At 41.9% G+C, this 144,179-nt stretch overlaps 1 protein-coding gene and 1 long non-coding RNA gene across 4 annotated transcripts; both read left to right on the top strand.

Moving 5' to 3' along the window:
• The first annotated feature begins 26,488 nt into the window (after positions 1 to 26,488).
• Positions 26,489 to 30,890, top strand: sox4b (SRY-box transcription factor 4b). The gene is made up of 2 exons (XM_030102210.1): positions 26,489 to 26,521; positions 27,974 to 30,890. The coding sequence occupies exon 2, from the start codon at positions 28,026 to 28,028 to the stop codon at positions 29,274 to 29,276; it is 1,251 nt and encodes a 416-aa protein (XP_029958070.1). The 5' UTR covers positions 26,489 to 26,521; positions 27,974 to 28,025; the 3' UTR covers positions 29,277 to 30,890.
• A 6,452-nt stretch (positions 30,891 to 37,342) lies between these two features.
• Positions 37,343 to 137,653, top strand: LOC115397326 (uncharacterized). 3 transcript variants are annotated; one of them, XR_003932456.1, is made up of 9 exons: positions 37,343 to 37,445; positions 38,947 to 39,328; positions 66,037 to 66,176; positions 88,423 to 88,560; positions 114,528 to 114,590; positions 130,601 to 130,657; positions 134,396 to 134,491; positions 134,972 to 135,064; positions 136,829 to 137,653. It is a non-coding gene; the product is annotated as an uncharacterized LOC115397326 (long non-coding RNA). The 3 variants fall into 3 exon arrangements; XR_003932455.1 differs by lacking the exons at positions 114,528 to 114,590; positions 130,601 to 130,657; positions 134,396 to 134,491; positions 134,972 to 135,064; positions 136,829 to 137,653 and having other exon boundaries at positions 88,423 to 88,811; XR_003932457.1 differs by lacking the exons at positions 37,343 to 37,445; positions 114,528 to 114,590; positions 130,601 to 130,657; ... (1 more) ...; positions 134,972 to 135,064; positions 136,829 to 137,653 and adding an exon at positions 37,592 to 37,716 and having other exon boundaries at positions 88,423 to 88,811.
• The last annotated feature ends 6,526 nt before the right edge of the window (positions 137,654 to 144,179 follow it).

Here is a 144,179-nt window from a genome sequence, read left to right as displayed (position 1 = left end):
CCAGAAGGCACAAACACTATTCTGTTCCAGACAACTGTAAATACATATGTCTGTGTGTATTGTATGAATGCTGTTTTCTTTTTATGTTTGTTTTATTGATACATGTAGCATAAACTGCCCCTTGGAGATGATAGAATTTTTACTTTGCTTAACCTCAAGTCGTGTGTGAGGACCACGCATAGCAGCCATGGCCGTTGGTGTGTGTCTGTGTGAGTATATGAGCAAAAATAGGTAGGCGTGAATAAGCTATGGATATAAAGATTCAAAAGTACGATCAATATATAAATGAAAAGTTGCCACACAGAAGCACAAAAGTGACTAATTTGCGTGATAAAGCCATTTATCTACATTTGTTTTCCTGCTGTGTATCAGGTTCTTCCTTGATGCCCCTTTATGCTGACACTGCTGCGAGACGCGATGGCACATTGCACACTACAAGCATTGTAAATGACTCTAAAGGGGCATTGGAAGCAAACGTATGTCGAGCATAAAGGAAAAAGATGGCAACAAGAAGTGGAGCGATGACAAACAACATGTCATGAATGGATGTTTTTTTTTATGTGAAGCGATACAGTGAATTCAAGGATAGTGGGCTGCGAGGGGTTACACACAAGGAGCGCAAAACAAACACAATGCTGTGTGAAAGAGGACGGCGGAACAAAATGAAACAGAATGAAAAATTAATAGCTCATCATGAAAGGGCTTCCAGGGAGAAAAGGATTTCATGAAGGTTCTCGCATGGACACATGTGAGCAGGCGTACACAAAAGTTAGTTTTCGAGGGTAAATATGCTGCAGGTCAAAATGTGAAAATCATATAGTAGGAGGAGCAGCCGCTGCCTTTGAAGAGCAACCTGCTTTAATTTGCCTCACTTCTCATCTGTTGACTGACTTCTTTCTTACAAACTTCTGAAATAAAACGTGAACCACATCAAAAGTGCAAGCAACTCCCTGGTACTTGTGAAGCTTTCAAGTGCAGTTACAGTATTTAGAATTGAATGATTGATTTTTTTTGTGATGAATGAATTGAATGAGATGTCCAAGGTAATATGCCAAAAAGTGTTTGGGGAGAAAAAAAAAGGATTAACATCAACTTCACCAATTGTATGATCACATATTCACTGCTTGACATGCTTTTCTGTTAAAAGTTTTGGGAATGCTTGCTTTGCCTTTACGGTCTAATTTTATTTTTTGCCAAAGGAGTTTCTTTCTTCCTGAAAAATCTTTGCTTTTTTATGAGTTTTTTTTTTTTCCCATCTCCCATCTATTCATCCTTCATCTCAGCTATCCCTCCTCCTCACTCTTTACGAACGAGCTGGAAAGAATGAGGCGTAAGGTGTGTGAGGATGAGAGATCACAGGCTGTGCTGCTAAAACGTGTAATTTCTGTCTGTTTTTGCCCCGTGGCGCTAAATGACATCTGCTGCAAAGTTGTGGAAGTTTGAGAGGACCCCTGCTGATTATTTAAAACAGCCACCGCAAAACCTGGAAAATACATCAGCTAGCCAAGTGAGAAAGTGGTAGGTTTAAATTGATTTTGGTGCGTGAAAGTACAAACATAGTGTGAACTGCATCACTTCCAGTCCCCTGGCCCACTTTAGAGTGGACCATATTGGCAGGGGTGCGACGCGATACGCAAGAACAAATCGATAAACGTTTCTCAGTAAAGGATGGAAGAATTGCCAACCATTGTAAATGTGTCATATCTTAATTTAACAATTGTTTTCTAATTAACAACCCTTTGCATTCTGGCAGTATGAAACAGGATGGGCCTATAAATACTGCAACAAACCGACTGGTAACAAGTGACGAGAGAAACATTAGAACTGACTTAACCTAAAAAAGAAACCATATGAGTGAAACCTTTTTTAACTTGGCGCTTGTGATGAAACTAATAAGGACTCTTTCACCTTGAGACAAGTTAATGAAAGATGGCAGAGCATTTCACGGTGCCTGGCATTAGCCCCGCCATGAGCAGCCATCTCTTATTCCCTTTACCCCATGTTACTTTACCCTTTAGCGCCCTCAGACTATTAAAGCTCTGCATTTTGACGTGGAGCTTCCCTAGAGCTTGGCAGATTAGTGAAAGGGGGTCACGCAAAGTTCACCAATAAAGGCCAGTTTGGAAGGGGTAGTAGGGTGTTGGTGTGTGTGTGTGTGTGTGTGTGTGTGTGTGTGTGTGTGTGTGCGTGTGCGTGCGGTGTGAGGGTGCGTGCGTGATTTAAGAGAAAGAGTTCGCTCACCTCGCTTCAAAATGATGAAATATCCCAAGACATCGGTAACTGATCCAGCATAAAGGTTAGGCTATTATTAGCACGTGTGTGTGTGTGTGTGTGTGTGTGCACGTGGACACACATCAGCATGCATATGTGAATGGTTAAAGTTTTTACCTTGACGGGGATAGCAAGGTAAAGCCAGAGCAATGCATCAGGGAGCGATGTGGCTGTGACCCACCGTGATGAAGTATGAACGCTGCGCCCCCTGAGAAGTGTGAAAACAGGAGGAAAAAAGAAAAAAAAAAAAAACACAGCTCAAAGTAGAACATGACCTTGGCAGGTCATTAACAACATGTATCGCAGAGTTCACGCCGTGAGTAACTTGGTTGGAGGGTCAGTCTGTTCTGATTGGTCGTGCAAATGGCAAAACACTCGAATTACAGAGTTAAAAAATTTGTAGTTTATGTCAGACAACAAGCGAGAGGAGAATATTGCCTCCAAAACAAGTATTTTACATAGAAGCCAACATTTCTGATGGCAAGGTTTGTATAGTTTGTAACAATTATAAAAATGAGCAAATATAAAGTTACTTTGGCTTCTCTTTTAGGCTGTTTTAAAGAAAAACTGCTGTTCCCGGGACAAAAGAAATCACCCCTGCAGAAACAGATAAAGGGTTATATTATGTTGGGCTTTAATGACCGCCGACTGTTTATCCTAAATTCCAACATATCAAATGCTGTCTGTCCACAGTTTGATGCTTTCTTTGAGTCTGATCATAAGATAAACAGTTCATGAAAATAATGAGAAAAAAAGAAAAACTTTATTGGAAAGGGAATCTATTTCCAGACTTATTTGCTTGCGGCTCCTCCAGACTTCAGAATTGCAGCTACTTTCTGCACTGTGCAACAAGGATTTCATGAATTTGTTTCCAGTGGGTTTGAGTGCACAATGTCACTTTCCACTCAGTCGGCAGTAACAACTGCTACGGAGTACCTCAGAATGCAGGAATAACTCTGTCATCTGGTAGAAAATAAATGTTCAACCACCAACGCCTTCAGGAAATATACAAATGAAACAAAACCAAGAAACAAGCTGTTGTTCCTGTGTTAATTGTATGCAGGGGAGAATGCTCTGTATGGAAGCAGATAGAGAATGTGGAGAATGTGGATGCCGTCCAGCATTTCCTTGGAATCTGCAGCCTTTGTTTTGGTGTCGTTTTGATTGTTAAGTTATTTTCTGTTGCATTTTTCCTGCCTGAGCAGAGACAATAGTCATGACAGCGAAGGAAACTTATTGCAGCTGTCTGTGGTTGCACTGCAGTGACAACAGCCAACCCTTCACACCGTCTGACAAAAGACTGCAGGTTTTTTTTTTTTTGGCCACGATGAAAGACGTTGCCAGGATGGACTCAAAGTGCAGCAGTGAAGAGACTGCAGGGAAATAATGGAAGAAGGTCATTAATTGAGCCAATGCAGGAACCTTTTTTCTCCGTGTGCCCGTGTGGGCGTTCTGTGTATAATCTGCCGTCCTCGACGTTTGTTGGAATAATTTCTGACTCCCAATTTGGCTGTCGGCATCTATGTTTGTGGGATTGATTGTCTGCCGCTCTGCATTAGACGTGCGATTAACTGGCAACGTATCCGAGCGTGTCTGTAGTCCTGAACCTGTCTTTCACTGATGCCACTGGGTGAAGGACAGGGCAAACTCTGGCATTTAACAACACGGGCTAACCCTCACATGATCAATGAAGATAAAAAAAAAGTGTTATGGCACATTGGTAAATGGCTTTTATCTGACTACTGGTGATGATAATAAACCACTTTGTTTGCTAATTGTTATTAAATTGCACAACTGAAGACCCGTTAAAAGCTTTGCATTGTAGGAGTAGTTTGGATCAAAGCGCATCTAGGAATATTTGTTCAATCAGGGTTGATATCTGCACAATTTCAGCAAACAGCAGACTTTATTTTGAATACGTTTTGACAAAATTAGTATGCACAGAATGTATCTGAATGCAGTCTTGCTCCCTTTTTCTTTTCTAGTCAGTTTATGTAGTTTCTCTGCTTCCAGTCATATGTCCTTCTCACTCACTTTCTTTCTCTTTCTGCCTCAGCTCACCTTAACATAATTGTGCCTCCACTTTCCTCACTGCTTCTCTGCTGTTTAAACAGTTTATCTCCCTCTTTCAGTGAATGGAGTCTGTTTCCTTTTGTCTGCGATCCACCTTCCACTTTTTTAGTGTAATGGCCTCCTCCATCCTGCCTTGTGTGATGAATTTGGGTCATCTTCCCTATTCATCAACAATGCATTGTGTTGTTTTCACGACGTACAAAGCCCTAAATCTGAATCCAATACAAGGCCAATATTCTTGACTTTTGTCATAATTCAGAAATCAGATTGAGAAGCAAGGCACCACAAGACAATTATTTTCCCACAAGGCCTGTCTCCTCTGATATACAGAGTTGGAAAAAAAAAAATCAACAATGCTTGCATTTCGACTGGAAGAATCATTACAAGAAGGATGTATTCATTAAGAGGGAGACACGTGGATGGGCAGCATCCAAAGCAGCCTGCACCTCCATCTCAGATGTTTTAAAGTAAAAGTTCAGTAATCATTCTGATAAACGATGCACCATGGTAACAAGACCATCTGCTTCCTGAGAGGGTCCGTCTCCTCTGATATACAGCGTGCGCACATTCACACTCTCATACGTTATGTTGCAGGTAGCTCAAGAGGCACCCTGGGAATTCTGTTTGAAGTTACACGGCGTGCTGATGGGAGTATTCACATGCACGCACACATATGCCTCTCGCTCTCCTTCTTCAAGGGGTGCGATCGTAAGAAAGTTTGAGATTGAACACATGCACACAGATCTCTCCTGGCTGATTGATCATGTCCCTTGGAAAGAAATCTAAAACGGTGACAGCTCTGGCTCTTGATTCACATCCGCGATCAGGGCTACAGTTTTCCCAGGGCATGAAATCCTGAGGGATCACTGACACAACTGATTGCCTGGTACCACTCCTGTAATGACAAGAACACCAGTGAAGCAAAGAGGAGGGATTAAAACACGGTGTTCCTCTTTTTCTGTTTACATCTGCTCTCTGTCTTATTTTGTGCACACCCTGCTATTCACAATTCTCCTCTCATCTTGTTTCTCTTCTCTTCTTTTCTTCTCCTGTCTTCTTTGACCTTCATTACGTTCCCCAGCTGTCATGGCTCTTATGTCTGCTGTAGTTACATGATTCTGTACAGTCTCAGAAAGAGACAAGAGAACAGATTTATAGTATATGCACTTTTTCTAAAAGTCATTTTTTTTTTTTTTTTGTATGTTGTGTATCTGGCAGTGATTGTTCTTTTTATTCCTTTTTTCGTTTTGTGGGGTGTTTCTTTTGTGTGTGTGTGTGTGTGTGTGTGTGTGTACAATTGTGTTTCAAATGGTTATAAAGTACTAAAGTTGAACTACTTCCTTTTTAATATCCTGTTTAGCAGGAAAAACTAAAATGATCAACATCTGTGTACGGTAAAGGTACATGATAGCAGCATCAGGAAGTATTTGAAATTGATTATTCTGAATTGTAATAAAGCCTTGCCAAAGTTTGACAAATGCTACGGCGGTGTGAAGCAACAACACCTTCGATGCAAACTCTTCTGTTGCAAACACTGTTCAGGGAAGCTAAGAAAATGTTGGAATCATGCATCTAGTGAATTTCATACTGATTGATTTAAATTATACTGTGATTGTCAAGTTCACTTTATAGAGGTCAGATGCCAAAAACATTGCTGACTGCGTTTTAATGTTCCATAAGTCAGTAGATGAAGTGTAGCCGTATCATCTATTGTTGGTCTAAAGCGAGTGTACATTGGCCCAAGGTGTGTGTGTGTGCATACTGTCCCTAAGCTGTCCCTGTCTGCCACCAGGAAAGGGTGTGTATCTGTCTTGGAGCTGCGTGTACACATGCAGGCGAGAGTCCATATGTGCGCATGATAGCTTGCACCTGTGTGTGTGTGTGTGTATGTGTGTGTATTCCCTGCACAACTCCTGTCCACTGTCAGTGTCAAAGCCGGTCCGTTGGGCCTTTCACCGCACAGGTGGTGATAGACTGGCCCCTAATGAGTCCATATGGGACTGTCTGGGAGAGGTGTGTGCGTCTGTGTGTGTGTCTGTGTGTTTCTGGCGTGAGAAGTGTGTGCGCACCGCAGATATTGATGTTCCTATTGTGAGCATGGGCACATTATAGGTAAAACCCTGCTGTACGTGAGAAAGAACAACCCACCTGATGAGAGTGTTTAGTAGGAAACGCCGCAGACGGTGGGAACTCCGGGCGGGAACATGCCAGCCACTGTCGCACATGATCACAAAGTTGTTTATGTAGTTTCAATCTGTGTTTGTAGTCACTGTAGACTTTTATCCCATTTCACCTGTCAACATACTGTGTGTCTACACACTCGTCACACTGCTGTGTGCCTTGGGCATACTTACCTTCCTGCATGCTGTCGCTCCATGTGCATGATGCATCTTTAAGGCATGTTATAACCAACTGTGTAAATGCTGTGTGTGTGTGTGTGTGTGTGTGTGTGTGTGTGTGTGTGTGTGTGTGTGTGTGCAGATTTTCTGCCAGGGCCTCTCAGATGCAAAGGATAATTGTGTCGTTCTCCATATGCAGAGAAATGCTGCGAGAAGTCAGACTTCTGTTTGAAAGCAGTCACCTCACTTGATGAAGAATGAAATCTCTCATCGAGCTTTCACCTGCTTACACACACACACACACACACACACACACACACAAGCAATAACATACAAATGTGCACATGTATCTCAGCCCTCATGCTTCCCCTCGCCATCGTATCTGCACTATTTATTTAAACAATTCTAAAAATTATATATAGAGACAGAATTTAAACATTTTGAAAATATTTTTATTTTTCATTTTACAGTTTCATTTTTGTGTGTACTGTATACTGCATGCTGTCCTGCTCACTTTAGTTATCTATATTGCTGCACTGCTTCACTTGCGTAAATGCTTGTGACAATATGTGCTGCTGGTTCTCTGAAATGAATCACATTTACATGTGAAAGCATGAAAATGACAATAAAAAGACCTTGAACCTTGAGCTTGGATAGCTGAAGTGAGCAAATACACACTAGTTTGTAAATTATATTGCAAGACGTTTTATCAAGAAAAAGTATCAAACTATAAATACAGTCAAGAGTTCCGTCTAAATGTTTATGGGTGAAGGCGTTGTGTGAGTGCTTTTTCTGTGATTGTGTGTGTGTTTAGATTTCCTCTGCCTTTCAGTTTACAGTCGAAAATGCCCTGTGATGGATCCGCGTGTCCCCTGCCTTTTCTCACCCTCAGCTAAGATCGGCTTCAGTGTCAGTTGGATCAAGTGTGATAGACGACTGACGGCTGGATCATAATCAATCCCATGAGAGCCGTAATGGAATCATATCTCATCGTCTTGAGTTTTCCGTATTAAGAACTGCAGCAGTTGGATCAGTTTAACTGAACTCTGGCGGATAAACAGATGCTTTATGTGTTGACGTGCACACTCCCCTGAACACTTGAGGTCTGTGCGGCTGTTTTATTTCCCCTTCAGTGCAAATGTTATCTCTTTATCTGTTGACATAACAGAACTTGTGTGAGTCACTCAGTTGAGTCAGTGGTTTGGAGCTGGTTTGACTCGTCTGTCACATGAAACCTGCTTCTCATCTTCCTGACGAACGCGACAGCTGCAAAAACATAAAGAAAGGCTTCCAAAAACTTTCAAGTGACAGTTCTTTAAAATTATGTTACAGTACGAAGGAGCTTCATGGAACATTTAGATGTGTTTATATAATGTTGAAGAACAACAACAAAAAGCCTCATACAGGAATATGTGCAAACCGCTTTAAAATATGTCTGATACATCTAAGAGAACTAAATCAAAGTGACAAATAAAAAAATAAATAAAATTCAGACAAGGACGTGTGAAGCATTCAGCTATTTTATAATTAAAGCAACAATGTGACACACACACACACAGCACATAAAGACAATACAAATTCTGTCAACACTATGTGTGTTTGCTGTCAAACGGCTTTTTACTTTTGTCTTAATGTGCAAAAACATCCAAGACAAAATCAGCGTCTTGTCAAATCATTTTTAATTGATTACATTTTTTTTTTTCACAGATCTGGAGAAAGATACAGAGCACAGTTTTTCTACCTGGTTCGAACATCAAACATTTTATAAAGTGATTAAAAAGGAATGCCAAAGACAAGATTACAATCGGATATGCTCAGCTGTCTGCAAAATGAAGCAAGCAAACACTTACCTGGTAATTTGTGATTCAGTGTTGCCTCATTACCTGTACTGCTTGTTAATTGAAAACAAATTGTACTGAAATTTTAATCACTAAATGTAACTACCTGGGAGACGTCCTCCCTGCGCTCACCTGAAGTCTCTCTCTAAATAAGTGAGAAAACGAAATGACAAGGAAATTGTGACAGGTTAGGATGAGTTTATTCAAATACTGATGCTCTAATTTGCTCCCCAGTTCGATGCATTTGATGCCATTTAATAGCTAAAGCAACCACATCCATAGTACATACATAGCAATTCTCCATGATTGCATTTTATACAACATCCCCCTTGTTTCACACAGCAGATGTAGGTCTTTCACAGATTTAAGTGGGAAGGATTAGAAGACAACAGGAGATCTGTGAACAATTCAGTCCAAATAGTTTAGGAATACTTCCTCTGATTAAGTGTGAAGAGCCGTGTCACTGTCCAACATTTCACATAATAATAAAACAATCTCCTCTTACACATCGGAGTAGGAAGAGTGAATTAAGAGGGAAAATTACAATCTTGCAAGCAGACGAGTGAGATGGAGAGGAATATGATGAGGATTTAATGTGCCACTTTGGCCGCCTACTGAGAATACAACTCTCTACTGAGAATGGAGCTGTAGCAAACACAGGGAGGAAATGCAGCCTAATGCGAAGGACGTGCCTCATGAAAGGGAGGAATATTGCCACTTGATTAGTGTAATGTTCGGCGGTCAGTTCACCATTGGATTCGCGAACATCCCCGAGCCAAAGTTAACTCCCCAGGGTGGCTGTTATCTCCAGAAATCCAGACAAAGTGTGACTTTATGAATAACGCATAAGGAAGACAAGAGTCGTGTCACTGATGACAGAACAGAGATTAATTTAGCAACTCTCTGGACTTTGAGATGTCGAGTTTGACCTTTGGTATCTGAGATCGAACAGTGTTAAAGGAAATGCAAATTTTACAATAAGGCCGGTTTTCAGTGATGACAGGGGATCTATTAAAGGTCTGTAGGAATAGAAATGTGGTATTTCTGCCTCGTGCTTATCATATATGCTGAACAGTGGCGATGAGCATGGAAAAAAATAACACATTACATTGAAGCAGTGACGACCGTTGTCTTATGTACTGGCAGTGAATTTATCTTCCAGTCTCTTCCTGTATTTACTGGATGCATTTGTTGACTAAAACATAAAAAGAAACAGGCAGCGGAGAGCTGTATATCTAAACATGAAAATTGCAGCAGAGGCCAGCTCTATTTTTGTATTTACTCTTAAAGGTTGCTTTTGATGATTTGGAGCTTAAATTACAACCTTCAAAGATATAGGGTGGCTCCAGATGGAGCGTGCTTAAAGCAAAGTACTAGAAAGAAGTTGCACAACAGTGCTTCGCTCACATCACTCCGCAAATAGATTCCATTTACTGTAAGATGTGCAGAGCAGAGTGAATTTGGCCTCTTCTATCAAATCCTGCAGAGAATGTCCAATTTCAACCAGCTTGTATTGTCTGCCCAACCCCCCCCCCCCCCCCCCCCTTTTTATTTTTTTTTTCCTATTTTCCCCAAAGATTTTAGAGACATTTACAAATAAGGCCTCTGCTGGATAGACATGATAAAGGTGAGAACAGAGGAAGAAAGCACATATGAGCGCATACAGCGGCGGGCAAGCCTGACTCACAGGAAGACAGAAAGCAGAGCACCACAAATAGATGTGATTTGCTGTAAGTGGCTTTAAGCAAGAGATGTGATGTGTAGTTGCCATTTACAAATAATGGACCTGTCACGCAATGCAGAGAGAGGTGGCAGTATGGAAAATGAGGGGTGCTGCTGGTTCATTGGATGCATGTTTATGTAAAGGTCAACCTTATTATGGTGATATAGAAGGAACATAGTGCCCTAAACAAGCTCGTCAGCCGATTCAAGCAAGTGTCTGTCAGGTTAGGAAGCAAGCCGAGGCATAGTTAGTGGTTGTTTAGGCTGCCGGCGGTGCTACAAAATGAGAAAGTTAAGTTTCCATTTGACAATTCACATTACATCTTGGGGAGAGATGGAAGATCAGGGATGCAGAGGGAGGGCAAAGTGTCTCACACAGCGCAGTGAGGAAGGCAAATGTAGGTCTGTATTCTTACTATATTTTCATTGTCCCCTGTCACTAACGGTAAACATTACTTAAATGGCAATAAATCGTAAAACAAAGAAATGACAGCAATCGTCACGAGTATTGGTAAAATTAAATGAGTGAGTAATGTGAAGAAATATCAATAAAAAACAGAAAGAAAGAGAAAAGTAGCGCCGGTCGTTTCCTTAATGCCACTGAAATTGTGTTTTAAAAAATGCAGAATATGTGGATTCTCTTGGTATCCGCTTCTGGCCAGCGCTTCAATTGAAAATCAAACCACAGATAATATCCCATGGATTTGCAGCTGCATTTCTTCAACAAAAGCTGCTAAAGTAAGGGTGGTGACAACTGCCCTTTCTCTCACAGTTTACGGGAAATATAGGCTTCTGATCAAGCTTTTTTTTTTCAGGAAGGTGAAAGCAAGTAATTCTGGCTCATGAATAATTAATTTTCCTCCCCTTTCCACCCTTGATTTTCCCTGACAGATGCCTGTGTGTCCTCTTCCATTACCCATGTCATTTCCTCTCCTTCAACTGCAATCCCCGCTCATGTCCTTAACACTGATCCCTGAGGACTGACATGTAAGTGGAGGGAAGGGATGGAGTGAGTGGGAGGTGGGGAAGGGGAGGAAAATTGTGTGGAAGATATGTGAAAACTAGAGAAAGACAAGGTGATGAGGAAAAGCGGCCACTGCAGAAAAAAAAAACAAAAAAAAAAAAAAACGAGATGGCTTCGCTTGCATACAAAGATGGATAAGTACACTTCAAGACAAGACAGCTGGGAATGTAACCAAGTCATCTCTGAGTCAAAAAGCCAGTCCTGAACCTTGCGGTGTGACATGGTATAAAAGCAATGCTGCCAGATGGACTAATGCTCAGCCAGGGAGGCAGTCGCACTAGAATTTACCACCTTCCCAACTGTACATTCAGCCATAGAAAAAAGCTGTGAGAAGCAGCTTGTAAGCCACCGGCTTTGAGACAGACAGCTTTCCGTCCATAAGGCAACGGCAGCGATACGAAGAGCAGCTCACCAGTCAGGCTCACAGACAGATAGACAGATAGAGCTGCTCCTGCTTCTGCTCTGACGCTGTTCTTCCCCTCCAGTGACACTAGATAACAGCATGGAGCTAGACAAAGTAATCCACCATAAAAATACTGTTAGGGTTACCCAGAGATAGATAAATGCTGACAGAGAAGGGGGGGAAAGAAGGAGGAGAGAGATAAATGTGGTTGGGGAGGGGTTACAGGGTGGTTGGACATAGAGGGGAGGAAAAAGGGGTGAAAGAATGGTATGCAGAGAGGCGGGGGGTTGTTGGAAGAAAAATACAAAGCAATATGTGCAAACACAAAGATAAGAGGGATTCCGAAAATAAATGTGGAGCACAAGCAAACACAACTAAGGGGTGCAAAGTAGCAATCCAGAATGCTGCTTCCAGTGGCAGTTTCTGTGCCACAGACTGGGGTTACACCACAGACAGCTGCATTCCCTCAGACACCCCAGGCAATGGCTGACTGACGGCAAGAAATGGAAATACAGCAGCAGGCAGAAAGGGGATATGGGGAATGAATGAATGGATGGACTGAAGAGAAAAGGCAGGAGAGACAGAGGGAGAAAAATCTCAGCTGAGGATCAGTTTTCTCTCGGTGCCACAGCTCAGCTGTGATTGTCTTTGTTTCTCCTTCTGTCCTTTTAATCTTTCTCTCATGCTATTTCACTCCCGCACATTGTGTCTCCGCTTATTTTCTCCATACCTTTTCTCTCTCTCTCTCTCTCTCTCTCTCTCTCTCTCTCTCTCGCTCTCTCGCCTCCCTCTTGCTCCGTCTTTGACTCGAGACAGTGTTAAATGTAGGTCAGACTGTCTGGAAGCTCCTCTCCATCTCTCTCCCTGTTTCTCCCTCCCTCTCTCTCCCCCTCTCTCCCCCTCTCCCCCCTCCACTCTCCTTTCATTTCGTCCACCGTGCTGTGTCTCTCCTTCTCCACCATTGGAGCAGCGTGTTCTCTGGTCTGGGCACCGTCTGCTGGACGCCTCGCCTTGCTGGATACCTCTGCACTGGATACGATTGATATTGCGTATGGAGAAGTGCAGGACCTGCAACAATTACAAGGCCCGGCCGCATCTACATCCTGGAATGAGGGCAAGAGATTTCCATTGCTTCATCAGCAACATGCAAGTGGAGACCGAGCATACCCAGAGCCCAAGGGGTCAGCTGCTGCAAAGGTGTTCTGAAAAGAGAACAGGGAAACCTTTGGCATCGCTCCTGCCTTTTCACTCTCATCCCAAAAAAAAAAAAAAAAAAGCCAAAAAGCAAAACACCCCTGGAACATTGCATGTTCGCTCGCCTCCAAAATCCACCACATAGTTCCAAATCTTCTGTCTCTTTCTTCTGACTTCTTGTGTGTTTCTTCATTAGCAGACAGGTAAAGTTGTTCATATTCCTTTTCGCAGTGAGGATACTCCAAATCTCTTCGAAGCAACTTTCAGCACAAGACAAGGAAAATGGAAATCCCAAAGATGCTTGCTTGATATTGCAGCCGCTCTCCATAAATAAGTACCAATAAATGCTGCGCTGTCTAGCTTTTGCTTGCTCCTCGTCCCTTCCCTTCCAAAAAATATGGGAGTGGAGCAGAGAAGAGTGTGTGTGTGAGTGTGTGTCTGCTTCCCCTGCCTGCCGCAGTGCAGAGCGACTGGCTTGGAGAAGTGAGGGAGGCAAAACGCAGACTGTTGCTAACTCTGTGGTGGCAGACTGGCAGAAAGTGTACGAGTATATGTGTAGCCGGCTGGCTCGGAGTCATCTGAGGACAAGCTCTCAGTCATCGCTACCTGCAGTCTTCTGTCACGGCAAATGGCATCGTGCGCAGAAGGAGGGAATGTGAATCCACTCATCACCTCTCTCAGATAAACTAGATGCAGATGCCGGCATGTAAAAATATAAGCACACTTACATTATAAATATTTCCTTTGTCATTGTGTCTGGTCTGCCTATAATGATCTTTTGCTGAATGGAAGACAAACAAACCAACAACAAAAAAAAAAAAACAAACAAACAAAAAAAAAACCCTGAGAATCTTCCAGCTGATATGACAAATATAAATCCTCACCATTTCACCGTACGGTAATTGTCGCATGACTGAAGTCATTATATTAAGACAGCCTGTAGTTTTTATTCATGAGGCGAATCCAGCTATTCAATGCAAAACATGTTTTCCTGTCATAATAGTGTCTCAGAATGTGATGCTGCTATGTTACAGCTGAAACTTCATTATATCTGTACAAGTAGGAATACTTATAAACAGACACATAAAGAGGCTGCATAAATGTTGCAATTACTTATATTTATAGACTTACATGCATATAAATATGTGTCACATATTTACAGGAAATATCAGGTCTTCAAAACAATTTGAGGATGAATATCGAATAAATCAAAATATAAAAAGAGCAAAACTGTGTTCATGAAAGTTTAAAGGACTTTCTCAAAGCAACACTTTTATACAGACATAATAATGTTTTTGCAACATATCTGAACAAAATAGATGGAATCAGCTCCATATATGTTATTTATTTATTCATTTGTTTTTTGTAGTAGTATTAGTGCTGTCTAGTATGATAATATTTTAATTGCATGTGTTTCATTACCCCTAAGAAAACTGTACAGGAACAGATATAATACCATATGCCTGTTTCGTATGCCTCCTACCACAGACATGATTTCAGCTCAATAACAATTTCCTCAAGCCCAATTATCTGAAATAATTTTCAGCTCGTTTGTGGTTCTCCTACTGTTAAAGGTTGTTAGTCAGAGTGTTGTCTTTCTTGTAGATCTGTGAACTCAATTTGTAAACATAAGGAGACATTTTCCCTAAAGGCTCGTCTCTGTGAGGCAAACTGTAATTGGCGACTGAACCTTTTCAGCTAATAGATGTCAATCATTCAACAGCAAATATGTCTTTAGTCTTCTGCCATGTTAAGTCATGTCGAGTCCTTGTCTGTTTAACTTAGAGCCTCGTTTTCTAAAAGACGGCACATTGTTGAAATTCAAAGGAAAACTTCCCTTGGTGATGCATTTCATAGTCCTAATAAAACACTGACAATATATCTTATATATTACGATGTAATATATGATATATTGTCAGTGTATGTAATAATTACACACGCTCAGACATTTCACTGATTCAATCAAATTCAAACTTTACTATCAGATTTATTGGCAGTCATACATCTAAAAAATCCAGATGAATCATTTCTATCTATGATTTTGAGGACTATACAATGGATATCAACCTGGAAGAAGTTCTTTCACAAGAACCTACACTGTTGTCACATATCTACTGATTGAAAACGAGGAAGAATAAATGAATATAGCGGAGAAGAAAGTTTGTAAGGTGGAGATGACACAAAGAGGTGGAGAAGCTGTTGAGTAATTGAACTATTGCATGCTATTGTGAAACTCTCATAATGCTTGTAAAGGGTCCTCACTTATAGTTTTGGTGACCAAGGGCGGACTGGCCATCGGGAGCACCGGGAGGTTTCCCGGTGGGCCGCTGCCTCAGTGGGCCGGTCGGACCACGAGAAAAAAAAAAAAGTCTGACGCGACCCGCCAACAGCGCTATGGTCCGCTCCACAAGGAGGCTGGGCTGTCAGCTGGACAGCTCCTGATGCCATAGGCTGGTTTACCTGGGATTGCTGCTGATAGCCAATCACATTTCATCCCTGCGGCGGTTAAGTCCCACCCACTCCCTCACTCTGCAGCTGCTGTCACCTGTCAGTCACACACAGCCGAGACGGACATCTGACGGCAACTTTGGATGGATGCAAGAATGCACAAAATATGGAGAAAAACAAAACAAAACAAAACAAAACGAAAAGGTGGCGCTGAGAAGCTCAGGGACAAAAAGAGAAAATCCCTTCATGACCGGCAAGTAAGTTATGTTTGGTACTTGTTGATGCTTTGATGAAAATGTATTTGGTTAAAGTGAGATAATTCAGCACAGCCACATTTCCTGTGGATGTGAACCTGGCTGTGCTGTTGCTAATTATGATGGGATGGAGTCTTTCACCTTTGTAGCCACGTTGTCATCTGGTTGAAATTAACCTGTTCTTAACAATTAATTGACTGTAATACTAAATGACCATAAATTAATGAATTGTTTACTTGTCTGTACAAGTTCGCTATCAGAATAATTCAGTGACACCATCCCAGAATTTATTATTTTTTTTCTTTTTTATGTAAAATACCTACTGATGATGATGCGTGATGATGATGATTGGTAAACTAGCATAATTAATAATATTAATCTCTTATCTAGATTAAATATAACCCAGATGTGGACAGAGAAGTGAACCCCAGACTTGTTAGGGTAAGGCTGATGACAATAATGCTTGTTTACCCAACCATAACCCACATGCACTAATATCAAATGCTGTTGATAGTAAACCACTAAAACTGCTCTAACAATTCACATTGCCAATCATTTTTGTAGTCTGATGTCCCTGCTGCTGACACAAAAGGCCAAGGACAAGAAGTCAGGTTCCCCCCATTAGTTTATTATTTCACAAGGCCAAAGCCAGAGACTTAGACGTCTTCCTCCATTTTCACCACAAGCAGAAGGCAGACAGCCCTGTAGTGCAGAGGCCATTTTGTTTGATGGAACAAACCAGAAATGACTGACATATAATGAACAAACCAAAACACTCTTCTGCTTTCTTTGCATGGCTTATGGTAATGTTGAGATAGCAGCTCCTTTATCACTGGCATGACCACCTTCACCCACGAACACCTGAGAGTCGATGAGCATGACAGACACCAAGTATGCAAGAGGCGACAAGTTTTGGAGCGCATCATAGATGTGATCAAGCTCATCGGCAAAAGGGGTTTGAGTCACAGTGGAAAGCAGGCAGAAGCAGCACACGCCTTAGATGATGAGACTATTGATCATGGCTGTTTTTTAGAGATCATTCTTTTACTTGGAAAATATGATGTCTGTCTCAAGGAACACCTCACTCTCAATATAGAAAAAAACAAACAAATCCATCAGTCTGACTCTGGATCAAGAGGAGGTAGAGGTTCCCTTGTCACTTTCCTATCAAACAACCATCAACTACATCATCACCACTATCCAATAGCCTACTATATGAAGGTCACCATCGGCACCGAAATCCGGGAATATTTCTATTCACATTGCGTGTGACTTAGCTACTTACCAATCTTTAAATTAGTGAATGACTTATTGTTACAGACTCTTGAACTAACATTTACAATGTGACCTATGAGTTTTAACCCAGGTTTCAGGACGGGATGATGTGTTATTATAGCTAATGTAATGTTTTGTCTCTCACCCATAAAGGCCGGCATGTGTTCCAGAGGGGACCCGGAGAGGACTGTGATCCACATTGTGGATGGTTGTAAACATTTTAACACAACTGACTAACAAAGGTTAAGGTATAAATAACTATAAGTTTTTATATTGTATTATTGTGTATAGTTGTTTGTATAATAGCTGCACAGTTTTTATTTTATAAAAAGGATAAGTTATCACGCTGTTTGTATAGTTGCTTGCTGTGTAGTTTATGTATCTATAATATATATATAGAAATAATATTTACATCTATATTGTTCATCTATTTTTAAATAAAACAAACTTTGTGAAATGAACTTATTGTTGTAATTGAGTTGCCCTCTAGTGGTTTACTCATGGTATAGACAGGTGGTGTCACTAACAGACTGGCAAATAGGTAAGCTAAATTCTATTGTACCAACATGCTATAAAATCAAAATATACCTACAGTTATTTTACAGTAAGCTACTTAAAGCTTAAGGTTAATTATTATTATACGATTGTGGTCCAAATTGGTTCTTTTTTCAGCGAGGAACTCAGGAACATGAAACTTGTGTTGCTGGCTGGTTGGTTGCCACACTACGCATGAAGTGGGCCAGTCTGTCCATGTCTCCCAGGCCACTTTTACCCCCCAGTCCGCCCCTGTTGGTGACTAATGTATTTTTTCTTGCTGGTGATATTATAATGGCTTCATGATGCTTTTTTATAGCGACAACAGTCCGACGAGATATTGTGAGATCAGTCCGAGCGCACGTTGTTTTGTGTTTGATTGTATGAAGTCACGGACATATTGTCAGTCTCTCTGAAGCAGCAACATATTCTCTTGCACTTTTATTTTGTTATATTCAGCCCTTATTTCACCAGCTAATTCAGTAAGAACACGTTCTCCTGAACAGGGAGACAGCATCACCAAAAGCTACACTCTTTGATGGAGAGAGGGGATGGGCGGAAACACGGACACAATACCTGCAGACACATTTTCTGCATCATCAGGAGTTTGATGTCTGCCTCACCCATGCTTTCCATTTGTCAGAATTAACCCTCTGGCCACATTTTTTTTTCAAGATCATTGACTTCTCTTGGCCAAATTTCATTCACACTGACACTCTTATCCAGACAGTCACATCTGGTTTTTTTTTTCCCCCATTCCCTCTCACTGGAGTTTATCCATCCATTCTCTAAACTGCTTTAACCAGCTGAGGGCTGCTGAAAGCAGGCGCCCGGGACAAACGGAGAGACATCACAAACACCCACACTCTCACATGAAACACAAAGTCACTATTTAGATTCAATTTCATGTTTTTGGACTGTGGGAGGAAACCCGAGTACCCAGGAAAAAATCCACGCACACGCACACACACACACACACACACACACACACACACACACACTCCAGGAGAACATGAAAAATTCCAAATTCCATACAGAAAGGACCCAAAGGACTGAAAGTGGAAATATCTCACTACCATACACTTCCCATCTTGTGAGCAACAGGCTGGACAATTCCTTGTCTGTCTGTATTCTCTTTTGGGTGTGTTTGAGTCGCTGTTACTGAAGGGAGCTAAATCTGCTGATTTTGACTGATTCCTGCAATCTGCATCAACAGCATATGTCCACAGTTCATTCTATTTTCATGTTCATTCAGGGTTTAGCTCTCTAACTTCTTCACCTTATGAATCATTGAGGTGTTTCTGGAGAGAGCATACCTGCTGCGATGTGATGTGGAAAACTGGTCATCGTCATCATCACCTTTTCAAAGTTTAATTTATTTATTTTTTTGTAATGCCTCCATTCTAGTCAGTGCAAATGTATGTGTAATACTAGTACTATACATTTCTGTATGAAAATTGAACAGCTGGTGGTTTTAACAGCAGACTGTCTCAGTCCTCCCACCACCAACACATGGCCTTACGCTTCCAGACAAATACTGTATACACAAAAGGCATTATTTTATTGGACTGCTATTTTAAAGCTCCCCAGGCTTTGAAACAATCACTAAGACCCCCGTTTGTATTTATTAAAAGAGCACTTGTGATCATGTTTACGGGCTTGAAATGAAAGGCTGTGACCACAAATTATACGTTTACATGACTGAACTCAGCTTTTGTTTTGCAGGCAGCGTTAGTTTTGAGTTGCAACATAGAAGGACGATGAAATAATCACAACATTCATGCCTTTTGAATTATATATTTCGATATGACTTCATATTCCCTGTACAATTTGTTAGGTTCGCCTCAACTGAACTGCTCCAATACTGTATGAAACTAGTAAATCAAATCACGCAAGTAAACATAAACAAAGTGGACAGTTTGAGTAAGATGATTCTTGGAAATAAAAGACATGTTTTGCATGCGGTTAACTACATCAGTGTGATATCGCAGAAACAAAGATGCCATTCACCTAATGGTGACTGAAAAATTGTAAACACAAGTGACAACCTCTTTAAACCCCCTGCCTGACTTCATCTGTCTGTGCGTGCCTCTTGCTGCCCTCTTCCCCTCGCCCCCCTCCTCCTCTTTCTGTCACACACACACTGTCACCCACATCCTCCGCCTGCCAGGTGCGAAGAGGGAGATGGCAGTCAGTAATTGGTGAAAAAGCACTTTGTCACTTTGCTGGAGGATAGATTATGTCCAATATGTTTCTAATATGATGGAGCACAGAGAATAGAAATCACATTGTTGCACAAAGGCCAACTCCAAAATGCTCTTTGACATGTGAGTGGCTTTATTTATGGAATGCACATTTAATCTCCCACAAACTGCACTTGAGGAGATGAAATCAAATAAAGATTGTCCTAGTTTGTCAAACAATCAGCAGGCAAAGTCTTTTTTTTTTTTTTTTTTTGGTGCAGAATTTTGCATCCTCAGATGATCTTTTTCATACACATTTTTTAGGGATAGGTAGCGTTTGGTTGAAATTTTTGTGGAAGCACAACAACCAGCAACACTCACTCACCCATGAGACATCAACACTTGGCTTACAATACCTGTGCAAACCATCTATTTTTACACAGTGGCTTTAACAAACCCTCACTGAAAGCTTTCGTTGTGTTTATTGCTTCCAGCTTCTGGTAAAACTTTAGTTTTTTTGTTTTTTTCTGAACTTGTTTTTATACCTGCAGGAACTCAGTGGGTGTCTCTAAAGCAGGACAGTGTGCATTACAAACCCGGCAGCAGTCATCTCATTATTTAGCAAAAATATAATGCTTGGGTTCACAAGCATTTCACTTTCCTACTTTCGGCAAATCTGCCTTCTTGATAACAATGCATCGGAGTGTAAGTACCTTAATCTCTAGACCGAAGGTGCGGTTGGATTATGATGATGTTTATTTGATGTTATACCCACACTTACCCTATGATTAAATACAGTAAGACAGTAAACATAACCCCTAAACCTGTGCACTATACTTAGTAACCAAATTATACCTCAACAAACTAGCAACAATAAAGACACGCCCTCCAACGGTTTGTATGGATGGTGTGTGAATTAACCCTAAGGAGTCTGCAACAGACATGGAAACGATGCACAACATTTTTAGGCTATTTTCTTTGAAAAAAAAAGGTTACAATCTGTGAAAAATAGTTTCAGCTATTATCAGCTTACATACTAAAAGAAATACAAACATCTGAAGAACTCAAAAAGGTTCACCTTTACTACTCATACTCTAAGGAGTCTATAAAATTTTATTATCTCTGCAGTTGTTTGGTTTCCTTATTTAGTTCTCCCTTTCCTCCATGGAAACTGATATTGACTGGCTGCATCATCAAGCACAGGGAAGGGCAGAGCTCAACTTTTCTTCTGTGTGTGTGTGTGTGTGCATGTGTGTGTATGTGTGTGTATAAATGTGTCATCCACACTCAAAAGGAGGTCGATAATCTCAAGAGATGTGAACCACACACACATGCTGCTGCCTCATCACCTGAGGTTCACTGCTGGGACTCCTCCATGTGTGTCATCCATGCATTGTGCCCGGGGCAGGTTAGGAGGGGTCTCGAGAGAGGCATGCCCCTTTAAGTCTCTCTCTCGCTCTCTCTCTCACACACACACACACACGCGCGCACATGTGCACGCACGCACACACAGGTTGAAGGTGACAAGGTGACACGGTGTCTCCTTGATACCTTGTTTCTGTCAAAGCTCGGTGACAACTGGTCACCTCTGACACAGACACATACACACAGCCCAAACCACACACACTCACACAGATCAAGTAAATGCACACAAATATGTTAATGCGATACACAAACATCCCACTGTTCACACAGTGACTCTAATTTAAGCCACTTTAAAGCATTGCATGCCTGATTTAAGGAATCAGCCAGTCACCTATTGTAATTACATGGTGTCACACACTGTGGCACTTTGTGGCACACACTCCTAAAACAGAGCATGTACAGAGTGCATGAGCGTCGCTATGCAACAAACACTTTTTTGGGGGCTACAGTACATGAAAAAGTATTAAGAACACACATATGTCACAGCACAGTGCCACTACACACACACACACACACACACACACAAATTCTTAAAACATAAGAAATATCTGCAGTCTCATTCATATTAGTTGTATGTTTGAGCATGTGTGCATGTTTGTGTGTGTGTTTCCCACAATCTCCAGCCTGACAGTTTAGCTCAGGCTGTATTTGCTCTCTCTACTGAAACGACCTTGAAATGCAACAGATGTTCGAATTCACCTTGCTGAACTTCACAAATCAAAGCTATTCCACTAATAATGAGCTCTTGTCAGTTGAGAAAAGGAAGAGATTGTGGGGTTTAAAAAAAAAAGTATGCGCGCACACACACACACACACACACACACACACACCACCAATCATTAACAGCTAAACTGGGGTCATACTTTGCAGCTGCTCTTTCTGGATAAGATAAGACTTTGTATTCTTGTGTGTATTTATGTTTGCACCTTTGTCTGTATCTGTGCCTGAAAACACCTGTTCAAACAGGGCGTCAGAAATATGACTGAATGAATACATTTCATAGATACAGTAACCGGCCATCTGTCTCTCGCAGGGTTGTAAAGGAGTTTGTTGGGAACACGGACTTGGATGACAGTCAACAATATCATAAATGACAGCTTGAATGTGCTATAGTTTAGTTAAATGTGTTATGGGTTGACTGTCATGCGGGTTTTTATTACTTAAGAGGATTTGTCTTTCTATTATAGAGTGTTTTTTAATTTGTCACTTGCCACCATGGATGAGAAGTAGAAACAACATCAAACAGCCGTCCATTGTAATTTTGCTTTATCGACAACTTGATTAACAGTGTATAATGATCTGTTTTTCCATTTTATTTTTTGTTTCAGTTGAGAAAAACCATTCAGAAATAACAGTCTTCATTCCTTACATAAAGAAATACTTGCACCTCGCCCTCACTTTCAAATATGAAGGCGCTCTCATATAAGTAATTAAATTCTACAGCTGCTGAATTAAGCAGGTATGTGGTCCATCTACGATATGTAATTTCAGTCAGTAATTGTCAGAGTGTGATTACATACATCAGATCCACTAGTTATCCTGATTATCCTGATTAACTTCTGCACGACCAAAACGCTGCAACCCAGGCTCCTCCGAGAAGGCGGTGAGTTACTGCTCAGTGCTGCTTGCAGCCTGACAGTTTACGTTGTGAAAACAATCAGGAGTGTGACATCCCTGAGATGCACGAGGACACAGAGTTCATTCATTTGCACGAAGAATCCCAAAACAATTAAAATATTTCTCACTTTTGTTTTTTTTTTTCTTTCATCATTGTCACAGACAGTTTTCACCCTTCATTCGTCAGGATCCGAGACGACACAACTGTGTTCTGTATTATGATTATTATTACAGAACAGTCAATCAGCAGCCTAAAATGAGGAACATTGTGTTGCTCGGCTAAAGCATAACTGCCATAAGAACTTTTCTGATTTCAGGTAAAGAAGTTTATTGCTTTGCTACTTTCCAGAAAGGTTATGGTCTATTTCAAAAGCTACTAGAATCCTGCTCAATTGCTTTTGAACCTTTTTCACTACTCGATAGACTGGATTTATATTGATTTCGTGGCTGTGCAATTGTGAAGATAACCTGAACTTTCAATATTCAGCAGCTTTTCAATCTCACTGTGAGTTTTCGGTACTGAGAAGCTGAAACTCTGTTGTCCAGTGATGAATGTTGTCTGTGAGAGAAACATCGAATCGAGTGATAATGACTCGTGTATTGACACAAAGTTCTATTTTTTTGCTTTCTTGTAGTCTTTTCATTTGATGTTCCGGCTGAGGACTGATGTTTAAAATACTTATGCATGCCAAATCGTGTCAGTCATGACAGGATTTCAGTGAAAGGGTCCACGATGGAGATCTATACAGCTACTGTTACGATTGAAACTTCAAGCAGGCGCAACTCAAAGCACGGTCTGCGACAGCCGGTCAATGTACACCTCCATCAATATTTCAATATGGGAAGATTTTAAGTTTTCATGAAACCGACTGGACGTGCTCTGAGTGGGTGGTTGACCATATGGTGTCAGTGCTCTGAATAACAGATGACCTCAGATCAGATTTATCTTAGGAGGGAGATGGGGAGGGAGAAGAAAGAGAGATGAGGGGCTGCTTTGGCAACGCTCCTCATCCAACATTCATGCCAGTAAAACAAATTGACCTAAACTGAGAGAGGAGAGAGAGAGAGAGAGAGAGAGAGAGAGAGAGAGAGAGAGAGAGAGAGAGAGAGAGAGAGAGAGAGAGAGAGAGAGCGAGAGAGAGAGAGAGGCAGACTGTTGCAGAAACAGAGGAGGGAATGACAGACGGGGGAGAGCGGAGTGCTGCAGAGAGGAGATGAGAAGAGCAGAAGGACGGGGGTTTCTCTCTATGCTGCAACTTGTAAAAAGACACAAGAATCAAGTAGCTTTTTTTCAAATGAAACTTGGATACCACGGGTTTGACACACTTGGGGAAAAAAAAACATGTAGTTTCAACAACTCCTGTCAGAAGTTACAAAATAGGTCAAAACGTGTTATTGCATATATATTATTTTAAATTTCTATCTCCTCTTTAGGACTGAGCTTACTTTCATGTGTAAATTTGTATCCGTTTCAATAAGAAGCCTGGAACTAACTTTTGAAAAACTGGTAATGTTAATTTTGTTGAATGATATATTGTATTATATAAAAATATATATTGTTACAATACACATTTTTAATATTTAACTTTCATGCCTGAGTAAGAGACCTTATTCGCATTCATTTGAATACAGTAAATTTGGAGTTTGCTGAACAAGGAAGGTACTGACAAAGGAGACCAGAGTGGGTGGAGTTGATAGAGAAATAGAGAAGGAAAGAGTGAGGGACAGACAAAGAAAGTTAGGGGTGTGAGGGAAAAGGGGAGAGGCTAAAAGAACACCTGTTGAGATTAGGGTTGGCACGCGACCCACTCCAACTCGCGTGGCAGCTGCACCTCAGTGGAACAATGGCAGTAAAAGGGAGAGACCCAGAAAGCGAGAGGAAAGTTTGAATGCACTACTTATCCTTTTCAGGGCTTGTGTGTGTCTCTGTGTGTGTGGCATGCTAATGTTTACACCGAGCGAGAGGTTGAGGGACAGGGATAAGGGGGGGTGGCTGCTGGGGATTGGGGGGGGGGTGAGAGAAAGACAGAGAAAATAATGTGTGCCAAGAAAAAGAGATGTGCATTGAAGTTAACTATGGAGGTAACTATGGGGCCACAACTCGGCAAAAGGTCTTATTTGTCTTTGGGATGTAGAATAGAATAGAATAGAATAGAATAGAATAGAATAGAATAGAATAGAATAGACACCTGTTTAAACTGAATGAACTCAAGCCAGCCAGTTTTAACTGTCAGTGTAATGTGTTCAGATACTTGAAATTCTGTGAACAGAGGTTTGCAGTGTGATCCTGATCATTAATATCGACCCTGTATTAGTCTTAACGCAAACCCAGGAAAAAACATAGAGTCAGTACTATACATTTCAAACCTGACTGTATCATTCATAGCACTTTTTTCCATAAAGTCAATGCGTAGCTTTAGCTCGAAGGTTTTTGCCTTTCATGCGGTGATGTTTTTCTGCATTTCAGTATTGAACAGGCATTTATGGAGCAGTATGACTTTATGAGTTAACACTCTTATATCCATTGCAGTTCTGCTCCATGAACACACAAATTGGAGCCCAATTACGCAGTGCTTTACTTGGATGCACTGCAGATATGAGGCCATATTGAATATAATTGTACTCAGTGAAATGCATCCAGTAACATTGGTGACTCTACTTTCATACTAATTTCCCTGCGGTGGTCTTAGTCACCTCTGACGCTCCTTTCATTAAGAACATCTGACCATCTCTTTTGGTTTCTCAATGACTTACACACACACACACACACACACACACACACACACACACACACACACACACACACACACACACACACACACACACACACACACTCTCTTACTTTTCATTTCCATCTCTGATTCATTTCATATTTTGATGGCATTTTTTAATGTGCAGAGGTACGCGTGCTCCCTTGAAAGCTAAAATAATTAAAGTGGCGACTGCTTTCAAACTGAGCACCTTTTTTTTCCCCACAGTCCCACATTGCTTTAATTTTTACCGCCTATTCTACCTTGCTACATTCTGATACACCTTACAAACACACATACACACACTCACTGCAGAACAGTGTCGCTTGGATGCCTCCCTGTCGCACAGAAACATTATGTAATTCACCCTTGGTAACTGTTCTCAGTGCTGGGACTGATCTCTTTTACCCTCCCTAAATTCTGTGCTGCAGCAGACAGCCGTGCAGCGCCCTCTCCGGCTCTGCGACGCCATCTAGCGACGCACCGACTCTGCACTGTAGTTTATCTGTAGTGCATGCTCTCCTCACCTCCTTTTTTGAGTTTTTTCCCTTTTCTTTTTTTCTGGGCAGACAGGAAATATACATTTAAACTTTTATTGTAAGCCCTAAGAATAGAAAACTCATCGAAGTGATGAAAGCATCTTGAAAAATATTTTTTAATACTGACTTCTTAAGCTCCTTAAAATAAACAAATGAAATTATTAAGACTCGGATTTGATTTACACACCATCAACCTTGTTTTTTGTTTTTTTTTTAATCATTACTCTAATGTTTAATTGCGCACACTGGACTCCGTGCGTAAAGGTAATACACCGTGTTGAAAGCGCAGTGCTGCGCGTTATCGTCACCGGGTCTTGTTTGTGTCAGTGTTCACGGAAAACTGCACCCGATGTCAGTTCAGAGGTGTGCGGATGTGTGTGCGTGTGTGTGTGCGCTCTCTCTCTCTCTCTCATGCAGTTTCACACACGCTCGCCTGTTTCTTCGCTCCCTTCTCTTTTCCCCGTCTGGGGTTTGCGGGAGAGGGATGATACGTGCTATGTGACAAAAGACCGCCCAACCCCGCCTCAGAGAGAGAGAGAGAGAGGGAGAGAGGGAGAGAGAGAGAGAGAGAGAGAGAGAGAGAGAGAGAGAGAGAGAGAGAGAGAGAGAGAGAAAGAGAGAGAGAGAGAGGGGTGAAAGCGCACGGCGCGGCAGTTTGGCTCAGAGTCTTCTCTCACACCAGTCTAACGATCATGATGTGTCCAACAGACATTTTCCTATTTGTGATGCACTCAGTGAGAAGAAGCGGCTCAACTGTTGAGCGTGGTCCAGTTAACAACAGGTCAATGATTCATGATTTCTGTCCGTGGCCACCTGTAGGTAAACAACCGCCAATTAAAGCAATCAGGTTATCAATTATGCAAATTATCACCCCCAAATAATCTTTATAAGTACAAAGTACAACTAGATGCCTTCTGAAATAGCTCGTGTAGTATACTAGATGTTGTATCTTTTGCTTTTTCTTTTAATAATTTTACTCTCCACTGTGTCTTTAATACATTGTAAACATTAGGTAATGCTTTACTACATTAGCTGCAATGCGCTGGCTCCACAACCTCTCTATTCAGGGTGCGCACCATTCACAACATGTGGAGAGAGAGAGCCAGGTTGATCTAACAAGATGAATTTCTTTAATTTTGTCCTGAGCACAGTGGTACAAACTGTTCTCAGTGTTCAAACTGCCATATGGTAAAGTGTACTTAGCTTCCTATAGAGCTAGCCTACATGTTAATGGTATACACATGGGCCGGTGGTGAGAGAGTAGGAAAGGGGGGTTCATAACATAAGCCAGTGTCTCTTTAAAAAAATTGAAGTTTCTTGTTGTATTCTGGAATGAGGTCAGACACGAGGCTCCTCATTGCACGCGCTGATTATTATTAGATTTCATTTTGGGCCAATCGGAGCGCAGGGGGCGTGGCTCTGGCTCAGAGGCAGGGTAGCGACAGCGCGCCATTGGTGGATTTTTATCGCCGTTGTATCACTGGAAAGGATAAATACAAGCGAGGGGGGCCGGGTCTGGAGGGCTGCTTGAAACGCGACTGTTGGTCTGCAGATGGGAGGCGGACAGTGTAACTCGCTCTAGCTTCTTTTTTCCTTTCCCCGGCATGCATGGCTTTTGTTTCTAGGAGAGGGGAGAGAGCTGATGCAGAGACAAGCATTTACCTGACACACTGTTACTCGGGAGCCCTTTCTAAGTGCCCAAACGCACAGTGTGGCGCCCAGTCTGCGCTCTGCAGCTGTACAGACTCTGTTCAGTGTCCACACGGCTTGAATTGATTTTATAACACAGAAGGAAGAGACTGAGAGAGAGGGAGAGAGAGAGAGAGAGACCAATTACAGGGTACACAGTGGAGAGTGTTTCACCACCACCAGAACCTGGAAATTAAACTTTTTTTTTCTTTTTTTTCTAACGCATCTAGCCTTTTAAAGGCTCGTCTGGACTGAAGTGTTTCCGAGTTTTACCGGCAACTCAGGAGTGAATTATTTCTTGCACTGTTTTTTTTTCTCCCCTCAGCCTGAACTGTGAAGTGGGGGAGAAAAGAGCTGAGTGTGCTTTAAAGTGAAGCAGAGGACCGAGGAGAGAGGGGGAGAAAGAGCCAACACACCGCTCTCCCTCTGTGCGTTTCACCGGCCAGCATGGTGCAGAAAATGAGCCACACGGAGAGCACCGCCGAGGCGCTGTCCTTCTTTGCCGGGGACTCGAGCTCCGACTCCGGGGCATGCATGGACCTGGACCCGGCCGCCTCGCCGCTCTCCCCGGGCTCCACAGCCTCCTCCACCGCCGGCGACAAGTTGGGCGAGAACCCGGCGTGGTGTAAAACTCCCAGCGGCCACATCAAGAGACCCATGAACGCCTTCATGGTGTGGTCCCAGATCGAGAGGAGAAAGATCATGGAGCAGTCCCCGGACATGCACAACGCGGAGATCTCCAAGCGGCTGGGGAAGCGGTGGAAGCTGCTCAGAGACAGCGACAAGATCCCCTTCATCAGAGAGGCGGAGCGGCTCAGGCTCAAGCACATGGCGGACTATCCCGACTACAAGTACCGGCCAAGAAAGAAGGTAAAATCAAGCGCGTCTAAGCCAGGAAGCGGCGGGGACAAGGGGGACAAAGTGAACAGTAGCTCCAACAACACCAGCACTAAGTCATCCTCCTCCTCGAGGAAGAATGGATCCAAATCACCCAGCAGCAGCAAACCCCACAAATCATTTTTCGGGAGCAGTAGCACCAAAGCATCACTGTTTGGCTCCGAGCACCCGGCGGAGCACCACCACAACTCTCTTTACAAGTCCAAATCCGTGTCCTCGGCGGCCAAGCAGATCCCGGATGGCAAGAAGCCCAAGCGGGTGTACGTGTTCGGGAGCAGCGCGGCCAGCCTGAGCGTCAGCCCCGCGTCCTCCGTCGTGGTGCCCGCCAGCCCCACACTCAGCAGCTCGGCGGACTCCAGCGACCCGCTCAGCCTGTACGAGGACGCGGCGAGCGGCCGGGAGGAGGGAGCGGACTCCCCCGGCAGCGGCGGCGGCAGCCTGGGCGGGTCTTCGGAGCGCCGCGGCGGCCACACGTACAGCAGTCGGCGGGCTTCCTCGCCCACTCCCTCCGGCTCGCACTCCTCCGCCTCGTCCCACTCGTCCTCCTCCTCCTCCTCTTCCTCCGAGGACGAAGAGTTCGAGGACGACCTGCTCGACATCAACCCGAGCCCCAGCTTCGACAGCATGTCGCTGGGGAGCTTCGGCTCCTCGGTGCTGGACAGGGACTGGGATTTGAACTTTGAGTCCGGCTCCGGGGGGTCCCACTTCGAGTTCCCCGACTACTGCACGCCCGAAGTCAGCGAGATGATCTCCGGAGACTGGCTGGAGTCCACCATCTCCAACCTGGTGTTCACGTACTGAGGTGCGCCCGGATAAACCGCGGGGGTCACCGAGCGACAGGTAACCATGAATAGAACCAGGGAGCTCCTGCATCAGGGGGCGCAGCAGTTTGTGTTCAAGCCACTGAAACTAGTCCCCGTCCCTTCTCGCCCGTGCGAGGCAAGAGCTGCAGATCCTTGGAAAGCTAAACTCTGAAGCAGATAAAGTTGCTTTTTGTACTTTTCTTCGGATGCGTGGACTGTGGGACTCGGCACAGCCACGGAAAGTGGAGGGAGAGCAGCAGCAGCAGAGGAGGAAGAGGAGAGAGAGACTGACTGAAACAGACCCGGACTGTTTCTGAACAAAACTTAACTGTGATTGATTTGCACGTTACGCGGTCCGCCGTTCACTTAATCAATGTTGTTGCTGATTTCTTTTTTTAATTTCGAGAAAAAAAAGGGACATTTCACAACTTTTTACCAATCGCCAAGTGAACTTCACCACTAGAAAAAGGTACAGAAATAGGACTGCCGTGCGACATTTTTATTGTGGTGTGTCACCGAGTGGGATTTTTAATGAAACCGAGGTGGGTTGGTGTTTTTTAATTTTAATTTTTTTGTTTTTTTCCAAAAGCAAAAAAAAAAAAAAAAAAAAAAAGTGTAAAGCATGATAGCCTACTTTGTTCCTATCTTGTGCTGAGATTTTCTGTGAGAGCAGTTTAAAAACTAGTATTAGGGTTATTTAAATGGATAGGTGGCGCTCGCTTCGGTTCTTCTCTTTAAAAAAAAAGGACATTGAAATAATCACCAGCTGTCGTAATCTTTCAGACTTCAGGACTCAAACGCAACTTCAAATCTGTGCTGAACTTTATACACTTGTTCTCTATGATTCAGGACCAAAATGTTGATTTCAGATGATAGCTATAGAGAAATCCTCACCGATTGTTTTCATCCTCTGAGCTTTGTTTTTGTACATGTATTCAGATGCCATTTTATATGGGATGTTGTATTTATATACTGGGCCAAGCATTTTTGACTTGATCATTTTTTATTTCTTGTACACATGATCTAGTCCTGTTTTTATTTTCTGTCAGTATCTCTGTGTCTGTCACATTTCCTTCTCAGGCGAAGGGCTAGAGTTTAAAAAAACACACAACTTTTGATTTCTTTTTATATTTAAATGTACACACTTTTGGACACTTAAAAGAGAGGAAACAGTTTGATTATTTTCTCAGTGTATTTTTGTACAAATCTATATAGAAAAGGGGAGTCAAGAATCGGTGTGTGTAGCCTACTATTACAGCTGGATTTCCTAATTTTTAATACCCTGGCAGACTGGTTTTCATGCTGCCTTCAAGTGCTCATGGTAAGCTCGTAAATTTATGACGCTCTGTGCTGCCTGGATTGCTTTTGTACTTACAGCCAGCGGAGCAGACCTTATAACACTGTGGTGCCTATTGTTTGAGTTTAGAAATAGTGAGTAGGTACCAAGCTATTTTTTACTTAAAGCGGGGAGCTGATATAAATCAGGTGTATAACTTAGGTTATAATTAACTAATTATGTCTAACGTCTACCAGCAAACACTGACAAGACTTGTTTGTTTGCCTGCACATTCACGTGCTGGCAGCGGCTCACAAGCAGAATATAGTGCAGTTTTAAAGATCCAATTACGATTTTTCCCGACAGCACTTGAAAGCAGCACCAGTGTGGTCTCAGCCTACCTTCTACGTTTACAGTGCCAGACTGCAGGCTTCTTAAAGACACAGGAACGCATTATTTCAGGCGACTCCTGTGGACCATGTGGATTTGAACAGCATCACTATTTTAAGCAGCCACTCGCTTTTTTGCATTTTTCTGTCAAGATATCTTGCCTATGACAACAACGAGGAGATTGTAGCTTTAAATTTGACTTATTTCTTGATGTTTTCATTAACTGATGTCACATTTGCCAATCAACCACTGGATTGAACGGGCTATCAATATAGCAAAGCAAACAACAAGGATGATAACATCAAGCATATTCAAATTTCTGACTTGAGTTCCGCAACACCTACTTGTACTGCGTTTCTCATTGTATTTGAATATATAATCTTTTCTACTTGTCGGCTAACTACTAGCTAATAATTGTTTTAGTATCTTTATGGCATGGTGAATAGCATTTGTATTTCAGATTCAGGTTACTAGCTGTTGTGTTTTTCAGAAAAAAATGAAAAAATGAGGAAAAACGATGAAACGTGAACTCGATCTTTGTATATTTGACTGTATCATAAAGCAAAAAGATTGTGTGTTTATGTACGTTGTTGCTATCCAGGACAGGCACTGTCATGAACTGCTATCTTTTACACATCCTTACTTACATTTAAGGTGGTCAGTTCAGACTGTTTTTTTTATATATATATGAAAGCATTTTTAAATATATTAACTTTATTTTTCATCCATCCTGTGCAATATGCTGTGTAGAATTATCATTTATTGTCTCTAATCATGCCATAAACAAAGGAACCACCCTTTTTTTGAGACTCAGAGAAAGGGAGGGGAACTCATGCCAGCTAAATTGTGTCCCTTCACTGCCTGTCAGATTGTTGATACAAACTTGTGTACAGAACTTTTTCAAGGAAGGAAATAAATATCAGCTGGAACTGAAAATCTGCAACTCCTTTTTTTCTTGATTCGACTCACCTCATTCACCCCGAAGAGCAGCCGGTCCATGATTGAACCACCACTGTACATGGTTTTCCGTAGCTTTTTTATCTTTTGTGCTCACACTCACTCCAGTGAAAGACTGCACCTCATTACAAACTCCACTGTCTGTGTTGCTACTCAAAGTACTCGGAACACAAATGGTCTAAACATGGGACAGTCCTCTTGGTTTTCCGGTCTTTCAAACATCTACCAATTACGTGTCATAATAGAGGGAGCAGTCAAGTAAAAGAAAAAACACTATAGAGACAAATCATCTTTTAATACGCTGACAATCTTTGCTAAGATTTTAAACCATTTTCACTCAGCTAGGCCTGCGCATCCTACCGATTTACTGCTTTTAATGGTGTATTTTGCATTGTGTGAAAATGCTCCACAGATGGTCCACCAAGCTTCTTTGAAGCCGACTGAGCTCTGGAAAAGCAGAATAGACAGGCCTAATTCTGAAAGAGTTATATTCAGGCCACACCCTCCATGGATCCAGGTTGGTTTTGATTCTGTGAAAAGCCTTTGAGAAGCTTATAACTCCACCATGGGCCACAGAAATTGATGCATTTATATAGTCTGAGAGCAAATCGATAAGATTTTCTTAACCCCATCATGACATATATTTGATACATTTTATGCAAAGCCTCCATAAGGCTTAAGTCTACATCCTGGATCCAGACTGCTTCTTAGGAGGGGCGTGTTGATCTGGGATGTAGATATCCCATACCAATGATTACAAGGCCATATGGCATGACCTAGCTCTGTCTAAAAAAGCCCACAATGAGTTTGCCTTTTACACTATGTTGCAGTTTTTTGAGATCAGAAAGAAACCGCATGAAAAGCTTGCACTTATCTGTTCAAACAGCCATGTAAAATTGATTTGCGGCTTTGGGGGTTAAAAATCAAATGCCTAATACATTATTTAAGACCATGATGTTACTGGCTGAAAACAGAAAATAGCCTAATGTCTGTTACGTTGTATTTGCTGCAACATCATTCCATGTTATCTTTTTGTGTAAAGTCTTGTTTTAAAAACGGCCTAATAACACCACACATGTTCACAATAATAACTTACCATAAAAAATTCCAGTCTATCAAGAAATGAACATTGATTTGTCAAAGCCTCGTGTTTTTAAGATGATATACTAATGATTCATGAAAAAAAAAAAATAGAAGAAGCTGTTTTGCTTGTGGCATTTCTTTTTAGCACACCCAAGGAAATCTTCAAAACACACACACACACACACACACACACACACACACACACACACACACACACACACACACACACACACACACACACACACACACACACACACACACAAGGAGGCTAAAAATCCAGGATAAAGACGAGTACAGGCAGGTGAAGCCTCAAACGATTATGCTGGTTCCATCAATAAAAGCTGACCACCATAATTAGCTGAATGAGGGCAGTTTATTAGGAATTGTGAGATTGTTACTGAAATGGTAAACATGTTGTGCTTTTTGCTCTCACCCACCCTTCTATTCTATTCTATTCTGTTCTATTCTATTCTATTCTATTCTATTCCATTCCATTCCATTCCATTTGCAGCCTCTTGTGTTGTGTGCTGCTGGCTTTCAGACAGTCATGATTCCCCTTCCCCCTCTCCCAGACAGACCCTTACTGTGGGGGAAGGGCTGTTTCAGCAGCAGTCAGCCAAGGTCCCTCCAGCGTAGCTGACAAGCATGTCTGTCTGTCTACAGAATGTGCATGTGTCTCTGAGGGCGCGTCTGTCCATGCATGTGCATTACACTACATGACATGGGCATCTCTGTATCAGTACAACACCATGTCTGCCTATCTCGTATTTCAAAAACATATGAATGCTATTAGGTCTTCCTCCTTGTCGTGCATCAGCTATTTAAAAAAGAAATGTAGCTTGAGGTAACACCACACATTCACTTTTCTACTGTATTTATTGCATAACAGTATAATTCAATTTATGACATTAGAATTAAGGTGCTCAAGCTATTAGCCTAATTGAATATGTGAAGTCATTATATATGGTGCAGTAACACTATGCATTTTTAATGCAGCAACTGGATGCAAATTCACCCTAAGATAACAAGAAGACTTCGGCGTGTGAATTAGTCTTTGCTGTTATGAGTTCTCATAAGATGACAGCAGAGTACATAAAGATAAATGCAAGACACAAAAGAGATCGTAAGCTACATTTAAATTGCCTGCATGCTGTATTATTTCCATATGCAGAACCATTTGGGGGGGGGGGGGGAAATGCATTGCACCATATATGTGTTGCTTGTGGAAGAAATGCATTTAAATGTGCTCCATTGCATGAATTCATAACTGTTATTATGATGCTGCTGCCACAACTGAGCCCTCAGCATAAAAGCAAATTGCAGATATATGCATGGTTTTGCAGTTTAATTGGCTGTTTAGCAACTTGCTTTACAGTAGTCGTTTCAGCTGGCAGCCGTGTGTGTTTTGTAATGCCCAACTACATTTTTTTCTCTATTTTTTCTTAACACCCATGTGATAAATATGCATCATGCCAGGCGATGATATCTTCAGTGTGTCGCATCTCTTCAGAATTTCTGAACAGTCCCAGCTCTTCTGTGCATGTCTGTTAAGCTCCTTTAAACTGTATGTAGCCTGTTCAGTGTGCAGTCTCATGCCTGGCCCAGCTGACTTCTCAGTGGGAGATGTGCAGGCAGCAGCCAGGGCCGAGCGGAGAGGAGCAGAACAGGCTGACTGCTGGAATCAGTGGCCCAGTAAAACCACAGCGGGGGGGATGAGAGCTCAGCCGGAGTGGGGGGTGAGGGAGAGGTATGCCTGCATCTCTATGTCTGCCTGCCTGTATATGTAGGTGCTCCAAGCTAAGCCCAGAGGGGGTGGATTGTGGTGGCGATAGCGCTGGGAAGTATGGTTATTTCTCCTCTCTTGGTCTTTTTATGCATTCCACTCCTATTTTCTTTCCTATGACTAATGCTGGCTGCTTTCACTACAAACAACTCCATGAACGGAAATGTCCCTCCTTCATTATTTATCTGTATCTGTCTGGCATATGAATAGAAAATGCAGCAGTGCTGTTGGTGGTGTGTGTTATCATTAGTTTTCCAGTCTGTACCTGTACCCACAGGCTTGTCTTCACAGAAACATCATGTAAACCAGTGTACCCGGGCCAGTCCCTATCTTTTAAAGCAGGCCCAACATGTCGGACCACACACTACATTTGTTATCTGCCAGTGAATGGGTGCATAGTTAATAACCGTTCCTGTGTACATTTGCAAATGTATGTCTGGGTTGTTTTTCTCTTTCTTACTGTAGGACATTGAGTTATTACAGACTGGACAAAGAGCTAAACTTCCAGCTGAGAAAGGGGACACACTCATTACTTCTTCCCTGCTTCTGCCTGACTCGCTGTTTAGCTTATAGTCCCAGTTGTGCCCCTTTGCCAACCCTGCTTTTTTACATTCCTTTTTTTTGTATTGCCTAATGGAAATGGTTTGACCGCATGTGCACTAAGCTCTGACAGGTGTTTTTTTTTTTTTTGTCACTGCTTGATGCAAAAAGTGCTCGGTAAATTTCAGCATGCAGACAGTTTTAGTTTTGCCGTTAACAGGTGTATGCAAATAACAGCTGCTGTTTGAGGAATGATGAAAACTGAGAAGTGATTCATGTTCAGGAAATTACCAGCTTTGCTCATGCATAAACAATAAATTCAATACTTAAACTATTTATTTAGCGAGGCAATCTAGCAATTTTAGATTTAGCTATGTATAGCTTTAATACTAAAATCCATTGTATATATATATAAAAAAAGCACAGAAATGCAGCACAGTGATTTATTTTCATTTTCTGCCAACTTCCCCAAAGCGTTTCCTGGAATTTTATAGGAATAAAGCAGTATAGAGTAATCACTGTTTCTTCAGTAACACACAAGTTACAGTTACTGCCATTACACTGACTGATAATTATGTGTGCTACTTTTGTGCTGTACAAAAAAACAAAAAAAACTGTCCCTTGACAGCTTAAAGCACAAGTGTCAGCCAAAGCTTTTGTTTTGTTTTTGTTGTCCCCTGCTTAATTAAATGAGTTGTAAATAATAAATTCTTAACCCTATAAGAAGAATCTGTTTCCATTACTTCATAACTGTGACTCTTTCAGGAACAGGTGTCAGGCTGAGCTGTGTGTGACGGCCAAAACTGTGCCCAGCCCAGGGGAGTTCCTACAGTTGAAAATGCCATACAGTAATAATGACTGATTAACTCAGCTACAATAAAAAAAAAAAAAAAAAAAAAAATTACATCACTTCCAACCAAGTGATGTAACTGCAGCTGCGCTGAATGATCGTTTGAAACTTTGGACTGAACCACAAAGCTATTGAGTCACAGCAACACTGCAATATCACAGAGGACTGATTAAAAAACACAAAATTTACTTATTGAGTAACTACAATACTGTTTTAGAAGTCATTTTAATCCAGTATACAGTGGTCTGCACCATATTGCCGTAACTCAACATTTACTATTACTTGATGTCAAATATATTGTTAAATCAAGGCAAGGCACATTTATTTATAAGGCATCATTCAGACACTGTGCTGTACAAAGAAATAAAAGAAATACATTAAATCAAAGCGATTAAGAATCTTAGTCTGAAGCTATTAGGATTATGAAAGTGTGTTTAGATTTCAACCAGAACAATGAACACGTGGAAAATCATGCATCAAGAAGCTGACAGACTAAGATTAGCAGAAATAGGCTCCTGGTTTAGGCTTCCCTGTGCGGCAGCCCTCCTGATCCCTGCCATTATTGATATTTACATGCACCCAGTGCATAAGAAAACAATGAGACCATTTCCTTTTGTCTCAGCCTTTGTTCCCCTGTGAGCTACTGCTGTCCAGACACAATGGAAGTCTCCAGGCAGTCCGTCCAGGAAAGTTTTTATCAACCAGCAGACCTTGTGTGTGTACACAAACACAAGGAAAGAAGATAATAAAAAAAAAGAATTATGAAGCAGGGATTGTCTGGTGTGCAGGTTTATAACAGTGTTGCTTTTAGTGGCCGCTGGAACAAGAGAGGAGAAACAGTCCTCAGTGGGAAGAACCTGAAGGATAGAGACAACAAAGAGTCATGACTGGGTAAACAAAGAAATGAAATGAAGAAAAAAAAAGAAACAAAATGAATTCAGAAAATTAGAAAAGTTTTGAGTAATTGAACTGGCTTCAGAAATAAATAAATAAAAAAAAACTTGTTGAGGGCTATTGAGGTGCTGCTGTTTAAAACTGCAGAAACGTTTATTCCACCATGCGTCTTCTAACATACATCACAGTCCAATATTGTTGTGTGCATAGTTGTTTGACTTTGAGAGGGCGGGACTCTTTGGAGAGCGAAATGAACTAGGCGCGGCCAAAAGGAGCCCCATCCATCTATCACACGTGTAGACAAAGGGGGACTCCACAACACAAAGCTGGATGTGCCCTCTCAAACTTTTTTCCGCGACGCACGGCAGCGCGCGCAGAGCAAGCCAGCCTCCAGGTGAGTTGCGTCCGGGCGGGATACTGTCCTCCGCTTCCTCCCCCGGAGCGATCTCTGCGTTTATTTCCAGCTAAAAGTTGCGGCTGTAGTTGGTGCGTCAGCGCTCAAACTTGAGCACAAAGCAGGAGGGAGAGGGCGAGAGACATAGAGAGACTGCAGCAGCGGGGAGAGAGAGAGCGAGAGGAGCGGTCCCCTTTTCCTTTGTCTGATGCGGGGCGCTTTGAGGAGAGAACTTGAGGGGATGCTCAGACACGCATCTTTACCAAACTAAGTAATGCTCAACTTGTGTTTCTCGCAAATGAACTAACAGGGAGCTTTCATGGAGATGAGATGGAGTTTGTGCCGGTGCCGTGTTTTTGTCTCTTGGGGATGTTGCGACACAAGACAAAGCAACTGCCTGTCAGAAGTTTGCGGAGGAAAGGAGGCTTTTACGCACGCTCGAAAATGATTTTTTTCTGTAATAAGTATTTTCTTATCAATAGTTTGCAAATAGTTTTCTCTGTGGTGCATTAGTTTTGCGACTCTTGGTCGTTGTGTTGCGAAGTTGCCAGCGCACTATGGGAATTCAGCACAATGCAATCAGGTGTAAAGTCTCCAAGAAACAAAACGCTGACTGAATTAAAGTTTTGCGCGAAAAAGAAACGTGTTTGGAGGAAGACTGATGCCAAGAAATAACGACAAATATTTGATAGTCCCAGAAATCTCCGAGAAACTTGTTACAGTTTTTTTTGAAAATAGATCAACAGGTATAAGTCGCTGCAGCTTCTTTGTTACTGTAAAGGCTCCTTTGTTCTCTGTCCATACAAAGAAAAGCTGCAGAAAGAAGCGCAAATCCACCGGGAAACAACTTTTCTCAGCTCCAAGAATTTATCTAACAATATTTCGCCTTACTTTGCAAACCTTTTAACTTAAAAGTGTAGAATAAACTTGGATTTTTGTCAATTCTCATTTAAATATACAGAAAACTGTCTGTGGCAGCTAAAGATAAATAATTGCTCACTTTTAAGTTGGAGAGAAACTTTCTTTCATTTCTTTTTGATGAAAAACAAGATTTTCAACTAAGTTTATATGAATTAAAAAACTTTTTTTGATTCTGGAAAGGTGGGGCCAAACAACTTGTTTGAATTTGTTGCATTCCAATGTACAAATGCCCTACCCCTCAACTTTCTATTGGGCAACAGAAGAATTTTGATGCATTTTGGATGAAGGAATATTTTGTACATTTAACTTCAATTTGATGTGAATTCTGAATTGGATTGTTTTTTAAACAAATTTTCCCTGTTTTTGCAACTATTTAAACTATTTTCATGCTCAGACTTCTCTCTTAGAAACTTTTGCATTGCAACTTGAATATTGAAAACAATAATCAGAAATAACATTTCAAGATGTATTTCTTTTCATTTACAGGTTTTAAGCAATGAGAACATTTGTTGTTGCACTGACAATTTTGTCTTCTGCTCTCTTTTATCCCCTCTGATTTCTCTTGGAACTGTCCTCATAGGTGGGATTTTAACACAGATTAACCAGCAAAGCGTTTCCTCCCGCTGCTGCTTCAGGAAATAAAAATGTGTGGAAGTCACATTGGAGATGTACAGAGTCACCTATCAAGCGACTTTTAAGACGAAGAGGAGGATTAAGAGGCTGTGCAGTTTTCTTTTGGAGAAGGTGAAGACTTATCTCATGAGGATTTAGACTTCAGCAGAAGCAGTGCCACTCGGATTGCGTTTTAGGCACACTTGGAAATGTCAAACTCATGGAGATACTTTGAGGATTATAAAAAAAAAAAAATGTGTAGTAAGACTCTCTGCAAGACACGTCCCAGGCCAAAGTCTCTGGGATAGCAGGATATTGCTTTTCTGATCCTTCCTCGGCCCTCCACATGGGTAGGTAATATTACTTTTCAGTGGGATGTGCCACTTGTTCAACCACTTGTTTGCTGGGCTGACAGAGCTGCCCAATCCCATCACTCACACACACTCGCGTGTGCTCGACACCACATTAATCTTCCTGTATCAGCCCTCTGGTGACAGAAGTTGTTTTTCCCTTTAGATCAGAATGTGTGTGGGGTTGCAAATAGCAAAGATGCAGAAATTCACATTGAATAATAGTTGAAAAGGCTAAAATAAATGTTGTACTGATTAAAAAAAAGATGAAATTCTACATGAAAACAACCGCAAATTTTTTTTAAATGCTCCTTTTATGTCAAAGCAAACAGCAAATATTTAGTCTTTTTTTTAATTTTACTTTAAATATCATATTACTCTAAAAATGAGAACAAGTTAAGCAGATTAAATTGGGATAATGGCAGATGCAGAAAGTTTTCCCTTTTTGGAAGTTTTGTTAGCTGACATGAAATTTCAATTTGTCACAGTTGTGCACATGAGGACACACTAGCAAATGCCTGAAACACACTCAATGATAATGATGATATTTGGTGCATGTGCTCCACTGAGGACCACTATTTTTACTTTTATATGTTGATTGAGACATGAATGGATTCCAAAATTATTAATTTATTAATACATAATGCGTCATGTGTCTTAACACACTTCTGTTTTGCTGTCTGCTCTTAGAAGGAAGGAAAAAGCCGCTGAGTTGAGATGTGAGTTTTTGTTGTTTACATTACCTGTGTGGATCTTGATGTGATCTGCAGTTAGAACGTCATTTTTAATCAATTAATTTATTATTTAAAGAAGTCACCTTGAGGTTTGGAGTTGTGCCCTCTCAAAAGGAGGAAAATGCTTCTCTAATAAACCCGCTGTTGTTATAGCAGTTAATTCTGACAAGGCTTTCAGACTCAGAGAGCACTCAGAGGAAGTGCCAGCAGCCTTCTTAAACTCTTATTTATACTGTACTATATATACGAGTGTGAGGGAGAGAGAGCTAGATTCACTCTTTCTCTCTCTTTGCAGCCCTTATCAATGATGTCATTACGGGCCAATGAGAGCCTACTACAGCCCTTGTCGGTATCCGAGCTCCGCCCTCCAGTCTCTTTGTGCATGGCAGCCCACATGGTCCTGCAGCATCACATTTTCACCATGCATTACTCTGCAGCGCAGAGGCAGGGAGACATAGGGATGTGGCTCCTGGCTATGTGCTCTGATGTTAATCTGCCATATCTGCTCAGCGATTAGTTGCTTATCGTTGTAAACATACAGTATGCAAGGCACACATAGTATGTGACTTTTTTTTCTTCTTTCATGTTTTTTTTTTTTGCTGTTGCCAAAAACACGTCAGCTATTCAATGGAAGCAAGAATATCATCCTATGGCGTTGTGTTATTGCACGCTAAATTATGGTATATACAATTTTCCCTCATAATGTGCAGTGAAAGGATTAAATGTGTAGTTTTCATAGCTTCAACCATGTCAGCATTATAACACGTTTTGTGCCGCCGTCAACAATTGAGCTTTAAGACACTCAAAATTAAGAACATTTACCAGCCTCCTGCTGCTCCTGTGCCACAGCCTCAAAATGACTGGATCATCAGGAATCCAGGTCAGTCAAAGCTGTGACACGCAGGTGGGACAGATGTAGGTCAGTGGTGGAGTATGGGTGATGCTGATGAGTCATGCATCTACAGGAAGCAGGAGCACAGGATCAGAAAGGGAGGGAGAGAGGGAGGGAGGGAGAGCGAAAAAAAACACCAGACATGAACGGCCAAACTGCTGCCGCGCCTTCACTGCCACCATGGTAGCCTGATTTAACTGTACTCTATATTTAACTGTAATATAAAAGCGGATCTGACCCTTTGCACATTCATCACTGTGCTCCCACATCTCCCCTCCATTTACCTATGATGCACTGGATTACAAGTCTGCAGATATAATCCAGTGCTCAGATAATAGACTCATGAATTGAACAGACACTTCAGGTTTAACATAACTAATCGCTATGACAAGTGTAACACTGAGCTCCTAACGAGCGCCGCACTGGCAGAGTTCCTCTTGTGCTCTACTGTACGCAGTTTAATTACACTGCTTATCAGTAATGCTATTATCAAGTACAGTGGAGTTTTCTTTGCATTTGCCACTTGGCGGGCGCTTCACTGGGGGCATACATTCTTTTCACACAGTCGCACCATAGGGAGCTGCACATTTAAACCTAATCCGTCGAGCTACACAGGACAACATTAATGCAACAATCTGCGCCATCTTTCAGTAACAAGGGTCTTAATATCCATCTGAGCCGGAATGCTCATTAAAACAGGAAGTGGTTTAACGCTCCCTCATGCTCTGCAGCATATGCACAACTAAATCTGTTTCACTGTAATCTTCATCGATCTCTATCTGTTGTTACACTCATAAAAAAGTTAATTCAAGAGTCGTGACACTCATACCACAGACAGAAAGGCGTTTAAATTTACATCACTCTCATCCAGTTATATTACTGTAATGTGCAGCATGCTTGTAAATTGGACTGATAGTATGCAAAGTGTATTAGACCAGAATATAATATTAGGCCTAGAGTAACTAACCACGACCAGAAGCCTAATTCTTGCAGACGTCCTGTGGTCAGCCTCAGGGAAGCTATAAGGTTTGTTTTTGCCACTCAGTGCATGTAGCCTGTGGACATTAGAGCTTGTAGTCCCTCACAGAAATCCCCGTAATACATTTATGTACATAGTAGCTATCATTTCTGGCTGATCAAACAATTAGATTAACAACAGGTACCACTTACGGTTTATTTGTTTTTGCAGCATTTGAAAATGCCATCATCTCCTCACTGTTTATATTAACATTATGCAGATGGGCAATTAAATTTGGATTGCCAGTTTTCTTCAACATGTACAGAAGCAGCGCCTGAAAAAAAAAATCATACATCTTATATATGAGTTGATATTCATCATGACAAAAAAAAAAAAAAGTATGAGGAACAAACAGCTTCATCACACTGTTGATTTTCCCCACCAGCGGAATTAGGTTGATTTTCCTTTTGCACATATCAGTGAGTCATACAGGACCCTAAACAGTGGATAGAGTACAGTGAATTACAGTGCAGTGAAACATTAGGCCCACCATTACTAATCGTGACGACAGTCCTAATTCTCTGAGCTACAGGCATTCTGTGGTCATCCTGTTGCAAACTATCAGAGCTTAGTTTTACCATTCAGCGCCTGTAGCTGCGAGATAAGTTAACGTGCTCCGCTGGCATGCTCATACATCCCGGCACTGGGGGACAGGAATAAATTATTTCTTTATGACTGCGCACAAGGCATAGTGTTTGAAAGGAGGGGAGACAAGAGGGGGAACATAGGGAGATGAAGCAGAAAGAGGAGACGGGGGGTAAATGATGGGCTGGAGAGGAAGGAGGAAGACGGAGAAAACAAAACAGGAAATATAAAGATGCAGATTTGGAAGGAAAAACAGATGAAAAGGAAAAGCTTAGAGCAGATAGTAGACCATATAGTGCTGTTTCTAATCCTCTGTCAATGAGTGTGGTTGGAGAAGTGAGTGGAGGAATCGTCTTTATTTCTAACTTGGAGCCACACTAAAGCAAGATAAATTGAAGTCTTTTCACACACAGGTAGCATTTGAAATGATGAGCTCAGGAATAACACACGGTCTTTTTGAGAGAATATTAAGATGCACTCCACCGCTTTGGCCTGAAACCACTCGGTCTGCATCCTTAGATGTGACCTTTTCATGATATTTGTCCCACTTTCAAATAACCAAATCAAGCAATGAGGAAAAGGCTTGTGTTGAGCATTAAAAGATACTGTGAACGAAATCAAAACAAAATGCTTGAATATCATTATTATGGAATATTTTATGCCTGTTTCAGATCTCCAGAAAACTTGGATGTTGATCACGTTGGGTATTTTATGTCATTGTTTCCACAAATCAGCCATAACATTATAACCAGTGAAGTGATCTGATTTCTCATGACAGTTGTCATTTGATGGTATATATCTGTGTTAGACAGTCAAATTATTCCTCCCCTCCTTATAGTTAATCTGTTAGATAATGGAAGAATTGGAATGGGGAAGTATTTAAGGGACTTTGAATCCGATCTGTGATTGTCGGATGACTGATTCACAGAATCTTAAAAAACTGCAGGTTCTGTGTGGTGTTATGGTTTCGTAGGTGTTCATGTCTGTTAAAAGTAGTCCCAAGAAGAAAAAGCAGTGAATCAGCATCACTGATGCACATGACAAGCAGAGGTTGGACTGTGTGGGAAGAGAAGCTCCTTCAGCTGAAACTGCTGCAGAAGTTAATCTGGTTTTAGAACATACAGCCAGTACGGTGGTCATAATGTTATGGCTCATCCATGAATATGTGTTCATGTTTTACTTATTGCTTCACTGTATACTCCTGCTGCTCATTTTTTCCTCTGGGACGTCAGCGAAGTCAAAAATAGACCGCAAACTGACAACACACACACACACACACATAGAGGTAAACACCGACTCAACATTCACTGGGTGATTGCGCTCATGGTGCGCTGCACAGCAGGTCTAACTGTCTCGGAAGATTCACTTTCTGCATCTCTCAGCTCAGGTATATATACAGGATATATGGAAACAATTTCCAGTAACAGCTTCAGCCAGTCGTCTGTCTGTCTATTACAGATCAACTTATTACCTCCATAAATGCGCAGCATGTCGCTGTCTGGGGATGGACTGATAATCCCTCTAAAGACCAGGATTTTATCGAAGCCAAATCTGCTCCACAAACACACACACACACACACACACACACACACACACACACACACACACACACACACACACACACACACACTGGGACAAGCATCAGGAATACCCACACACACATGACATTGGGCTTGCCCGGTAGAAACACAGACATATGTGTAAAGACTGGGATTTTATCACAGACAAATCTGTTATTGTCTGGTAGTTAAGAGATTACAGAGCAGCGATTTTATAGACGCAAACATTCACATGTGTCATTAGAGGCTGAACACCGGCTTCCATACTGAAGACACTGTGTAGTTGAGACCAGTGTCAGTCGTGGTACGTTTCACTGTGATTGACTGTGCTTTAATACTATGATAAAGGCTCTATGAATCACTTTGGTGACAGTTTTTATTATTCGCTTACGTCTGCTTTTCTATTCATAGCCAAACCGTACAGCTTTGTCTTCCCCTTAAATTGAACCTGCTGCTATTATTAGATTCCATACATGGTGTTTTTTTTTTCCTTTTATTTACTGAGTAGTTCACTAGAACTAAAAAACCTACCCATTCTGAAAATGAGGCACAAAGACCAATGACCCAGATGACTGCTGTGTTGTTCCAGTTCAGTGTAGAAGAGGTTCTTGCTGTGTCAGAGAGAAGCAGTGAACTGTGGGTGCGGGCTAATTGAAATGACATCTGTTTGAAGCTAATTGATCCGTGGCCATGTCAGGCCACAGTGTGTGAAGAGACGTTAGCCTTAAGCACAAGGTTATAAAGGGAAAAGATCCAGCTCGCATGCGGGTGTCCTGGAGCTGAACCCAGACTGAGCATGTCTTGTTTTTTTTTCTGGGAGGAGACGGAAGGCCTGAACAATTAGTGAAGGATTGGATCTTGTCCTCACAGATATCGAGGCATTTTGGATTTCTTAGTGTCATATTACTTGTGATCAGGAGATCCAATCTCATACATATCGAGCATGACCTTTGACCCCCAACTAGTTTCATTCATGCATAATTCCAGGAAAGGCAGTCAAGTGGGGTGCTTACCTTGTTTGCCTACTTGTAAACAAATCGACGAAAACTCGCTATCAACCTTTTCACATTTTCCTCTGCAAAATCAGCCTGTCAGGCAGAGAATAATGTTTCCCTACATTAGGTAGTAACCTGCCTTGACTGTCAGTCACAGCCGAGCTCCGTGCAACCAGAAGCTTCTGCCAGCCACAGTCTGCAAACTGAGGGGGAAATTAAAGCCTCCTATTCTGTTTGAAAGTGGCACCCTTTGATTTCCGGGATACTTGTAATGTTTTGACAGTAATTTTTTAAAATATTTACTCTGCAAAACAAAAGAGGACGATCACAGCAAAATAGCAAGTTTTTCATAAGGGGATAAAAGCGCAGATGAATGACTGAAAACACAGTGATGCAAAACTGCGAAGGGATGGAATAAATGAGCACCAACTCGAATCCAGCTGCCCTGGAAGTGTCACTTCGGATCCTGTTTTTTTTTTTTTTTTTTTTCCTAGTCTGTCTTATTTATTTTTAGATAATAATTTTTGTCTTTTCTTTTTTTAATGACATCAAGCAAAGTGAGTTCTTGAATCCCCTACAGCTTGTGTTTTACATGGAAACTTCAAGCATCAAATAAACATGAAGCAGATGTTTTAATGTGACATCGCACTGTTTTGCTGCTGTAATATGAATTCACCGTGCAGCGGCTATTTTAGAGGTTTTGAGTTATTTTCAGGCAGGTATCACCAAGGGGAAGTAATCTTGCTGGGATAATGATGCCTGATTAAAGTTAGGCAGCATATTATTCCTGAATACCAAGAGTGATATCATTGTGATTGTGTATTCAACATTGTGTGCAAGATATTTGCCACTGTTGGGACAGTGATATTTAAGGACGGTGGGTTCAAAATCTAATCTGTTGTGTCATCCTTTCTTTACACCTTCTCAATGCTGCGGTTGACTAGTACTGAATCAGATCTGTTTTGATGGAGATATCTTCGAGCTTGGCTGGGTGTGGTGTGATAAGTCGGATTACGCTCGCTAACATGAGCTGAGATATCGGACTTGAAACCATACCAGTCTGCCTCTGTTGGTCGTTTTATTCCTTTGCTTATGCATGCAAACAAGCTGTGCCTTCAGGAATTAGGTTTTCCTTTTTACATCAACATTACCAGCAGAGGAAGAAAATCTCTGCATCATCTGACTCAGTGCAGTGTCCGACCCTTGGGGAGATAACAGATCACATGGAGACAGCCAGTGATAGCTGCCACACAACATCCAGACTTTAACAACATGTCAGCCGCGCCAGGATTGGCTGAAAGCATCCCTGCATGTAACACTTTCAATATTCCTGTCCTCATTCTGAACCTTCCTTTCCAACTTATTCTCTTTTAAGAAGACATTTCTGCTGATGCAGTGTTCAGAGTTGAGATTTGACTCAGAAACGGATTTTTTTTGATGATGCGCATCCAGATCCGGGAATGTCTGGGTATGAATGTGTTGCTTATAGCGTGATGGTGGATGTAAAAAGTTGGGCTTCCTGGAGGCAGATTATGCTTCAGACTGAAAGCCTTCCCGTAAGAGTATCTGCACTGACACGATTTTCCAGTTCAGTGCGAGGCATAATCTGAGTGCCGGGAAATGGGCTGAATAAGCCCGAGTAAATGTCCCGCTCTCAATAATGTAGTAGCTGGATGCACCCTGGATGTGATGGAGACAGGTGCAAAGAAGTCTGATTTCCTCCAAATTCTCATAAAATGTGTTCAAACAGTGAGCATTTCAATTTAACATGCATTTCAACCCAAATATTGAAACTTATTGACTTAGACACATGCATATATATGAATGTTTAGTTCAGGATATGAAAGTAGAACTAATTCTCTATTTCTACCAGTAGCCATTCCTCGCTAATGCAGGTCTAACCCAGTTGTATAAGGTCAAAGCAATCCAGATTGCAACTTAAGGATAAGGCTTTTATAGACAATATAAAAGATTGAGTGGAGAATAAAGGTTGCCATATTTCTTTTCAGGTCCTTTCTTATGAAGTCAATGCGTAATCTCTGGTGGGAATATGGTTGAATAAGGCCAAGTCATGCCCTGCTCTTATTATTATGCATCTAATTACTATGCGTCAGCTGTTAGCTATTCTGTACTGTGCCGTGTTGCCAGCGCTGGTTCACAAGGTCAAATTCATGGTACTTGTAAATGTCCTTGCTGAATAAAATTAGAATCTGACTAAAACTGTGCGTGCATGCGCGTGTGAATGTGTGTGCGACCATCCCTGATGATCACACACACGCTCGAAGGCCACATATACTGCAACGCTTGGTGTACGGCCTGTAGCGACATTCCCGACACACACTACTCTAAGCCCCTGCTCTTATCGATAAGACCATCCACCGAATCACATTCAGACAAGATCAAGACTTTATCTTTGGCTAAGAAATGAGCAGAGTAAGCATGAGTCATGCCTTCAATTATGCATTAGCCAATTACCCAGCATGCTTTGACAGACAGGCGGTGTTAGCTTTCAGATAGCTGTCACAGGCTCGGCTTACAAGTGAATCTGTCGGCACGTTCCTCTTCTCGGAAATTAGAGTAGTAAATTAATCATTAAAATCTGAACTCTCTCACTTTATTAGATGCAATGGTATGAAGTATAAATAACCAAACAAACGTAGCTCTCTCTAACGAGTTACTTGGGGAAGATAGTTTTCTTTTAAATGCTGCACATTTGGAGGGAATAACTTCTTAATGAGACTAATTAGTTCCTTTCCCCAAATTAAAGTGGTCCCATGTAAACACCTTAATTGGTCTGGAGGGAATTAAACGTGGTCACATGTAACTTAATTCTCCATTAATATGACTCATTTACTTTTATCACAAATTACCTGCCTTTGTATCAGTACTTCAGTGGAACCTGAGTGGCCTCGTTGGAGCTGAAGCTAAAACTGGAAGCTCCTTCCACGTATAAAGTTAATATTTGTCCTCCATTGGTTTGGTAGATTACCCACTTCCAGCCACAACAATATGCGTAAGTGAGCGTGTGAAAGTGTTTCATCCGTTTCAGCGACACTCCGTCCATTTGTGAGCCCCTCTTTTTACTTGCTGTTTGTGTTTGTGGTGTGTGTGTGTGTGTGTGTGTGTGTGTGTGTGTGTGTGTGTGTGTGTGTGTGTGTGTTGGTCTCTGCCGCTGTCGTCTGAATGCAGATGGACGGAGACTGCTTTACCAGCCACTTAGTAAACTCTCTGATGTCCTCAGCTATGCGTGTGGTAATGAGAGCTGCTGACACACTGAACTGTGGCCACTCAGACACAAAGCTGTTCAGCATGAAAGCGTGCCGACACGAGGAGGCTGGCAAATAGGTGTTTACTCTTTCTTTCCAACACTCGCTACGTCTTATCACTTATTCCTCATTGATTCTGCTTTTTTTTTTTTTTCTGTCTCTCTGTTTTGCCTCTGGATTTTGCTTCATTCAGACTTAATTTTTCCGTCTGATTTTCTCTATCTCACACACAGTGAGATGCTGCTTTGCCACCAGAGAGAGGAAGAGAGAGACAGAGAGAGAGAGAGGGAGCACAGAGCCAACCTCCTCTTCAGTTCACCGCCAGTTCACTCGGCTCCACACTGACAGAAATGATGCTAGACAGAAATGCAAATTTCATAGTGACAGCCAATGCCAGCCGCAAATATTCACATTACTACTCAAAACTTTAGGTACTACATTTGCATTTACTTGAAAGGGCAACTCCAGACTTTTAGACACCGGTTTGTATTTTTTTGTGTCTCAGTGGCGCTCCAGTCTGTCTTAGCCCGATAATATGCTGTCACTTTGTGCTGATTCATCTGTCCCTGGAGCTTCCAAAGAATCTAAAAATATTCTGTCAGGCCTTGTAAAAGCAGAAGGATTTTCATTTGATAAAATACCACGCAAACTAGCATCATTATTTTTTTTTTTTTCAAAAACAAAGTGCATTCTGGGACATAGAAGTTAAATTTGTCCCTTTCTAATGTCCTTGTAAAAAAACTGTTTATTCAACAATAGTTAATAGTTTGATGCGTTCACGTTTTCCAGCGGCTGTCCGATTAACTGGTTGACAGTTGTAGTCGGATACTTTACGGACTGCTTCATGGTGGAAAGACAAGTCGTCCTTGTCATGTGGAGCATTTTTTATTTTTTTTTTTCCTAATTGTTGGACTCTGCCCTGAGAAGGAATGTTAGAAATCCTGCTGAGTTATGCAGCCTCCATCAGTTGCTGTGCATGGCTCTCTCATCAGCTCCAGCTCTCCCTCACAGACCCCTCTCGCTCTGCCTCGTCTGTCACTTTTTCTCTTTTTCTTCCCCCCTCTAGTTAGACTTTGACTTTGTCTTCTCTTTTGCCTCTCTCTGCCTTTCTCGCCCTCGGTTTCATGCTGGTATGTATCGCTGTCTCTCAGAATTTACATTTTAAGTTTCCCTTGCGTCAGTGCAGTCCGCCTGTCACAGTTGGGATGCCTGTCTGTCTTTTTTTTTTTTCCTCCCTCCTGCTCACTATTTCTCTTGATCTCTGGCTGCCTCTCTGGCTGGCTGCCTGTCTGTTTCTATTTCTCTCCCTTTGTACGTCTATGGCTATGCCTCTCTGTCTGCTTCTTCCTCCCACTCTCCACCTCTCCCTGTCTGCATTACTGCATTTTGAACATAAATGTGCTCAAGTGTCTTCTTACCACTGATGTATTTTTTAACGCCTCTTTCAGTCTCTTTTCAATTTCCTTTTTTAGTCAGCCATTACGGCTCTCTGTGCTCACAATGGCTCGTTGATCAGTCCCTCTTCTCGCAGGTGTGCACGGCTCCTGTCTCTCGATGACTGACTCACTGTCTTGCGGAGTCACACGAGTTCATCTGATCTCTGTGAGAGTTCAGTGCTTTGGAGCGTTTCTCTCCTCAGATTACTGCTGACTTGCACGGGGCGGATGATGAGTTATTACTTTCTGAGTGAGTTTCACGTTACTTTTTCTCATCCTCGGGTTACCGGATGAAAAATTAAACCTGGATTTCACAGGGATGACCCTTAAAATGTGAAGCAGTTCACTGAAAAGTTTCCTTTTCTTATCAGGAAATTAGCATGAGGGCCTGTTGCTGACTTTGGACACAAGAATCTGCCTTATATAGATTAAAAAACAAACCAAAGAACATGCGATGCCTTGAAAATTCATAATATTTAACAACTTAATGTGGTGGAAAAAGCAGACAACATATTGTACACAGCAGATTTCCATATGATGGTGTGTGTTTTTTCTTTGTGTATATGCTATATTACTTACAATACATTGCCCAGTGCATCTGTGCCACTGCCTGCTTGTTTATTTACATGTCATGAGTTTCTCTTTGCTTGCCATACTGTATTTGCATACACATAACAAGAGCTAATTGTATTCATATACGTCCAATTTCCTCCGGACACAGCGCCATGAACTCCTGACTATATCTGTGTTTACATTGTATTTTCTGCTCAGCCCATCCTGGACATCTCACGATTGTTGACACAGAATTTCAATTCACCAATCCAAGCCATTGAAGCCATTGTCTTAAACTGGGGAGCCATAAAACTCAATTTCCCATAGAGAAAGGGGTTGGAGGGGGGCATTCTGAAGTCCAAATGTTCTTATCTCATGCACTATTAAGCGAGGCAGTGGGGTGTGTGGGTAACATGGTTTGGAGTCCGTCTGTCACAGCCCCGGGGTATGTTGCTCCGAGTGCACACACAGACACACATATGCACACGTACTGAAGTATGCATATTCACACACATGAAAATGCACTCGGGGACGCACGGGCACACAAACACCTCTTTTTCTCATTCACCCATTAACACACACTCAAACATCCCAGCTGCCCCAGGGCTCGGCAGCGCTAGTCCTATACGGCCTTGGTGCAGGTCAGAGGGGTCGACTGAGACTCTCACTTCATTAATCACATCTGGGGAGCCAGCAGCTTTTTATGTATGTGTTTCCATATGTATTTAGCCTTTATTCAACTTTGACTTGAGGGTAACGTATGGAGCTAAAGCTGTCTTTTGATTATTCATTTTGATTCGGCAATCAATGTAACTGAGAGAATAGCGCTTCCATAAAAGAACATTTGTTACCTAATTATGCCACATTAGGTCTTCTGAGAGATTCAGCACAACTTTACGCACTAGTCTCTGCCCAGACTTAATTCGATTTTTATTCAGAGTAATGAGTTTGACTACCTTGAATATTTAAGCCTTTCCTCAGGTTTCACGAACAGTTTCAAACACCTCGGGATGAAGATCTGCAAGCTGTCAATTTATTGATGTCTTAAAGGGGTGAACATATGGGAAAGTATGGGAGGAAGATATTAAATAACCCTGAAATGTAAACAAGAGCATATTAATACATCCATGGCTATACCATCCAAGTAATTGAACGAGATGGATTACAAATAACAATCACTTCCTGATGTATTCTAAATAACGACGAGCTCTTTAAATCTCTGCTCTGTTTGTGTGTGTGGCAGACAGTATGCTAACAGTGGCCGATTCGCAGTCTTAGCTGTTTGTAAGTTAGTTTATTCCGGAAACACAAAGCCACTAATTTCGAAGGAATATTTTGACTTTTTAACATGCAAATTTCCACAAAAGCCCATAAGCGCTTAATCTCCAAACTAAGCTGCCCTCAGGGGGGATTTGTTTTTTCTGTCACATTTGATGGTATTTGTTGAAAATGATTTTATATTTATTAAGTGCATCAACAAAAACTGACTGTTTTGATTAGACTTGTATTGTTGCGCTCAGTTTTTTTTTGTTTGTTTTCACAAATTCACAAACCAGACCCTCTATCTCTTCTTTCCCAGGCCTCAACAATCATTTTTCAAATATATTCTAATCCACAGTAAATACACAAAGTACACAATTCTACTGTGAAAAATGTAATTTGCATAGATGTAACACAATGGCATGGCTATCTTACATTACGGCATTGTTAAATCAGTCACAGAGCGCCGTGTTCGTTAATAGACAGGATCCTTGTCGCACACGAGCTGATTACAGTTATGATGGTGTAAAAAGCACAAGCGGCATGTTGTTATTGACTGCACAAACAAACGTGCGCTATCATCACGCACCTCAAAGCCTGAGAGAAACACCTTTGGCAGAGAAGTTCGAGGTGCTGATGTGACACTTTGTGTATGAGTTTTGCCCTTGACTGCTTGTGCTCCCAAATGTTTGGAGATGGGGAGGATCTTTGATAAGGTCTGTTTATGTGTGTGTGTGAGTGTCAGAGACAGCCTGCTCATTGAGCTGGAGTTAAAGATTATCCTTCGTCAATACAAAATATACTCCTCCTCCCTCTCTCTAATGCTTGATCTTTCAAACACAAACAGATATCTGGATGTTTTTCTGTACTGCCGGCATTTAAGTAACACCTCTCAGTCGCAGTTAGCTCCAGTTGGCCAACATCAGGTGTTCTTTCCCCATATTTAAGTGTGTGTGTGTCTGTGTGTGTGTGAGTTTCCATGTGACAGAGGGGAGAAAGGGAGTATTTTGTGTTTCTTTGTGGGCCTGCCAGCAGTAGCAGTGTTTGATGTGTGTGCGCATATGTGAGGGTGACAGTGGGTGAGGGGTGTATTTGTGTCAGCACAATCAACATGGAAGTGGGAGTGAAAGGAAGTGAAGGATGTCTGAGCATATGCACCTGTGTGTTTGCTGTGTGCGTGTGTCTTTGCCATGTGGACATTGTTTTTTTTTTGTTTTTTTGTAATCTCTATGCTGACTCTGAAGTACAGAGAAGTTGAGGGAATGAAAAGCTGTTTATGTTGTATTAGCAGCCCCCTTGTGGTTAACACTATACAACATTTCCCTCACTTGGCAAACAGAATGTGCAACTGTGTTACCTGCGGAGGTCGTTCATCGGATATCAAACGTCTTTTCCGACTGTATATCTTTCTGGCATCAGTCTGAGCTCTTTTTACAAACTGGGCTACGAGCCTCCAAACTTAATATTATTTCATTATTTATTTTCCTGCTTCCTTTACTTTGTTTCCAGGTTATCCAGGACTGTGTTTTCTGGACTGTCACACTAAACAGTAATGCGGGCTTCAAGCTTTTGCTGAGTGAGTAACACAGAGTACGACAGACTGTGTGTGAAGTGCTAAGTGAGCAGAAGAATCCACGACAGCCTCTCACAGTGCTCGCCAACAGCATGTTGCCTTGGCAGAAGAACTGTCCTTTTTGCACAGCTAGTGGTACGACTGATCAAATGTGTTCGTGTGTGCATCTATGTGTGTGAGCGCAGCTCTGACTGAGTTTTCCTCACTTACTTCTGTACACTAAGTTGAGTCTGAGGACACAAGGGGCTTCCAGTTCTGATGATGGCCGAATAAGCGAAATGCATCTTTGGGTTGGAACGGTGAATTTGCTGATCACATCAACTTCAACCCCACATCAGAGAAACTCTCTGACAGATGCATGTTCATGCTAACATTGATTTATGCTTACTTAATTCAGACTGCTTCCTTACAAAGCCTGACCCACCAGAAGCTTAAGAGTTTAAAATGTTATCTTTTTTGTTGTTGTCATGGTGAGTTAGGTTGATGTGAACGAGTGTGTAATCACCTTGATGTCCTCACAGGTATAGAAGAACAAAGACAAATAAACAGATGTGCTGTTCTCATGCTTTTTGTGGACATAGTATTGATGTGTCATACTTTAAACTCAACTGTAAAAAGGCATCTTTTTTGTGTTTTCATTTCAGAAAAGTTTCGTGTTTAAAGGCCAACTTTTGAAAAAGATAGTTTTCCATTAAAGGTGCTGTAGGCAGAATTCCGCATCTCCGCCATCTTGCTTAGGTTTGACCCATCTAAGATGGCGATTTGAAACCCAGCACAGCCAATCCTGTCCTGTTTTCTCTCACATCACGCCCTTACGCAAGTTAAGCCCCTCCCACAAGAACATGCGACGAATGCCCCTCGACCAATCACGGTTAGAGCCTCATGGGCTCTTCTGATTGGTCAAAGATACCTGGAGCTGTCGATATTCCTTTTCAGCTCAGAACCAATCACGGTTAGAGCCTCATTGGCTCTTCTGATTGGTCAAAGATACCTGGAGCTGTCGATATTCCTTTTCAGCTCAGAACAGAGACAGATGGAAACGCTGCGCCCTCGTGGTAGTGCAATTATACTACACTCCTAAAGGATTATCAATGAATACTCTAACATTTAATCCAAAGAAAACACAGAAAAAATAGCATTGACTAGCAAAATCCTGCCTACAGCACCTTTAATATAATTTGGAATTGCTTGATTCAGAATAAACCAATACTAAATTAAAACACCATGTAACCACACTCATTATTGATGTCAAGCACATGGACATTTATATAGGACAAATGTTGGATTGCCATTATTTCTGACACTGAACTATAAAATTCCACTTTGGAAGTTATTCTCAAAAACTTGCGTTTTGTGTAAATGGATACCCAAAACACAAACCAAACTTTCCATTACCACTTGAAAACCCATATTTTGCAAACCTGGCTTTAGGGTGCTTTCACACCGGCCGTATTTACGTCGACCTTTGTTGACCTGAACCAGAGCTGTCCTGCTGCCTGCATGCAGTATGAAAGCAGTAGGAGTAGCAGACCATATGGTCCATGATCCCACCAGTTTGAGCTGAGAAACCTCATGCAGTCCAACGAGCAGAGCAGATGACTTCAAAAACACTCACCTATTGACATCACACTAGAATATTGATATGTATGTTGTGTTCAGTAAAAGCCTGGAGGAAAGAGGCTTTCTGCAGCATGAGGGCAAGAGACGCTGAAACGTGACCGTGACGCTCCCGGTGTCATGATATCTGGTAGTCATGGAAACATGACGCTCCACCTTGTTAGTGAGGTCCCGAGGGAACAGTGGGTTTGGGAGCGGCCACACCAAACCGCTGTGACTCATTTACAATTTGGCACACACTAACCCATGTGAAAGCACCCTTATCCCCATCTTAACCCTTACCCCCCATCATAGTAATCATACCACATTTCCTCAAGTTCATAATGGGGATTTTTGTCTCCACAAAGACCATGTTAGCAGATAATATGAGTGTGCAAACAGGTTCAGGTCCCCATAATAGTAAAAAATATAGGCCCAATGATGCGCACACATGCACACGCAAAAGGAAAAGTGTCCACAGCACAACAATCTTCTGACAGACTGTTGAACCCGAAAGTGGGTTTATCAACAAAGCACTTTGCAGCCGACAGGAGGAGGAGAAGAAAGGATGGTTGAAGAGTTGAAAGCAGCAATAGGGGTCTTTTCTAGTTGAAAGTTTACCTGAGAGTGAGCTCAGGATCAAGGCCCAGTAGGCCCGAGTCTCGGATGACCCAGGTTTCAGGGGAAAGAGAGATAGAAAACACATCAACTTCAAACTTTGGGAAGTTCTAATCAAAGACTTCACAGATGCAGAAGGAAAGAGAAAGGTTGAGAAAAAGGTGGGATGGAGGGAAAAGAGCTCCTGGCAGGTGATGGGTCTGAGTGAATATTATCACTGCATTACCGCGGGTGCCCTATCAGCGCTCGTCACACTGTATACGTTCTCAAAAGTACATTAACAAAAAAAAAGGAGAACCGCAAATCAAAACAGACTTACACAATGAAATGTGAGTAGCCAGACAATGTATGACCTCAGTTTTCCATCTAACAAACCACAATAATGAACCACAATAACACGCAGACCTGTTTTAGATGTTGTGTGGCGTTGCTGTCAGACAGGTGAGACAAGGAACCATGACGGGGGCTTGTAACTGAATATGCAACATTTGTGATTTATGCTCAGCCCTCAATGCGGCTTTAATTAACCACCATTCAGCCTCATCACAATTTTGTAATCGCATCCCAAGCTGTTTTGATATGACCCAGCAAGCCTGCATGTTCAATTAATTAAGCCACAAAGTTGCCATCGCAGCCAAAAATTCAAGTTTAGGGATGTCCCGAGGCTGCTCCGCTTTTTTTTTTTTTTTTTTTTTTTTTTTATAAAACCACCACCGTCTTCTAAATTTGGATGAGCAGGCCTAATTAGAGGTTGAATTTGGTTGCATAGCATTGACTGCACCACTGAGTTTTCATCCAACCTCAAATTGCACCAGAGGGCTGTCTTAGTGTCTCAGCAGAATTAAGAGCATACCATCACTGGTGCTGATGCGGTTCACAGACCTGGATGCCACTCTTCATTTCATGCTATGGAATTATGATAATGCGTTTAGAGCTTCCTGCCTCTGAATGTTGACACACAAATACAAACACGCAAAAGAAAAACCAGCATTTAGCTCCTTGCTTTTTTTTCCTCAAAATGATTATTTTTAATTATTTTGAAGATTTGGCAGCGTAAGCTCACAGCAGAGGCTTAATGTCTATATCCTTACTCCTTCTATAAAACACCACAAGGAAGTATGTCTATGGCTCTTAGAAGCACCATTATATGTGGTATCGTTCTCCTGGGATGTTGCTTTCCACTTACAGTGTATCTGCATTGCCAAAAGCAAAGAGCCTGAAGTTCAGCCCATTAAATGGATCCAAGTTATCCTCGGGCCGTTCTTCAGTCCAGCGGGGTTTTATGAGGGTATATTTCACTGACTCACTGGCACAGCTGAGCAGGGAAATCCTTCTCTTCACGGTCTAGTTGGGATGACTGATGCAAATATGCTGCTGCTGAGTCCAGACACTGACACCATCATCACACTGACCCAGTTAGACGAGAGCGAGCGAGAGAGAGAGAGAGAGAGAGAGAGAGAGAGAGAGAGAGAGAGAGAGAGATGTTCCAAGTCATTGGTGACTTACATTTATTCCCGTGACTCCACATGTTTAAGTAGTTTCCAAAGCCATTAGGGCTCCGAGCCGTGCGTCGCAGCCCTGTGATGTGGGGAAGAGGAGGAGATGTATTTCAGATCTATGTTCAGGACATTTTCCGCTCATGCTCAAAAGAAAGAGATCAACTTCAGATCATTTGTGATGCAGATTGTATATTTCCGTTGAACCACACATGTTTTTTATCTACGCTGCACATTTATAAAAGACACACATGGGAGTGATTAGCTTCGCATGGAACTTATACGGTGGTCATTTTACCGGGAAAAAAAAGAAGCACTCAGATATAGTTTCGGTATCGTCTTATCATGTTTTCAAAGTAACGTCAACATTTTTTGATCTTTTTTGGACTAAGGTCTTCCTGGGGTCATTCAGTTTGTTGAATCTCACTGAGGAAGTCATTGCTTAGACATCAGCATTAGATATTAGAGCTGTTTACCTAATCATGTTGTGGCCACTGGCTGCATTTGTTTCAGAGGTAGTTAGAGCTTTTCCTGTGAATGAAGTCCATTCACGACTTGCTGGGAGGTCGTCAGGGCGGATGACGGATGAAAGGGCCCGACTGCGGCGATCTGCCTCTGATTAACTTCAGACATGTTTGCGATGAGCGGCTAAATATAGACGACAGCGTCTTGCGATATGTTTATTTTTTCGTGTTAATTCTAACCAGAATTTCACAAAAAAAAATCTTTCAGAGGTTTGGACCGCCAACATCACCAGACCCTAATGTGAAAAACATGCTGGTTCAGTGTGAAATGTATTCTCTATGTCAATAGCTATATTAATGTAAACATCAGATGGGTTTCAATTTACGACTAGAAATCATAACTTGGAAGTCTTAACAAAAAATACCTATTAACAATCGCAATTGCTATTTGATACAATCATAAGGTCTTGGTTCAGACTCTTTAGTGAACAGGGGAAACTGAATGTGAACCGCAGCTCGTTGTACTCTCATCAAACAGTAGTTTCATCCACAGTAGTTTCTTACAACATCACACAAAGCGGGCATTAGGTTCTGAGAGAGAACAGCCACTGGTGTCATGGCCACGGATCACTTGTTATGAAAACAGGACAATCTGAGCATGAAAACCGAAGTCTTTGTCTCTTGGAAGAGTGTCTGTAACAAAGTAAGGTGAGGTCAAAGGTTCATTTATAGCGTGAGGCAAGTTTCTTGCTTGGGGTCATGTCATAACAGCTGCAGCGAGCTTCATTTCCTGAATGACGGTCGAAAGACGTGCTTGAAAGCACTGTGGGTTTGTAAAGTGAGGAGCTCGGCCTGTTTCACTACACGGGAGCGCAGGTCATGTTTAGGTTCTTGAACTCTCCACAAGTGTTGGCTGATTCCTCTCCAAGCCATTACCCTCGCCATTGTCACCCATTATTGCCTTCAAGGTAATTTCTTTCACTTGATATAGTGTGCGGCTATTGTAATTACCTGAATGTAAAATTCTTCCAAAGGCACAGGGAGTCACATGGCCTCTTTGTCACTCGTGTAGGGTTAGGCTTCTTCTTGTTTGTATTCCATGCGAGCGGCGCTGGCTTTACTGCTCGTTAACCTTTCCTAATACGACCTGCATGTATTAATAACACTCAGTGGGAAAGGTCAATCAATGTATGTGTGCGTGTTTGTGTAATTGTTTGTCACTGGGAACGAAATGCAACCTATAAGTGGCTCAGTATAGGAGGTATATGGGCTTGTCAGAGAGCCGGTGTGGGTAAATTGAATTCGCTTTAAATAATTAACTAGGACTGATGGTTTGATGGTGTGGTGCACTCGCATGTCCTGGGCTGCAGTGGTCAAATCTCAGTAACGATGGTATGCCATCGAATGCATTGCATTTTATGATGGTTCTTCTCAATGAACAGCCACTGGGAGATTACAAAAACATTGCTTTGCCATTTGAGATCACATTTTGAGCCACTGATTCATTTTAATGCAGGCATGTGCATTACAGATTAGTGAATATTTTTTTTTGCAAGAAGCCATTCACTCCAAATTAAATGCAATTACGATATGACTATAACACCTTAATCTGCACAGGAGTATGTTGGTCAAGGACATAATTGTTGTATAGAGATAAATTATTTAATTGGATTCAGTCTGACCTTAAGGGTTATTATAACGATTGCAAATGTATATATTTGACCTGTGCGACCGGGTTAAGGAGCTCAAATCGATTCTCTCATTGAGATGTTGCATGTGAGGCCAGGCTGACCTTTTTAGTGTGACAGTGTTTGCGATTGTAGCTCTCAAAAAAGCTGAGTAAAAGCAAACTGATGTCATTGTGTAACAATGTCTGCAGAAAAAAAAGAAAAGAAAAACCCTTTCAGTAGAGTGTGGATAATTGGGAATGTGAAAGAGGAGCGTGTCCACAAACACGACTGCTTGTGTGCAGAATGTGGAAGATGTGCAACGAGGAATAAAGCTTAAAAAAAAAAAAAAAAACAGCATGCATTTTTTTTTAATATGAATAGTTTCTTTTCTCTAGGTACACAGAATAAACATATCTGTTCAGAACAAGCTAAGAGCTTTATCCTCCTCCATCTTTTATTCTATACAGCCTCCCTCAAGACTTCACCTTGGAAGTGCAATCGCAGATACAAAAGCTGTAATGATCCTCGACTATAAGTCCTGGCAAAAGAACTGTCAGTGTGTGTGTGTGTGTGTGTGTGTGTGTGTTTTTTGTTTTTTTTTTTTTTATCGGGGGGGTGTTGTTTTGAAAGCTGTCAAATATTGTGCAGACTATATAATGATTTGTAATCAATCAGTCTAAAGCAAGTATGTTCAGCATGAAAACATTTAATGTGCTGCACGAAAACAGGACCTCACCTGTAAAAGTGTGACCTCATCTCCCTGAGAGAAAAGCATATGTTAAAACAGTTTAGGCTCCGATTACACGTCAATCTCAAACTGAAAACATCGCATCCACTCAAAGGTGGCTTGTTTTTAGTAACCCCCCGTCCCTGGTGACGAGGCCGGCAGAGTGGAGAGTCGAATTACACCTAATCTGATCTTAAAAACAACACACAAACTCATAAGTGGCTTGTTTTTGCTAACCTGTCGTCCCCCAGTGACGAGTTTGGCAGAGTGCAGTGTCAAGGCACACCTGATGCCAGTACTTGTAAATCCAGTGGAGCTTGACTCTCTGCTGTGAAACGCAGAGGAGGAACAACAAAGAGCACAGCGAGTTACACGCCATGCAAGTGTCAGTCAAAACAACAGCTGACTGCTTTAAATAACAGTACTGTTGGATTTTTCCTAAAAAGACTAAAGAAATCAGTGAAGTGAAGTTTCATAATGAGATCTGTTAGTGGGTCGGATGTATTCGGCAGAATTTCCCCTTTAAAGCTGCTTGGCGAAAAGCAGATGAAGAGTTTGACAAGGGTCAACTTGTGATAGCTGGATGTCTGGGTCAGAGATAGAATTGCAGCTCTTGTGTGTGTTTGCGGTCCGCAGTGGTCAGCGTCTGTCAAAAGTCGTCCAGAGGAGGAACAGCGGTGAGCTGGTCACAGGGTCGTGGACAGCCAGAGCTCCATTGGTGTAGGAAGGGAGCAAAGCCTGGCCCGGGGGGTTCCATCTACCAGACACTGTAGGGGTTAATGCCGAGTCTGATACAGAAGTGTCAGAATACAGAGTATATTACAGGAGGCTTATACAATATATATATAAAAATGTAGTGGCCGATCAGCTTTGCACAATCGCCAAGAAAATCTTTCAAAGTGGTTTGAATGATGCTTGTTTGGTTCAATTTTGTTCCTCGGGTTGCAACAGAGATGACGCTTCTTAATGCACCAGTTTGTTTTGACAAGTTGAATCTAGTTCATCACAGAAAGGCTCAGACAACCTTCTTTTTTAACTTCAAGATTGTGAAAGATTTCATCCATTTCATCGCTGAAAATATCTCACCGGCCTTCAGTTAAACTGATCACTGTCAAAATTACAATTATACACCTACACGCTATTAAAATCTGAATGCAATTTGTTGGCCGGTTGACTGTTAGGTGAATGAGAATGATTCACTCACCCTCAAGCCAAAAGTGCCACCCAGAAACTCAGAGTTTCTTGGTTAAAATGTACCCATTTACCAGTCTGTTTGCTTTGGACATCAGTGACTGAGGCGTGTCAGAGCTTAACAACATGCGCGCAAAGTTCAGCTTTCATTTAATTGCAATCCACCAAAGGCCCAATTTTGGATCCCAATCCATGTTTTAGAAAAACAGCCGACACAACCCACTGCAGATGAACATTTCATGTTTTCTCGGTGTGTGATTTCCAATCTGACTGAGGCCCGATAACGGCGACATTGCTGTTACTCATTCCCTCAGATCCCCTGCCTTCGTCTTTCCTAATCAGATTTCTCTGGTTGGGTTATTTATCATCGCCAGCTCTGACTGTGAGTGATGCTTGGCTAATGGGTTTAGCATTCAAATCTGCTGGCTTGATGCGACAGAATCCCAACAAGGGTTGTCATTCCTGCGGCTGCGGCAGCTTCAGAGTGGCGTAAATAAGAGGGAAATAACATTGTTGGAATTTGCATTCATGTCATGTTTTTTTTATATTTGGTCGAATCTATATTGATTTTAAAGGTGCTGAAATGAAATCGGAGCTACGAGGCAAGACGTAGGAAAGACAGGAAGAAAGAAAGAAAGAAAGAAAGGAGAAAGATGTGTGCTTTAAATGTGACGGAACTGACAAGGACAAAGATATCCACCCATCCATTAAGCCGCCCATACATTGAACCAGCCATCCAAAAACACTTCATTTCTTTCTGGAGGTGACAGCACAAAGAGCAATCATGAGTCACCCAACGAGCCTCCGGAAATTAACAAATGAACCAACAAAACAAAACACACAACAAAGAAGCTTCCCCGCTTGACAGGGAGGAGCGCACACACACACACACACACAGACACACACACACAAGCACACACACACACACACACACACACGGATGGGCCTGTGTGGTGCTGAATGACAGTTATGGTTATGCCAATAATTATAAGTCATAAACCTGCAGCTGTGTGAAACTCTGTCTTCGCTCTGTTTTCACGACTGCACCTGCGCCGTGTGGTAGCGCTATGCGGTATCTGGTTGTCAGACAGGCCGGTGTGTCTTCTTGTTTTGTATAATCTGCAGTGATGACAGAGCTGTAAATTATAAGACAGCTGCCGGTCGGTCTTCACTGATTTTTTTATTTTCGCGCCGTGATATGGGGTTGACAGTCAGGTGGATCATTTTCTAATGTTTGATCTAAGACCATAAATTAACTGGGAGCAGTGATAACAAGACACGGCGTGTTTGCGTGTGTGCGTGCGTGCACGTGTGTGTGTGCATTTGTGTGCGCGTGTGTGTGTCATACTCTTCAGTCTTCACTGCCCTGCCACCTGTTCCATGTAAATAGCTCCATATGTGTGGATGAGAGACTTTATGTGGCTCATGGGAAACATTGTGGACACCCTTATCACCTCATCAGTCATCAGCACCCCAGCTCACAAAGAAACGACTTCACTTCAAAACATGCAGGAGCAGGAGAGTCACGATTCGAGGCTGTGGAGCTGTGAAGTTATTCACATTTAACTGAGTTCCTTTTGTAAATATTTCACCAGTCTACCTCACCCATCTCTGACATTTTTGAGACAAGTCTAGACTTGTATACGAGCTGATGCAGTTTGTCTGGTTGTCAGCCGTTACAGGAAGAAGAGCACGTGGCGCTCAGCTCACCAGGCTTTCACGTCTTCATTCACAGGTGGAAAAAAAAAAAAGAAAAAAAAGTGTTACAAGTGTGTCAGAGCACATCTGTATGACCTAACACGTCTGCGAAGCCGAACAACCTGCTAATCAGGTTCTGACATGGTGCAAAACAGCTCCCAGGCAAGTGATGGTATCATTACGTCTGTTTGGGTTGGAGGCACGTCTGAGGCAACGTCATGATGATCCTTACTGACAAACCGACCAGGACGACGGCGTCGAGGATTGGTTATGAAGTAAAAATCATTTGTTTGTAATCCATAATTCACTGACCGTCAAATCAGCATATTAGCTATCTCAGCATTTTACCTGGTGTACCTCAATGTTATTCCTTTCCTTACATTTAATCCCAGCATTGTTTTCATCCCTGTAAAGAGTCAGATGATATTCTGCCTGACTGTACATATATCCATATAGAATATCTTAATTGAAAGGCCTAAATGATCTTTGATTATCACAGTGTGTCCGTAACTTGATGGATTGACAAGCCATTGTACCAATGCATCATTTTGATTTAGTGGCACCGCGGGGGTGCTCGTATGCACGACCATGTGTGTCTACGTTTTGTGTCTCAGCATGACTTTGAGTCTCCCACTTAGCTTTGTAATTATCTCTTTCAGCTATGACTGTTAATTGCAGTATTGGAAAATTGCCGCTGTACATACGCAGAGACAGTGACTCAGACTGTGAGGCTCCTACTTCAGTTATAGTGTCAAACTGATATTCCAGTACAGATACAAGCATAGTAACACATATATACAGTACATTTAAAAACACATTATCGCCAGCAAAAAATAAATGAAAATAAGATAGTTATTTCTCATAAATTCAATGAAAAACAGCTGTTTGTTAATTTGAACTTGATGTGAGCAGCTTATCCCACAAAGTCTAGACTGGAGTATCTAAGAGCTGAAACAATCAGGAGCACTGAAATAAGTGTGTATGGACCAGTTAATTGGAAATGGGTCAGTGACATGGCTCAGAATCAAACGAGTCTGAGTCACAATGGTTCAATCCAAAGCTTGTTTTAGAAACCATGAATTAAAGCGAACCAGCCAGTTCATTAACGTGGAACAGTCCAACAGTCAGGGATCTGACAGAATTGCTTTAGCGACATGGTTTTGAGAAAGCTTACACATGTGAAAAGGCAGAAGCAGATTTGAAAGGTTTATAGCAAATGGTTGATTCACTTTGCTAATATTTACAAAGCGTTTTATCCACCCTCTATACCGCCATCCGGCGAAGGCAGGAAACACCCTACACAGCTCCTCAAGTCCATCACAGAATAAACAGAGAAACACAACAACCGCATTCACAATTTAGGGTCACCAATTAACCTCGCATGCATGTTTTGGGACCGTGGCGGGGAACCGGAGTACCCAGAGGAAACCCACACCCACATGCTCATTCAGTCCCAGCTGGTATTTGACCTTCTCGCTGTGAGGCGAGAGCGCTACCCACTGCTCCGCCGTGCGGCCCCCACTGCATCCAGTCTTATTAAAATTTAACACGTTGTTCCAGCCATTTTGGGGCTTGCGTTGCATTTGTCTGAAGTGATTATTTTCATTCATCAGCTGGTGAAAGTAATTTTTTTTTTTTTGCATATGTAGACTTTCGAGAATAGGAAGTGGCAATTTCACGACCTGTTTTTTTGCATTGCTGATGAGTGCAACACATTTGTGCAAACACATTAAAGAGCAAGTGAGAAATCTCGTTGTTCACGCTGCCTCATGGGAGCTACCACTAAGCCAGAGAGAGGAAATGTTTGATTGAAAGTAGAAAATGATAACACTTTGTTATTCTTACATTTCTTATCAGACGCTGGAGAACTGCTCATCAGCATTTCTTACAAGGCCACGGAAAATTAAATCATCTGATACCTTTAATGAAGTCAGTTCCACTCAAGCAGAATAGATGTTGTGGACAGTTTGGTCAGCAGTGTTTATGCTGTTGTTGTCCATCTACTGAGCATGTGCAGAAGAATTATTTATTTTCCTACATTTCCTCGGAGCGGGAACATTTTTGGGATCCGTTTTCAGAAATGTCTGTTTTCAGTGGCTCCAACATCTGGTATCGTTCTGACACCCAAAACACAACGAAGCTTTTCTGTTTGCATTTTGAAAACATTGTCAGGTCCTTAAAATGGGTACTACTTTCAAATGGGAGCCTCAAAATATCAAATAAATCAGGCCCAATATCTTTTACTTTTACAATACAGGAATGATGGAATTTGATTGAGTTTAAAATACCTTCATTTGATGTGTTGGTTCTCTGTGAATTGGCTTTAATCACAATGCAGAGGAAATAAATGTTATGGATTTCCTCCCAGCAAATTGCAGACTGATTCTCTGCTGTAGCGCCTGAAGTAAAAACACTGAGCTTTTATCAGTAGTAATCTGCAGCCTGATTTCACTGGTTATAATATATGAGAGCAGGTGAAACAGGGAATACAGCCGTGCAGGCAATTAGAGGTGAGCTGAATAAAAAAAAAAAAAAAGGAAAAAAAAAAAAAAACCCTGGTTCTCAGTTTGTTAAGCTGTCTCCACATCCAGTATGTCTGCCTTAAGTTCTCACATCACCTTTTGTGGATCTTTTTCTCATCTACATTTCTGTCGCTGTCTCTCACTTTGTTGCTCAGCTTCACGTCAGTCTCCTCCGCTGCCGTCATGTGTCTGTCCCCATTTAAAGAATCTCCTAAACTTGAGTAACATGCCAGACAGAAACGTACATGTGAGGTGATTATCACCTGCAAACTATCAGCCGCACAAAGTTGCGAAACCGAGATTTATTTATATCAAAATGAGACACGCTCTTTCTTTGATATTGATTTTTGACAGGAGCAAAGATGGGTGTGTATCTACTTTATTTGACAAAGCTGACAGAGTGACAAAAACAGAGGGACTGAGGAGTGTAGGGAGGCGGGAAGAAAAGCACAGCGACTGACAAAAGTTATAAAACTCCAGCTTATTTCAATTAGATGTCACAGAGTGTCACTTAAAGCCTTTAAATGTGTTCGGAGAAATACAGAATTTCTCTGCTGTGAATAATGTGTGCCTGGGATGTTAGACGAGAAGAGAAGCTGGTTAGGAAGTCATATAATACACCTGCTTCGGTTAAGTTTAAGTCGCCTTACACAATCTATAGAAAATCCATGCTATCTGCATTTTAGATAACCAGACTCCTGCATCTCTTCTCAGCTCTGATTCAGACTTTTAACAAATTTCCTTTGAGATTTTTGATAAAAAGTAATGCGCTTCCTCCCATTTCTGGGAGGAAAACAGCTGCTGTTTTATCACTGATAACAACTAGAGACTAATTTTCTTTTCTTCTCCCTGTAAGAGTTTGAGACGCTGATCGGTGGGATGTCGACCTTCCAGGGACGCCACACGGGGAGACAGACGCCAGCGGGACCGGCAGACATCAGGATCAAGAGAAACTCACCCTGAAGCTACAGGAAGACCATCGAAGAGCAACATGGAGTAAGCAGACACCATGACACCTATGGGAGATCGTAGATCAGGGACTCCGACCTGCAGCTCTAGAGCCACATGTGTCTCTTTACTCCGCTCTAGTGACTTCCTGAAACTTAATAAACAATTTGTCTTATTTACACACCAGAGTTAATCTGGCTCTAATCACAGGCATAACAACTAAAATGACAAAAATAGCTAAAACCACAAGAAATAGGAAAAATACAAAGAGCAGTAAGGGCAACAAGGGAAGCTGCAGTTTAAAGGATGCAGACAAAGCATGAACATGAAAAAAAGGGAGTGTCCAATTTCATTTGTTCCTTGATTCTCCTAAAAACGTTAAACATCACTGAAAGCGCTTTCTCCGTGTTAGGGAATGCAAGTGTCAAGTTTGCACATCCCTCTAGTAAACTACCCAAGATAGCCAAAACTACTTTTTATGAGGAGCAATATCACAAACACTCGGAATTTAGGTGCGCCCAGAGAATCTTTCCAATTTCAGCGGAGAAACACACAAAACAATTTTCTTTTCTCACGTCAAACTCTGGACATCCATCATTCTGTAGAGTGAAGGTCAAACATTGAGGAGTCGTAGCAAATACCAAAACACAATTTGGAGTGGAGGAGGACTGTAAATACAATTTCTGACCGGCCAAAACACTCATAGATAAAAAAAAAAAAAAAAGAGAGAGAGAGAGAGGGATTCAAGATTGGAGAACAGACAGAGAATAGTTATAGTTGAGCATATGTTTAAGTTTTGGTCAGTCACTTTCAGCTGTGAAAACACAGATGTTTAATTTCACATTTTTAATTTTATTTTTGCAATGCCTCCTGCTGTTGGTCCTTACTTAACACAAAGATAAAATGTGAGCTTGTTGCCATGTTTTAGACCAATAATCGCACCCGTGTGTGTGTGTGTGTGTGTGTGTGTGTGTGTGAGTGTGTGTGTGAGTGTTGCAATTTTGCGACAAGAAAGCCACAGATTATTGCACATGAAATGTTATTCATACAAAGCAGCTCTAGCGTGACTATCCCCCTGCCACAGCACTCAACAGCCTATTGGAGAAATACAACAGAACAAATCTCAGTGAAAATAACAGGCTGCGAATCTCACAGGGGAGATTCTCTCTCACCTCTCTTCAGCTCCGCTTTGACTTTTTTTTTTTCTTTTCCAACCGAGGTGCTTATAGAAGGAAAAGAAAGTGATTTTTTTTTTTTTGCTAATTAGCAGAAATGATCCTCTTATTTGTGTGTTGGGAAGTGTTATGAGAGTGTTTCTAGAAGCATTCGCGTCGTAAAAAGTCGGGAAGGTGAGTTAAAGTTTGGACATTAAGACGTTTAATCTGCCGAGTCAGCGAGCAATACTTTGCTTTTAGTGCATTGTTGCTGCAGTATGTAATCCATAAAGTTTAATTGTACTTCCTTGGCTAGTTAGCGTATCTGGAGTACCGAACGTAATTAATTGCATTGAATGTAATCAATTTCAGTTAATAAGAGTAAAGAAAATAAAAATAATTTACAATCCAGTATTTGAGAAAATGACGTCTGTGAAGTCAGAAACTTTGGAATAAAAAAACCCGACATTGGTAAAGCAAATTATTTTACGAAAGGGAAATGTTGATGGATTGTTTTTCATTTCAACACATGCGGTGTAATTAATTAAAACCTAATTTACAAGGAACACAGTTAGTGTTTCTGTGCTTTCCCCGCCTCACACTGATTTTCCCTCTAACGGCCTGAACGCACTGGACGCGGAAGCGCCGCGCGCGGTAGCGCCGCGCACTGCGCTTCTGATCGCCTCCCATGTTAACCTATCTGACCGGCCGCACCAAACGCGCAGTGGAGCGCCGCGCGCGCCGCGGCTCGCGCTCTGCAGCGCGCCCGCTCCGCTTCGTTCTATTTTTCACGCGAGCCGCGAGCGCCGGGAGCGCCATGTGTCAAGCTGGATCAAGCAGATCGGACCAGACAGGAAGTCGGAAACAGAAAAGGCAAGAGAATCCGGTCAATTTTCAAAATATAACAAATTAAATGACGATTAGTTACGGGCGGTGTTGCTCGTCTGTCTATAATTTGTCACTTGGGTCTAATCACAAGACAGATGGACACACAAACAGACATACGCATGTACGCACCCACACACACACACACACACACACACACACACACACACACACACACACACACACACACACACACACACACACACACACACACACAGCGACAGACATTCACGTGATGCAGAAAAAAAGAGGACAGGAGGAGAAAAAGTCTCTCCACAGGTCACCAAAACACACACATCCATACTGGCAGAGCGAGACAGAGGGAACAGGGAACAAACGTGAAAACCGAGAGCTGACGGAGCGAGCCGAGTGCAGCCGATGTGTGACCAGCGCGGAGAGCGCAGGCGCCTCCAGTGCGAACAGCCAAGCGCCGGCGCAGAGACGCGCGCGGCGCGCGCGGCGCCTCCGCTACGCTTCCGCGTCCAGTGCGTTCCCGGCGTAAGAATCTCGGCTTCCAGACTGATCTCCCCACTGAATTGAACATCTTTTCTCATAATCCTCTTCCTGCTCACTCAGCACTTGACCAGTCTGCTTAGAAATGCACATCAAAATCTGCATTCACATTGCTAGGATAAGAATGCAGCTGCATGTTAAAGTTTTTTTTTTTTTTGCTGCTTTAGCATTTCTGTTGTGTACCTGTTAATGAAGTATGGCATAGCAACGTTTGGGGGTGGGGAGATAATTTATTTAATGATCTTACATCTTTATTAATGCAGTTTTCTGTTGATGGCAGGGCCATTGTGCCTGTTACACCTGCTCCTTGAGAGTATGTGATGGTAAATACTAAATCAGATGAAGATCTGCAACAATAGAGGCAAAGTGATCATAACCATCTTCATTGATCACTCTGGCTTCTCATAAACATGCATCCGATAGTTTTTACCATATCTAGGAAATTCAAAAACCACTTCAGGCTCAGACACTGGTCATTATGGTGTACATTTTTTACAATTCTACAAACACAACATTAAAATAAATCTTGTCAACCGAGCCTTAACTGTTATGGACAAGCAATCTTTTGTACATCCCAGTGTGCAACTGCTGCACACTGGGATGAACAAACTTCAAATGTTCTGCAAGAGTACGATAAAAGGGGAAAAACATCGCCTCATCCCCCTTCCGTAGAAATCAGTCCCTCCTGACTGTAAATATTCCATCAGTACATAAAAGATTAGAGATTAGATTTCCACACAAACATGCGAGTGTCATCATCATTTTTGTTTTCGTCGATGCTCTTAGCGTTTCAGTGTCCAGGCCATCGGTGTCACAGTCATCTGCTCATTCAGGCTCATTTCAGGATTAGATTGGGTTTCCTCCCTTTGCTGTCCTCCCCTCTTTCTTCATTTTCCTAGCTGTTCTCTGTGATTTCTTCACTCTGCTGTTCTGTTTTTTTTTTTTTTTTTGTCTGCGTAATCTCAGTGATCTCTATGCGGGCTGTTTATAACTTCTGAACATGGCACTTCCCTACCCTGACTTACTTTCCCTGAGTAGCAGTGCAGAGAGGAGTGTGTTCATTTCCAAGGTGCTCAGTACACTTATCTTTTATTTCCCTCTAGATTATTTTTTTATGGCAGTTCAGTGTTGGCAGATGTTTTACGGTGAGGAGGAAGAGGTACAACGGGAGATGGCTTCTCCCGTATTTTCCCTGTGGTGATGTTTCAACATTAACGTGTTGTAGTTACATGTCTTTTACAATTTTCTATTATCTCGAGTGCTTCTGCCATGCTAAAAGTGTTCTCAGACTTCACATTTTCGCACAAACAATCACTTTTTGTGTGAATGATGGAATTATCATTCTTGGATCGGTTATTATGGCCACTGGCTGTTGTGGAAACTGTAAAGCACAACCTTGGCACGGCTCATTGCTCAGATGAGATTCTGTAAATATACGGTAGCAATAACAAAGAGCAAAAAAAAAAAAAACTGCAAGACATTTTTTAATAAACAAGATTTAAACGTCATTTCATTCTCTGGGAAAAGTCATTGAGCGGTGGCTAAACAAGCGGCGGTTGCTAGGCAACATCCGAGTGGTAACTTTTGGGTTGGCACGCTCATTTCAAAATCGTGGTTGATGTGGTTATTTGCGTGTGTTTGTGCATTTTTAAACCTGCATCAGTCATTCCAAAGTGCAGTCAACAAGCTGTTTTATGCCTTATCGTTTCCGCAGCGGTGTGTGCGGCTCTTCAAGCGGCGGCTCAGTCTGGCTGGAATGAAGAGAGCGCAGGCTTCACACGATATAGGAGCTATCTATTTGATGCCCTGCAATTGCACGGATGAATATTAAAATGATTTCTCAAATTCTGCCTCCCTTTTAGAAGTGTTGGAAATGTTCTTCCTCTGTGGCGGTCCCCTATTGTTCTCTGCATACAAGGGAAACGTCCTTACTGTACAGAAATGAGCCATATTTCAGTCTGCCCCTACATCCTGGTGTGAAAAGAGAAGAAGGGGCAGACAGCTGAAAGAATAGCCTCCGTGTTCTGCCTTTGACGCTTATGACGGCTTCGACTTTTTAACCCCAGCTTCCATTGGATGAAGGAGTACCCCCTCTTGGTCCGACTGCTTCCATTCGCTGTGCTCTGTGTCCGTCACCCCCCCCCTTCCGAACCCCTGCCTCTCTTTCTCTGTCTCATTACCTCTCTCTCCCCCTCCTCACGCAGCCCTTTCTTTTCTTTTCCCTGCGCCTGTGGTCATTTTCCGATTGGTGATTGAGCTGAGTTGTGTGCGTTTGAAACAGGAGGAGTGGGGGGGGAAAGAAACCGTGCTCCGGCGTAGAGGACAGGGCAATAGAAAGTAACAGGATAATGGTGAAGGGGTTGAGAGAGGTGTGGAGAGTGAGAATGATGGCATGGAGGAAGAGAGTGAGAGAATTGTAGGGCCAGGTACTGCCTGAGTGCTGATACTGGGCCGCTGACCTTCCACCATCTGATATTTCTTCCTTCCCCCGTCTCCTCCTCTTATCGGCCACTATTTCTCAACGAACCTGACTTTCCTCGCGAACATTGTGTTGCAATGATCAATTGGTGTTATTACATGCTACATTTGCAACCGCAGCCTAATTACCTTAAGATTAAGTGCACACGGAGTTCTAGGAAAACTTAAAACTTCCTCCCATTGTCTCCGCTTGCCTCCCTCCTCTGTCTCTGGCCATAATCAATCTTTCTTTCTATGCCTCTGCCGTCCAGCATCACCCCATTCCTCTCCTTATATTCCTTCCCTCCACCATGTAATTTGAGAGGGAACACAGTGAAAAAATCCCCCGGCAGTCTGACCCACCGTTGAACCTTTGCTTGCTTTGACAGATCACTGTAACACAAGCCTTTCATTTCATCAGCGAAAAGCGTCTCTCTCTCTCTCTCCTCTCTCTCTCTCTCTCTCTCTCCCTCTCTCTCTTTAATGTGTTGTATCTTTCACTACAAATGGACAGCAGTAAAAAGATCAAGTCCAGTTCCATTAATGTGTGTGATATGTGTGCTTTGTCCGAGTGTGTGTGTGTGTGTGTATGTGTGTGTGTGTGTGTGTGTGTTTGTCCACCTCGGTGCCACTGATGTATACGACCACTGTGTTTTTGTAAGGGGCCCATTTGTGAGATAAAGGTAGCTATAGCAGAGATAAGAGGCGGGCAGAAGGGGGCTTTGTTTCGGCCAGACGTGGTGAGAGGTCTGCAGACGGCTGGAAGGATTCATTCTGTGTCACTCGGAGCACCTCTTAATAAGAAAGTAAACCCTAAAACACACGGGCCATTCAGTGCGTGTGTTTGACAGGTGACAGCTGCACAATGGTTCGAAATACAAGAAAGGATCCAAGATTCAAACTGCTTGACAGAAAAAAAAAAAAAAAAAAAAAAAAATGTACATCTAGAAAGTCTAAATTCTGGGAATCGTCGACTGTTTGTGGACTGGTCTAAAGCATATAGCTGTTTTGAGTCTTTTGGCAATTATTAACCACATGACTGCTGCTCCAAAGGCATGCTGGTCATCACATCCATCCTGTGACAGCAGCAGACTACATATGTGGTTACAAAATAGAAGGTCTTTCATACAATTATAGTGTATGTTTTTCTAATATTCCCCAGATCTGAGCGATGTATGGTGTCGGTCAATGAGAATAGTGTGTATGGCTTCTATCTGAAACAGGAAGATTTCCTCAGAATGCACAGTTTTGACCAAAATGTGGACATTCAAGTAGCTATTTCCTGAATTCATGGGGGAAGCCGTGTGCTTATTTTGTGAATAACAGATGTGTCCATAGATTAAACTCTGGCTCACAAGAGAAAGTCAGAAATTCAGTCCTGATGCAGAGCAGAAACAATATCTTCTGAGCCTACTGTATGTCGGAAGCTTCTTTCTATTAGGAGCCAGATTTATATGTAGCAGATCTGGAGTCGACTTATGGCCCTGTCGCAGTTTTTCACAGGGGCCTCCTTGAGAAAATGAATGCCCCGCCTCTGATTGACAACAAAGGCGGTCTAAAAGTGTTTCCCCAACTCTATCACCAATCACCGAGTTATCAAAGATAATTCCAATCTTAATGACTCTTACTTAGTATGAAATCAGCAAAAACCCCATTACAAGTCCTTGTCAGGTACGCATGAGCATATCAGTCCTTTTGTTGTGGACAGAATGAAAGGTTATGGCGATTGAGGGGGAAATTAAAGGGTATAAAAGAAATGGAGTATTTCCCGCGTGAGGACATTTAGGAGATTGAGATTGTAATCATCATCGTTCTAACTGACAAAGAGTCAAATGGTGTGAGGTCTATTGTGTAAACTAAATGAAAAAGTAAAAGACTGACATTGTAAAGGTTAGACGGTTGTACTGGTGAGAATGAGAGAAGCACAGGAAAGCTGTGTGTGTGTGTGCGTGTGTGTGTGGAGATAGGTGGATGGGATCAGTGAAGGAGATGAGGGAGAGATGGGCAAGGGGAAAAATGAGAAAGAGAGGGAAATTTGAGACAGCGGGAGCGAGGAAGAGGTTAGCCGGCTGGCAGGGAGAAAAAGAAGAACTGGCCAGGTTGATTCGAGAGGTCTCAGGAAGGTCATTCATTTGACATGGTTGGCTGCTCTGTGCCAGCTCTGACCCGGTGTTCAGGCTCTCTCCAGTCGGTTACACGCTCTCTGTCTGCTTCTCTATTTCTTGCCGTCTCCGTCTCTCTACATGCAATGTAAGATCTGTAGTATCATTTTTTACCTTCAAGCTTTTTCTTTCTTTCCTTTTTTTTTCACTGCATCTATCCTTGATCTCTTTGTCTCCTCCACTTTAAGATGTCAGATGTAGCAGTACACTGCAGGATACACACCATAAGTGAGGCACGGGAACGATTATCAGCCAAGGTAAAATAACTGAATGGAATCAAGTGGCTGAATTAACTGACATTTGTCTTTTGGTGCAAAAGCCATTTTAGAGGTTGTTCTTTTTTTAACAGTTTTGTTTTGTTTTTGGAAATTCTGCAACCTTTTCAAGAATTCAGTGTCCTAAGTTGATATTCCAGGGCTTTTTGCGGAAGTCACCTAGTAACTTATGCCAGTATTTTTTTTTGTTTTGAAGATCCCTTATGTTTTTGCTGTTTTGAAGTAATATAATCCACAGTTTGAATCATCGTGGATGTCAAAGATGTTCAACATATGCACCTCTAATGATTCTGCAAAAAAACTGCGTCGTGTGGATTTTTTACTCCCTGTTCACTGACTGTGGGATATTTCTTTCTTACTTATTATTCATGTACAGGATATAAAGGAACATCAGTCCTGGAAGTGCATCAGTACAGAAGTTCTCTTTTTGGATTCAAATAGCAGATCCCTCAACTATTAAAAGACAGATCCAAAATGAAGGATTTTAAACTGCTGCAGCATATTAATGTATCTGACAACAAGCCCTTTTCTCATGCCATTAGTTTTGCTATTGATTTTCTTCTCATGATATGCATCTTAGCTATATTTTCTGCCTCATTTTTTTAAAAATGCGATTAAAAAAAAAATCATACCCTTCAGATGGTTTTAGATTGTGTCATGATGAGTGAACAAGAGTCTGGCTGATAACAGTGAATGAAGCAGCGCCTCCAATCAGCCTGTGCTGTTACACATCTGAGGTAGACTGTCAGACAAACAGTATCCAGACACAGATTTTCATTCTCTGTCACTTTCTTTTTCAAAAGTGTAACTTCTTTCACAATTTATAATCTCCTGTGCCTCCAACTGCCTATTAGTGTGTTCTCAGCTGTGAAAGACGCCTCAGACTCTGTGCATTAATTACAATGTACGCTCATCTCAGATGAGAGAAGGTAAAGCGCACAACTTCAGTTTGTAGACGTGGTAAAGAATAGGATGAAAATAGTGCCAGAAGTGGGGAAAAAAAGGTGACAAATCACTGAACTAAACAGTTAAAATGGGAGAAAAATAGACTGCAGCAGCAACAAGAAATTAAGCACCAAAAGAAAAGAAAAGAAAAGTAAAAAAAAGTGCTTTAATGTTGACTTTTTCAATTTGCTACATGTAAAAGGAGACACAGGAATGAACTAATATTGGCATGACTGCAATTCTTCAGCCAGTTCACGACTTTTGGCCTTTTGGAGGTCAAGGGGACATGCACTGTGGGCCTTCGAGCGTTTGTGTGCACAACTGCTAGTTTGTGTGTCTTTTAATGTTTCTAGTCAACTGCACATCTGACATGCGCTCAACCTTTAACCCCTCGCAGTGCAAATGCTTGGCCCGGGACCGGCGTTACTTGGCAGGCAACTCAGGAAACAGCAATGGTGTCCTTGCATATGTGTGTGTGTGTGTGTGTGTGTGTAATTAGTAGGTGTGTGGGGGCGACATGTGCAGTCCTTCTAAATTGGTTTTTGCCCTCAAAAAGTGGACAAGTCTTGCAAAACAAGCAGCTGAGCACGACCACACATACATACATAATTCATCAACTAACTGCCTTTAATTGTTTTCTTTGTTTTCCAGCTTTGCAGTGCAGAACACACACATCTAACATTAAACATGCACATTCTGAACTACAACTGCGTCACTTCTGTCCCTCTTAGTCAAGCTCACATGCTCTTTAAAACAGTCAGTGATGTGTCAGGGTGCTGAAATTTTGAATTCTAAGGGTGGGCTTCCTTTTGCTACCAGCACCACACCTTTGATCAGTCGGTCCCCTGCCTTCCAAAACCCACATGCTCACATAAAAACTAACTGACGGTCATTTCGAGCAGGTGATCTGTTATCAGTAATAAACTGCATGCCAAAAAGTTATCTTCCCAGCCTAGTTTGCACTATAAATGCTTTTTATGAGCCTCGGGCCTTGTACAGTAAAAGTCTTTCATCTATAAGGCTTTCAGCTGTGTGTCTTTGCCTTGCCAATAAGACATGCTGTTTAAGACTTGGCAGCTTCTCTCCAGCCTCCAGAGTAAATGGTTTGCAGCTGACTTTTATGCGCAGTGGTTTCTAAACTTTTCCAAAATGATTTTTGTTACAGCCAAAACCGATTGTCTGAAAGAGGTGGCTGACCTTCAGCCCCGCAGCGTCAGCGCCTTGTGCTGCGAGATTCTTTTCTGAGTAATTAACATAGCAATTCTTAGATTGTCAGGGTGCCTTTTGAAAAATGTTAAAACTGGGCTGTAAATTATAAAGTGTGTCAGAACTTTGGTGAGTCGACTGCAAAATCAAAGTATTTGCAAACTCTCAGACTTACCATTAGTGAATAAGACGTGTGTGTGTGTGTGTGTGTGTGTGGGAGCTCATGTGTGTTTATCAGCGGCAGTGGAACCTGCCCGGGGAGACATTCCTTTCTACCTGACATGGCTAAGTAACTATATAGACACATGCAGACACGCCCCCCCCCCCCCCACACACACACACACACCTTGCTTTTTAACAAGATTGGCCTGTTGTGCATGTTCTCTGTAAAACTGACAAGTAATATATCTGAGGAAGGGAAGTTATACTAAGGATAATAGAGGTTACTGCATATGTGGGAGCATGCCTGGGTTGCGGGGTGGGGGGGGGTGGGGTGGGGGTGGGGGTGGGGGGGGGGTGGGGGGGTGCACTTTAATTATTTACAGCTGAGCAACCAAAACTCTCTCTCTCTCTCTCTCTCTCATTCCTCATATCTCTCACTCGTTTCCCCTTAGTCTACCCTATAATCCAGTTAAGTTATAAACACAGTTAAAGTTTCCATCTCTCTCTCTCTCTCTCTCTCTCTCTCCTTCCCTCTCTCTCTCTCTCTCTCTCTCTCTCGCTTCCTCGCTCTCTCACCTTGGGTGGCCGGTCCCTCTGTGTTTGTTCATCTTTGTGGTCCTCAGCTTTTTGTTTGCCTGTTTGTGCCTCTGCAGATGAACGCCCACAAAAAGAAAGAAACAAAGAAGGAAAAAAAAAAACAAAAACGTGCAGCTTTGGAGGTCACAGTGCCACTAATTTAAAAGTTTATTTTTTTCACCTGACAGGACTTAGTTTTGATAAAGTTTGTCAATAACAGAAAAGTATTTGAGATTCTTTGGCTGATAACAGCGTTGACTGAAAATTAGGAGTCACATCAATGGAAATTTCAATATGAGTAACAAACAACGCTATTAGAATTATAGAAACAATAGATACAAAGGATGAGATGCAAAAAGAAATGTTTATCACGGTGATGTTTTTTGTGATCCTTCTGTTTATCACATCTTTTGAACAGCCTTGAATCAAGAGCAGAATCAAACAAGTTTGTATATTTACAGAATCTGCTCGGTGCCTTTGTCTGGAGATTGTCAGTCTGTCTGGGTCCTCTTTCAAAAAAAAAAAAGGGCTTTGCGGTTTAACGTGTCTTTGGTCCTGAGCAGTAACAGTTATATTATGATGTTACACTGATCCCTAGAAAGAGTCTTCAGCGTTTACTGAGGTCAGAGGGCACCGCGGCAGCTGGATTATTTGAAGGCTGGCGCAATATAATCCTCCATTGCCTTTTGCTATTAATCATGATGTCTTGCTTGCGCATAATTAGGTTTGAGTCTCGATTTTCCTCGAGGTTATTGTGTTTTATTCAAGCCTATGATTGTTGCACCTGCCCTAACTGAGATAATGTAATTAAGGTTTATTTTGATATCGCCGTAATGGAATAAAAAACAAAGTTGAAAATAGGATTAAGGAATGGGATTAAAAGGTGTTTCCTTGCGCTTGACAACATGTTATTTTGAATGCAGGTGAAGACAGCGTTTCCACCTATGAATAAGATAAGATAATCCTTTCTTCCACGATGGGGAAGTTTACTGTCGGTGGGTAAGGCCTCCTCCTTTCGGGGGGGGGCTACTGTACACAAAGTTGTTGAGTCGTTAGAGCGAGGCGCTTTGATATTTGTGTAAACGCGCGCTCAGTAAAACAGGGGGGCACTGTGAAGTTTTATGGTGCGTCTGGGTTGTCAGGTCTGCTCAGCCTGAATAAAACCAGCGCAGTTCGTCTGTGTGTGGGTGCGTGAGTGCAAATGGCAGGCATGCACCTCCCACCTCGCCCAACCCCTCTCATTCCCTGCAAGTTACGCCTTCTCCCCGCTGGAATCCTGGGTGGAAACTGGTCGCAAGTGACTCGCTCTGAGAAAGAGACGTCTGCCTCAAAAGTTGAAAAAGAGCTTGGATATAAACATTTTGCAGACCAAATGTCGTGCAAATGCAGATTTGCTTTATTTATACTTTTGCTTATGTAATGTGAACTCTCACACAAGTAGCTGGAGCTGTGAAGGTCAGTTTAAGCAAGGTAAAAGAGGAAGGAGCGAGAAGAATGGAGGCAGCGGAGCAGGACGGCGGGAGAAGTTGCTGACACAACTCTTTCTCTGCAGCGTCTATACATAGAGTCTCTATATGATCTGTGGGTGGCCTAAAACACTTTGCTGGGTGCAGGAGGGCAGTGTGAAGCTTGTTCGGTGGAAAGTGAAACCAGCCAATCCTCTCAAGTCTTACATCAACACCAGAATGTTATTGATGTGCTCTATTTTAAGGTGAGAGCTTTGAGAGCCTCGCTCCCTGAGCGCCTCTGTTTCACCCTCTTTTGCCTATGTATGCTTTGAGCATTCCTCTCACTGCAGAGCCGTGTGAAAAAAGAAAAAAAAAAAAAAAAGAAGCTGGCTTGTCTAACTTTCCCTGAAGTTAATGATTCAGAAGAGGTGTTGGCAGACTAAATTATCGCTCTCTGAAAGGCCCCATTGAGATCCTACATGTGAACCACACGTATCTGAAGCGAAGCTCGAGTCAGCCAAAAAAGATTGAGCCTTTATCCACCCAGATCAGTATGTAAATATTATAAGTGTCAAAACTGAAATTAGGTTTTTTTTTTTTTTTTCTTTTTCGCAAACTAAAGAAGAAGAGACTGACTTGCATTTTAGATATTTGCTGATGAAGAGTAATACGTTTCAGTTCGCAAAGTTGGCCTGTTGGCTCGGAGCTCAGAGTCGAGTAACGTGAATATGCAGCGTAAAGTGAAGAGATCCTGAAAGACTCTCTTTCAAGGTGTTAATGTCTTAACTGCTTTTTGTTTTCCTGCCAGATGTGTGTGTGGCTTTAACCATGCAAACCCTTAAATCGCCTAACCCCGTGTATCAGATGGCTCGACTTGGGAGGTGTTCCACGCATGCACCTCGTAGGCCAATCTCTCCTCCCCCTCCCCCCCCCCCCCCCCCCCCCCATTAAAAATCAGGAGATGAAAATTCCCCCCCTTCTTCCAGATGAAAGGGCAGAAAGTGAGCCAGTGTAATATGACAGCTAAATTGACGGCATTGGGCAGACTAAGCTGACTGCTCTGAAGGTCTAATGAAAGGTTTCTTTGAGCGGCCGTGTCAGCAGGTGAATGGAGGTGAAATATGTAGGCTCCCTCCCTCCTCTCCCCACCTGTCTCCTGCGCTCCCATCTCTTTTCTACCTCGCTCCACCTCTTTCTCTGACCTGAAAAGAGAGCTTGTCTTTGCTCTTGATAACCAGAGTTATTATCAGCTCTGGTGGTGGTCTGAGCTCTGCGCATGTGGAGCAGAAATCCAAAAACACTAATCTGAACTGTAATCCATCTATCTATCTATCTATCTATCTATCTATCTATCTATCTATCTATGATGTCTGTGTTCAAGGCTGTCTGTGCTGGCAGAGGGAGTTATTCCTCCACAGCTACGAGCCACCTTTGATGGCCCCTCCCGTGATTTATAGCAACATTAAAAGGCTGTTGCCGGCGTTTGCATTTTTATTTTATGTTTCCTCTTCCTTGCATGAAGAGATGCGGTGACTTATTAGTGCGACAGACTCTGCAGAGGACAGTGTTTGGGTGCGTGCGTGCGCGGCGCGGCGAGGCAGGTGGTGGAGTAGGGGGCAGATCAGTGAGGCTGCAGTCTGTGCGGCGCGCATTTCAATGATTAGATATCAAGTCTCACGTCGCAGTTTTTCTGAGCTCTTTTTGCTTTTGGAGGGAGAAGATAGTTCCAGTGATGAAAAACAAAAGTACCTTAGTGAGCAAAAATGAGACCGTTTTAATCTATGCAAAATCCTGTCTGAGGCTGTTGGACTGACTGAACAGAACAACATAAATTAGATTTTTTTTTTTTTTCCCTGAAATGTTTTTGCCTCTGCAATGCACCAATGGTTTGATTGACTTTGACAGTTGCTTTAGAGGTTTTGCTGAAACAAGAGATAAATTAGATTACATTTTTGTCAAAGGACATATGTTTTCACATCATCTCCCTCTCCTTGTTTTTTTTTTTTTTTTTTTTTAATTATTATTTCTAAATGAATAATACCATTCACCGTTCAAACCGCAGCTGAAGACCAGAATGGAATCTGACACCACCTTGCATCAGGCCCTTAGGCTAGTGAGAGACAATATGTTGTTCTAATATGCTAATTCTGCATTATGGATTCAGTGAAAATGAGCGTGTGAGATGATCACACCATTAAAAGTTAGCATTAGCAATGTAGTATGTTAATCAGGCCAGATGGGACCATTCTGTTTGTGTAAATTAACTCCAGCTACTTCTTTGTCGTTAGACCTGGAAAGATAATCCTTGACAAGCCTTTGAAAATGTTTTCATTAGAACTACTCCGGGCTTGTGTTTAAACATACTTAGTGAAATGTGCAACTTTAACAAAAAAATGTCCTTTAAATACCCTTTTTTTTTTTTTTTTGTTTTCTTTGTAAAGTGAATTCCAGCACTTGCTGCTATTTTCATGTTTGGACTGACTTCCTGCAGGGTGCTTATTTCCTCACTATTAACTGTATGTAAAATGCCATTTTCATTACAAAAGTTTCAGATAGATCTCTGGTCTTTTTGTGTTTAGACATAAGTAACAATCTCTAAATTGCTTCTGTGTCCTAGTTTCTGTGTATGCACTTTTTAAATGCTGGAAATTACTACATTTTGAATTAAAAATATGTTTTATGGTTTGACTCATGTTAAAGTAAGGTTAAAGTTATGCAGAGTTCAGATGAGTGGAGTAAGTTTGCCAGTCTCATATTCAAATCAGTGTGTTTTAGTTCAGGAAATAAAACTTTGTCTGTGTGTGTGCGTTTGTGTGTGTGTGTGTGTGTGTGGCTTTATGTTTTTTTTTCCATAAGCCAATCTTTTTTTTCCCCTTTTTTTTTCCTCGCTGCCAACAGTCCAGCTGGGCTGGGTGTTTTGTTCTCGTGTCTCATGCATGAAATGTCATGACTGTGGTGCAGACTGTATATACAGTCTGACGGTAATTAATGTATTAGCTCTGTGGGATTTCACTGAAACTTACTGAAAGAGTTTTGTCATTTAAACTGCCCGGTTGCGGCGACCGCTTTGTATAATCGTGTGTTGCTTTGTTGAAATTTGAGATTTTTGATGATTCTTTCAATCGATATTCTTTTCACATTCAGCCCTTGAAAAGCGAATTAAACTCAACACACGCATGAATTAATCCTCAGCTAAACTCGTTCAACTTCCTTGCCACACATGGAGATTTCTGACTTGCACTTTTATGTTTCCCCGCCATTGGTCGATGAACGCAAGGAAAACAGCTGTCTGTTGTATAAACTAACTGCTGGCTAACAGTGGAACCCTGTAAAAATCCAATTTTATCCCCAGAATACTGTCATTATCCCAAAGGCACTGAACAAACTGTCTCACACAAACCCAGTATTCCTCCTTTCCAAAATCAGTATTAGTTTTCCACCACTGTCCCCGGGCATGTTCTGGCTTTCTGGCTCCATAATCCAGGGCATATTCTAAGATTCTTAACCCAGCAGCAAGCTTTGTTTTTGGGCTGTAGTCCAGCTCTGCTCTTGGGAGGTCTACCAGCTCCTCCAAAAAACCCCCTGGTCAATTTTTGCGCGTGTGTGTGTGTATGTATGTGTGTGAAGGATTTTTATTTTCAATCATCATGCTGTCCCAGTCCCCATGACAATTACAGGTCATCGCGGAGCAGTTTATAGAGAAGTTGTTGTTTTGGAGAGTTGCGTTAGTCCCTTGTGTGAGTGAATTGGTTAAAAGCAGGAACACTGAAGAAAAAAACAATTCTTGGATGATATAGAAACAGGGATATATTTCTTGTTATTTCTATAATGTGCTATAAAATTCCCTGAAACATTTATTTTGTCAAAGAAAATCAATTCTATCTCATGGATGTTTCTTATATAAACAGACGAGACAGTTTTTGTTTTTTTTTTTCCAATTCCAGATCATCCTCCTTATCTTCATTCATTACTCATGAGATATCTAAGAATGCGAACACTGAAGTATAACTGTGGGAAGATCTTGTTTTTAATCAGCTGTGGGTCGTAGCCATCTTTATGGTTCAGACAGGGGGAAACACACACATTCAAGCCCAGACAGGAACCAGGAAGCTTCTCGCTGTGGGGCATGAGTACGCACAGCTACACAACTGTGGATGCCCTACATAATAATCACTCTATTGGTTGTTTACACAGCCTTGTCAATATGAGTCATGACCAGCATGAGTGGCCTCAGGCGTTCAGGTTAGACAGCATCAGTCACAGTGGTAAAAGCCCTACAGCGATGTATATGTATGCTTAAGAGCCAAAGCCCTCAAGTCCTCATTGATTCCAACAAAAGTAGAAACAAAGTTATGTATAAAATCAGTACCTCTGCATAAGGAGGTAGATTTGACGGATGAATGAGTAGACAAAACACTGGATCTTCCCGTTTCACACCAGTGACTTTCAATGCGGTCTTTCCAAGTCCTTTCTTGACCTGATAGCTGAGAGTAAGCCAAACCCATTCCAGGAGGCTGCCACAACATAATGACTTTACTTATTTATTCTTCAACTTCTATTTCTGTCGGTTTATGCGTGGCCGTTGCTTTGCTTTCTCCAGTATGAGAAAGTAGGGACAAATAAATGTTAATTCCCAGCATTTATGTAGTAAATGTGCATTTAAATTAACAAAGTATGTGCTGCGTTTGGGGATACAAGGTGCCATGTACAACCAATTTCTCACATTCTTCATGTGTGAGACAGTTTGACCCATAATTTCCCTCCAAATATTTGCCTCAGTAAATGGCGAATGAATAGACATGAAACCAATGGAACATTACAGAATTAAAAACCGGCCGGTGTTGCCGAGGAGCCAATCGAGGTTTAAAATACCCACGGTGCACCCGTTCACCTTTTATGTGTGCGTATGACTCCCGAAACCAAACAAAACAGAGCTCTCTCTGTTCCTCCCTCCCTCCCGCTCCTCCATCTCTCTCCCTCTCTCTCTCTCTCTCTCTCTCTCTCTCCCTCTCTCAGTCATTATCTTGTCAGCATGAAGTCATTGTCTGCGCCGAGCCGGCTGACGTCATTTCCTTCATAAACAAGTCCAGCTTCCTCTTCAGGGTCCATATCAGCTGAGTTTATCCTGTGATTGCACCACAAGGAGCAGTTTCAGTGAAGCCATAACCCCCATCATGCAGCTGACCTATGATTTGGTCAACAGTTTATGCACCGGTTTCAACGCCAGACTCTTAGTTTAACAGTTTAATCAAAACAGAAGACCGATGCTGATGTGCCACAACGCTTTATTTAGCGAGTTAAATGTCCTAAAATCCTGTTTGCATGTAGATCCTACTTTAATTACCCTGTCTCACGGCACAGATTAACCGAGAGAAAGCATGTGACTTTTGGATCGACCGTGCAATAATGACATGCTCAGGCTCCAAAGAAAAGTACAAACTTAAACGCTTCCCCACTTTTAAAGAGGCTCTAAGCATCGGTTGTCGTTCGGTAAGTCAACAAGGTAAAGTGAATAAAGACAGGCTGCACAACTGATGTGGAGTTTCTGCGGAGGGAGGCACAGCTGTAGCCTGCCTGCAACACGACGGGCTGGGTTATTGTATTTAGCCAAAGTAATCACAATCTAGATGAGCTTTAAAGCCGCTGGTTTGCTGTCGGGAGGGAAAAACAGCCCTGTTTTCTTTGCCAGATCCCCTCCCTGCCGCCTTTCTCATGGAAGATTGATATGGGTTAGGAGTTTAGGACGGCTACACACCCATGTGTTTTAACAGATCTCCACCACATGTGTTATCAGCTGAGCCGCGAATGTGGGAAAACCCCGCAGGCAGACTGACATCATGCCCCGTGTAAAACTAGGTATATTTGAACACACAAGGGTGTAGCTGGGAGAGTGGAGGAAATGGGGGAGATTGCTGAAAACAAATGAAGCTAATGGAAACAAAGGCAGATATAGATGGCCCCCTCGCTGCAGAGGGGGAGTTTCAGTGGTGGCTTTTTTTTTTTTTTTTTTTTTCCCTTTTTCTATGCACAGTCTGAAAGAGGTGCAAAAGGGCAAAGCGTACTCAAAGTTCAAAAGATCAATGCTAAGTCAAAGGATGATGTGAAACCTGTTCAGTGAGAGCAAAACCTTTAAGCCTTTGCATCAGTAGCATTCTTTATAAAGTGAAAGTGATGTTGACATGGTGAAACGACTCCCCAGCTAAAGCTCCTTTGCATGCGCTATCAGCTTAACCATAGTGAGCAAAAAGCCCAGTGGCAGAGTGACATAACGTGCACTTTAGAACTGACACGCAGGGGCGGAACGGGGAAATATTAGGGAATCTTTTGGGAAAATATGAACATTATGAAGGACTGAAAACAATGGAAATAATGATGGCTATGGCTCTGCTGGGAAGGGGGACGGCGATAGGCTGCAATTCACTCACATTAGAAGCTCGAGTATGTTGAAGTAATTGCTTTTGACAAGAATACAAACGGCGAGCGCTGCGTCTCATCAGCGCTGAGTGTGGCAATAGAAGATCGACTGCCTCTTCAGCCGTGGAGATCGCATTCTCAACTTCTCAGAAGGACGGGGGCACAAGTCAACAAATGCATTTTGTATTGAAACCAGATCAGCCTAATAATTGCACGCTTCTTTCAACATATCAGCTTGTGACTGAGAGTGGCAGCCTGTGCTCGTGCTGATTAAAATAAAGTGTAGCACACACTTAAAATTGGATTTTGACTGTTAGCACCTTGTCACAAAAGGTGTTTTGGCTTAAACACTCCCAGCGAGTGGCTTTATGAAGAGTAAAGCAGTGTTAGATTTTTTAAATTGGTCTATATATAAAGATGATAGTGAAGTTTGGGTTCATTAGCAGGAAATGTATTTTGGTGTCACCCATGTGATGTGTTTTTATGAAAATACGGCTTTGGTGGTGAGGTGCTATAGTCTTTTGAACAATGAAAAAGAGAAATGCAAAATGTGTTAATGCAAACAAAACTGGATTTTCTTTCCAATCTGGTATTGTTGACACTTTTTTTTCCAACTGCTACTTCCTGCTCAACAGTTTGACAGAAATGTGACATCCAAACAGCACAGAGAGGTCAGAGATATCAAACAGCTTATTGCCATCATTTTGTGGTCAGTTTGTTAAGATTACTTGATGACTGAGCAAATGCAGAACTGAGAGTTCAGTGGTAAAGGCCTCTTAAAGGGCTGCTATCACTGTCAAAATAAACACAAGGCACTGAAGCTGCTGCATCCTGTTTGTACTCGGCGCTGCTGAGCGCATCGGTGTGGTTTTATGCTGCTGGTGTCAAAAGTGCAGCAGTGAAGGCTTTGGTTTATTGCAGCCAAAGAGAGGCTGTAACTGTGTCAGAATTGAAAATGATGCCACTTTTTCCACCCATGAAGATCTTTTTTTAATTACATTTAAAAACATAATATATATATATATCAATAAAAAATAACTGTGAAACATGACAGAAATCTCAAACCACAACGTTTGTCACATATCCTCTAAAGCCAAGCCATGAATGACATCTCCTATCCCCTTCTACTAATAACTACTAATTTGCTTTCTGTATCAGGCAGACAGACAAAAAGCCTTTGAGCAGATGATATCACCTTGTCATCACCGGCATGACCACAGCGCTGACCATCACCTGCATCACCATCATCATCACCATCAGCAGCGCCGGCGTTTCCCGTAGCTCAGCGCAGCAGCATAATAACCTGGAGATTTAAAGCCCCTCTGGAAAGATGACATCATTTTTTCCCCTTTATAACTCTCCGGCGTGCGGCTGACAGAGCCGAGGAGCAGGGAAGTGGTTGTGTAAATGATGTGATGTGTTGGCATCTTTGCAGGAATTGTCAGCTGCGTTGCCTTTCCCCGGCTCGCAGACGAGACCCCGTAGGAAAGTTGACATCATTCACATGCTGCAGGACAATAACTAGCATGCCTCTAATCCTCCAACATCAAATTGACATATGTCTAAATATATGAGGAAAAAAAATGGGAAATGCTTGGAACCTTTGTGCGGGAATCATCTGCTGTGTGGCGATCTGGAAATGAATGGAGGGGGATTGTGTTTGAGCAGAGCAGCAGACCTGCCAGAGATACGGTCCGTGAAGTGTGACTGTGAGGGTTCAAACCTCCTTCGCGAGGCGCCGTCATGCATCTCTATGCCATGTTCCAACTGTATCTCAGCGGCAATGTCTGAGATCTCTTAATAACCCTCTGGAGTGTGACTTCAGTCTGCCCTCAGGCTAAATGACATAATTCCCAGCAGCTGAAATTCAGTGTAAAACCTGAAAGTGACATAAAAAGGGGGGAAATTAGGTCAAAAGCTCACGAAAAATTAGATTCACATTGAAGAGCTCAAGGTTAAGAATCCAAAACCTAAAAAAACCTGAGAAGCAGAGGTTTATGTGCCACACATATTTTAAGGAAATTATTCTGCTATGTTGAACTAATACCGTGCTTGCTTGAGGGAAAATATATCCTGCCGGCTAAGGCAACGCCATCTCAAATAGATGTGTGTAAAACTCCTGGATTAGCTCTTTGAAAGTGACAGCATGGTGGGAAATCATGACCACAGTGCTAGAAAGGTGTTTGTTAGCTGTCAGTTTTCCTAAGGAGTTAGAGAGAGAGAGAGAGAGAGAGTGTGTGTGTGTGTGTGTGTGTGTGTGTGTGTGTGTGTGTGTGTGTGTGTGTGTGTGTGTGTGTGTGTGTGTGCACATGCAACTCTTGCAAATTGGTGCAGTTTTCACACAGAACTGACAGCAAGTTATGTCATTCACTCAAATGTATTATACATCAATTTGTCCGTGCGGGTCTGTGTCACAGTTACTGTCCGTATTTTCTCTCTCCCTCTTTTTAAAGTATGCCTGGGTTGCAAAAACAGGAACTTGCATTTTCTGTACACACACACACACACACACACACACACACACACACACACACACACACACACACACACACACACACACACACACACACACACACACACACACACAATATTGACCTGTTTGCTTGAAGCTGCACTCTCCGCATGTGGTTCCTCTGATCGCCACTAGGTGCTGGCTCTTAAAACATAACATCAACCAAACCATTCAGTGTATTGTTTAAACAGAAAGACTGATTTTTATTCTTTATTCCTCATATATTTGGAAATGACCTCACATGCTGTTTGTTATGCTTTTGTATGTAAAAAAATAATTGAATTATAATCGAACTGCAGTGAGAAATCAAGAGAGTATTTGGCATCAGGCCCCTTTGACACAATACGTCTCTGTCCCACACAGGAGCAGACAGTGACACTACATCTATTGTCTAATTTATGTGACTCAACATTTCATACATATTGTATGGCCTGGGATGAATTATGGTTTAGCAAGGGCATTGGAGGCTCTCACATAATCAGGAAGGCAGATGAGTTACTCATTTTATTGTCAGAACCACTGTGCAGTGAAAAAGCCTGTAAAAGGGCCTAAGGGCTTTAACAATCTGAATCACTCGGAGTCAGAGCAGAGAACCCCTGCAATAAGTGTTTGGCATCCTCATAACAGAAAGAAGACGGCATATGCTGAGCTTGACTCAGTCCTCAAAGGGGTGATGACACCACTGCATGAATAACAAAAACTTCACGCCTCAAGTGTCTCGTACGCTTTACGCTCTCCTCAGATATCGCTTTAGGCACAGCGCTCAGTCTCCGACTCAAGTGACTCATGAGAGAGAACAATATGCATTGTTTTTAAGTCAATGAGAAAACAAGTCTGGGAGTTGAATCATTAGGATTATGCAAACACTGTGGCTCATGCGGATGTATGTGTATCGCATTCAGGAGCACGATTTTACATTTCGTCTCACAGTCTTGCAATTAGTCTGAATTTGTGAGCTCTTTCCGACTCTGTGGATAAGTAGCATATGTTGCATGTGACATATGTTGCTTTAAGTGTCTTTGCACTCAGTCACTCACGCAGCGATGTGAAGACATGCGTGACAAAGCTTTATCTGATTGACAGAAGAAGCTGCATTGACATCTTTGAAGTAAACACGGCTTCTGCACATGTTTCTCAGAGACATCCTCTGGGTTTAGTTGATTTGATGATCCAGGGGAGTGGAGTCAAGACTAAACCAGACAGTGAATGAAAATGAAACTTCAGCATGTGACCTGGTCAGGACAGCTGGGGACTCCATGTGACCGCGAGGAATACTTGAAGCCAGCGCCTAATCACTTTTTCAATCCCTCACGACAGTTGCACACAAAAGCACGCACGCAGACACACGGTCCGACTTGTCTTCCTTCCGACGGAGTGTCAACTCTTCCTTGTTTATGCAGTTGCCATAAAAACACAATCAGCCACAAGTCAACACTGAATGACTCCAAACAAGCTGGATTATTGCTCTAATTAAGCTTTAATAAGCCCTTATTAAACGGCCGCAGGCCTCGTTAGGCGGTTCATTAAGCCATTTCATCCTTTTATTCCTTCATTAAGTCTCTTTTCTTCTCTCTTTTCTTCTCAGGGAGTGTGGGAGTGGTGAGGTCTGGGAGATCACGACCTTAATTCTCTTCAAGACAGACGGTTTAATTAACACTGGAGGAATCCTCACTGACTCCAGACCCTCTACAATGAGGAGGTGCAGGGGAATTGGATTGCCAAGGTAGAGAACTGTGCTAATGTGTTTTAACAGGCAATATACACTAATAACCTTTTAAGTTACAGCAAGTGTGTTTCCTGTATTTATGATGTAATTAGACGGTAATATTAAATGCATAAAAAAACTTGCAAAAGGTTATTAATATACATGTAATTTATCAGTGCCTTAGAGGGATGATGGACAGTAAAAAAAAAAAAAAAAAGAAAAACACAGCAATGTAATTAAATGTGAGCATACTTCACTCCTGTTTTTCCTCTATCCAAACATAAAATGTGGGAGAAAAAGCCGGCCAGGGTGTGATTGGCAGGGAGTGGAATTGGGTGGGGATCTACCGCACCCTGGAAGCCCACCTTTTGATAAATTATTGTTATTGTGAGCAGGGGGGGGAGGGGAGTAAAGTGAAAGTTGGACGATCAACTCACAAACTTGGTTTTTGGATGAAGTGGATTTGGAGGTTTGTCTTCATTACATTTACAACAGATTCCCTTCTTCAGTGTACCTGTTTTTAAATAAACGTCAGTTTGAACCCACTTACTTCTTGTTTTGATTGTGATTTTGCTAAAATACAAAAAAAATAAAGAATACCTGGTTTCTTGATGAATGGGACCCGGAGTACATTTGAAGCTGAAGAGCTGCAAAGAGGAAGAAGATAAAAGTATTTATTCAATGTAACTCACTGTCTGGAAAAGTAGAGTTGATTTTTTTTTCTTTTTTCACTGTGACATTTCGGCAGTTCTCAAAGAGTTCACATTTTTACTGTCAAACCACTTGTGTGTGGTTTTTGTTTTTACAGACACAGGAAATCTTGACCTATTATTTTATACAGTCATCAAGCAAGTGTCACAGAGAAAGCAGAAAGAATTTGCCACAGTCAGAAAGCAGCCTGCAGTCAAAGCGGCTAACAAGCGACACTTTCCGAATGTTCACTGAAAAAAAAACAAAAAAAAAAACCTTAGTGGCTGTTAAGATTCACAGATACTTTCAAAGATAAGTTGGATGCAAGAAGGAGACGTTTTTAGAAACTTTGTACTATTCTTGCTGTTTTGGTGGCATTTTCAAACAGCGGAACGTGAACTTTCCCCTCATTATGTCGCTCCGCTGTATTCCCTCTGAACAGTGTGTCAGTTTCAGGATGCAACGTGGTTTAAAATAACAGTTCATGAGGATGTGGGACACAGTCACTGTCTGAATCACAGAGGGAGCTCAAGCTAAATGCAAAGGGACACCCAAAGCACAGGTTCCAAACCAATTTTCAAGATTGGAATTTTTGAAAATCTAAAAACAGTCTCTTTGAAGAGTGAGAGGCAGGAATATTCAGCCCGAAGCTGCAGAACTTAAAGATTATGTCTGGAGACACCTACACTCCCTTTTTTTTCCATGTCTGCTGGGGGATTTCCCACTCTGGGAGGAATACTGAGTGGAGATCCTTGCACAAACAGGCCTCCTTTTTTTTATTCCATGTGCCAATAAACAGCACCTGACTAAGTGTTAGCTGTGAGCGGAGAAGGAAAGTTATACCCCTGGGAATGTTGAGGGACAGGTGTTTCAGTTCTTCCACCCGAACACAGGTTATTATTGCATAATGATCGGTACATGCAGACCCTTCCGTCTATCAAAGAAAGTCACGCTTTTCTCACATGGTTTTAGAAACGTTTGGTGGGTTTGAGTACAGGTGTGTAAGGAGGCCAATAAAATCCTGAGCCGGCAACAAATGGAAAAAGAGAGAAAAAAAAAAGGGGGAACTAAAATTAGCTGTCTAATTTGACTAAAGGAAGTCTGTGACAGAGCAATAGACAGAGAAGTGGAGATAATGCGCGTACGCACATGGGCATGCGTTTGTGTGTTTATGAGCTGTCTGGATCCTGCTGAGGTGACAGATGTTCATGGCAGAGGCAGGCAGGGAGAGACTGACTGTCCAAATTAATTCACTGGTGTGAGCGTCTGTGTGTGTGTGTGTGTGTGTGTGTGTGTTTGTCAGAAAGAGAGAGAGAGACAGAGAGGGAGAAAGGGGTAAAAGTCCCTGCAGAAGTCAGAAAAGCTGTCCTTCACCTGTCTGTGTTGCCTCCGTATCACGGTATATGTGTCGGGCTCAGGCTGACACGCTTTAGCGCACACAGGTAAAACGCCCACATTCAGCCGGAGAGTGATTGAATTTCCTGAAGCTTCCACAGATGTCCAAACCCCAGGATTCACCTTCTACCTCCCTCCATCTTTCTTCCTGTCTTCTTAAAATTCTCATGAGCTCCTCAACTGTATCTTTGTTTTTTTTTTTTTCCTTTCCTCCACAATACCATCACAGTGGATTTAATTGAGCCGACACACGCGCACACATATGCACACCTACTCAACATACAGCACACCTAAAGTACATCTGTGTCGAGAAACGCACACCGCAAGCTGTTGATGCTGACTGAGGATGCAGATAAACATGCACCCACACACTGTCAGAAACCAAAAGAGGTGCTGTATGGTTTGGACGTTATGCAAAATTACAGCTCCTGCATAGGAGACATGTGAGAAAGCAACACACACACACACACACACCCTCACGCGTCAAGTGATTAGAGGCATGCCTTCCATTAAAAAGCAGAAGCTCAAACTATTTGTACTTAGCGTAGGGAGAAATGAAACCACTGAACTCTACAAAGAGCCGTGCACGAGTTTAGATGTTTTACATTTTGTTGGCCTGTTTGAAGAGCACATCGAGGTGGAGCTGACACACAAATAGAAAACATCAACAGCGCTTATCATCGCCTCCCATTAGTTTACGCCTCCAATAGGCATCGCAGTGATATTAGAAATAATGCGACAGTGTGTAACACATCCAGGGTTTCTGCGCGTTTTAAAAACGAGAATCATTCCCAATAGACGTCCGACGCGGCACAATTAAAACCCACAGCGGGTAATCTCAGATTCAGTGTAATTTGGTGAAGTCTAAATTTTCAGGCTTTCGATAAAGGCTCCCGACCGCAAGATCACGGTATGTAACATAGTCTGCTGAGCAAGCCGACTCTTAGCTGAGTGACTTAATTGAGTGTAATTGTAGCTGCAGTCTACTCAATGAGAACAATCAAAGGCGGGCAATTACAAGACCTTGGTCACCAGCCCCGGGGGCAGAACTTTAGACCGTGAGACATGCACATACAGATAACACAATCAGACACGTACGCGCACGTGCACGCACGCACACACACATACACACACTTTCATACAGGCAGTCACCCACACATTTCCTGTGTGTTTCATGTAAGACAGTCTTTTCTTCCTTCTCTTGTGTTTGGAGAGGAAGTGTGGGTCTAATGACTTTTCCTATGCGTCACAAACACTGCATGTGGGAGGCAAACAGCCGCACTGCACGTGTGTGCATGTGAGAACCTTTATGCATATATGTATGAGCCTGTGAAGGGCTTGACACATGCAGGTTTTGTTATGCATTTGTTAGAGGCTTCATGTGTATTTACGAGCTTGTGTTTTGGAGAAAAGTTCACGTTGAATATTTCTGGTGTTTTTGAGAGAAAGTTCAGTGTGTGTGTGTGTGTGTGTGTGTGTGTGTTCGAATGCTCACAGGGAAAAAAAAGTGCACACTAGGCTAAGTATTTTTGGTTGGCCTCTAAAAAGACGTGTCTGTGAGGATTTCTTTGTTTCACTTTGTCCATTTGATGTGACCGTGTGCGCTTGTGAGTCTCGGATTGTGCGAATCAGTTTGTTTTTGCAAGTGATTCTTGCTCCTTTTGTGTAAACAGAGTTGCCTTTGAGACCTCACTCAGGTTGCAAACCTCCTGTTTTTTCTGGTCCTTTTTGGCAATACGCAGACTTTTTTTTTATATCAATCCTAATCAATCTTTCATTTCTGGGGAGGATCAGTGTGTGCTGAGATGAAATTTCAGTGATAATTTGTTCTGTGTCTGGTCGTGTATCATATATTTATGATGGTTGCTGCCAATACTATCAGTGTCCCACTGCATTATTTTGAGGCTTTGAAGGAGATCTCTGCCCTGAAATCACAGATGAGCTGTCAAAGCCCGGCCTTTAAAAATTAAACTTTTATAAACACAAAACAGGATCTGATAGGCTACAAGTGATGCAAAGATAAGAAAAAGTTATAGTTACAAATATGCTCTGTGTATTTGCCTTCACCAGTACAACCTTTTGAGTGCACTGCAAATATATTACTATTGAATGTTTACAGTTTGGTACTTATGTCCTTTTCTTTACTCATTATCTAAATATGTAAAGTGTGAAAGTTGAATTTCTTGTCTAATGTAGTGCTCTCTGGCGCAACAATCCAGTCATGTTCCCAGCTTCCCTGTCCAGTTGGTAGTACTAACATGACACAGCAAAGTACAGCAAAGTACAAGCTGTGGAGGGAACTAAGCTGTTGCAACATGTTTGTATGTCCAACATTGGGCAAGTTTTTAACTCCCACCCATCCATTGTTGATACCGATTAATCCAATTTAGGGTCGTGCAGGGAGTGAGTGCGTCTGGGTGACTTTAGACTAGAAAACTTGCAGCACTGATTTAAGCAGTCGGAATGCTTTATTTTCATACATACTTGATAGAAAATGTGTTAACTGAAAAAAGAAAACCCCAGCAATCTTTTATCAGTATCGTCTCCATTCAGTTCTAATCTATGCCTCCGATAAGCAACTCTCTGTTCTTCTTCATTCACACGAGATGAACAGTTCAATTGCCTTTGCGGTTAAGTATCTCTAACAATATGAGATAATCGTGTGTCTCACTCCAAACTACACATCCAGAAGCCTGAGTGTTTCATCACGGGTGTGAAGCGCACTGAGCTAATCCCACAATGATCAGTTCCCAAAGTTACAGCACGCAAAGTTCATCTGAGACCACAGAGAAGTGTTTTGCTCAAAACAAGTACCCATTTAAAGATCAAGGTTAGCTATGAGCAAGTGACTATTGAAACATTATTTTAGGTGAAATGAAAAACAGAATCAGAAACAGTCTTTTGATTGGATCCAGGGCCTTTCCTGAACCCTTCCTCCAAATTCATCACACCCCTTCTTTACCTTTGCTCTGCGGTGGCAACTCCATCATTTTCTTTGCTATGTCTTTCACTTAAGAACACCCACTCGCCTTCCCCTTCTCAATCGTCCTGCCTCTCTTTCATGTCTTTCCTGCTGTTTCTCCCTCCCCCTTCTCCTTTCACTCGCGTTACACTCTGTCCTCCATCTTTTCATTCCTGACGCCCAAAAACCTCCATCGGCTGCTCTTCACCTCCCCTGCCCCCTCCCTCTCTGATATTACTTTCCTACCTTTTACTGTTTCTGGAAGAGGTCCAAGGTTTGATTCCAGGCTCAGGGGTTTTCTGGAGTTTGCATGTTCCTCCCTACAATAATTTGGATCACATTTAAATTTTTAATTTGAATAAAACTGCATGGAATTACAGTGGTATGGTGAGCTGCTGTCGTTTTCCAATATTAATGATTGTTGATCCACATTTCTATCTGTCCAAGTGTCAAAATTTGGGAAAAAAATGAACTAACTTTCTCCCTAAAGTGAGCAAGCATCAACAAAACAGCTGTTCTCGCTGATGTGTGTGTAAGTGGATGTGTGTGGATGAGTAAATGGGACAAATCACCTAAAGCGCATCTGTATAATTGGTCAAAAGAAATTGCTGCATAGGTTGATTCACCTTTAGAAATCCATTCCTCTCCGTGTAGCTCAGGCAAAGTAAATCTCCTTTGTATCCAGCTGAATGTAAGTCCAAAGCCTGCTGCGGGGATAAACTAAATGAAATGTTTTGTGTTAATTAGCCGGTTAGAGTTGCTTCTACTTACCTTACCGGCTACCCACGGACGGAGCTGCGCCCGTCTGCTTTTGACCGTAGCTTCATACTAAATGTGCAGACATGACAGGGATATTGATCTTCTCATCTGACTTTCAGCAAGAAAGCTGAATGTTGAACATAAATTTTTCATGTCATCATGCATGTTCCTCCGCTGGGTTAACCAGCGAGTTGAACTGAAATGTCTTCTCAATCAAACGTTTTCACAAGAATTTTTTTTTCTTTTAGGTGCTGCATAATAACAGCACTCCTGCAGCATATTGATTCCTGCATCCTGACCCAATTTAGCCCTTGGAGTTGGATTAGTTTTGAGCAGAGAAATAATGAACGGTATGTGTCGGGTTTATCTTCTCCACTGTGAACATGCAAAGGGAATTAGCTTCCACCCCCCCCTCACTTCCCCGCCTGCTCCCTCCAGCTCTTCATTTTCCCCCCTCTGCTAGCTTCACATCATCAGCAGAGACACTGCTGTTGCAGATGAGCCGAGTTCAGTTGAGGTCAGACAGACAGCGTTCGCTGCTCGGGGATATCCACGCTGCTGTACTTACTGACAGGGTTAGTTGATGTGAGATGTCCTGGTATTCTCCGACTTTCTTTCTATAATAATAATAATCATAGTTTGGATTTTTTTTTTTCTTCACATTTTTCTACCACCCGCACTTCACTCTATCTCATCATTTGCACACACACACACACACACCGATTTGAATGATTTATTTATGTCAGAATAAATTACAGATCTCATCACCGGCATACCAAAAAATGATCTGATGCTGGTCTAGCCAGGATTTTAGCAAATATATTCATTGGGGCCTCAAGTCCAGCTAATTCTGATCAGTGTGTGTCCACATGTTTACAACTGCGTGCTCATGTTTGTTTAAACTCACTTGGCATTCACTTCCAAATTTGATCTGAGTAAACACCAAGGTGGATGGAGAGAGAGAGAGAGAGAGAGAGAGAGAGAGAGAGAGAGAGAGAGAGAGAGAGAGAGGGAGAGAGAGAGAGAGAGAGAGAGAGAGAGAGAGAGAGAGAGAGAGAGAGGGAGAGAAGTAGCAAGGCAAAACCCCCACAGTCATGAGCAGGAAGCTGATATTTTCCCAGACTTACTCTACTTTTTTCTTTCTTTCTTTCTTTCTTTTTTTTTTTAAGGAGAGTCTGATCCGACAATTGTAGCTTCCTCTGAGGGGCTAATAATACAACAGAGCCATTGTGTAACTTGTCGTTTCCTTTTGCCTGATTTAGCAAGAGAGAAGGCATTTGTATGCAATCTTTCCCTTCCCAGCGTGGTTAGGCGGAGCTGTTACTGCCATCAGATTGGATTGTCACACCACATCGTAATACCGGACTATTATAGTCTCCCTCAGATAAACACTAATACATAGATAACAGTTGTGTTGTTGGTAGCCACCGTGCAGCGTTTCAGATCTCGTGTCTCTTTTCCACTGACACTACGGAGCAGCTATGAAGCATGGGTGTGATATGTGGAGTGTACTTAATTAAAAGTAAGAGAAACAGACAGAGAGGAAACAAGCAACAACAGAGACTTCCAGAATGCACACATGGCCACAGTCGTAGATGCATGTGGTTGCAAACACAAGGTAGCAGGCAGTATTTGATGATCTGGAGCTGTGACTGAACACACTGTGGATGAAAACACTTACATGCATAGTGAAGGCCAAAGCGAAGTGCAAATTTGAGACATGCAGCAGCAGCAGCACTCAGACTTGCAAAGTAAACAAAAAGCTTTAAGAAGGCTGAATGAGTGGATCGAGAAGAGCGAAACAATGAAACTGTCTCAAAAACTGAGGAACTCGCCATTGTTTTTGCACTAAAGCCAACATGTGTATGCACGTCACTCACACTGCAAGTCAAATTACATTTAAAAGACTGATTGCCTTCAACGACGCACCAGTTTGCATCACAGAAGCAGAATTCATGACAGCTGAATGTCTGGCTGTGCTAGAAATCAACATAATCATAAGGCACTGGGGAAAAAAAGATCACACTACCAGGTGCATTGTATTTAAGCTATTTGAAAGTGTGTAAGTGTATGTAAACAAGGTTCAGTTTTTGCCTTGATGACATAAGTCAACCAGGATTTACCCAAACCATATCCAACATGCAGCATCTGCAACAAAGGCAGGGGAGAAGGCCTTTAAATCAGCCTCAGACTCGACTTAGAAATCTTTGGAAACTCAATAATCACAACATTATCCTCCCTCAGTGTCTCTTTCTTTTTCTCCTGCAGATTCCTGAAGTCCAGTTGACACATTCTGTACATGTGCAGACATGTTTCACGACAGTTTTGTGCCCTTGTTGAGTTGGTGTCTAATCACATCAGAAATTCACTGACCTGAAATAACACAATTTGGGTGTGAACAAGCACTCGGGGTGCTGGAGCATGCCTTAGCTCCAAACTACAAACCCTGAATTAGTATTTGGATTATTGCTGTGTCCACTATCAAATGACTTGTTTCGTGGGATTTAATTCACTAAATACTCCCACCAGTGTGTGAGCAAGGCAGGTAACCCCGAACTGCTAAAGGACATGTCTCTCATCTATAGGGGTAGGTTTGGAAAAGATCCCAGTCCTGAAAGCTGAACTCGAATTTAAGCTCTTCATGGCATTAAACATCAGTTTCCTTCAAATATCCTATTAAAAAAAGTGTAAACATGTCTCCAGTACTCTGCTGTTCTCGACTACATAAAGCAAGCAGACTTTGTTGTTTATGCTTTGTAGAATTTATACAGGGACCCATTTTTATTCAACTCTCCTCGACACGCTTGGCAAATGGTTGAGAGGCTCGAGAAAGGTAATGTAAAGTGATTTTCTATGATGTAGACAGCATAACATTGGTGTGAAATATCACAGTGTTTCCCAGCATACCCCTGATCATCCCCACAGGCTAAAGCACTCTCAGCTTGTCTGGATAGGCTGACCAGTTTGTGTATGCCTCTGTGTGTGTGTCTCTGTGAGTGTGTGTGTACATACAAGTGTATCTGTTCATCTGGGTGCAGACCTATCTTGCTGTTTGTCTCCATGTTTGGCTGACCATGCATCTTTCATTTTATCAGCGAGTCTATCAGCTTGTGTGTGTATGTGTGTGTCCATGGGTGAAATGACCACTGGGGTTCCCGCTGTGGTGACCACATGCTCAACTCCATTCTCCTTCCCTTCAGTCCTTCTTCTTTACCCCACTTGGCTGCTCTACCTTGACTCCCCATGTTGTTCTGTCTGCCCCGGCTTCTCATTTGGTGGTGAACGGTCATGTTTGGCAGGCTTTTTCCATTCTCGAGGTTTCGGGGCCCCATGTGGGGTCCCCTGCAGGTGAGAGTGGCACTGCATGAAAAGAAACCCTACAAGGCAAAACAAAGTGAATGCAAAGGACGAGTTTCAAAACTGGAACTTCAGATTTCATGCAAGCGAGTGAACCAATGCAAATGTACATTTTTTGCAAGTCATCAGAATCAAATAGGCTTTTTTTTTTTTTAAAGATCTGTGCCAGAAGACAGATATTTTTGGCTTTTGTAACATAGCACAAACAGAAAACAATGTGATTAATACACAAAAAGCATTAAACACTTTTAATATACCGGTTTTGAGTTATTATGCCAAAGCTGAGCCTCTATCAGGAAGAACAACAGAATCTCTTCACCTCTTTGATCTCCCCTCCCCTCCCGTTGCCCTCGCAGCCACATTCTTCAGTAGTCAGAGACAATAAAGGTCTAATTTGTCTTGGCTGGAGCTTCCTCGTGCAAATCCCTGACCAGTAGGCCGCATTGTTGATGAGGATGGAGGGGAAGTGCACGTCTGTGTCCATGACCTTACCTGTCTGAGACCCTGACATATATGGTGTTTGTGATTGTGATTAGCGATTAAGTGTGCAGATAACAGTTTGCCGGTGAGTGTGTACACACATATGCTCCCTGGGTTATTCTTCTTATCTGTCTGGCACCAATTAGCTGGGTATAAACAGGGGAGGTTTTTTTTTTTTTCTTTTTGGGCCAAACGCGGGGCGTGAGTTGGTGTGTCTTTGCCTAAGCTGATCTACGAGATTAGAAGGTGTGCCACAGCAACATAAAGCAAAACACAGACAATTTGGCACAGAGGGTTTCTCCATTTTTGCCTGCTTCCTTCCGCCGTTTCATTAGTTTACAGATGATGCCAGGAAAAGAGGGCTAAGCTGTGCAATGCCTGTGGTAAAATAGCGGTGCAAAAAAAAAAGCTCTTATTTTCTCTGATTACATTACATTATGGTGTGTTTAACTGCTTCTTTTTGCTGATTGAATTAATCCTCAACAAAGTGCCCATGAATTCCTGGAAGCAAGTTATTGATATTAAGTCCACTCAGGACAATTGAAATAAGTTCTTGCACCTCTTTGCCCTGCTATAAACATTCACTTGTGCCCTCTTTAAACTTTCTTCCAGACTCTATTTAAAGGGCAGACACTAGTAAAAATCCCCAGCTGTCTGCTCCCTCTCTTTCTCTCTGTAAACCTAGCCAGCTGTCTGCCCTCCACTTTTGACCTTGTTTTGATGAACGTATGTGTGTGTGTGTGTGTGTGTGTGTGTGTGTGTGTGTGTGTGTGTGTGTGTGTGTGTGTGTGTGTGTGTGTGTGTGTGTGTGTGTGCGAGTGGGCTTTCATGGCGACCTTTGACCTTCAGAGACTGACAGGCTAAATCTAGCCACCCTGCCTCTCTCGCGAGCCCTCGTCTCTTTTCTTTCCTCTGTTTCCTGACTGATAGCTTGTCAGTGGGACAAGCTCTTGTGCCGGGACATTATGTGTGTATGTTTGTGTTTGTGTGTGTGTGTGTGTGTGTGTGTGTGTGTGTGTGTGTGTGTGTGAGGCAGAGTGGGGTGGGGTGTCTGAGTGCCACTGAGACGGGCAGAGGAAGAGGGCATGTTTGAGAGTGTTTTTGTAAAAGGAGGTCACAAAGGAAGACACTGTCCAGACATTTCAAAAATAACAACCCATATAGTTGTATATAGGGTGTGGGTTTCGTTGGAAAGAGTATCTGGTAATTATTTAGTCAGGCTTTGACCTTTGATCTTCTCCTTTGACCTCCCACATCCTGCTCAACCGGGGAGATGGACATGCATTCATACATGGCACATCCACACACAGCCCCCCTCACAGACCCGGGGGTCTGGGGGTCTGTGTGCTGGGGTGTGAGTAAATGCAGACATTTAGTGGCTTTTCTGACCACAAGAGGCTCAGTTTGCTGCCAACTTGTCTCAAGACCTATTAAAAGCAATAACAAATGATGTTTTGAAGTCAGAATTAGCTCACCTTAAGCTGAAACCACAAATGTTCAGCTTTGATGAAGGTTACAGTTTGAAAGTTTTTTTTTTCCAAAATACCTTGAGGAGCAGAGAGAAATGGCGGAAATGCAAATAGAAATGTTGGAAAAGCTACATGAAATACAAGGTTTTTGATGATACGATCACAGCCGACAACATTACTATTTATTGATACTGACTTGCACCTGGCTTTTGTTCATTCAATGAAATGATCAAAAATGATACACAGACTTTCTGTGCCAACCAAGGTCCCTGCCAACACCATAAAGAAGACAAAAAGCAGTCTGCGATTGCTCTGCTCCGACTCCAAGTCCCATAATGGTGCCGGTTACGCCTGTCTTGTCATTCTGTGTCTGTGTGTGCATGGCGGTAGCCTTCATATACGGCACGTACAATCTGTCATTCTTCTTCTGTCCATCCATTCGAGGAGCGCAAAATATATCCACGTGAAAGAAAAGCAGACAAGCAGACTTGCCACAGGATTTCAAATTTTTTTTTTTTTTTTCAGCACCTACTTCTTATTTCATCTGCTTTTCACATTCCTTCCAATATGATCATGGAGCCCAGGACCTACCGTCTGTGCTGCCGTGGCCACAGAAATTTAAAGATTGTGTGGCGTCTGACTATTTTTACCCTTATTTATTAATAGTTATGAATATTTGTTCCACTGTAGCAGTCCCATAATGGGCTTTCATCAGTAGTAATCTATGTGTGAAAGCTGCGATCATAAAACGATGCAAAAAAAAAAAAAAAGAAACCTAAATCAAATACAAAGAAAAGAATGCATTGGCTCAAAACTGCATTGATTTCACCAGTCGTCAGTTATCAGACATTAAAACGCACACAATAAAAGAGAATGCCAAACATAAAGTAAAAATAGTAAAAAAAAATAAAGCCGTGAAGTGGTATTCAATAAAATCACTTGAAAGCGCAGACTCAGTTATGGTCAGGCTTGAGTTTAGCTGGAGGGGAAAACTTTGCTTTTAACTGCTGGGGCTGGGTGAATAGGTTGACTCGGTGCTTGTGTGAAATATTTGTTTGGGCAGTGTGTGTGCGAGCGTGCTAGCGTGAGGGCACGGGTGTGTTTCTGTGCAGACGTTAACAGATGTCTGTGTATATAAGCCAAACAGCCCCTATGCTTAATTCCAGGGTGAACTCTGACTTCCTCCCCTTTCAAGTCTTTCTTTTTCTTTCTTTTTTGACACAGACCAGTACCAGCCATTTCAAAATGACTCTTTTTTTTAGGCAGTTCTGCTTTCTTTACATAAACGTTCATTGTTCTTGGTACTTGCATGAACAATGTACCGAGATGGGAATGTGACAAGGCTTGACTAACAACAAATTTAAGACTGAATTGTTAATGCAAAGTAGCATTACTTTGAGGAGGTTAGTTGAATATGTTACTCAATATGATAAGGTCTTGTAGAGTAGATAGAAATGACAGAAGTCAGTCCATAGATACAGTCAGGAAGAGCCTTGAAAATAAAATATATCAGACTGTGGTTGGCTCGAACGACACAAAGGAACAACAGACGCCACTACACTACAGTTACAAAACTAATCAAAGCCCTTTTATTGTAGATGTGATGGCATTTTTCAGATTGTTCAGACAACATGAGGAGCTCGCCATCAAAGCGCTTCATGTAGTATGTGCTGGTTGTATTCCTTTCATGTCAGTTTCCAATTGTCGTGGTGTGTTATGCTGTTTGTTGGATTCTTTCACCATAATGACCAAGAACGTTTGGCATGGTCAACCACGCATCCTGCCAGAATGTGTATTATTTCCATTTCTTCATTGCAGGACACCTTGTCACTGTCATGTTTTGGTGAATGTTGGTGTAAGAAAAACAAGCTACGAAAAACAAGAAGCCATACATTACTTGGACTTTTGCCATAACACCAGCGAGAAACTTTTGATTGTTGGTTTCTTTATTGTTCTCGTACTAAAAGAACAATGCCATTGTGTGCAGAACCATTCAGTGCAAATATAGAAGAGAGAAAACGGACAAGAAAAAGAAAATGACAAAGATTAGAAAGAATAGTATATAAAAACAAAGTACTATACAAAGCAAAGAATCTGCTATGTTTTTCATTTTCATTAAATACTCTTCAAGTTTTAATTTCCTCTGTTATGAAGATAATGCTGTATCTCAGATTATTTTAGGGAAAAGCCATCTCTGTCTGTGTCGACTGATCTGAGGAGAGTCTGGGATCAATTCCCTCCCAGCACCTCCTCCTTATTCACCACCCCTGCTGGTAGTTCGTCTTCATCTGTACATATGTTGAGTTTTGATGCTGAAGCCAGACGTTGTGTGACGACGCCAACACATGCATTCACTTGATACTGAACTGAGGCTGTGACTTCATCTGTGCAGCGCACCGTGAGTCACTCTTTGGTTTTTACATCAGGTTTGACCATTTTCTGAAATAAGCACTTGCCCCTCAGGATACTTCTCCATCTTACTGTTCCCAGCGCTGCGGCATGTCTTCATATTCAATATATTGGATGCTGCCCAAGTGGTATGCTAAATCCCTAAAGGTGCTAAAACTGCAGCTGTGTGCTTGCTCAATATCACCTCGCACCATACCTGACCCCGGCGACTTTTCACCTTAGGAAGAGGGAACTCTGACCTCCGGAGAAATGACCCCTGATCTTAACAGGTCCTAATGATGCAGAGAGGATTGGTGGTGACAGGAGACAGATGGAAACTCACATGCATGTAAAGGTAGACACACATGTGCCGGTGCAGCGGCTGAGACGCACTAATAGAGAGGAAAGGGTTGTTCTGCAGACTTGAGGAGTGACAGGAGAACCACAGGGACAATCACACACACAGCTCAGCTTACACAGGAAACTGCTGAGACATGCAGGCCATGTCTGTTTCCATGTTTATGGACCTTGCAGACAAGGCAAAGGCAAGCACACGCATAAACACTCGCGACACGCAATCAATTCTCCTTGCTCGGTGTACTTTTGGACAAACTTTTGGTAAAGACTTGGTTGTCTGTTTGACAAAGTAGCACCTGGTTGTGTTTACCCACAACCACAGGTCAACCTGACATTGTTTTATTATTGCTGTTTGAGAGTGTCTTTGCAAGTCTGCACAAAGTACTGAAGAACATGCATTAATACTGCACATGCACACACTTTACCTACAGTAATTGAGTTTTCTGAAGGTTAAACTGGACACAAACTAATTTGTTTTGGCCTCCGAGGGCTTCCTTCTCTTAAAATAATGAGCCTCATAGTTTACCCTTTACTAAACCTCCCCAGTAGACCACAGATGGCCTTTCAATTACCAAGCTAAAACATGCAGAATGGCAATGCATACTATTATCAATGAACTGCAAGGGGGACCACATTTATATCTCCTCACGAGCGGCGCAGACAAACATGCACACACACCCACACACATACACACACTCGCGCGTTTCGCAGACATGCTTAGGCGCATATGCACAGACAGATATTCCAGCATATGTGTAAACACACACACACACACACACACACACACACACACACACACACACACACACACACACACACACACACACACACATAGGGACACACGCGTGCGCACACACGCAGAGCCTGATTACTTTGCTTATTTGCTTAGCAAGCAATCTTTCTTAGGGTCACTACTCTTCACCTCCACACTGCACCAATCTATAAGCCCAGCCCTCGGGGACCCAGTCAAGCCAGTGTATTTGGGGAGTGATCTGAAGTTAGTTACTTTGCTGCTGCTGACTCGCTCACCTTGCACAATTTTGGATGAATGCAGCAGAGGAACGCTGTCAGCTTGCTGTTTCTGAGTTATCAACTCGTTCATGTGGCGTTAAGATTATTATTTTTTGCAGTGATTCTTTTGCACTCGTGATATTAAGTGTGTGAGTCTACAATAAGATTCAAGCCAAGAGAAATGAGCAGTAATTGAATAAAAATAGCTTGAGGAGCGTAAAATAAGTATGATTATTTCCTTTGTATATCTGTTCTATCTCCCTCTTTAGTGTAAAACGACATCAAATACAAAAACTGGTTGATGTGAAGTTTCCTTCAACAGTCAAAACTGATTAATAACTAATATTATTTTAAACTGTCAGATCTTTTTTTTTTTTAATTATCAAAACATTCTCCCTGAAACCATATTCCCTCAATTACAGAATGAATGGATAAAGTGCTCCCATACTATAATATCACTATATTTGGTATTATCACCCAGCACTTGAACTAATGATGAGTTTAAAATCTGTTTGTTATTCAGGCAGTAAACTCACCAACAGCCAAATATCACAAAATATGAAGAATTTCATTCATATAAATAAGGCAACACATGTCCTGAGAAAAGTTCAGCTTTATATTCAAGACTTTGCCAAACCTGTACTTTTCTTACTCATTATAATTCAGTAAATAACAAATTGGAATTTGGTTTTGCAATATTTATAGAATACATGGCTGATAGATGGTGAAAACAACATGAAAACTCTGTGGTCTTTACATCAGTTTGTGTGACAGCTACATATTACTTCTGGGTGCTTCTGGAGTGAAATGTTTGTGCAAATTTGTCTTTTGGAAGAAAAAAAATCTCTTGCTGTGACATGTTGAGATGAGAAAGTTGTGAAAAGCTGTATGTATGCAAGTCCCACTGTTTAGGAATATATAATTCTCTATTGATATGCTAAAAAGACATTTGGGATAGAGGTTTTAAAGGCAGATATTCACCAGGGAGTTGTGGGCTAGCAGAGGGTAGCTGCATAATCAGCTCTACCATCAGCTAACTGATATTCTGCATAATAGAGATGGGATTTCTGGGTCAGCGTGGTGTGTACGTGATGTGTGTGTGTGTTTTTTTGTGTGTGGCAGGAGTGACATTGGTGGGGGTTTGTCTTTTCATCTGCATGGATGTGTGCATGTCTGGATGTGTCCTATCTGCATGTGCATGCATGTGAGCCCTCCACGCCTGTATGTTTGTCTGCATGTGTGTGTGTGTGCATGCGTGTGTGCATGTGTGCGTCAGGGCCGCTGACCTCTTTCCCCACAGGGAGGACGGTCCCCGACTCATTAAGGAAGACTGACGGAGAGTGAGACAGGGAGAGAGACGGACAGGCAGACGGGCAGGCAGAGAAATGAACAGCAGGCCGGGGTCGAGGAGGAGAGAGAAGAGGCTTCTCGCGAGCTAAAGGTCACTCATTTATTATCACAGCGAGCAGGAAGGGCTACGGATAAGCAGGTCACCAAGTTTTTTTTCTGATTCAAATCATCACGCTCGCACATCACATACGGACGCACGCGCTTCGCATCCGTGGGGGATACGTCACAGTCCAGACTCCACTGCGGTTTAATTGAATCAAGAGTGTGTGTGTAGGTGTTTGAGGTTTAGGAAATAGGGGAAGAGGTGGCGTAGGGGCACATGGCAGGAGCATGTGGGTGTGCGGAGAAAGAAAATCTGACTCTCAGATTCCATGTGTGAATAAGAGCACCGAGGGCCCTGTCTGAATTCATGTGTGGGGTCGTGGACTTGAATGCATGTGTGTAAAATGAGTGGGCGTACACACATGTGAGTGTGCGATTACTCACAAAATCGGGACTTTTTGATCCAGCCTGTGTGCCTCGCGATACAAACGGCAGGTTAAACTAACTTTTAAGCTGAGATGGTAGGGCTCTCTCTCAGAAGAAGAAAAGTTTACATGTGGTGTGAAGAGAAAGAGGAGAGAATCTATAGGCGCTGCTACAAGCCTGGGAAAAAAATCAAAGGGCCAAATGTAGCTCTGGTTATTGCTCATTTTCAAGTCATTAAAGGAGACTGACATCAGAGTCTGCTGGAGAAAGAAAGAGGGATTGAGGGTGAGAGAGGAGGCTGAATGATGGAGAATGTCAGGATAATCTTCGGGGGTAGAGCAGCATTGCTGTGAAGTACAAAGGGACCACAACAGAAACCCGTAACCTCAACAAAGCCCACCACCTTATGATCACAGAGTGGTGCGGTTAATCTGACAGGAGGTTCCTATACTTATTACAGTCTTAATCTAAACTCCTCCTGTGTTCGGGTTACAGTATCTGGGCTTCAACATGCCTAAAAGATCAGGACTTGAACCATTATTGGAACTGCTGCAACTCAAGCTTCTCCTACAAAGCATACTTTCAGCATCCCTTTGGCTCAGACTGTCACAAGGCTCTAAAAACGTTCCTCATCTTCCTCCTCCTAAACTGAATTTAGATTGCCCGAGCCTTCAGACGTTTGCATTGCCTATTCGAATTGTTACACACAGATATTATGATGTTAGATGACTGCAAATGTTATTCATGGATATGTACTGCCTGGAAGAAAGTGAGAGATGAATGGGTTTAGGATGAGAGAAAGATCGATGGGTATAGAGAGGAGAAAATGTGGGGAAGCAGCCAAAGGGAAGCAGAGCATTGGACTGAGAAACAGATACAGCAACAGTGGCGATAGAGTGAGAGTTGGAGACAAGAAAAAGAGAGGGAGAGAGATAGAGAGAGAGAGAGAGAGGGACAGAATTGAAAGAAACCACAACAGAAACCTAAAGCCCACTAAGTCCTCTCCTCCTTATGTTGGTGGGGTGTGGTGTTGGGGATCTGGCACAACTTCCTACAGTACAGCCCCTCTCTGAACATCTCATATATATAGATATATATATAAATATACAGCCAGGCAGACACAAAGTCACAGCTAACCACATCACAACTGTGCGTGTGTGCATATATGTGTGTGTGTGTGTGAGAGTAACCACTCAGCTCAGCTGCTCCCAGGCTCACGGAAAGCGTTCGCTGCCTGAGCGTGTCAGAACTGTCTCTTGATCTCATCTGTCTTTTTATTGCCTAATCCCTGTCTCTCTTCTCATTTTTCTCTTCTTCCTTATATACCCCTCCAACTTTTGCGATTTTTTTTTTTCTTCTCCCTTCACCCAAACAATCCCTTTTTATGGCAATCTATATAGAAATATGTGCATCACTGACATATACCCATGATATGTATTGTTTCTTTCTTGAATGGACATCTGGCCAGTCCACTGATCTTATCAAACTTATTTTATTTGCCATGGATGACTTTCAGATTGTATCCAACCTACCATATGGGTCATTTGAGCGCCATGCCGACGGTTTGAGAGTGAGACGGCGGCTTGCTCATGAATGTTTCATTCTGGTTTACATAACAGTGGCTCAGCTCTTTGGTAGCTGACACTGAATGTGTGATTACAAAATGCTGTCTGTTCTGCTCACCCTCTCCTTTCTCCATGTCTGTCAGTCTCCCTTACATTCCCTGTCCCTTTAAATTTGCCTCCACTCCATTTTCTGTCTCATTTCATGAAAATAACATCATGCAACTGAGACATATCACCATCACGCGGCATCCCCCACTCACTGTTTTCCAATTTCTATTTGCCTTATTGGCATGACATGTTACATTTGTGTTGCCAAAGAATTCACAGAACGGAATGGTTGGAAATGAACAAGAAAGACTTGGCATAATAAAACGTGATTCGTAGACTAACTAAAGCACTAAAATGTTATAGATCTACCAAGCCTGCACAATATTTTAATGGGCTATATTTTTTTACCAGACATATAGATACAATTAAATGCGTGCTAAACAAAATGAAGTATGAACATATGCCCTTGTTTCCTGCCTTGTGAGGCTGGAGGATACTCATTTGCTCTCAGCACCAACACAGGTGTGCTGATGTTTAGCAGGTTTACTGCTCCTTCATTTAGGTTCATGTATGCAAAAGTTTGATGGATATGTACACAGTTGAGCAGGAATTTGAAGCAGAAATAGATTAAATAGTTGGAATTCTGACATTTCCCTAAAAAGTAATGACAACAGCGAACTTTAAAAGTAGCATGTCCATTCTGAAGATACACAGTCGCCATCCTGGTCGGTTCACTGACCATATTCCTAACTTGCTGAGGCCAGTAATAAAATAAAATTCAGCTGACCTAGTTACAGGTACATGAGAACAAATCTTACATTTTATTGAGATTGTGTGTGCAATTTGGCTGTGATTACTGTCTGATTTACAGAGACAGGAGATAATTGCATAATCAGTGACTGGAAGTGTGCTGCAGACTCCTTCAGGATAAACCTTCCTCTGTTATCATCCCTTGTTCGCACAAATTGAGAAGCAGAAGTTTTGTGAACCATTCGAGGACACCACATGCAACGCTGACTGAAGTCTTCACAAACAGTTACCTGATCCAGATTCCAATCCGGTGATCAATCTGTGTTTTACCGTCCGAGGTGTATTAAAGCACGTTCTCATATGCTTTGGGAAGACATTATAGATAAGGGAGTGGATCTGCTCTAATTGTAATTGCACTGAATGCGCACTCCATCAGTTGTGGTCCAACACCGGCTCCAAGAGCTGCTATTACGTTTTGGCTGTGGCGCTCGGTACAGACACCGCTATGCATGAGTCAGGTCCTCTCCTCCATTGAGCCGAGTCCCTCTAACCACCCATAAACGTGAAAATAGTTAATGTGTTTCCATGCTGGTTCAGAATGTCTATTTCTGCATCATTTGTGGTTCCAGCCTCAGTTCCTTCTCTTTTGGACCAATACTGTGTGTGAGTCAGGTTCTTTTGCCCATTTCTAAACATGGCGCTGAGCAGACAGTTAACCATAAATGTCTGCTTACGTCTCCACCCGTTGCCAGATAGCTGACTCCAGGGGCTCCAAATGTCTCTTTAACCTTCCTCTGAATATAGTTAGACTCTTCAGGTTATGGGTCATTAAAATATGCTGGGATCATTTGACAGAAGTAATAATCTCCCTTTTTATAGTCCCTCTCTTCTCTCTCTCTCTGTCTCTCTCTCTTTTAAAAGTTCACATTTCACTGTGTCCCCTTATCTTTCACTTTGTCAGTGTCTCTGACTTAATCTCTTTCTAAGTGTTTGATAATTGCATATGAGTCAGACCTTCTGGTGTGGTAAGTAGAAGAAGATCCCTCTTTTCTCACTATTATTCTCCATCGCGTCCTCTCGGCCATTACCAGCACCCAGGGATGCTGACAGACGATGCCCATGAATGATGAATGATGACTGGAGGTCTGTCTGTTGCCAACAGAATGCATAATCCGGCGCATATACGGCTTCCCCGGTCCTTCTCGCTAGAAGCATGCTTCACTTCCTGTATGGCATTAGGAGAAGATTTGCCCTCAGCAAGACAGCAGGAACACTTCAAGTGGAAATCCAACCGCAAAACAGCACTTGCCACTCATACCTACAGTCATAGGTGAAGTGGTTTTATTAAAGGATGACAAGTTATTCCTGAGAAAACAAACAAAAAAACAGTACAGTTACGTTTAATTTGCTTTGGATGATATAATCAGTCTAATTATGTCAATAGTGGGTATTCATTTTTATCAAATTAAACAGGGTTACATTTCAGTTTTTGTAAATATTTAATTTGTCTCGTGGACATTTATACGCTCTCAAATATAAGAGAAAAAAAGAATGAACTGAAGACCAGTTTGCATGAAGCTCTCGACTCCAGTGTGCGTTTGACCCTGAGTGCAGCGTTGCAGCTTTTCTGCAAATCAATTCACCACCTTCAAAATGAATATGCAGCCTTTTCCATCGGCGCAGAACATTTCTGATCCTTCAAAGAGGAGGGATGTGAGTGTGTAAATGTCTGTACACAGGGTGTGTGTGCATGTGAGAGGAGCGGGTGAACTCAGACACCTATGCAGCATGCAGACGTGTTGACACTCATGTCTGTCTGCGTCTCGGTGTGTATCTGATTGTGTGGGCACAGCTACACCCGGGGAGCACAGACATGTTCCTGTACATGTGTCTGCATGCAGATCTCTGTGCAGCACATTCTGTGTGCCAGCGAGGAAGCATGTGTAATAATGTGTGTGCGTGTGCGTGTGTGTGTTCCTCGTATGTAGGTCACCAGTATATTCCTGATGAAGTCTGGTCCTCTGGAGAACTCTACAGATATGAGGGCCTAAATTAGACACTATTATCTGAATGTGTGTGTGTGTGTGTGTGTGTGTGTGTGTGTGTGTGTGTGTGTGTGTGTGTGTGCGAGAGAGAGAGAGACAGAGACAGAGAGAGAGAGAGAGAGAGAGCGACTATTATCAGACAAGAGCCTCACAGGCATGTGTTTTCAATTCCGTGCACATGCATGCTTTTACATGTAGGAGCAGGAGCATCAGGAGTGTGTTTGTCCATCTGTGTGCGTAGGTGTTAAATTGTATGCTATTTCCGCCATCATGTATTTATGCATGTGAGTGAAAATGACACACGGGTGTCATCTGACAGCCCTGTTGCCTGTTATCGCTGACCTGGGACAGTAAAGCACGACCCTCAATTTTAACAACTGTTCGCTCTGGAGGCCTGTCCATATCTCCAACCCACCGAGCCAAAGTGCTAATAATCCTCAAGCACCATGCCTAGAGATCGATGTGTCCACTGGAACCATAACGCCAGTGGTCATATAACCAAATATAGCAGAGTCATCATGGACGACAAAATGTGGTTTTGTGATGAGTTCAATCTACTCATTTCTCCTACTTTTTTTTCCCCCCTTGCTGAAATTACAAGTATGCCAGGTATTTAGGAACTATCATGCATTTTTGTAAGAGCACTGTACAAGCACCCAGAGCCATTATAATTATTTTTTTAAGCATCCAGTATCACACACATAATGTCACTTCCCCTGACATAATTGCATTTCTGCATAGCAGTTGATCTGGGCAGCTTGTTGAAACATTACACATAATCCCCCCTTCATTTCAGGACGACTGCGTCCTCAGACAGTCTACTGTGTGTAAGTCACAGGGACAATGCCGCGCGCAGTCAATCTGTCAGACCAATTTGGAATTTTGCTAGAGCTCAGCCCAAAAAGTTATATTCAACCTGAGAGAGATGAATGGGAGTGAGAATGTCTACCTTTGAAAAGCTTCATGCTTTGACCAAATCATATGCTGTCACTCCTAAGCTTTAGAAGGCCTGCACTTTTCATCAAAGCCCTTGATGGCTACCTTTCACAGCACTGTCGAATACACCCTCAAAAGCTTCCCTCCCTCCTTTCCTCCCATCCCCTCCCAAATCTCTTTCTTCTTCCCTCCCGATGTCTACTACCCCTTTCCCCTGTCTCTACACCCCCTCCCTCCCCCAATCCTTCCATTCCCCTTGTCCTTAATCCCTCCCTCCCTCCCCTCCTCAATCAAAACCTCAAATCCCTCCAGGTTTTTTTTTTTTTTTCCTTCTTCTTTTCTGTGTCTCTGCGACTTCAGTACTGTCAAGGTAGATGAAACAAGAGAAATTCAGATTCATCACAGTCATAACCTGCCATGATAATAATCCACTACTGTTCTTCCCTTGTGGCGCGAGACCAGTGTTACTGGCCTTTTTGGGGTTTATTTGCATATTTGTTTCCCCTTTGTTTCTTTTGATGAATTATTTACTGCAGAGTGGAATGACAGCAGAGATCAGTGATGATTGCTGTCGCGGGTGGATGAGTGCCTTTCTACTCTTTGTAATTATTCCCCCTTTTTCCTGATTTTCAATCAAGATATTCGCTCATATTTCCTGGTGACAACAGAAAAGGAAAAAAAAAGAGAGAGAGAGAGAGAGAGAGAGAAAAAGCCCTCGTGTATTTTAGCACCGCTGGTGGAACCTTTCCACCGTCTAACGGGAGTGCAGTCTCCTTTGTTGTCATAATGATTACAGAGTAGGGAAAAAGCTGCAAAAAGAGAGGAGAAAAGGGAGAGAAGAGAGATCAAATGGAAAACTACTGTAAACATGAATGTGCTGGGAGGGCCACCTTCACCACCTCCCACACACACAGGACAAGCGAGTTGAAACACACAGACGTCCTGCCCTTCATCAGCCAACCTTTTAAAAAAAAAAAAAAAGACTTCATTAGAATAAGATAAACTGCTAATAGAAGACGAGCGGCGCGGTTTGTGATCCTTTTGAGTGATGTTTGAGCACAGAGTCAAATCGAGCCGCCAGGAGCTTAAGGTTTTGGACCGTGCATGTATCTGCAAACAAAACAACGTCTCCAGAGTTGTAATCACAGCGAGTTGTGTCCACATAAATGCCTTGATTGTAAGCCTCGGAAACTGCGCTCGCAGTGTGCGTCAGGGATCCGCCACACGTACACACAGTTGCGAGCGCACAACACACACTGCCACTCTGTCCCTGCGTTGCCCTATCCAAGAATAACAATGCATAATTCATGTCCCGAAGTCTCGTCTGCAGACAAAAGTCAGCGTTTGCATTTATTATTTATTGAAAACAGCTCACATGATGAATCCTTTAGCAAACAGACTAAGCACTGTACCTATTTCTTTTTTTTTTTCTTTTTTCTTCCTCATGCTGTTTGTGTTTTGGCATAGATTTAAGTGGGCTCATTAGCTGAGATGAGGATGTAAGGAGAGGAGAGGAGTGGCAGGGGAGAGAGATAGAGAATGAGAGAGAGCAAGAAGAGGGTGAGAGAGAAAATTAGGCCAAAAGATAAAGAGATAATATCTGTAAAGGTATGAATTAATGAGAGCTTTGTGTATGCTGCATTAATTAATTTAATAATCCAAAGCTTAAGGGGCTAACATAAGTTTTAAAATATTTTTCTTTTTTTTTTTTATCACATTCACATGATAAAAGTTCACTTGTTCTTCCCAATGGGAATTTCAACAAGAAAAGTTCAAAAACTCAGCTCAGTGGGTTTTTTAATTTACTTGACTACTTTGAAAAAAAAAAAAACCTGGATGTAATAGATTTGTGCGTGTAATATTGCAAAGTTTTAACACGCTCACAGCAAAAAAGCTACAAGGCAGTGGAATTAATACCGGGAGATGTATGCGCGCAAGCGTGCACGTACACACCCCCTTTCAATGTCATCGTTACACTTGTTGTGTGGACAGTTTGCCTTGAGGAAGGCAGCAATTTATTGTGGAATGAAGGGAGCATTTGCCATCCTATGCTAATGCAGTCATCATTTATTCCAGTGTGCTTGTATTTTCCTATTCTTCTGCTCCACCCCTTCGCCATCCATCACTCATCCGAGGCATGAGGTATTATCTTTGCAGAACATTTTATTTTCAGTTTCTCCTTAGTCGGGTGGGGGCGCGAACACACACACACACACACACACACGCACACACACAAGGCTATTTCTGTTAAAAAAAAAAAAAAAATCAAATCTGGTCTAGCAAAGGTTGAATAATTGATGTGTTATGTTAAAAAAGGAATGAAATAATCATAGCCTGTTGGATGTTGGAGGAACATCAAACCCAAAGTTGGAGCTTGGCAGACTGGGCTGAGCAGGGTAGGGGCCTTATGTATTTGGGACGGCTGCCCTGTAAAATAATAATGAATAGCAAAGAGTTGGGAGATTAGGACATTTTTGTTCTGCACTGTACCTGACACTTTGCGTGTGCCCACCCATGTTTTTTTTTTTTTCTTTACTACTGCGTGACCAGGGCACATCTATCCAGCATGAATAGAGACAGATTTTCTGGAAATGGTTGGTTTAGAGTTCTGCGCAGACATTCCAGCGTGCCAGGCAAAAAAAAAAAAAAAAAAAAAAGAAAGAAAAAAGAATGAATACGTGACTGAAGTAGAAAACGACACAAAGTTTACGAGAAGCAATTTGAATATTCCACTGAAATAAACTCTCGCTGGAGCAAAAGTTAAATTTTATCCATCTTGAATCGGGTGAGGTTTGTTTCTCGTGCTATCGTTTACCATTGTGTGGTAGGGAATGCTGTTTGCTTTTGTTATCATCTACAGACGATACCGGATTGAACAGAAGAGAAAAAAATAAAAACAGTTTATTATTTTATGTTCTAAATGCATTCACTTGACTTGGCAAGTAGTTGATATGAAACTTATCGACTTTCAGTTTTACTGTTCCATAAGCTCATGGCGGTGCCGTGTGAAATAATATCTGCCTATTTGCCTCCGCGGCCAAGTGGGCCTCTTTTTCAAGGCTATAAAAGTCAGTCATGAATATATACATACCATACATCTCTTTATAGATGCACACCCTGATACACACCCACCCACACACACACACACACACACACATTCCATGCATCATTGCTTGAAATGAAGATAAACTGCTTTTATGTTTAGGACCACCTTTAAGGATCGTCCCCCATTTGGGATGCAACAACTTTGCTCGATGAACATATTCATCCTGAGCTCCAGTGAGACGCGTGCAGCCGTGCATCTCCACACCGATGCGGTTTTATGATGGTATGGATGCTGTACGGTATAGATTTTCCTGTACAGCTGCAGAGGGATATAAATGTTTATTATTATTACTGTTTCAGCCCCTCATTCGCCATCTGTGTTTCTGCCCCAAACAGATCCTGTTTGCTTTTAATGAACGATCTGGAGGAACGAGCCTCAGCAGGGTCAAGGGGTGCGTTTGTGCTCTCCTCCACTGTTGGCACTGAGATTAGAATTTTATTGATACTTTAAGGTTCTGTATGTAAATTAATGGGTGCAGTGTGAGCAGTGTGATGACTTGCTGGAAAGATATATTGAGAAGTTGAAAAGGTTAATTTGGAATGAAGGCCGTTCTGTAGAAAAACTGAAAAGTCGATGAGATGATTGAGTGCCTGCGTCGGAATCACCAGCCGAAAAGAGAAATACTGCAAGTTTTTTTTTATAACTGCATGTCTTTTATGACTTGGTAATGAATATCACATGCAGCACAGTCTGTATGCATCAAGTGTTGGAAAATTCAGAGAACTATTAACAAGTAGTGGCATTTATCTGCGGTACTTCCTTCAGTCAGTCCAACCCTCTCTCGCCAGTCCAATAGTGTCCGACACAGGGGGGGCTTATTTTATTAATTCACTGTTTCCTCCATTACAGGCCCCCTCCATTGTAGTCCGCATTTCAAGAAGACCACCTCACAGGGATTTTCCTCTTCACCAGGTAACCACAAAGAGTAACAGAGGCACATTATCCACATGTACAGCACCCTGCTCCTCCCACACACGCAAGCTTTCTATGCCGTATAATTCTGACCACCAGCACAGCGTGCGCACACACACACACATACACGCACACACACACACACACTATCTTTATAAGGTGTTATACACCAGTGGCCACCAACACTGGGTCTCAGTGTTCTCTAATCCATACTCAGGCTGAAAAGACTGGCCCATGCAATGGAGGGATTACACTGTCGGATTAATGGGAGTTTTAATTTGAGTCATTGTAAGAACCCTTGATAATAAGAATAGGTGCAGGACAGAGCACCACTGCTCCTATACGATAGGAAATGTGGCACAACTTTGCATTATGACGACAGCATTCACCTTGAGACGCTCTATATGTGTCCTTTTTGTTTTCCATAATTTAAAGAGACCTTACAGAGGGTTAAGAGGGCTGCTGGCTGACTGACAGAGAGTAACTAAGTGGTTTTGCTCAAACGAGGTACAGTTTTCATGCACTTGACCATTTCTAAAAGGACTACAGGCACAGTAGTTCTGCAGCTTTTACCATGCAGCCATGCTGTTGTGGTTCAGCCACACGAAAATAACCAACAGTTCCTCAGGAAAAAGGAAAAATCATGGCCCTGATTGCAGAATTTGTTGCTCCAACGTTTCTAAATTATGGTCTACATTTTTTGGAGGGCATTCATCGATGTAAGTCGTCTTAATTTGTTGAATCTCCACACCATCATGGATGCTGATTTAAACCAATTCCTCATTAAAAGGTTCAATGCCTGGGTTCAGACATTCATACGCAAGAGAAAGTCACCAAATGTCTGACGACAGTTCAAACAGAAAACGACGTAAAGAAGTGGCAATCAAAAACTCAAAATAAATAAAGTGAGAATCACAAACTTGATGAATGGGTGAATGGCTGGTTAGAGGGCGGGAATGGAAAAGAGAGCTGTTTAACATTCATACAGACAACACTAAATTCATGGTTGTGGGCATAAACAGAGGTAAACAAATGCAGGCTTAGAGAATATAGATTTTTTTTTTCCTTTAGTCATTCTTGCCCATTTACCTTCTGCATCCAACTAGAGGAATACATCTGCTCCAGTATGTTAGAAAATGAGCACTGGCTTAGAAGAATAGAAATAAGGAGACAGATTGGAAGTTCACTAAATAGAATCATGTTGAATTAAATACATATATTTTGCACTAGGTCAGACAATTTCATTGCAATTCCATTTCCCAGTGAGCGACTACAACAAGCAAAGCCCCAAATCTCAGCGGCTGTTGATCCGTTTTAATTATTAAAAACCACACTGCTGAACTACATTGCTTTCTGAAACTGCTGCTCAGAATTTTAATCAATCCCTGTCCTTAAAATTAAAACTGGAGGCTCAACAGATGTCTCAAACAGCACAGAGAAATTTGCACATTGATTGCTATAGCCTTCCACATGTCGTGCAAACGTATGTGGATGATACGACTTCCATCACAGGCACGGAAAAGAAGAATAAATAAATAAATAACAGCACCTGTATCATCTGCTTTTGGCTGCACTCCAGTCTCATTGTGTTCAAACACTGCTGGATTCCACATGCAGTTCACACTGTACATATTTGGATTGTTGCACATTTTCATCCCAGAGGCTCTGCGCTGCCGCGCATTTAATTCGAGAAAGATATTAAATTAAAGTGCCAAACCATGGCTTTAATTTAGCTGTTTATGTGAGGTTTATGACATTAGGTTTATGTCAAACTCAAAAGAAATATGAAGTAAGGCTTCGAGCGCATGCCGTTCCAATCTAACCAGGCGTTTCACCTGCCAGATATTTTTTGTGAATCTGTTTGAGATTTAAGTCAGTTCATATGGAACAAAAGCTCGAAGTTGACCGAGGCCTCGTTTGCACAACGTTTCAAGTGAAAACGCATAAGAAAAGTTTCACATTTACGGGGCAACATTTTGAAAACGTCCGTTTACATGGAAACCTGAAACTTCGGCAACTGGCTTGTAGTGCCACTAGTGGGTGCTGTTGTCTGCTTTTGTAACGAAACAACACACATGAGCAGAGAACAATGTGCTACAAACATTAACATGGACATTCATGTGAAACTTGGATATTCATGTGAAACTTGGATTGCTGTTCTATTGAATGTTTTCAAAAAGTCGTGTTTTCAGTGGCTCCAAGCATCATTTTGTTGGTAAATAACCACCCAAAATGCAACAGACGTTTTGCATGTTCACTTGAAAATGCTGTTGTGTAAACGAGGCCTGAGACTTGCTTCACTCACTGAGGGTGAATTGGCAATCAATTGAAGATGAGAAAAGGTGATCTTGTAGAGGCAACGAAATGAAAATTACAAGTTATGCAATAGCTGCTGATGACCATTGTGCATGAGCGGAAAACCATTTGCACAAGAAAGAAAGTGTCTGACAGGACAAGTCAAAGAAGGGTGCTCCCAACAAGGTAAACATACATTACCAGGAAAAGACATTGAGACCGAGTCGTTACTGGATTCACTAAAAAATGAAAAACTGTACAAAATAAAAAGCAGTGCGCTATTAAACAATAAAATGAGGAAGTGGGAAAAACAAGATATACTGATGTCCTGATGACGAGAACTCAATAATCAGAAGAACAATGATCAAAAACAAAGGGGCCAAAAAGAAAAGTGAAGAGGTGGAATACATGTCTCCAGTCTAAAGAGACAGAAATACCTCATTTCAAGCAAAAGCTGTGAATGTTTAAAGCTTCAGTTTCAAGTTTTTTATTGATATACTGAAGACTTTATACCGTCACTGAGAGAAAAATGACATTTTTGCTCGACTTTATTATTTCTGAGCCATTAATCTTTGGCACTACACGATAAAATGTCAATACCTCCAACAGTGATATTTTCATGGAGATATAAACCGCCTCAGATCAAAATAAAGACTTGGCACACCATCGCTGCAGCAGTCACTCTTATTGTGACCAACTGTTCAAACACTTAAGTCTGCTCTCTGTCGATTCTATGGATGTTAACCAAACATATCAAACAGCACTTATACACTTTGAGATTATTCAAAATGCCTGCAAACAAGACTTTTTTTTTCTCTCTCCGCACTACTATACACCACCTACAGCACGAGGATTCATTTTCCGCAAAGTTTGATTGTAAACACGATGGTACATAGTTGCTGCTTTCCAACTCATATAAATAATGAATGGTTCATGAATTTTAAAGAAAAACATTTTCACATTCTCTTCATATCCCACTGACTGACTGTCGAGCCTGTTGATGGCTACCTGCTGGCAAGAAAATAACTACGCTACTGCAGACTTTTTACGGCTTGTTTTGACCTACAATGTGGAGATATCATGAAAGACGTTACTTCAGGAGAGTTTCGCCGTGATAAACAAGGTCTTTTGTGTCGATCGCCGGCACCCTCCAATCATCAGATTACTTGTTGTGCTGCTGAAGTATAGATCCGATATCCTATAGAAGCCACTTACGGATACTGAATGTTGTGAATTGCAGGAAATTGATTCTTTCATTGAAAGAAAAAGAGAAGAAGTCATGCATTAGTAATCTTTAATACTGGAAAGTTGTATTTTTTTTTCTGTAACATTAGAAGCGAAACAAAAGAAAAACTCAACGAAATTGTCTTTTATTACCGAAACGGTCTGAGCTGTTCACTTGATTTGAATATACAGATGCTTCTGAAATTGTAATGTTATAAGCACTGAATTGGGATGCGCTTCAAAAATCAGCAAATTGGGACATCCTCGCTGATTTGGAAATGCTTTTGGCAGGGAAACCGGTCCGGCTCATATATTATGCTAAAAAAATACACGTCTGAAAAGAAAAGTCTGATGGTGTAAGCAGGAAATTGGGGGTAAATTGGCACATTCTGCCGGCTTAAGTTAATTGTGTTCATGCTATTGTCAGGGCGATGCAGGGTGACAGACAGACGTGAGAGGGCTGACACATGTTTTTGGTGTGAGTTTAAAATTCAAATGCTCCTCATGGGTGAATGCAGACACCTGGGGTAATCAACTGGCTGCGTGTGTGTATGTGTGAGTCTGTGTGTGTGTGTGTGTGTGTGTGTGTGTGTGTCTGAGTGACGTGCAAGATGATATTTACCCATAAGCCCCCTCTGTCCCTGTCTGCTTTACTGTCAGGGTCTCTCCCTGCTTTCTGGTGTCAGGTACACTGTCATGTTTGCTGCATGATTAAGAATCATCCTGGTAGGAAGAAAAAAACACACACACACACACACAAAAAAAACTACTGTTGCAAGATTTCTTTAATAAAGAAGAGGTTTAAAATATGGAGGGATGGTATTTATTTCTGTTTGAGCTCCTGGGTACGGTTGATCTCCATGCTATTAAAAATTCATTCACTGGTAATACCCTCCCACTCGCCCATCTCCCTTCCCTTGTCTTCCTCTGCAGAGCGTTCATTTTCTCAATGGTATCTCTGTTTCTTTGTGTCACTTCACCTCATTTTATTGGCATGGGGTGTGATTCACTGTCTCTATCTCTCTTTGTTCATTTTGTCTTTCCTTTCTTCCCGTGTCTCCATCCCTCCCTCACTCCTCTCTTCAAAAATCTGGCATGGAAGCGAGACAGAGGAGCGCCTGCTGTTTTTCTGACACACTCTTCCTCTCTTAAATCAAAACCAACTGAGGCGAAATCAGGTTATTACCTTAGCTGTGTTTCTTCTCCCTCCCTCTCGCCGTTCTTCCATTTTTTTGCTCAAGGTCTATGAAATTTTACACTTTGAAAAAGAAAGGGCAGCTGCTCAGTCAGACGAGCCAGTGCGAGCTGAATTTGAAAGGGGATTGCTGCATAAATAAAGCAGGGAAAATAAACATTGAAGTGAGAGATGGACGTCTGACGGGGCTCGACGATGTGTGCGCGAATGCGAAGCTGTTTTAAATGTTCACCTCCATGAACCTCACACACAAACTCTCATCATATGGAATGACTTGCCTGGTTCGTTGTGGTAAAACATTTGTGATTTCTTCACCGCTTTTTCATCTGAGGAGAGAATTAAGACGAAATCCACAATATTTACCAGCCTTTAATCTCAGACGAAGAAGGCAGCATATGTTTTCATTTTTACATGTGGGGGAGGGAAACAATTAGCAAGTCTGAGAATCAATGAAAAGGTGAACCAGGACAAGAAGTGTCGGGTAAATAAACCTAAATAACTTTTCTCACAGGGAGGACATGAGGTGAAAAAGAGGTCCAGAAAATCGCCCAACTTTTGATGAAGGTGTGCAAGCTAGATGGCTGGACAGGCCAAAAGTGAAACTCTGAACTGAAGTGATGAATAGCATAAATGGGACGGGATGAAAGAAGCGGTGATGAATAGGACAGCAGAGAGAGCTGGAGGAGAGTAGTCCAGAAAAGCAAGGGCAGTCAGTAAACAGCGCGGGGAAGAGTCAAGCAGACATAAACAAGCACCTCTAAAGATGGATGGTAAAGATGGAGGGACGGCTTCATCAGTGATGGATGATCATCCGTGATGACGGATGAATGAATGATTGGATGAGAAGAGCGGGAGGGGAGGGGGTGTGGACCAGAGAGGCGAATCCACAGGAGGTCGGCCGGAGAGTAAGTTGTTATGCAAAAGACTTGAGAAAGTCAGACTGATGCTTGTAGAGGTGGAATAACCGTCAAATATTAAAGAGAATGTAAATAAATGAAAACACTCTGATCATTACTTCACCACTTTATGCAAAAAACTTTCTGTGAACGCCGCCTATTGTATAATGTATTATGAGCACATTCATGGGGCTTTTCTCGTGCGTTCATAATGCTTTATAAAACAGTCAACATACAGTTTGTTCATGGTTATATAAGAACGCATAAATGATTGTGTGTACTGCATATAAGATAAATTCATACCAGAGGTGACAGAATGAATCTGGGCATCGCAGGGAATCCTTATCACCATTAGTTTTTCTATTTGCTTTCAGAGAATGAGTCACGATTCAAAGAAATAAATGTAGACTAAAACCATGGCTCATTGCATTAAAATGCACATTTTATAACTGTTGTTAATTAAAGTTTAAAACAAACTTTCCTGAAAGTCACAAGTACAACAACAGTTGCCGATTATAGTGGAAGAGTGACGCTATTTATTGCTTACAGAGCCCAACAGTTAACAACTGTATCTTACAATACGAAACAGATTAGGTTTCAATTAAGACTTACTACACAGCACAAGACAAGATGTGCAGCATGAGACTCCAGAGGTGTACTGACAGCTAAGCTCCAGGAACCCTGCTTTAACCCTTTGTTAGGCAAGTGATGTCCATATTTTTCTTTTACAGCAGCTGACATAAGGTTAGAACAATTGCAGAATATGTTGCTTTTTTGATGAAAACTGAATTTTTTTGCAGAAATACATAAAACAGACATACAGTACACCATTACAGCACATTATATAATCCTTTATGGACCCCTGTGTTGGAAGTTTTTATGTATAATTATGAACATTTGTAACTTACTGCAATGAATAACCCATGAATGCACTCATAAGACATTATACAACAGGTTCTTCTTAAAAAAAAGTCAGTTTGATTTTGTATAGATTGTTGAGCTGCTCCCTCAAAATAAATGTGAGAAGCCTGTGGAGTTGTGGGAGTGAGTCCGGGTGTGCTTGCTCTCGTCTGCCTGTCTTGTTGAGTTGCACGAGGCTCATGTGATGGGGTCAGGCTGACACGTGTGTGTGTGTGTGTGTGTGTGTGTGTGTGTGTGTGTGTGTGTGTGTGTGTGTGTGTGTGTGTGTGTGTGTGTGTGTTCCTTGGCCTAGCCAGCGACAGCTTCGCAACATTATCACAAGACAAGCTTTCGGTGCAGCAGACCTAATGAACACACCGAGCCACATGGCCACGACAAAAAAAAAAAAAAAAAAGGAACTAAAACAGGAATGCTCAAACATGAGATGGTATGGAATTGAAAGAGCTTACTTTTATTTTTTTCTAGCTTTTCATAGCCTCACAGACAAGTCATCTTTGTAAAGACTGAATTTTTTTTTTTTTTTCCCCCACTACAATTTGACTATAATGGCTTCAATTGAAGGTTTTTTGAAGTCTTGCCTTGCAGTCAGCGGGGAAGTTCCTTTCCAGTTCAATTCACCTGATATGTGTTTGAACTGAGAGAAGTGGAACATCTGGTTAAAAGCCCCAAAATATTCAAAAAGCTCCAAAAAGGCCCCAATTGACCTGTGGTCTGGAATCAAACCAGTGGAGAGACTTCTGAACCACCGTGCGACGTCACACAAGCACAGTTCAGTGGTTTATACAGGTTTTTCTTGAACCAGTTGTGAATCACAAAGTCATATTTATATGAAAATGGACAATCCATGATCATAAAGTGCGTGCGTAGTACCTCATGTATGTATAATGCAGGTCAATTGGATTTAAATGAAAAACAGAGCTTCCATTGTTTGAAAACTGACGTAACATTCTGACCTTGAAGCAACTCTGTTTAACTTAAATATTTGCTTTACATATGTGATTTAAAACCGGGACAAATCCAAAGTCTGGGATTGATGAATGAAATTAATTCATGATTTTTCCAAATGACCTCAATTCCTCAGCGGCCTCAAACAAGACTGCTGCATTCATCCCGGCAGCCCATCCTCTCTCACCTGTGTAAATTACTGTGTGTAAACAGACTGGATCACACTAGCTTCATGTGGTTAGCCACTTCCCTAGCTGGGACAGGCCCTACTCAGGAGAAATAAGCCATTTCCTGTTCAAAGAGGGGGAAGATATGCCCGGCTGTAACATGCTGTAATTCTCTCCAGATGGTGGCTGGATTTGATCGTGTTGCAAAATGTACAGTGCTCAAGAGGACACGTGTTCAGGGGTGAAGTCTCTTAAACGTAATGATATATCATCCATTGGGACTATTTCTCTTTAATAAAAGCATCTAGGTAAGACTGTACTACCTGTGATGATTTCAGATCATTCCAGAAGGGAAAAATGTGAACCTGAGTGCACCGTATGCACATTTTTTTTGTGCTCCTGTATTAACTCAGCACCTTAGGAGTCATGTAATTATAGACCTGTCAGGATCAGCTTAAAGTCATATTCAACTCGACTCATGCATTATTATTTCCCTTTGTGCCTATGTCGGCTGTAGGGTCCCAAAGTCGGCTTCATGTCTTGCACATAAGGTCTCTGTTAACCATGAATGAGCAAACCTGTGCCACAGCATGTAAGGGCTCAACGGCGAGATCGAGTTAGTGGAAAAGAGCTCATAGCGGAGGAAGGCTTCATTGTTGCACTTTATCACATCTCTCCGAGATATAATACTTGAAATACACGCAATCTCCCAGCCTCTCATAGAGATTACCACGATTTGGATATCTGAAAATGGATTTGGTTTAAAACCCTGAACAGAAGCCGCTTTTTGCTTGAAGTCACTAAAGATAGTCTTTCAGCAGCAGATGCAAGTGAATGCATCTTCTAGTCTTCGGCTCAATTATCACAGCGACCATCTGAGAGATTGTGCAAAAAAAAAACCCAACAACATACTACTCTTAATTGGTTTATATCATATCTCTGAAAAACACATCGTTTGCGATCATATTTTCACATAGCTTGATGTCTTTGTATTGAATGATATTGGGGAAAAGCCTGAATGCTGCTGATGGCATCTAATCTCCCTGACAGCTTATTCTGGAGGCCTCCTGATATCCTGCAGTGATATATTCACTTGTTGTTTCATGCAATTTAAAGATCGGAAAGTTTAAAAATATATGCCTTTTCCAATAATGCAGTAAGTGCTGCATTAATTATACACATTCACTCAAATATTTACAAGACACTTAAATATTAAAAGCAATATCAACATTTAAAGTGCATGAGCTGGGAAGATCATAAATACAAAATGAGTAAGAGCTACAAGAATATATGATGTGTTGTGTGTCAGTGCTTTGACTGGATCATTTAAAGATCTTATACATTTTTTTTTTCAAACAGGATAAAAGAAAGAGCCTCACAAGGTCATCTCCAACACTGCTTCAATTTCTAAGTGTGACCTTGTGTGCGTGCGTGCGTGTGTGTGTCTGTGTGTGTGTGTGTGTGAAAGAGATAAAAAAAAAAGCATTCCAGCCAGAGTGGAGGCATGTCCTGGCTAATCCACAGGCCAAAACACACAGGCGGTTAAGTTTCCATGACCTCAACTCCATGCTGTTCAAACATGTACACGCCCACACACACACACACACACACACACACACACACACACACACACACACATGCACAGACACTTTTACCACTCTTCCTCTGTCATCCTCCCTTCCTGCTGTCTCTCATCCCCGTCTCTTGCCGCAGCCTCCTCTCATCGAATCGCTACGTTTTGTCAATTACCGTTTGGTTCACTGTTAACCCACAGAGGAGGAAAGCACACTGCGTTCTGTTATACCACAGGAGTTCTGTCATCTCCAGAACAATTATGTCAATTAGCTCGCATTTAAACGGTTTCCAGAGAGGAGTTCCTTGGCTAATAACAGTCCAATGAAGTGACAACTAACCAATTAATCTCACACTAATCGCTCAGTAGGTACAGTCAATCAGTCACAAAGTCATCTCTCCGGGCTTTCCATCATTCCAGCGCACGCTCAACATTCAGCAGCCTTGCCCAACACGTGTCAATCAAAACTAAAATTCGCCCCTGTGACCTTCTCGGGATGGAGGTGCATATCTGGCTTCTAATGTAACATTAACTTTTATGCGCAGGGGAGGATGTGACAAAGACGGCAGCAGGTAATGAATAGATGGAGCCATAACAAAGAATCTGTTTGTTTCTCTGGGGTGAATCACAGTGTAAAGCTAACAGTGAATCCTAATCAAAAACTGACTGCAATGCCTCACATTCACATAAAGGCTGCATGCTTGCATCTTAGATCCGGTTACATAGAAGAAAAAAACTCCCTGTCACAGTCTGTATATGATATTCTAGACTGCTGGATCACTGTGCCACATGTTGGAGTGCCCTCTTTGAACCTAAGGTTTCACAAACTCAAATGTTATGATATGTGTCTTGAGTGATTTACAGTATGCGCAGCTGTCTGCTTCTGGCAAAGAACCCTTGCGCACATGTACAGAGGAACACATGCTCCACAGGAAGGCACAGGGCCGAGCAGGCTGACAGCATTTTAAAGAATCCAACCCGAGCTTATTCGAAAAATATGTTATTTGAAACTTGTTTAATAGATTTTTTTTCCCGCTTTCTGAGTTTAGTATACTTTAGGCATAGCACATCAAGCCCAAAAGAAACCCAAAATACAATGTTAGATGTCAACACTGGGATGATTTGGAGTTAGACAGTGATTCATAACCTTTAAAGAATGTAAGCCTGGATTGTTTCTCTTGAGAAGAGAAGCCTCTCAGCTCTCAGAGAAAAGTGGGGTATTACAGACACAGCACAGATGCACTGTCAACACAAGTGAGAATATCATTGGTCAAACCTGGCTCAGGTCAAAGTGTTGTTTAAAGATATTTTTAAACTTCAAAATGATCTTTTACAATTACATGCATGTTATACAATCACATCTCTATCTCTAGTGTGGTGTATATACTTCATTCATATTAATGCCTTTATATTACTTAATAACACTGCTGTACAAAATAATATGTTATTTTAAAAAAACACTATATATGACTTACAAGGGTGCTTGGTGCTGAGAACTGGCAACAGGAGAGGGTTTCAAACCTTAACCATTACCGTGTCAAGCAGCTCATGCTGGAAACAGTATGGACCTGATTTACTAAGACCCTGCATAAAGCCTGCTGAATTGCACGGTCACATAAATAGATGGAGCTTTCATGCATGGTTTCGTGGGCAGTCAACTAAAATACCGCCGTGAGTGACATCCCGGACAAACACAAGTGTTGAGATGAGAGTTTTGCGTGCTTCAGACCCTGTTTACACCAGAAAGATCTGCTACAAACGGCATCATCTCCTTGTTTATTTGCCTGAGTTAGCCGTTGAGTGATTGGACGGAGCGTCGAGGCTCCGCTAGCACAAGATGAAATGTGATGCCACGGAGTCGGACATGCTATTGGAGGAAGTTGTCAAACATACAGACCGTTACAGCAAGTACATTTGAATTCGGAAATAGAGAGGGGAAAAAAGGCGATATGTGAGATGATTGGTCATAAATTCAAAGCTGTGAGACAAATGGGAGCAGGAGACACTCAGAAGCGAGTGCAAAGTCTGAGAAGAGGCACAGGACGGACAATATTTTTAGTTGAGGTAAACCAGTTGAGGAAATACCTCTCACCATATTGATGGCAGCATCTCTGCTCAAGGCTGAGCTGAATAAACAACGCAACTGTTTTTAATTGAGCAAATCGTAGTTAAACTGTCAACTCCTTCCGCTGTTTTATGCGATCTGGAGTACATGCTTGATATTTCAGACTCGTGAACACAAAGCTGCTAAAGCAGAAACGTCTGTTGCTCTGCGCAGCCATCAGATGTGATCCACAGTGCGACAAATTAGTACATCAACTTCCACATGTGTGCAATATATCACGTTTGCACATGCATCCTTTATCTTTGGCTCAGTGTGATCACATACTGAGAAGCTGCACGGCTTACTGTAGCTGGCTCAGAACACTCTTAGTGACGAGTATTTACTATTACTGGATACTGTGGGTGACATTCTTTCACACCTTTCCTTCTATGCATTTATATTGTCACTTTCAGACACTAAAACAATGATTTAACTTCAATTAGTGTTGATTATTCTATCAAGATTCCATGCAATGAGAAAACCTAAAGAAACGATTTGCATCTAAGCGCACACTGGATTGTTGTATTGAGATTTGAACTCACTCACAGGCTGTAAAATGTACAAACATGTCAAAGCAGATGTGGGAATTCCTCCGTTACGCCAATCAGTTACTGAAAACTGGGATTATGACGCTTCAGAAATCCGTCACACACACGCTTGGTCCTCTCACAACTTTTTTTCCTACCTTCCGCGGGTACATTTGCAACCGAATCGAGAAAATTAACTTTACTTGGTCGTGGACAGTCGGACTGACCAGAGAGAAGACATTAATAAACAGGTCATGCTTTCGCAGAGGGATCGTTTGGTTTGTTCTGGACACCAAAGCTACTTGGTTTGGCTTAGGAAAACTTCATATTGCCAGTTATATATGCTCTTGCACTTGTACAAGCTACTTAACAATATAACTATGTTGTCTTTGGATGACTTTGCCTCCATGCGCCAGTCTCATAGGTTGCAGTCCTGACCACCCAACCCATATCTTGACATGGCCTCTATTTTTTTTTAATTCATCCTGTGCATTCACTCTGCCATAATGCATATGTCCAAAAGGGGTTACCGTCGTTCTTACTTTCTGGCTTTAGTAGATGCAGTTATCTATGTGCCTGATAAAAGCCCACAATGACATTTTGTCTGAACTGACAACATTCAGATCTACTGATTAAAGTCAATCCAAACTGAAGGATTTTGGCTTTCCATTTGCCAGAAGAAAAACTCAACACCGAGCTTGTTTAAAATAGTGTCTGAGTGTGAATGTATGTGTTCCTGTCAGCCTTATTTATACTGGCACACGTATTGGCAAGAATTGCTCATTAAAAGCATTTCCTCTGCAATGCTATTAGAGATCACATATTTTTGTCAAATTCCCTTTTCTGTTGGCACAGGTAACTACAGACTGTATATCAACACTGACACCTTTACATCAGCCATCACCGTCACTTCCCATCAGGTGCATGAGGCTCAGTGTGTGGGTGATTCACTAGTGGAAACTTAAGGAAAAAGTATGAACAAAAAGCACTACTGTAATAAGAGGAAATATAAGTTTTGCATGCACTGAGTCATGCAAGTGTGTCTTTTTAATTAGAAGGCCTGTGCTCCTAAACGTATGTGCAAGCCGGAAACTTACATGCTTGGATTGGATTTCACAACATAAGAGTACAACATTTGAGAGGACACAACTAAATGACAAATTTTTTTAGTGATTTCTTCTCATGTGAGGCATGTGGGAGACACTTTATGTGCTGTATGTGGCACCATAACACCCCATGATCTGGAACATTGTTTGAAACTATTGTTTTCCTTCAGTGATGTTTAATTGTTTGTTAACCGGTTCCCTTTTTCATTCTGGTTCCCACCACTAATTTGAAATGGAATTTAAGTGCCGATGACTTTAGTGAGGGAGCAGAACACACCCAGCCATTATAAAAAGCCCAGGGACCCATAATGTGGCGAGGAGCAGGCCACTGAAACCAAGGGGTGGAGAGACGGGAGGAGGGTTCAGAGGAGTGCTGCTGATTGTTTCTCTTTGGCTCTTTGAAAGCTCGGCTGAGCCCATCGTTGAATTTTTGTCATTACGAGAGCTCCCTCTATCCGTATTGAAAAAAAACAAACTTTTCTGTTAGTTTCCTCTGCTTTGTTTTTTTCTTAACTCCTCCTTGTTTCTCTCCTGACCTGCAATCTCACCTCCACACTGACTGGCCCCCTGTTCTTCCCACTCTCTCCTGCCACAATAAGGCCTAATATGAACTTTTGACAGGAGCAGGGATCTCTTTTTTATTGCTGGTGCTGCTGTGAATGCCCTCATAAATCTAATGTTGTAATGCCTTTGAAACGCCTCCCAATCCTCGCAATCAAACACACAAACTCTCTCATTTCATCCCCCCCGCTCCCACTTTTTTCTCACTTTTTTTTTTTTTTTCTTAACATGCTCTCAAACACATGCACAGTCGCACACACAGATGTGATGTGTGAATGAGGGATTGGAGGTTGTTTGTGCTCACATAAGACACAGCAGCCCCAGTGTTTGTTTGCAATTTCCACTGGCTCTGGTCCACTCCACCAAAACCCATGGGAATTTGTGGATCAGCATCTTCTCAAAAAGCTTCTGGGCGTCAGAGTGCATGAGTGCGCACAGAACGAGTGCAATGAGTGCAGCCAGGCAGTTATTTGTATGTGGTATTTCTGAGGTAGTCTGTGTTCCACGGTTCATGGTGGAGGTTAAAGGGTGAAAAAGGGACGCAAGTGGTGACCTAATTTGAGAAGTGATTATTCAAGTATCTTTTTTTTTTTTTAAATCAACTTTGCCTCTATACTTTTTAGTTTCTTTCATTTTCAATAATGTAAATGGGGGAAAACCATCTTTTCTGAAACGCTGCCACTGCACATGCGCACCACAGCTGTGGTGAATAGCTATTCTGCCCTTGTGAGAGTAGATGGACGATAACAGCTGTGTTAACCTCCAGAGTGTCATGACTCCCAGAAAATATTCTCCTGGTAGATTTAGAGTTGAGAGTCACCAGTAATAACAATCAAACTTTGCCGCCTGTCCATACAAACGTTTGTGTACGCGTCATTGAGTGTGGTTAGATGGTGTTTTTAGTTCGGAATTGGTTTATTCTGATTTAAGTAATTCAGAATTATATTCATGAGCTTCGTGTCTACATGGGAAAATTGAAGGATTAAATCCCCTCTTACGCTGGGGTCTTCGAAGCGTTCCGATTGGTTCTGACTGCAGGCTGCCATCTTGGAATATTGCGTCATCACGGCGGAGCATGCGCAGAATGACCAGAATGAAGTCGCACCTAATGAGCATATAATTCCGCTTCCAAAGAAGAATAAATCCGCCGGTCTATTCGGATTAAACTTCATTCTGAACAACGTTTTCAGGCATTTACATGCTCATTTCTGAATTAGGCTTTATTCAGATTCATAGAGGAATAAAAAGTCCCATGTAAACGCACAGAGAGTTAATGTTTAGAGTGTATTGATAACAGCGTGTGTGTGTAGTTTAATTACAAACACAATCAACACCACTCACTGAGGACCAACATGAGAACTACATCATTTTTAGCTTTTCTGCTATTTTTGTTTAAACGGACATTGTTAACAGGACTACTAATGCAACAACACATCATCAGTAGGGTAAAACGAACCTGTCTCACGACAGTCTAAACCAGCTCACGTTCCCTATTAGAGGGTGAACAATCCAACGCTTGGTGAATTCTGCTTCACAGTGACAGGTAGAGCCGACCTTGAAGGATCAAAAAGCGACGTCGCTATGAACATGATGTTGATGTGTAAACACAAGTCTTTTGTAACCAAAAACGTAAATATGATGCATTTTCATTTGAAATGTTTTGCAGAAACCTACATACTTCTCTACTAAGATAAACCTCAGCATCAGCCATGATGTTTGTTGTTTACCATGCAGTTTTATTCAAGGGGTGTACAACTTCAGACCGGGTGGTATTTCTTTATGCAGTGTGCATTTTGTTCCTTCCATTGGTTTTCTCTCACAGTGCGACAACGTGGATGTGAATAAGACTAAGAGTGTGATTGTCTGCGAATGCAAATAAAAATCACCAAATAAAATGAGTGTTCCTTTTAGTCAGTCTTTCCAAACTAAAACGCACTGAGAAAGACCCAGCAGTGCTGCGGTTATATGTAATCCTTACAAGAAAGCTGCAGCAACAACAGTAACGCATGAATTGTGTCAGTCTGAAGCTGCAGCAGCACTTCAGTGATAACGAGAGGGGTTTTTAAGGTCAGTGTTGTCACTCAGTTAGCTGATGTGCATTTCGCATGCCTCACCACAGAACCGCACTGGCACGCACAGTAGGAAACATTAGCACATGCTATATGTGCTTGACCTAAATGGGAACATGATCTGTGCTTGACATTTTAAATAAATAAATAAACACATTTATAAAATGCTGCGGAGAGACGCACTGACCTTTTTTATCCATAGGTCAGATGTGCCATATGGCGTACAGTCGTCCATTTTTTCCAAGGAGACATGTAAACAGATCTTTAGGAGTGCCAATAAAGTTTAGACAGAATGTCAAAAACCCCACGGACAACCAGGCCGTACAATAAACTCATCCTGAGATACTGGTTTAGTTGTCATTCCTGCACTGGAAGCAGAAAATAGAGAGTAACACATGTTTGTGAACACAGTTGCTGTTTGTTTCAGGTGCCTCACAGTGGGAATCAGTGGGGAGGATAACCCGGACGAGACAGGACTGTCATGGTAAGTGTAACTCCTGCCTTTGTTTTCTCTTTCAGGATACATGTCTTGTCTGTGAACACGTCTCTGTTTCCTCCACCCTCTATCTTCACTGCCCCGATTCTTCTCTCCTATTGTCAATCTTTCGGTTTCTGCTCCTTCGGCTGATTACATTAATAATTTACTGCATGTAAATCCTCGGCAGCTGCTTGCATTTTGCTGTTTCCCCCCTCTTTTTCTCCCTTAAAGGTTAACACAGGAGGATTTTTCTAAACCTCGTCACCTCTCTCGCTCCCTCTCCCTCCTTTCCAGTTTCCCATGCCTTGGGTAAAGCTCGCTCTATCGTTCTGTCTCCCCTCTTTCCTTCTTTTTTTTTTTTCCACTAATTACACTGCTCTGGGTTCCAGCCTTGTGCCTTCCCATGGGTTTGTATGTCCTTAATGTAAGGACTTGCTGAATGGCTTTTTTTGAAATTCTGTGTGTATTTAAGTGTGGATGGCTCCCCTCCTCTGTGTGCTGGTGCCTGTAGATGAGCTAGTATATATATTGGAAATGTGTTTAGGGATTTGTTGTGATTACAGTTCTTTAGCAGATGTGTCTGTGTACAACTTTTTTTTTTTCTGTTTCTCCAGGCATCAAATCTTTAAAGAAAAGAATATCAAATTCAAATTGTGCTGTCAAATTAGTTTTTCTTCTTTTCTTCTCTGGTGCCTTCAATCAAGTCCACAGGTTGGACTCCAAGCAATTTTTTTTTTTTCTAAGTACACATGAAGCAATTTCATGTTGAAAAGAAAGCAAAAATGAGTGGTTCCACACAAGAAAATCTATCCCTCCCAAAAATGAGCATGAGGGTAAATTCATGGAAAAAGAAAAGAAAGAGAAAACGAAATGGAGGCGTTACCTTTGGCTTTGTTAAATAATTTCTTTTTCCCCTATTCAGTTTCCATTGTTCAAAGCTGGGGCCAATCTCGCCAATATTGCTGCTAATCTAACTTCAAAGAGTGGCAGTCATGTTAAAACACTTTTTAATTGTGATAAGGAATATGCTTTCATGCTTAAACCCCTCTCTTCTGTTCGCCTGGACATAACTCATAAATACTGAGGCCTTTTTTCATTGGCAATTAAAATGAGAATTGGTCACATTTTTCACTGTCAGCCATTTCCATGACACACAAAGACATGTGTGGGACACACACACACACACACACACACACACACACACACACACACACACACACACCATGTCAGATCCTGCAGAATGTAGAGGAGCGCTGAGAAGTGCCTGCGATGTACGCTGTGTTTTTAATCAAATTAACTGCATTTAAAGTGGTCTTGCATGACGTCCTTTGGACAATAAATTTTCCGCCAAACCGAAAACAGCTCAAAGACTTTGCTGATCTGGCAGGTCTGATGATTCACCACAGGCTTCCCTGTTCTCTCAGTGACACATGAGATGCTGGCTGCGCCGCATTGTCCGGAGATAACACAATAACATGACTCTTAAGTGAATCATTTACACTCTGGAGGTACTGACATGGACAATTCTTGAGGCTTTGATAGATACACAATACTTTGAGGCGGTGGAGCAGAAAGACATAATTCTGTTGTGACTAAATCAATTTGGATAAAAGCACATTGTAAGGAGCAAGAGTGGCATGAAAATGAAGTATCGGTTGCAGCTGAAAGGGAAAATGGTCTTTTTGCCACAAAGCTTTGAATATGAGCAATTCCTAAAATAATTCCTCAACAAATGAGAGTAAGATAAGTAAGAATGAAATGTGTGCTATGTTAAGATCACTGAAATAATCAGGTTCTCATACTCTCAACATCACATACTATAACCATGATTACCAATATAAGCAGGATCATTACATAGAACTGACTGTCCAGCCAATCTAAGGCGTCAGTCTTGTTCACAGAAGATTTAGTCCCACATCCAACATGGAGCTTTCATAATAAAATCAGTTTTTGTCTTTGCACATGTACACACATTATTCTCACTTTTATAAATCTTGATAAAGCACAACCCAGAGAAGGATGTTAGGACTATACTGCCCCCCTTCTGCTTTATGCTGATCTCATATTTCTGCTCAATTGTTGGTGCGCTTTATTTGATTCATCAATTTCACCCATTTCCCCACACACACACACACACACACACACACACACACACACACACACACACACACACACACACACACACACACTCTAACATAATAATGTAATGCTGAAAGCTGCCATGGAAGGCATTAGCACACCGTTGGGAACTTGAGCTTCAGTGTCTTGCTCAAAGACACTTTGACACATGGATGAAGCGAGAGATGGATCTGGGATCAGAAGTTAACCCGGTTTACCACCTGTGACACGGCCGCCCCGCCTGTATGGTCGTATCACACCACAGTCATCCTCATCTGAGGCTCCTGGACCACACAGGTTATAGAAGAAGAGCACATTTGATTTTATACATATTTTCACTGATTTATCAATCCACCCACACAAGTTATACCTTCTACCTGCTCCCCTATGCTGGCCATATTCATAGTCTCAGGACTCTTGGAGCCACTGAAAACAAAACTTTTTGAAAATGGCTCACAAGGTGGAACTTCTCCGAAACACATCTTTTTGAAAACCCTCCTACTGTGCATGTGCGGTATGGTCGATTGGGCCTTCAATGAACTTTCCCCTCACAGTTCTTCAAAAAGTCGTAATTGATGTGCATTAAGGTAAAGCGGGTGCCCAGTTGATATCCTTTCATCAGCCCATCAAAAACTCTTCCACTGAAGCCGCTATTCTACTAATGAGTATTTAATGACTTGTTAAGCGCAATGAAATCCATCAGTAAGACAACACGGGCAATTAATCAAACACTTGTTCAACACGCAGGACACCGACTTGCAGAAACACCGCAGGCCTCATCCTGCAGTCGACTCACGTTCAAACCTTTGCACACATAAGTCGTATGTTTCACACAGGTGCTAACAGAAGACGTGAGGACACAGCTGTTTGTCAAGTCAGGAGAATCACCTGATTGACGTCGCATTGGCCGGCAGCCAAGAGGAGGCTCCCCCTCCCCTCCATCAGGAACCGAAGCCTCAAGCATATCAAATTTTCTTTAACCTGAGTACAAGTTCAGGGGCAGGTTGATAAGTTCCCTGCGCTCGCAAAAAAAAAAAAAAAAAAAAAAAGCCTAATTGTGACACTGCAGTCAGGCAGACGGATCTGCTCTTGACTACAGCAGCTCTCACATTTCACCAGCCTCGCTCAGCAGTCCGTCAAGATATCTGACATACTGCGCATTGTTCAAACACGCTCCCTCACTGACAACACCTGGAGAGAGATTTGTTTTGTAAGTTTGGAGAATAAACTATTAGTGATGGAATGAAGGAAAAGAGGAAGCCTGACTTGTGTTCATTCTCCCTCGACGGTGAAGTCAGTCAAGGTGTCGACTTTTGGCTGACACGGCTGCTTTGCCTCATCGCTTGTTTGGTAGTCTGAGCTCAGAGTATGCATGTGCTGCTGCTGCTGCTGCTGCTGCGTGTGTGTCTGTGTGTGTGTGCATGCCTGCTCTTGTGTTTCAGATTGTGACTGTTGAGTGTGCCCCCATACACCTGCATGACCTGATTGCACGTCTACAGTATAGATCCTCACGTGCCATGAGCGAACCTAGAAAGAAAGGCTCTTATTCGGCCATTTTTTTGGGGGGAGTGGATGGGTTGTTTTGGAGCACGGTCTCATTACCCAGGTGTTTACCCCTAACCACAGGAAGCCCTCATGGGTGACGACTGTCTGCCAGCAAACACTGCCCGAGGGAAAGAAAAGGAGGAAGGGAAAAACTGGGAGAGACCAAGAGAGACAGAGGTGAGGAACTGTCTGTCTGCGTATCTGTCTGCCTGTACTGCGACCGCGCAGGTGTGTTTCCTTTCCTTAAACGTGTGTGTTAATGCGTGTCTGTGCTGCTCTGCCAGTCAAACCGTCACTCTCAGGTCACTGGGTTTCTCCACTCCTTCACCGGCAAAAGGGAGGGAGGGAGGAAGCAAGACGGAGAGGAGAGGAGAGGAGACATACAAGCTGTTGACAGGGATTTATGAGCTGATAGTGTCAGACTGCAAGCACAACAACAGTCTCCCTGTCTCTGCCTGTCTGCTCACGGAGGGAGCGAATGAATAGCAGGGAGAAAGTAAAGCAGCAAAAATGAGTTGGAAATGAAAGGATGTGAAGCAAGTGAGTGAAAAACGAGTGAGCGAGGGGTAAAGACAGGACAGGGATGCAATCTAATTTGTTTAGGGTTTTCTTCTTTCCCCCTGTTCCTCCTCTCACAATGCGTCTTTCTCTTCACAGCCATCCTTTTCTCCTCTCTTCTGCTTCGTCCCTGCATGAGTCGACCCGGCCTGTTGTGTTGACTCGCTTTTGTTTCTGCCCGCTTAGACTCATGTGAGTAAGACGCCATGTGCCGGTGCTTTCACTGTGAACCGAGGGCTTACTGTTGGTCTGGCGTGACTGTGGAGACGATGACTGGACCACGCGCTCACGCACACAACAACAACATTTACTAAACTGCGTCCTTGTGTCACATCAAAATGTCCGAGAATGAGGATGATAAGGCCTTTGTACTGGAAGTCTTTAAGGACCATGCGTGAATACAGAGGCTATTGACACTTTGTAGGTCACGAGACAACGCTCCTTTGTGTTTTTACATGCATGTGTGTGTCTGAGTTCAGATATATCATGATGAGTCAGGACTGAAATGCTCACTGTTAGATGACACACCCTGATATAGCAGAACTGTCTGAATGTCTGACATATGAGATGAACCGTCTGGCGGGTAATTTTATCTAATTGCTGTTCTAAGCAGAAATCTATAATATCCGGCCCCATTCAAGTTTGATAACTTCCACTGTAAATCCTGTTTCACAGGCTGAGTTAGTCATGGGTTCCCTTTTAGTTGGAGCAGTGGTTTTTTTTCTTCCCCAAAGTCACAAGTAGGTTCACATGTAGTCTCTCCACAAACACACATTTTAAAGTAAGTCACTGATAAATTAAATGTTGTAACAATTCAAATGTGTGTCAGCCGCGCTTCCTTGTGTGTCCTCTGATCTAAAAATAAACCGCATGTATAGAGATTGATTTCCAATTTTGAGCCGTGGCGTAATTGCACCTGAAATAGCAAAGCCTGTTAAATGTTGTGATTTCCATAATAACAGTGATCCAGATGTGAAGTCTGCCAGACTGACGTGTTTGGAGAAAGACAGCCTGACAGTGCACAGCACTCATACCCCCTGGGAATAATACAGACTTCTAGTGATTTATATGTCAGTTCTTTTATAATGACATAGTATGAAAAAAGCGGTGATTTATGAGTCTCTTTCATTTCACATAGACACCCAGACTTGTTTCAGGCTATAGCTAACACTTTCCAAAATGCTAAATAAAGATCACATGACAACTTTCCCAGAAGTGCAAATGCCATTATCTTTTAGTACAGATGCAACATAAAAACATACACGCATATTATCAGTTCAGCGAAGGAGAAGCCTGGGATGAGCCCTGTGGTTAAAGCTTTTAATGACCCAGCTGCAGCACATGGAGCTCAGACAGTTAAGAATGAAGCTTTTTGTTTATTCGGTCGTGAATGCTAAGTAATAGATATAAAGAGAGACATCAGGCAATGAATGAAATCTACCAAGCTGTTGTCTACACCAGGTCGACGCTGAATGCAATCCAGAAAAAAAAAACAGAAAAGGGTTGCTGAGTTCTTTTCAAATAAAAATTGAGAGCTGTGAAAACTAGATCGATATGACCGCCTGAGTGCATGCAAATTGATTAAGATTGTATAGAATGGACCAGTTTCCACACGTGTGTGTGCCATTAAAATCATGTTTGCACCTGTTTTTATCTGTGCAAAGCTTTATAGCAGATGAGCATGTTGCAAGAATTTCTTTGACAGAAAAATAGGTGGAGAAAATAATGGCTGAATAATTATTTCTGTGGTCATCATAACTTAGCTTTGGACATTGTTGGAGCATATATAATGCAGCAGGGTGTGTTTGTCATTTAATGCCAGCTTTTATGGTTTTATGTGTTTACTTCATTGTTCACATTACTGCCTAGCGGAAGAAACAAACAAAACAAAACAAAACAGAACACAGAGTGTCTTTATAAACTTATATTGTGTTTGTATGTCTACTCTTTCTTCAGCATGTCCTTTAATCAAGAACCTGGAGGAGAAAGATGAAGATCAGCAGGAAGTGAGCTGGACGGAGAAAAAAACAACAACAACAACAACAAAAAAAAAACAGGACACTTGAAAAGGAACAAAAAAGGAGAAATGTGTAATGTTTCCTCAGTATTGCCAATTTAATTATCTCACTGTATGTACTGCAAGTAAAATATTTTACCGTAACGACTGTCTGGAGTCTGAACTGGAAGCTTAGGATGTGCAGCCACACCAGTGTGCGCTCACATCTTTTTACAATTCACACACTGACATTGTGGAATACATATGCATTTTCACTGTTTTCAAAGTGTACTGTGTTTAATGAAAATACTGAAGAATTTATGTGTGTAACAAGCTTTAAAGGCAGCAGTGGTGTTATTCAGGAAGCAACTGTTTGGGTAACATGAGAGGAACAGCGATAAGCACCGTATTCTTCTATTTTACACGAACATGCTTTTATTTGTAGAATTACAGCACTTTAGCCAGCGCCTTATATGTTTGAGGATGAGGGAAACGCTTGTAGATTACAAGTTACAAGTGTGCCGTGATGTACCATATTCATATATGTGCAGTGTGTCGGTTAAGAAGTAGTGATCACAGATTGGTCATCGGGGAACAAAGACAACGTTAAGAGCATGTACTCATACAATATGTAAAACTCTGTGGAGAAATATGTCCCAACTGCGGTGCTCTCATGACAATATATGCGAAGGGTTTCACTTTCATCACAGCACCATCGATTATTAATGAGCACTGTATTGTTCTGTGAAAAATGTAGGTGATATAATGCTGAATAAAGAATTTTAATGGCCACTCAAGTGACTAGAGAAAACATGGAACTACACTTGTCACGTCGTCCAGCAGCGTGGGAAAGCAGAAAGCTATCCAGGTCATCCTCCTCGGCAACATTAAGGCAATATGAGAAGCGCTTCCACTTCCAGACATGTTTAGCGGCTCTATCGGAGTCATTTGGGTGTGGCGTGCTGCAGGGAATGATTGAGCGGATGATGTAAAGTGTCTCACTTCAAGTTCGACGGGTTTGATTTGTCTGCAGGTAAGATGAAGCTAATTATTTTTTCAGGACGTTCATCTTCTTTATAAAACATGCTTAAAGTTCTTTATCCCCGTGAGTCCATTTTGATCTGCGATGACTGAAAAAACCTACTTCACACAATGTGTAATGCGCCATTTGTGGTAAGTGGCTTCATTTTCCTGACATAAAAGTCCACAGAGATCTTCTATAATTAAACACATCAGGTGATTTCATCTCGGTTCTGTGTGGAGTTAGCATGTTCTCCCTGTACATGAGTCCAAAAACATGCATTTGAGGCAAACTGGTCACTCTAAGTAATATGTGATAGTTTTTTTTCTCACTAAAAAATTGAGCGAAAACCACAAAGTTCATTATTTTTTCTTCAAAGATCTAGAAATCATAAATTTTCATTCAAGCCCAGTGAAAATCTACAAAATCCTGTAGATTGAGTCTATACATTAATTTCTACCACGAGTACCAGTTGCTTTTGTCAGAATAAACTGTCACTTCACTGTTTTATGTGTACAAACGTTTAAGCCTAGTGTCACAGCTGCATCAATCAATCACACTGACTGATTATAAGGTGTTTTTCATAAACAATGGAGGAAAATATAAGTACACATAAAGGTCAAATCAGAAGTATCAGAAGTGCTTTCAACAACTGTGTGTTCTTATACCATTTTATCAGATTCAGTCACTTGAATTAAAGATTTAAAATTACATCTGGTCCCTTATTGTATTTGGGATATTATAAGTGAAGGAAAAAACTTAATGATAACACAATGGAAAGACACCATCAGAGTAATCCCGCCTCATCTTCTGTGAAACCGAAAGTCTGCACCAAATTCTTTCATTAATCATTAAAAAAAGAAAAAAAAAATCACCACAATAAATCAATATTCTTTTCTTTGAGTCTGGAGGTAAGTGGGGGACTTCCAGGCCAACAATGTTGTCCTTTAAGAAACCCCACTGCCACGACTAATTAACAGCTTTAAGTGTTTCAGCCAATCACGCATAATTGGTCATGGAGGAAAACGCTCAGAAAGGAATGTTTTCTCCGAGTAAAAAAGGCTGATTGTTCGGCAGCATGGTGAATCAACAACATCAGAGCTGGAGCAGCACTGTCACAGCCATGCAGAGATCAGTTCTGGGGCCTTCGTATCTGTCTGTCTCTATCTTTGTCTGTGGTTACTAACCCCAGCTCCAGTGGTCAGAGAGGGCATCCGCGCCCCTCTATTTTCCACATGCAGTTTATCACACTTCCTCTCCCACTGCTGGGCCCCCAGTCAGTCTGCCAGACAGGAAAATCAGAGACTTTAGGACGTATCATTATAGTGCAAATGGTATAGCGCGCCGTTCAGCGTGCTGATGATGATATATAACCTAAGTTCTCGCCAGTCCAAAACAGGAAGAAGGCCTGAATGCAGTTCCTCTTTAACAGCTCCCAAAAGCACGAGTTGATGTTGAAATTACAGAGTTAAAAAAGAGCCGATACATGTCAGTGACAGAGATAAACTTTGAGATAATTCACTGCAAATCAACCATGAGCTTTGTAAATGTTTTTTAAACTTAATTAGTTGTAAATTGACTTTATTCATAAAGTGTTTTTTTTACTGCTGATCAGTCACATTCATCTATTGGTAAATCACTGACGTGGTGATGGCTGCTGTGCAGCTTGGGATTAAACATCTTGCTGCTTCTTAATGTGGAAAGATAGGAGGCTGAACCTCTAACTTTAGAAATGAAGAACAGTTTATTCAGCTCTCCTGAAAAGGTGCCCACTGCCTCAAAATGAAAACTTTACATCAAATTTGATGTAAAGTCTGCCCACAAACTGTAGAAAACTGGAGTGTTGATAACAGATAAGAAAATGTGAAGCATACACATGAAATTGTTACGTACATTGTGAACTACGGATACACAAACACATGGATAGATGACCATTGTCACATTGTTGGTTGGCAGAGTTACTGCAAGCAGGTTAAGGTAAATATGTTTCTACAATGTCAGCATTTCAGCACTTTAGTGTTTTTGTCGTAGAGACAGAAATGCTGAGCAAGCAGTTTCAGATTTATCCCCTCTGCTGGTGGTTTGGAAAATCTGTGTTTTTCTTCTCTAAAAAACGCTGCTATTATGAAAATTGAATGTCAATAAAACAAAAACAATAAAACCTTCTTAAAAACCTTAAGATACACCTCACCCTGTCTCCGTACAGAAGGGGCCTGAGCTGCAGCTGCTGGGTGAGTTCTCCAGCCACCATTAATAAAAACTCAATTTTGATATCATTTTTCAAGATGGTGACCAAATAGAAAACAGTTTCCATATTTACTCTCATCTCTGTCCAGCATCTATCCTTATTCATTTAGGCAGCAATCTGGATGATAAATAACGTAACGGAGTTAAAATATTAGGAGCTCCACCTGTTCCGGATGTAAACAAAGCAAAGCTGTGCGTTTATCTGACTCCTGACTTATTCATGGTCGCATTAGATCTTTTAATTATCTACCATGATAGAATATCATTACCATTAATGAATGGCTGACATACAAACAAACTAACCTAAAATTGGAAAACATTATGAATTTTAAAGTGCTTTTTGTTTTTAAGTCTTGCTGTGTGGGCGCTGGAAGCCATCACATCTCATACGAACAGGCGAAGTTGATCTGAGATACCGAAGCTGTGAAAATCTGCTCTATACGTCAACAACCTTGACACTCAATGCTGACATGTTTGCTCATTGTTTACACCGCCACCTCTTCCTTCTCTTAATGTGTGTAAAATTGCTCTTGCGTACTTTTACTCCTACCAAATTAACACGAGAGACGAAAAAACACTCGCACTTGTTCGCAGCGGATCAACTGGTGTTCCGACAGAGTGGGGAGTCGTGTAAAATGACAGATTATGAGGGACAATTAAAGAAGAATTATTGTCATCATCACCGCATAGTGATGTATGACACCTGCTGCCTCTAATTAATTGGAGTTTTGGAGCGATTACTCTGTGGACTGCCACCGTACACATGTCATCCTCCTCCCGTCGGCTGCCATGACGAGTTCTTTCCCCCTCCTGCGTACCTCGGAGAGGATGTGCACGAGCCTGCCAGCCGTTAACCCTGCAGAGGAAGTGTGCAGGAAATGAGATCAGCCTTAAAGAGAGGTAACGCCTCAGCCCGAGACACCGACACCAGACCAATAACTGTCACTCACCGCACCTGATGCCGAGATGCTAAAAATGCGTCGAAAAACAGGAAGGTCAGAGCAGAACAAAACAAGAGCGGAGCAGAACAGAATAAACACACCTGCCACAACAGAGGCATTTAAGAGGGGAGCACGTGGCAGGAAGGCGTGATTAAACACAGAAGCAAGGACCGGGACAGCTGAAGGTAAAACAGACAACATGAAACAAATGAAAATCAGCTCAGCATGAAAGTGAAAAAATAAAAAAATCACCAGAAACCTTACTCTCACCCAGTATAAATGTCAAAGACTTGCATGAAATGCATGGAAACTTTAAAAACAATGTAAACTTGGAGAAAAACAGCCAAACAGCTTGTTGATGTGCAGCGAATAAAGAACGGTATAGCCTGCAATGTGGAAGATGAAAGGCGATAACATCAGCGGAGCTAACTATAATCCAAATTCTGTTAGGGCACAAAAAAAAAAAAAAAAAAAAAAAAAAGAACAAAAAATACACAGCAAACATTTTCAATAGCTTAAAATACCAGCGGGGTTGGGCCTAATTCCGTGGCTGTGCATGTGAGTGTTACTATGCCCTGCACGCCTTCTCTTTACCATGATAAAAGACACAGCTGGTAATTCCACTGAAGAAACCAGGCCTGTCAGCAGTGTGTGTGTGTGTGTGTGTGTGTGTGTGCGTGTGTGTGTGTGCGTGTGTGTGTTGTACATATGTAGACGTAGATCTCAGCATGCACACAGCCAACTGAACTTTTTTATTGCCTTCTCCGAGACCGAAAAAGAAAACATAGCTGTTAGTTTTTTCTATGTATTGAGACAGGAGGCAGGAGGAATGATGAAACATTTACAGTGCCAGCGATCACCTACATCCAAGAACAAGAACTTTTTGATAAAATACACAAACACAACACTTGTTTTTGAGGCACAGTACACGACTCCCAAAAAAAAAACAAAAAAAAAAAACCTTGCTTGTTACGGTGGGTTCATGTATTTTTGCGTGTGCTGGCTCACACTCCTGAACACTTTGTGCCACAAAACAAATTCAGACAAACCTACAGTCCTGCAGTCCGCCGACGCTGCTCAGCAAAGCAGATGCATCAGTAACGTTGCAGCAGTCGATCATCAAGCTACTTGCTCACCTCGGACCCGATCGTTTGAACTCGTGGCAGCTCGGCTTGTTAGCGGTGCGGCTGTGAGTGTTTGTTGTGGCGAGGCACTTGTAGCGCATTCTTCATTTTTGAATCAGGTGAATAATGTGTGCTTGACCCTCGTCTGTGTTTACTCAATGAACATAATGAGACATGCTTTACAGTGAAGGGTCATTAAAAAGACCAAGTCCATTTTATGAATGCTTTATCTGATCTGCAGATGTGATGTTGTCAGCAGAATAACACAAAGGGAGAAAGTCATGATAATTACAATGAATGAATACATGAAAACATATGACTAATAATAATTATAGTGATGCACAAAAAAGAGACCCCCAATATAACTCGACTATGTGACTGACCTTATCTATCAGCCTCATTAAGTAGACAAGAGAAGATACGCGATGTCACAGGAGATTCTTTAATATTAAAGAGAAAGACAAATAAGGCAGAACGTAAATTATGTTCTTCCAAAATATCAAGAGAAGGCTAAAGGTAGTTAATAGGACATCAGCAGCTGAATCACCGGACACATCTGGACCAGCAGAGTTCACTCGCTCCCGCTCATTGGTTCAACTGCTTGGTGGGTCCAGGACAGTTTTCCTCCGAACTGAGCTACATGCTACATGCTAAATGCTAAATAGTTTTGGGGCTGACACACCAGCAGTAACCCATGCCGCACATGATTAAAGTAGTAATAAAGGCAGCTCGGTCCCTCGGTCTACAGTACACACAGGGCAGTACATAAATAGACGCTGCATACTGTAGATGCAGCAGGATACCGGACCCTTCAAAGCTGTTGGATGTGAAGCAGCCTAACCCTGTTGACACAGACGCTGTGCAGAGGTGCTTTGCAGCAACGCATAGCCTTTGTGTATCGTTTGCATATGGAGTATAAATAAGGCTTAACGGTGTTTAATATGTACTCATATCAATAACCGGGTTCAGGAACAAAGGTTAGTACTCGTACTGGCCCTTTAAAAAAGTGGTATCGATGCATCTCCAAATAACATGTTCCCCTGCTGAGCAGCAACAGAACCTTTTTTTCCTTTCATTTTTTTTCAAAGAAATGACTAAAACATTAAGTGAAACCTAAATTTGTTAAGCAAAATATCATATCCAATGAAAACCATAGAATGAATTTTAGTGTAAAACCATAAATGTAACCAATCTTGCAGACTAAGTATAAATTTTGAAACTAAAATTCTCCAGTTCTCACTTAAGATCTTTTAAAAGTTGGGGTGATTGGAGAAAGTTTAGTTTTAAACCTACTGTCACTGTCACTTTTTGCCCCCCTTCGAGCTGGTAATACCCACGGCATCTGTGCAGCTCTCTTGTTGGACAACTTTCTGTCAATCAGGCCCCACATTTGTTGTGTCTCATGGAGTCTTTTTCCATCTATAACTGTCCCCGTTTCCTCTTTCTGGTAGCTATCAGTGTTTTTTGTAGATCCCCTTGTAGCATTGTGGAGTTTCACCTCACACTGCTCTACCCTCTGCGCCTGTGTCCTTGCAGTGTTTCACACACATTTGTCATTGTTGCATTCAAAAGCACCCACGATATGGAATAATAATGCCCCATAATAATAAAGAAAGGTAAAACAGGAAAGGACTGAAGGGTGTAAATTTATGATTCCGAAGTCTTCGTTTCACATTACATGAGTCAATGAATGACTGATGAATTGGGTAAATATACGAACAAATCAATGAATAACTAATGGTTTAATTGAATATTTAATTACTCAAACAAACCAAGCGAGAGTGAGACAATAACAGACCTGAAAAGCACCGCCGCCATATTTGCATATACACACCTCCGCATCATCATGCCTCTGCAGATATCGTCCAGTTTAGCCACACGTTTCAATATATGAGAATACATATTCATGAATCTTTGTTAAGGTTTATTCAAACAACATTTGGTAAAGTTTAATCCAAAACACCTACTATTCTTCCAT

This window comes from Salarias fasciatus, chromosome 11 (assembly GCF_902148845.1).
Source record: "Salarias fasciatus chromosome 11, fSalaFa1.1, whole genome shotgun sequence".
Taxonomy (NCBI): domain Eukaryota; kingdom Metazoa; phylum Chordata; class Actinopteri; order Blenniiformes; family Blenniidae; genus Salarias; species Salarias fasciatus.
This window is presented reverse-complemented; position numbering and strand designations above follow the sequence as displayed.

Excerpts from the sequence above, each read along its gene's own strand:
- sox4b (XM_030102210.1), top strand. The coding sequence starts at position 28,026 with ATGGTGCAGAAAATGAGCCACACGGAGAGCACCGCCGAGGCGCTGTCC.